This window comes from Phalacrocorax carbo, chromosome 6 (genome assembly GCF_963921805.1).
Source record: "Phalacrocorax carbo chromosome 6, bPhaCar2.1, whole genome shotgun sequence".
Classification (NCBI taxonomy): Eukaryota; Metazoa; Chordata; class Aves; order Suliformes; family Phalacrocoracidae; genus Phalacrocorax; species Phalacrocorax carbo.
This window is the reverse complement of record NC_087518.1, coordinates 14,168,296-14,290,191: the sequence shown is the minus strand read 5'-3', so window position 1 is coordinate 14,290,191 and position 121,896 is coordinate 14,168,296. Positions and strand designations below refer to the sequence as shown.

Sequence of the window (121,896 nt, the reverse complement as noted above, 5' to 3'; positions counted from 1 at the left end):
ACCCCAGACATGGGTTGCAGGAAGCTGGATGCCTTTTACTGCCCTCCTTCCAGCTGGACAAATCCCGCTGGGCAATTGATTTAGAGGAGAGGTGGCTGTACAGCAGGATTTGTGTGGTGGTGCCCCTGTACTCCCACCCCACAGCACCCTGCATCCCCTGGGGCCCTCCCTGGCACCAGGGCAGGGGCCAGACTGGAGGAAAATGCTGAGACTTGGCACAGGTCAGTGCATGTGGCTGGACTTGTGCCCTTGTCACCCTACTGCCACTGACCTGCTGTGTATTTTAGACCAAGTGGCTTGTGACCCTCCCAGTAGGGTGGCTTTTGTCCCAGAGAGCTCAGCAGCCCCATGGGGTCTGGCAGCATCTGCCAGGGAAGACGTGGGAGGAGGAAAGCCCCACAGCCCGCCTGATCCTGAAACCCTGGGCATGTCACACTTCCCCAGTCAAAGGGCAGGTCTGGGCTCGGGAGTGGCCACAGTCCCCACGCTGCCACCCTCCAGCTGGGAATGTCTCTTCCCCTGGGTGGCAAAGGGATGGAGGGTGTGAAGTGGAGGGGACAGCCAGCATCTGGCCAGGGCCTGTGGGAAAGGACGGGGACACCCGACTGATCTGCCTCCCCTGTCACCTTCAGCCTCCCCAAAACTCCCCCTCCATGTAAAAAGGTTAAAATCAGGGTGGAAAACTGAAGGCTCCCCAAAAGGGAGGTGATCCCCCATGTGCTGGGCACGGACAGCTGGCACTGGGAACGGGGGGGGTCTGTGTGTGGCACCCTGGTGGGGATGAGCCCTGCCTGTGGGCCGTGGCAACATGCTGGGGGGGTTGATGCTTAGCACCAGCTGTGTGCTCCTCACAGGCGCTCTCGGCCATGCTGTGCTGCAGGATGCTGCTCACCTTCCTGGTGGTCCTTGGGATGCCGGTGAGAGCGTGGGAGGGGCCGAACCGTGAGCAGGTCCTGTCAGACCCCCAAGCCGGGGATGGAGGCAAGCAGACAAGGCAGGAAACTACCAATGCTGAGATGCAGCCAGGTCTCCCCAAAATGTGGAGGAGCAACCATGGGTCTGGGGAAGGGTCTCATCCGGACAAACCCAGTCCATCGCTGATAGGAGGGTCAGCAAGAAAAGCATTGCCCTGGCCAGTGCTCCCAGCCACCAAGAGACCTGCTCTGGAGAAAAAGGCACGAAAGGTGTCCCTGTCACTTGATGTCCCCACCCACGTACTGAAAATCCTACTTGACCTGGCCAGAGAGAAGGACCTGCAGGCTAAGGCGGCTGCCAACACCGAGCTGATGGCCCGCCTTGGGCGCAGAAAATGAACCTCCCTGGCCAGGGCTGGAGAGGGCAGTGGCGCTGATGGGGGCATTGGCAGAGGGGAGTGCGGAGTGGCATCAGTGTGACCACGGGGGATCACGGACATGGCACCTCATCCCTGCAGTCCTGATGCCCATGGCACAAGCAGCAGACACAGAAAGATTTGGTTTAATAACTGTCACCTCAGCACCACCAGAGGAGCTACAGCTGGGTTTGCCTTTGCCAGGGCCAGCCCTGGAGCATGGACAGGTCCCAGCCCTGGGCATCACAGGGATTTCTGTGCACTGCTTTTCTCTTCACTCACCCACCACGGGGATGTCTCCAAAGGGGCTGCATCCAGCCAGGCAACTTTTCCTATGTGCTACCTCTCTCTGGGTGGCTGTGGCACACAAAAATCATCCCCAAAGCTTGGCTGAACCTGGAAGCCAGTGGTGGCAAGTGTGCACAATAACAATAAAAGGTAGCATTGAACACAACTTGTCGTGGTTTATACTGGTTTTGCACCCCTATCCACACTCATTTTGTGTTCCCTCTCCCCGGATCTGCAGTGGGGGCATGTCCCAGGCTGGGCACTGAAGTTCATTAAGCCCCAAACAAGGACTGTCACCCCTTGCACCAGCAGCAGCGCCAGACCCCAGCCCAGGGTGGCTGCAGCGGCTCTGGGCCAACAGGGACGTTGCGTTGCATTGCTGGAGCCACCGTCTTCGGCGAGGCTGGGAGATAAGAGTGGTGCAGAGCAGAGTGCAGACGCCCTGTGCAAAGTACAGGGTGGTGCGAGGGAGGCAGAGGCCGGGGGACGCCTGCTGGGGGGGCTGCTGGAGCTGGTGGGGGACACAGCCATGCTCTTCGAGGAGTACCTGCTGCAGGGTGAGTGCAGCCCCTTCGCCCTGGAGCACACATTGGCTTTGGGAATGGGGTGGGAGAAACTGGGGTGACTCCATGCCCTGCTGAAGGAACATATTTCGGTAGCTGGCAAAGGGATGTTCTAGCAGACGGGTGGGTTGTGGGGAGGTGGCAGGGTGGCTTTTATGTCCTTTGCCTTCCCTGCCTGCCCCAGAGCTCAGGAGTTGCTTGGGTGGCACTGGACCCCGGGGACATCCCACCGCAGTAGGTGGGTGCTGCAAGGCTGGGTCCAGGGCTTTGCAGGTGCAGGGTGCAGGATGGGTTGGGGGTGGCAGCAGGGACACGGGGCACAGAAGGAGCTGCCGATGCCAGTGCCAGTGTGTCACTGCAGGGACGTTCCAGGGCAGGCCGTCCAGGTGATAAACACCTGTCCTCAGGAGGGGGTTCTGCCCCCTTGTCCCAGGGGCACCGAGCTCCTGCTACCATAGCCTCCTTCCTATGTCTTGCCCCATCCCCCCCATCTCCCCTCCTTAAGCCCAGTGTGCCCCCCCTGCTCTGGCCCCAGTGTCCCCCGGGCTCCCTGGTGCCTCACTCTGCCCTTTCCCTGACGTACCCAGGGTGTCCCACTGCCCAGTGTCACTCCAGTGCTCCCAGTGCCTCCTCCCAGGCCCGGTGTGTCTCCCCCCCATGCTGTGTCTTCTTCAGTGTGTCCCCTGGTGCCAGTGTCTCCAGGCCCAGTGCCCTCCCCACCCTCACTGTTCCCCAGGTCAGGTTCCCGCCTCGTATCCCGGTGCCAACAGTGCCACTACTGCCCCGACCCCCGTGCCCACCCCAGCCCCAGACCCCCTCCTAGCCCCGCCCCATCCCCTCCGCCAATCAGACCGCACCCTTCCCGGTCGGTCCCCGCCCTCCCCTCCGGTCAGTCACCGCTCCACGCCACACCTCCGCGCCCCGCCCGCGGCTCGGGCCGCCGCCAGGAGCCACGTCGGGGGGCGGGGCCGCGCCTGCGCAGTGTGGCGGGCGGCGACGGCGGTGACAGGCTGGCAGGAAGGGGCCGGGAGCAGGAAGGGGCGGGCGGTGTCACTGGCACCGGGACCGGGACCGCGACTGGGACTGCTACGGGGCGGGAAAGGCTTCGCCGCGGGGCCGTTTGGCAGCACCATGCTGAAGAAGTTCGACAAGAAGGACGAGGAGTCGGGTGAGGGGAGGCGGGGCGAGCTGGTCTGTAAGGGGAGGCCGGGGGCGCTCTGTCGGGAGGCTCCCCCCTCCTGTGGGTAAGGGAGGGGGAGCTGTGAGGGGAGATTCCCCCCTCCTGTGGGTAAGGGAGGGGGAGCTGTGAGGGGAGATCCCCCCCTCCTGTGGGTAAGGGAGGGGGAGCTGTGAGGGGAGATCCCCCCCTCCTGTGGGTAAGGGAGGGGGAGCTGTGAGGGGAGATCCCCCCCTCCTGTGGGTAAGCGGGGGGGGGGAGCTGTGAAGGGAGATCCCCCCTTCCTGTGGGTAAGCGGTGGGGGGGAGCTGTGAGGGGGGACCCCTGGGGAGCTGTGGGGGGAGACTTGGTACTAGTGTTGCAGGGGGGGCTGGCTGGTGTGCACAAGAGTACAGTGAGAAGCGCCGTGGAAGCACTGGAGCAGTCTGCTGTCATCCTTCTCTCACTGATGCAACCAGAGGCTAAACCTGTTGCATTGGCACAGCGTACCGATGTTACCTGCTGCAGGTGTAGAGGCTGAGAGTGAATATTGAGCATATTAGCCCTGTTCACCATGGTCCAACTCTCAAGCCAGGTGCTAAAGCAGGGTAGAATCCAGTTTGTAGTTTTTAGTACTGTTTTTCCAACACGCATGGTCTCGTCTTCCAAGAAGATTGGTGCCAGCTTCAGTGGGTCTGAAAGGCTGAACGCGCCGAAGAAACACGGAGTGATTGCTGGACCTCTCAAAACTTTAGGCCCAAGTAGTAAGGAAGAGGTTGATATTTTATGTGGTGTGTAATTCAGGTGGAATCGAGGCTGGATATGACAGTGTTTACTTTCATGGTTGTGCCTTATGGTATCTTTCTCATCTTTCTACAAAGCTTTCTATGTGGCATGGTATGCATAACATATCAGTACATCCTGAAGCTAATTGATTCAGCGTAAATCTTAGTGATTGTTCTGCATGACTGTGCCTGATTTTTATTTTAATGTGCATTAAATGCTTTGCCCTTGTTTCCCTTGTCCAAAGCATCCAGTGACATCTTGATAAGCAGAGAATTTAGTGAGGCAACTGTTGGAGAGGAACCGCTCTTGGCTTTCATTTTTAAGGCTGTTCTTCATTTGCACCTACCACATGCTTCAAGGTATTGCGTTACCTGTGGCCAAGGCTGGCAGGAGACGCACTTCCTTGTGTTACGATGCTGACTGTTGTTAATTTTGTTCATACTGAGAGTTCACAGAGCTCTCCTTTCTGGCACTGCTGCTCGCCTGCTTCCCAACATTTTTTCTTCACTATTGCCTTTACTTCTCGTCCTGTTGCTTCTGTTTTGAATGAAGATTCTTAAGATTTACTGCATCTGCCCTTCTCCTGTGGATTTGTGTATGTGTCCAAAATGTATATAGCGTGACTGCTTGTTGTTCTTGGTCTTATGTAGAGTGCATTATCCCTGAATTTACAGGCCTTTTATACCCATTCTTTCCATGTAAAGGCTAACAGAAGAGTCTTTTTGTTGACACGTGTGTGTCTGCTTAATTGGCTTCTGTTTCTTTGCTTTTCATGGATGGTTTAGGTAGCCTTGGATGAGCTGCTTCCACTGGCTCTCAGAAATGCACTTTCAGATGTAATTTTGGGCATAGCATTATTCTGAGATCCTTGCTCGGTCAGTGACTCTTTCTCTGCAAATCAGTACAAATTGTTGTTAGTCATCCAATACTAGGAGCTTTCACTCTGCACAGCCTTTGCCTTTCCTCTGTCTGATTCTCTTCTGATGGAAAAATACTTGGACAAAGACCTCATGTGCAATATATTTCAAGATCCTTAGAGCTACAAAAGATGAAGAGGCAGTGCTCTGTTGTTGATGGCTGGTTTAGGGATTGTAGACGTGCTGGGTCATGGGAAATACTGTGCTGCTAGGAAGGTTCTTTGGAGCACGTTTGCATGCTCATGGTAGAGCTGGTTCATAGTCATACTAGAGACGTTTTTGTTCTTCTCTCCCCAACCCCGCATAAGTGTGCTTTGTTTGGCCATCTACTGCATTTGCAAACTTCTCCTGAGCCAGAGGAGGGCAGTTTATGAACTGGGAAGGAGCCAGGGTGCAGAAGTGTTTGAGTTTAGGTTTAAGACTTACTCTTGCAAAGGCTCCTAGTGCCAGCATAGGGTGCTTCAGGCCCAGGTCAGATCGGAGCTGGGCCCAGCAGCTGTGCTTTCAAGCAGATCAGGCTTGCTAAACATTGGAACAGCACTGGAAATGGCTGCATTTTGTCCCAGGGCTGGGCTGAACATAGGTACTAATTAAAACCTGCTTATCAATAACTGGCAGCTTTTGAAAGCTGCAGATCACAAATTCTTAGGAGGCAAGCTAATAGAGACCAGGCAGAATGATAGTGCTTTTCCCTCTGATTATCTCATCCTTAATTGGTGAGGGTTTTAATTATTTAATATAATTTATTCTATTAAGTAGAACAATTAAAGTTACAATGAAAGATACTCTGTGTCCAGACTCTCTAGTCCACTGTCTTGTTCTCTTAATTAGTGATAGAGCCAAAAATACTTTACTGGTGGATTCCTGATTGGTTTATAAGAGAGGGATAAAGGACTCCTGACTCACCAGTCTGGCAAGCGATGTCTCTCTTTGTCTGAGCTTTTGTTTCTAGGCCTGTCTTACTGATGCTCGAACTGTCAGCAATCTCGCAGCCCAGGGGCTGGAAATAGGTTTGTGGGGATAACACTGGAGTGCAGCTACTTTACAGCTAATCAGTCTACCTTGGCTCTTGGCTAGTTACTTCTTTGCGGGGCGGGTGATAAGTTGAAGAATGTCCTGTCTGCTCTGCCTTCCTGAACTGCAATGAAGACATCCAACTAATATAGCCTAAAAGAGGGAGCTCTGGTTGCTTGGTGTTCAAGAGAAAGTTACTCCAAAATGCTCAGCCTGTTTTTAAAGTATGGGTATGGTTAGAACATTGCTTTCCCATAGCACTATCCATGGAAAGACTTTTAATCTCTTTATTTTGCAGGTGGTGGTTCCAACCCTTTCCAGCACCTGGAGAAGAGTGCAGTCTTGCAAGAGGTAAATCCTCAATCGCTCTCCTTCATGTATCACTTTCTAACTAGAGTCTCTCCCTCTCTTGAGTAGGTCACTGGAGAACTTCAGCAAGGAGGTGGGTGTTTGTTACAGTCCCCTGCTAGTTCTGAAAGAAACGGGCAATGCTCCTGTTAGTTCTTATTTTATTGTTGGAGGGAGGAAGGGAGAAGGTTGTAATGGTCTCTCCAACAAATTAAAGTCTGTGAACTATAAAAAGTAATAAAATTAATACAATTATCTGGGAAAGCTCACCCTAAAACAGGAAGGTTGGAAAATTGGCTTTGGACACCCCAAATGTCTTGTAGATGACAAAGTTAATGAGCAGGGTGTAAGTGGCTATTGAATAGTCTATGATTTTGCTCTGAAAAAATGCCTTTCTGCTCAACAGCACATAAAATTCTCAGTCCCCAGACCCTGTGGTTTCAGTGTTATCTCTTTGCTTGCAATGTTGTGAATGGTGTTGGCTCCTGTTAGCCTTGCAGAGCTAGTGTACATCTGTCAGGAGAGTAGTGTTTTAACTAGCACATGATCCAGACTTACGTGGGTGAAAGTGTGATGAGGATTTGGCCTTTAAACCTTAATTGCACTTGAATTTACAATCCCAGGATGAGACCGTAGAACCAGCTGTTTAAAAGGGGACCATGTTTAACAGGAAATGAGGGGAAATCTGATCCAAAGACATTACGAATCAAGCCATACCTCACCCACAACTTGTTGTTTGTATCCGTTGCCAAGACCAGACAGGACAGTGTTTCTGAGAGTGCACTGGTGTCAATGTCCTTGTGTGTGCTTTGTTTCCAGGCACGGGTGTTTAACGAGACTCCCATAAACCCACGAAAATGTGCTCACATCCTCACCAAGATCCTGTATCTCATAAATCAGGTAACGGAGTGTAAATGACACCTATACAGAGACACCTGCAGCAGGCCCAAAGCTGGTTGTGGTAACTGGGACTTCCTTCCTTCTTTCTAAACATCTTCTAGGGGGAGCACCTTGGTGTCATGGAAGCTACCGAATCCTTCTTTGCTATGACCAAGCTGTTTCAGTCCAATGATGTAAGTCTACTTGTTTTCTGCTGTATTTATCTGGTGGGACAAGTTGCCAATATTGTCCTTTTTCAGCCTTGAGATGTGCCTTTTCATACAATCAGCTTTTCCATCCTGCCTGGAGCTACCTGATCTGACTGGGAAGAGTAGGATGAAAGTTTAGAAAGAGAGATCAGCTTTCTAGCCCTTCCCAGACCTTGTAGCAGCCTGACTGAAGCATCGTCTTGAGACGAGAGATTCCTCCCTCTGAATTGCTGTTTAACTCTTGAGATTGTGTTGGGCACAGATCAAGCATATAATCAGCTAGAATACACTATGCTTTGTGCCCAGCATAAAAAGATCCTGCTTCCTGCTGAGAGTCAACAGCAGTATGTCCTGGAGGAGGCCAGGAATTAGTACCTCCCCACAGCAGTAGTACCATCACTAGTTGTTCCCCAAACCTCAAGGCATTAAAATGATGAGAGCAGTGTAGAAGCCCCCAGACTCAGGAATATAAATTGCTTGGTTTCTTGCTTTTGAAGCAACAGGATGCCATCAGCTAATGATTTCAAGCTTTTGTCCTTGTTTGTGTGAATGACAAGTGAAAGACAAAACTGTAGATCCAGCTAAATCTGGTGTCTCTGCAGCTTCATCCTAACATTTAGAAGAGGAAGAGGTGTTTCGTTAATCAATATGGGTTTTGTACATCTTTTACACTCAGCCACTGGGGCTCTCTGAAGGTATCAGGTTCTTTATCTTCACAATAAATTCACAGAAGCAGGGAAAACTCAGATCCTTTCCTATCTGGGATCCTCTCAGTTGATGTCTGTCTTCCCTCTTTCCTTGTCAGCCAACTCTTCGCAGGATGTGTTACCTGACTATCAAAGAGATGTCTTCTATTGCAGAAGATGTAATCATTGTTACTAGCAGGTCAGTCACTTCACTTTTCTTACTGCTATATTCACATGTCCTCCAGTAATGCCTGTCCAACCTCTTGGAGATAACTGTAGTCCCTAAGCAGGGTGAGGATAGGGAATGCCCTTGGTGAGGAAATATTTTCCTTTAAAAGAGGCCATTAAAATACAGACACTGAACTCCTAGTGATGTATGTGAAATGTACTGTGTCCCCATATCCTGTGCCCATGGGTGTTTGGATTTTGGTTACATGGTATGGCAGCACTGCTGTTTTTTCCCCTTTTGCAAAAGGCTGTTTCATTAAATCCTACTTTCCTGTCTGAATGCCTTGAAGCTTTTTGAAGATTTCTGGCATAAATCCCAAGGCTTACAGGTAGGTAGGGGTTTACTGCTCCTCTAGCAGCACAGATGCAACTTCACTGGGGAGCAAAATTCCCTCTGTGAGTTATTCCTGAATTGCTGCTCATCACACTGAAAGGCTGGGGCCATATCAGGAGACAACAGTGTGAGGGTACAGGGTCTGCTGAGGGCCAAGGCCATGCAGCAGACAGAAGCCATTCCCAAGTGCTGTGATGTGATGAACTCCCATCACTTCATAGATGGTCTCGCACTCATCAGGATCCTGGAGAAAGGGCAGGAATGAGTCTTCAGTAAGGAAGGGGAATGGCTTAGGGGCATGTGTGTGCGCTCCAGCCTCCTGTGGTGATCAGGAGTTTGAACAGCCTGCTGATGGGCTTGCCTCCCATGGTGATCAAGAGCTCATACAGCTGCTGATGGGCTTGAAACCCAAGTACTGATCTTTTCCTCCTGCCTTCACACACCCCGATGGGACTTGCCCAAGACCTGCAGTTGCCTGCTTGTCATTCAGCTGTGCTCCTGGCTGCCTACTGCTCTCTGTGCACTGTACACGTGCCTGAGAGCTGCTGGCTCAGGAGTGCAGTATTGAGAGCTTCCTGTTTTCAACCAGCTTAACCAAAGACATGACTGGGAAGGATGACAATTACCGAGGTCCTGCTGTGAGAGCGCTCTGTCAAATCACTGATGTAAGTGCCACTTTTCCCTTGGGGCAGCCCTAGGCCCTTCACCTTTCCCTACTTCACCCCATCCCATCTCTTACTCTGCTTTTTATGCCGTTGCATCTCCCCTTTCACATTCCTGACAGCTTTTCTGTACCAGCTGTTGTTTCCCTCTCCCTGCAGAGTACCATGTTGCAGGCCATCGAGCGATACATGAAGCAGGCGATTGTCGACAAAGTGCCAAGTGTATCCAGCTCTGCTCTGGTGTCTTCCTTGGTAGGTACTCCCTGCAGGTGGGCCTGAGGGACAGTCAGGCTGGGAAGCAGTCATCTGTGTGGATTTGGACATCTTTGGAGTTTCAAGGTTTCATTCTTTTTGAACTGAGGGACTGGTGCTGACTTTGTGGGATAACATCAGCCTCTTGAGGCCATGACCATCATGGCCAAGTCTCTGCATGCTGATCTTCTGCTCTTCTATAAGTTGCTGCAGGCAGCACCATCATGGGGAAAGCTTGCTGCTTTTTAATATGAGCTGTGATTCCCAAAGCTTCGTCTACCCTCCTCTCATGGGTGTGTCTGTGACTTTCTTCCCCAGCACCTGCTCAAGACCAGTTATGATGTGGTAAAACGCTGGGTGAATGAAGCTCAGGAGGCAGCTTCCAGTGACAATATCATGGTGCAGGTAGGAAACTCCCTGCCCACACAGGGAATAGCAAGCAGCAGTGGGGAGTGCAGCAAACTACTAGAGCTCAGTCAGACACTTCTGGGCAACGGAGGGGATAGAAGTGGAAAGAACACACTGTGGGTTTGTGACTGTCTCTTTCCCTGCATAGTATCATGCTCTGGGCTTGCTCTACCATGTGCGGAAGAATGACCGCCTGGCAGTCAACAAGATGCTCAGCAAGTTCACACGTCATGGCCTCAAGTCACCATTTGCCTACTGCATGATGATTCGAGTAGCCAGCAAGCTGCTGGAGGAAGAGGCTGGCAGGTGAGGGGGCTCGTTTGCCATGCTGGAATAAATTCCTCAGGTCCTACTTCCATCTTGTCTTGCAGGCTTACTTGCCATCTCATGAGGGAAATTATTTCTGACTTTGAAGTGCAGCATGCAGCTTCTACCCTCTTACTGTTGGTTAAAAGTCAGCAGAGAAAATACAGGATGGTTTCATGTTGTTATGGGATAGCTTCTGTGAGTGTTGTCTGTGTATGTGCTTGCACATCAAATACTTTCTTGTTTCTCTTGCCAGTTTGGCATGGCTGTTCTTTATTGAGATATTCTACTTCATTTTCTCTGACCTCTGTAATTATTTGGCTGTCATGTATCCACTATGGCTTCCAGGTGGTTAAGACTTTGGTGTGTATGGTAAGCTCTCAGTGTGTGAGGGGTAAGGGAGGCTGTCTTCTCAGAAGGCAGGCTGACTTCTAGCCCAAACGTGCTGGAAGTACTGTATAATGACCACTATAAAATCTGGGGACAGTGGATTTATGGCTGCTTTTAACTTTCCACAGACTATGGGACCTGCCCATTTCTGCTGCTGGATTCTTCGTTTCTGTTAGCACCTTTGTCTTCATTCATTCTCGTGCTTTTTTGTCTCTTAGCCGTGATAGCCCCCTGTTTGATTTCATTGAGAGCTGCCTAAGAAACAAACACGAGATGGTGGTCTATGAAGCTGCATCTGCCATTGTTAACCTGCCCAACTGCACTGCCAAAGAGCTGGCTCCGGCTGTCTCAGGTAAATGTGATGCTTCTGGCAATGGTGAGGGGATTATGGGCCTGCAGTGGTGACACCTGCTGATTACCCCAAGAAACAAGAACCATGTGTAATTTCAGGCTTGTAATGCTGCTGTACTCTTTGTTGCTTTATGCTGCTGCTGAGGGCCTGTGGTGTGTGTGAATAGCTTTGCTCCTGTAAAGGTATTTGCCTGGTGTGTTCAAGTGTGGGTTACTGGAAGGGTCTTTTTTTTTTTTTTTTTCTGTGAAACAGGGCTGAATTCTAACTGGTAAATCTCCCTGCTTTAAAGTGAGTGTAACAGTGCAAGAAGCCAAGGTGTTGGGGTCCTGCCTTCCCAGCTCAGTCCAGTCCAGAGATTCTTCTGAGCTGGGACTGTTGGCAGGTAGGGAGGCACAGGAAGGGTGCCCTTCATGGGCCAGCCCTGGGAGAGGAACAGGATTTGCACAAAAATGGAGAACAGAAGTTCAAATTGACTTAATGGGAAAGATGACAGGTGATGAAATTGGCTTTCAAGAGGAGCAAAGGATAGCAGCACCATGGAAGAAGAGGGAGGAGGGTAGGAGCTAGTTGTCAGAAGGGATGTGTGGCAAAGGGGACAAAACAGGGAGGGAGGGAGGAAGCTGGTAAATTCGCAGTTGCTTCTTAAGCATGCTTCTAGTTATTTTGTGCTGGCAGCTGTCTCTTCACTGAAGCTCTTGCTTTAGGTATGAAATGCTTCACAACAATAGAGTGCCTAAACATCTGCCTTTGTTGGTTTTCCTGTCTTGCAGTTTTGCAGCTGTTCTGCAGCTCCCCAAAAGCAGCACTGAGATATGCAGCTGTCCGTACACTTAACAAGGTAGGAGCTGGCCTCTTGGGAGCTGTAATAGTTTCTCATGTGCAGGGAGGTGCAGACTTCAGAAGAGAAAGGAGGACAGATTATGCGATGATTTTGTGTGAATAACCTCTACCCTGGACTGCAGCCTTATGTTTCATTGCTTTCTGGGTGAAATAAAGCCTCAAAGAACACTTTACAGAAAGGAGAGGAAAAGAAAAGCAATCACTCTCACAGGTCCCTGTAAGAATATTGCTGGTCTTGCATGTTACTGCTTTCCCTCTGAGCTTCCCATGGTGAAGGAACAACTTGTAAAATGGGGATCAAACCTTGATGTTGCTTCATGCCTGTTCCATGGCAATCTCTTCTCCAGCTTTTCTCTTGATCTTGTAAACTCTCAAAAAGAAAAAGACAGAATGGCAGTGTCTGGTAGCTGCTGTGCTTCCACCCACAAAGCTGTTCTGCACAGCTAGGCTCATTGGATTTTTGTTGGGAGTTCATAGCTTTCTTTTCTTGACATATAGAGGAGAATTATAAAGTTAAAAATGGTAAAAAAGTGTTTATTACTACTGCTTCCCTTCCAGCAAGAGGTGCAATTCTGCAGGAAGAAAGAGCTTGTTACTTTAATCTCGATTAGTTGTTTTTCTGAGATGACCCTCATTTATTTTTACAGTAAGGAGTGGGAGCCAATAGAGACTTGGTGGGTCTTGCCAGCTGGGCCTTTTGCATCTACTGAGTGATTTCCACTCTACCTTCTCTGCTCTAGGTGGCCATGAAGCACCCATCTGCTGTGACTGCCTGTAATCTAGACCTGGAGAACCTTGTGACAGACTCAAACCGCAGCATAGCCACCCTGGCCATCACCACGCTGCTGAAAACTGGCAGTGAGAGCAGCATTGACCGGCTCATGAAGCAGATCTCCTCTTTCATGTCAGAAATCTCAGATGAGTTTAAAGTAAGGAAATGGGAGGAGAAGGGACACACAGGTTCCTGAAGAAACCCCTTGGTCTTTGTCCATGTTTGTGTGTGCACTCTGAAACCCACATGGAGCTGCTTCTAGGAGCTGGGCTGCAGAGTATTTGCAGGGAAGAGAAAGAATCTGAGGCTTTCAGCCTAAGCCATGCCTCGGTCATACAGCACCCAGCTCCAAAGTCGTGTGCTCTTTTCTGGGGAGGTGCTGTTTGAGAATTAAATCTCTTTTTCTTCTTTCTGGTGGGTGTGGGCTTTTCCTAGGGCTGGCCAGTGCATAAAGATCAATCCCCTCCAATTCTTAGGATTATACCTCTTGGAACTGTATTTGTTGGATAAGTAAAGGCAAAACTGCAGTTTCCAGGCTAGGGACCAGCACAGAAATGACACAATCCAACTATTTTTTCCTGCCTGGTGAGACAAAATCTTTTTTTACTTCCCCCCTTTTCCTCCAGGTTGTAGTGGTGCAGGCCATCAATGCACTCTGTCAGAAGTACCCTCGCAAACATGCCGTCCTCATGAACTTTCTCTTCACTATGCTTCGGGAAGAGGTAAGCTTGCAGGACAACTACTTTGTGTTCCTTGTTTGTGTGCATGAACTGCAGGACTGCACAGTGACCCCTGTGAGAGCCAAGCTTTTACTGATAATGCTGTGCAGTAAGAACTTCTCTCTGAAAGGCTTGCAGTCTATCTGGCAGAAATGGCCAGCTGCGTACAATAGTTACACACACACTGCCAGGCATGTTTTTAATGTGGTTTTCATTCTTTGATTTTTCTGGGGGTTTACTAACTCTTAAAGCAAACTCTGACAACAGCAGGTCTGTTGGCAATCATGTGTGTTTCCCATTTGAACCAGCTTTCTTTTGTACTTTGACAGCAAATTCAAAGAAGTTTTGTCTTGTACACAAAGATTCAATGACAACCTATTTATTGATGACATGGAACCACTTTTGTTCTGTTCTCTGTGCTGTGGCAGTGAAGGGATCACGAGTACCTTATAACCATTCTCTGCATTCAGTCAGAAATAAATTGCAGAAAGACAGCTTTACAGAGGTTTGCTGAGGCTGTTTCTAAATGAGCTAACATGCCTGCAACACAGCTGGCACCACTGCTTGCTCTCACATCACTTTCTGCCAATTACAGCCTCTCATTTGGGAACAAACCAGAGCTTCTAATTTTGCTCATGTGAAAAATGGACCGTTCTCCTTTCCCAGGTTTTCAGTGGGTGGATGGTATCATTTTTAATGTGGTTTTGTAGTTCAAACCATTCTGTTTTAAAGCTTTTTTTAAAAATCAAAAATAGCTCTAGAAAGATCCCCCAAATGCCCAGCACTGTGCATGTAATTGGCAGAGGATAGTGCACAGTTTAGTTCCCTGGTGTGTACTGAGGACACTAGTAAATAACGTCTGAAGGTAACTCAGCATTAATGGCATGGCAGGTTATGGGGTGTGCCTGGGGAGGTATTGATTGCCTGTCTTCCCACATTAATGGGGGTATTTGCTGGGTCCTGCTGTGGCAGATATGATCCTTAATATATTTCTCTTGTGATTCATCCTCAGATTTCTGGTGCTAAAGGGGAGAGGGTTGGGGTTTTTTTCCTCCCATGTGGCTGTTTTTATGCACTAATTCTAGCAGCAGAGGATTTTGAAGGAGATATAAACCCCTCAGGTGGATGGATTGTTTTATCTTCTTTAGGACTTTTTTTTTCTTCACTGCAACCATTCAGAATATTAGCTGGCCCTCTGGGCATAAAGAGGGTCAAAAGTCGGGGCAGCATTATTGTCCTTCTCCTTTCAAACACAGATTAAAAGCACTGACTGTGAGTGACCTTTTCAAATGAAATTCTTTCCTATCTGGATAGTTCAGAGCCTCTAAAATAATTTGAGATTTCCAGCTGAGCAGTTCCCCCTTGCTCCTTAGGGTGGCTTTGAATACAAGCGAGCCATTGTGGACTGCATCATCAGCATCATTGAGGAGAACTCGGAGAGCAAAGAGACAGGCCTGTCTCACCTCTGTGAATTCATCGAGGACTGCGAGTTTACTGTGCTGGCCACTCGTATCCTCCACCTCTTGGGGCAGGAAGGGCCCAAAACCAACAACCCCTCCAAATACATTCGCTTCATCTACAACAGGGTGGTCCTGGAGCATGAAGAAGTCCGGGCAGGTAAGAGGCAGACCTGGAAAGCTGTCTATCCTATGACAGATCTTCAAGGCAGTATACTGCTAGAACGTCTCTGCTTTTGAGGATTGTGATTTGCTCTAGTCCTGAGCAGATCTTTTTACACAGCAAAGATCCTGCAGTAGTATTGATGGAAGAGGTGGCTTGCAGATCAGAAATGGGGAGGGAGATGCAGTGACTCTGAAACGAGGCAGAGGAGGTTTGCAGGCACTTTGCTGTAATGCATCTGCCTCTTTCTAGTCACAGTAATGCTTTATACTAGTGCTAGCATCTCTGACGTGGCATTTGAACAAGGCCAGGAAACAGAGGAAACTTCAGGTGAATTCTTTGATTTCTAATTCTGTTTTCAATACTTGTGCTACAGGTGCTGTAAGTGCCCTGGCCAAGTTTGGAGCTCAGAATGAGGAGATGTTACCCAGTATCTTGGTGTTACTGAAAAGGTGAGTTGCACCTTGGAGTTTCTCAACATCCTGGGTGAAAACTTCTAGTTTTTTGGAGAGCTTGTTAGCATCCCCATGCATGTCTAGTCTCTTCTAGCTGTGGGTTTGAGAAGGTGCAGTGGGTACCTGGGATCCTGTGATGGGATCACCACTGCATTCGGCACTGCAAAGTGGACAGAAGCCAAGTGTGGTGGATGATTGCTTTTCTAATACAGTTACTAGTAGATTACTGGTTGTCTCCTATGGCATGTTTTTTCTGGCCCTGTAAGGTGGCTTAGTCACCTGGATTCATTCATGTGTACTGTGCTGCCTTGCACTGGAAATTTTTCCACTTTCTTCTCAGGTGTGTGATGGATGATGACAACGAAGTGAGAGACAGAGCCACCTTCTACCTGAATGTCCTGGAGCAGAAGCAGAAAGCCCTCAATGCTGGCTACATCCTGAATGGTAATGCAGGAAGTCCTCAAAACAAGTCTGCACCTCTTTCCTGATTTAAGAAGTGACAAAGAGATGGCATTATCTCTGGTTTCAGTGACCTGTCCCTTCTGTCCCCAGGTTTGACAGTGTCCATCCCTGGCCTGGAGAGGGCTCTGCATCAGTACACCCTGGAGCCCTCTGAGAAACCCTTTGACTTGAAATCTGTTCCTTTGGCAACAGCTCCTATCATTGAGCAAAGAGCAGGTGAGGAACAGTCCCCCGAATGCTGCTCCAGACTGCAAGTAATTCCCTAGCAGCACCAGCCCTCGGACAATAGGCTGCATTGGGCCTGCTGGGAATTGCTGAGCTCCATCCTATTTGAATTTTGTGGGATTACATCTCTGTAAAGACTAAGGCCAGCAAATCTGGTTGCTCCCACATTAGTGTTTCAGTTTAGTTCAGCTGCTAATAATAGTAATAGTTGGTAATCTTCACTGGAGCTGCTGCAGTTCCAAAGGTGTTTAGGAAGCTAAATATGGGTGTCTAGTCCATAGCAAAATGAGAAGTAAGCTCCCTTCCTTTCCTTAGGCAAATCCAGACAGTGATCTGTTTTTCTGATTTAGTTACTTCTTACTCCTCACCTTCAAATCTTTTCAGTTTTGTTTTTGTTTTCTTTTTCTCTTGCAGAAAATGCCCCTGTTGCTGTAGTCAAACAGCCAGAGAAGGTGGCAGCAACACGGCAAGAAATATTCCAAGGTAAACTGATACAAAGCCTCTCCTATGCCTGTGTGTGAGATATTTAGCCACCTCTTGCTGAGCCTGTCTAGACCCTCTGGCTTTGTCCCATCTCCTTGCAGGGAGTGACATGGGCTCCCAACTGCAGGCAAACTGTTTGCTCCTGGGAGGTGGAGGTGCCTGTAGTCCTTTCTATCTTGCAGTAGATGGTGGGCAAAAGATGACTCTGCCTTTAAAAGTCCCTCGTGAATGTTTATGAGTGTTTAATGGATAGTTCCTTGCTGCAGCAGCTTCTGGCAGCTTAAGTGAGAGCGTTGAAACTGCTAAGACCTTCCTGTGGGTTGGGAAAAGCAACGGTTTCTTTGTTCTCTGTTTCAGAGCAACTGGGGGCGATCCCAGAGTTTCGGGGACTGGGCCCGCTCTTCAAGTCTTCGCCAGAGCCTGTTGCCTTGACAGAGCTGGAGACAGAGTATGTGGTTCGTTGCACCAAGCACACGTTTGTCAGCCACATGGTGTTCCAGGTGGGTAGCTGTGGCATGTGGTGCTGAAAGAGGATTGAAAAAATAAGCTCCTGACTGGTTAAAAGCTCTACTGAGAAGAAATAGCTAAGGCATATTTGTGTTCAAAGCATGTCACTGCAGTGAGGAGTCCTTAGTTTCTCATCCATGGCAGCAAAGCCACAGAAAAAATTAATTAGGAAGCATGTGTGTCTGTGGCTGAACAATGCTTACACGTACAGTCCAAATACATCAAACAAGCACTAGATGGGGCTGTTCTCACCAAGCAGTTGGCATGGGGAGGTGTGGTCATTCCTGAGGGTCCCCAAGCACATAGTTCAGGCATAAAAGAGCAAAGCTTACTATATCTAAGAGGCTGAAAAGGGTACCCAAGAAAGGGTTGTGGTGGGGGAGAGCCATTCATCGCCTATATTTTGTTTTAGCCTGTGTGGTACAGGTGCTTTTTTCTGTATGTCTCAGCCTTGGCTGTACCACCCTGCTGCTACATGTGAGATGTTAGGATTAATGTGCCAGCATCTTTGCCTGGGCCTTGGGGAGCTAAAGGCACAGTGAGTCCTACACTAGCTTGATAGCAGCAGTGTTTTGTCCTTAGCCAGCTCCTTAAAAGCTCAGAACTGCGTACACAGTCCTCATAGGGGTTGATCTTTGTTTCTGTTGTCCATCCACCAGATGCAATTGTATGAGTTTAAGTGACTTGTCATTGCAGCTGGAACAAAGTCTAATCAGCAAGTTTAGACTTGCTGAAACATGCTCAAACTATCCCTAGTTTGAGCTGTGCAGCGGGTCATCTTCCCATCTGCTGTGTCCCTGTAGCACTGGGTGAGAAGACATAGGCAAGACAATAGTCGCATTTCCATACAGCAAAGTGTTAACCTGGGAATTACCATCCAGGGAGAAAGGACAAAGTACACTTAGAGGAAAATGTTCCATGCTAACTGGTGAACTGAAACAGGCAGAAGCTGACACATCCCTGCCCTCATTGAATTTGTGCTCCTGCCTGGGTGGCAGGCAGCAGGCTGTTTCATTTTAAGTGTTGTTTCCTTTTAAAAGGAAAAAAAAAAAAGTTTGCTGGAGCAGTGGAGTCCCCTGCAGGGTTTTAGCTTCTCCCCTAAAGCATTTAAATTAGTAGGTTTTAGTCACAGTTGCTCTGTGACTAAACTGGAATGCATGAGCCCTGTGACTAGCCAGCTGATAGCAAGGTGCGCTGTTGAAACACAAACAGCTAGGGGTTCATGAATTGATACCATGCTCCCACTCTGCCTAAAGTGAGTCTGCTATTAGATCTAGAGTGAGCTGCTTCAAGCTGTTGCTGCTTCCCCTTCCCCGTTTAGTTTGACTGCACGAACACCCTGAATGATCAGATCCTGGAGAATGTCACAGTGCAGATGGAGCCAACAGAGGGATATGAGGTCATTGGCTATGTACCTGCCAAAACCCTGGTGTACAACCAGCCAGGTACCTGCTACACGCTGGTGGCACTGTCTGAAGAGGATCCAACAGCAGGTAAACAGTTTGTCCTCTGTTTTCTTGACATCCCCCGAAGTCCCCCAAATTAAGTGTACCGTATTGCTCGCCCCCACACATTCTACCTTGCATCCTAGCCAGATATTTATAGCCTGTGTGTGGGTGTAGCCCTGAGTGATGCTGAGCATGACTTCTCTTTGCTGTTTGTGGGCTGTCAGGCCTCCCTTCTTCCCTCCTGGTTCCCTTGTGCTGTAGCATTGTTGAGTCAGGCCATGAGAGCTGGCAGATAAGCATTCAGCTCTCTGCCGAGTTGTCTCCCATGCACCCTGGCCTGTCCCTTTAGCCTGTCTATTCTTTGTGTTTAGTATGTGGGGAAGCTGGTACTTGTAAAGTGCTGTGAGTGCCCAGATGCTCTGAGTAGCAAAGGGATATTTCAGACAAACTGCTGGAATTTCAGGGAGGTCTACTTGAACTGAACATCCTCTCATTTGTCACTGTCCAGAACATGAACCAGGCCTTGCCTGTGCTTTGGTCTCCCTGGTTTTTGTTCTGGGACTGCTCACCTATGTGTGTTGCTGCCATTCACCCAGCAGTGCCTATCTTCTTGGGGATAAGTTCCCCATCGCCTCCTCTCCCAGCCCAGCGGTATTAATCAGCTGCTGTGTTGCAGTGCAAGGTGGTTTCATTTCAGAGGCACATGAACCAATCTCTAGATCAGGAGGTTGCCTCTTCACAGGGCACTGGCGGGACATGTTTAGTTAGTATTCCCAACACAACCTGGGGTTCATAAGTAATAGCACTTGATCTGAGGATTATGGTGTTGTACAACCATCATGAGCCTGTCTTTATCGCTGTTTGCTAGCCTTAATATTATAAATAAATACCTTGTCCTTGAGAGAGAGAAACTGTTGGAGAGCCCTCTCTAGGTCATGAGCTAAGCCTGTGCTGCTGACAGTGAGGGGGAGAACCCAGCTGCCGCAGGTTTCCCAGCCCCGCTCTGCTGCAGAGCATTGCAGATCTGGTGTAACGTGAGCTTCGCCTTTGCCTCCCCCACCTCCAGTGGCCTGTACCTTCAGCTGCATGATGAAGTTCACTGTCAAGGACTGTGATCCGAACACGGGTGAGACAGACGACGAGGGTTATGAGGATGAGTATGTGGTAAGGAGCTGGGCGTGTACCTGATCATGGAAACTACAGTCATTTTGAGAGCTTTTGTGATCTGTATTCGGATACCTGCAAGCAACTATGTGACCACTGACACTGATGTGAGCAGCATCATGTGAAGAGCGGGTTCTTGCTGTCTCTGTGGTGTCTGTCCCGAGGTGCAAATGTGGGTTTGGGGAGCTTGCTTTGTCTCTGAGTATCCTACTGTTGCTCTCCAGGCAGACAACTGACTGTGCAGGATACTTATGTTGTGGGAGGCCATGGCATGTCCTCTATGCTTGGCTGGCTGTGCCCTATGGGCTCCAGCAGTTGCACAATCAGGTTTGTGGAGAAAGAGGGTCATGGGTCATCTTTTCTTCTCCATGAGTTGCTCTCCATGATGGCACAGTTAACTGCCTAGTGGCTTGCCTGATACAGGCAGATTGCCATCCTTATTCTTGCTTTGGGGAAGGTGGGCCTTTTCCCTCCCCTGAACCAAGACTGATGAAAGCACTGATGCTGCATAAACACCTCTCTTCCAGGCTGTGCTGTTTCCAGGACAGTTTTTGTGCCACAAAGGAAGAAGCTGAACTTAATGCCTGGTCAGAAACAGGGACTGCTTCAGGGTGTGGTGATTACCCTCCAGAAAGGAAGGGATGTTGTGCCACAACCTCAGCTTGCCCTGTTAGCTCCAGAAGCTGTTTTGTCTGTGTTGCCTGTCTCTGCTGTGAATCTGATTAGAGGCACTGCTCTGCAGTGAGTCACTGAGGACACAACATCCTCCCAGAAGGAGCGAGGAGGGGTTTTACCAAAGGAACGCGCAAGGTTAACCCCTCTCTCTGCTTCCCACTAGTTGCCAGGGCATTTGAATGATATTTAAATAAACTCTTCCACATGTTTTCAGCCAGAATCAGGAGGAGATGCTTTCCTGCAGCGGTAGGGTAGCTGAAATTAATGCAGGCTGGTATCTAGCCAGCTCTGGTGCTGAGTGCTCTTCGATACATGCTCTGGAGGGATGAGCCCACTGCTGCATTACACAGATGTAGTCACAGCAGTAGTTTGGCTAACCCAGCACACACTGTTACGTGATTGCAAATGCCTGGCAGTGTCTCACTGTACTTTACCAGCCTACAAAACAACAGTCCAGAAAGGCAAAATAGAAGCTTATGTGCATTCCAGGGAAACAAATGCTGCATCTATGTGAGCACAAGTGGCTGTTTCTTAGTCTTTGTCCTCTGTTTTGGATGTTTGTCCAGTGCTTTGATCTCTGTCAGGCCAAGGGCTGTGCTCAGAACGGGAACCTGCTGTGTAAACCCTGGAAATGGCATGGCCAGTGGCTTTCCCAGGCCAAGTAGTTGCTCAGCCAAGTGGTGTTTGCTCGAGCAAACTAGAAGGGGCAGGGCTTGCTGTGATGTATTCATGGCCTGACGTGAAAGCTGTCTCCTGCACTGACCTGATCTCAGGGAATCCAGGCTAAAGCTCACTCTGGAGAGAGCAGAGTTATGAACAACCATCTTTCATTTGAACCTCCTCTACCACCAGCTTGAAGACTTGGAGGTAACAGTGGCTGATCACATCCAGCGAGTTCTGAAGCCAAACTTTGGAGCGGCCTGGGATGAAGTAGGTGATGAGTATGAAAAGGAAGAGACCTTTACTTTATCTGCTTTTAAAACCCTTGAAGGTAAGGGGGTGCCTGAACCCAGCAGAGCCCTTAACATTTCTCTCTCTCCAACAGCCAAAGTCCAGAGGTGCAGTCTGGGTCACTTTAGATCTCACAGAAAGGCTAATGGGGCAAAACCCTTCATAAATAGTTTCACTGTAGCTGTTAAATGTGGAGCTACAGTTAGTGTGATAACAAGTTAGTTCAGGTTTCAAAATAACCAAACGAGTATTCTGGGCCCTGTGGATTGTGGGAGGCAAGAGAACATCTTGCTTTGCTCTCACACTTTACCCTAACAAGCAGACCATAGGTCAGCTGCAAGTTCCCACCTCCCTTCTGTGAAAGCAGGGGATGCTCTGACCTTAGGACTCCAGACCAGTAAAAAAAGGTCAATAAAGCGGAAGACATGAAGTTGGTGGGTAGGTCTGTGGTGTGAGCCCTCTTCTCTTTCATCATGTATGAAAGACTCCTTTTTTTGTTCCTGAGAAGCCTGTGAAAAGGCAGTCCTTTTGATGGCTCAGAAGGGTGTCCATGTTCTATAGCCGTCTCAGTGCTTCCTTACACCGTGCCTTGGGCTTGAAATATGTTCCCTGAGGCCTTTTCAGTTGCCTCCTGAAGACCTGTGAGGTGTCTTCTTCTCTCTGCATCCGTCCCCCGGGAGGCAAGCTGGCTGACAGGGTTGCACAGTAAGCATGCAGCCAGCTGCACTTATTTCCGTTGGCTGACTCATTCACCCTCCTGCTTCTGTTGCACCTTTGCTGCATCAGATAACAGAACGGCTATGTGGCGGAGGGGTTTTTGTGTGTTGCCTTTGCCTCCCTGGCAGCCTCTAAAATGACAATACTACCAATGCTATGTGTCCCTCTGAACAAGGAACATGAACCCTAATGTGCAGGGAGGGCTTGAGTCATGTTTAGATGCTGTTTGTGTGCCCTTGTCAAGACACCTGTGATATGGAGCCTGTTTTATTTTTTTCTTAACAGAGGCAGTTAGTAATATCGTGAAGTTCCTGGGGATGCAGCCCTGTGAGCGATCGGATAAAGTGCCAGATAACAAGAACTCTCACACTCTGTACCTGGCAGGTGAGCTGTGGGGTGAGGTCTCCACTCGAGTAGCAGCTTTCTGGGGGGTTGCACAGAGCTGCCTGTTGAAAATCAGGGCAGGAGTTTCCGATGGAGCCTGCTGCACTCTGGCTAGGATTTGGAGTCTTGTCCCTGACATGGTTTCTGTCTCTGCAAGTGAGGAGCAGCTGATGTTGGGATCAGGGAGGGTGCTGTGATGGGAGGGATGTTGGGATCAGCCCTAGGCTCAACTGGGTGGAATCTGCTGTCTTTGATCTGTGGCATCCTGGTTTGGAGTGAGCCTGGGGGGGAAAGTACAGCACCCTTGCCCAGCAAAATGGATGTGTCCTGGAGCTCTTAGACGAGTGACTGCTCATCACTGAAGGAGTACCTGGATCTCTTCTCAGCTGGAGTTTATCTTACACTTTGCTTTCATGAGTTTTACAGTAGCAAAAGTCTCAGATACGTTATAATGTGTTAGAAATGTGCTGGTCGAGGGTCTCTCCTGGCCCAGTGCTGGGGCTTTGCCAGACCGCACATGGGAAAGCTGCCCTTGCCACACAGCAGTGTTCATTTCTAAGGCTGGGAGGGGGGGGCAGCCTGCAACAGGCTGACTCCTTCCTCACACTCTCCCTTCCAGGTGTGTTCCGGGGTGGCCACGACCTCCTGGTACGGTCTCGTCTTGTTCTGACTGACACTGTGACGATGCAGGTCACCGCTCGCAGTGGAGAGGAGCTCCCAGTGGATGTGGTCATGGCCTCTGTCGGATAAACTGCCTCTTCCAGGACTGTCCTGACCCCCAGTCCCCGTGGGCAATGCTTCTTTCTCTGGCAGCAGAATAGGGATCACGTTCACTACAGCAGCTTTTGTGTTCTCTGCAGTACAGCTGTATTTGGGGCTCTGTCTATAAAATAACCATGTTTTTAAGGTCCGATTTGACGAAGCGCTTTGTCCCTGCATCGGAGGGACTCGTAGCAGGTCGCCAGCTTCTGTCACGCTGGCAGCATGCTGAGGCGAGGCGACAACACCGGGTGACAGCCGCTCCCTGCCCTTTTCATGTCGCTTAGATAAAACCATGTCGTGGCTTGCCGTGGCCCTTTCACGGGGGGAGCGGCGTTCCCGCGGCGGGGGGCCGGCCCCGCCTCCGCCCCGCCCCGGCCCCGGCCCCGCTCCTCCCGCGGCCGCCTCCCCGGCGGGGCGGAGCGGGGCCCTCGGCCGTCCCCGTCCCGCCCCAGCGCAGAGCCGGGCGGGCGGCGGGATGTGTGGGCGCACCGCCTGCTCCCTGGGGGCCGACAGCCTCCGCCGGGCCTGCGCCTACCGCGACCGGTGGGGCCAGCGGCGGCAGCCCGAGTGGATCCGGGCGGAGAGGTACCGGCCCTGCTACAACAAGGGCCCGCAGTCCAGCGGCCCGGTGCTGCTCTCCCGCCGGCACCTGCAGCAGGTACCTCCCTCCCCTTGCTTTGCAAACCCCAACGAGGGCGGCGGGGCCGCGTCCCGGCTCCGGCAGCGCCCCTTGCGTCGGGTGCCCCGCGGCGGCGGCGGCTGCTGCCCCCCCCCAAAACCCGGGTGTGCGTCCGGTGGCTCCCGGCAGAGGCTGGCCGAGCGGCGGGAAGGGGGCTGTGCCTCCCGGGGCGGTGCGGTACCCAGTCTGAGTTGTAATGGCTTGTTCGGCTCCGCTTTGCTCAGCGTGCGTGGCAGGGACCGAATTTTCTGATTGCGAAGATGTCTCTTCTTGTTAGTATTTACATGTCCCTAAGGAGGGCGGGGAATCCGGCGTCGTGTTTTATCTTCTGCTAAAAATCTGTATAGATGTGATTAACCTTGGTAGAATTTTTTCCCGAATGCATATAATTGCTCTGCTGGTTTTATTCTGCTTTTTTTCATTTCGTAACGCCGCTGACAGTGTTCAGGTCGCACTGGTAGGGGGAGGGTAGAGAAAAAAAATCTCAACTTAAGAGCTGTAAAAGAACTGTACACCTGTGGTGACCGTTATCCCAGCTAATTTAAGCCTCACCAGACCTTCTCCAGACAACCTGAGCAGCCTGTACAACCGTTTGTGCATCTTGTTCGGTTTCCACACAAGAGGATGCCCGGTGAATTGCTGCTCTTTTGTGCTCAGTGGGGTGAAGCTGGGTGCGCTGAATTGAAACACCCCAATCTGGGCTCCTTCTGTTCTTCCTCCCCTGGCCGGGGGGCAGCAAAAGGGGCTGCTGTGCTCCACAGCCCTTACTGGCACAGGGGGTGGGGTGGGGCTGCCTCCAAGTGCCCTGGGTGATGCTATGGGGCATCCTTCATCCCTTCCTTTCCTGCCTTGGGGTCCCACATCCCTCTGAGGCAGCCGATAAGCTGGTGCAGCAGGGGAATATGGGGCTGAGAGTGTGATACAGGTCACAGGCAGATGCCTGCTCGGTTGTGCATCTCTGTTCAGCTGTTGGGATATGGGCGTGGGGTAAGGTGCCCCTTTTTGCCGCTTCTCATTTCTGGGAGGCTCTGGAAGACTTAACAAAAGGAGGCACATACGCGTCCTTATATACACACACCTATAGTAGGTCTGTATACGTATATATACGTATCTACTGCAGTTCTTTGGAAGCAATGCCCCCCGGGGCCTTGCTCACCCAGCTGTGCACACCCGGGGCTGGCAGCTGCGGGCAGAAAGCGAGAGTGAGCTGGGGGAGAAGTGAAAGCCGCAAGCCGTTTCCATTGTCCAAAGGCGGCTGATATGCAAAGCGCAAGGAGTGAAAGTGAACCAGGTCAGCAGAAATCACGTTATTAAAATGAAGGTGAGGCTCACACCCTTTGGGACGCTTGCTGTAAGGAGGGAAGTTTTGAGGACCTTAACACCAGCCCCACGTGACTGTTTACTCAAGAGCTGGGGAGCTCGTGTGTCCAGGCACTTCCCGTTGAAGAAAACATGCGTGCATTCCTCCAGAGAGTCGTCAGGCGAGCCTAACTGAGACACTTAGTTATTTATTCCTGAAAAATATTCTTGTGCTTTCTGCTGAAGATTAGTTCTTACAGGAAAGCCATTAAGAATACACAAAAGGTTATAATTAGTGGCTATTTCAGCATGGCTGCTGAGTGGCATCCCACCAAAAAGCAGAGGCAGATTTGGTGCTGGAGGGGCTGCAAGCCCTGGCTCAGCTCTCGGTAGAGGTACAAGCCTGTTCCCCCTTTGCTGGGGGAGAACCTGTTTCTATAGGGCTCCTCAAAGCCCCTCTCTTGAGCTGTGGGGATGCTCGTGGTCCCTGCGATGTGGCTCTAACCTGAGGCCTTTCTCTGTCTCGCTGAAAAGGATGCTGACTCCTCTGAGCGGGTCCTCATGGACATGCGCTGGGGCCTGGTTCCCTCCTGGTTCAAAAAGGATGACCCCTCCAAAATGCAGTTTAATACCTCCAACTGCCGCAGTGACACTATGCTGAAGAAGTCTTCCTACAAGGTGAGTTGCTGCTGTCTTTGTGTCCAGCTTAAAGAGATCTCACAGTTGGCAAAATCGGAGCTGAAGTATTTCCCTAGCAGTGGGTACCGGTCACCATTTGCCTGCTGCCCACGGGGGTAAGTCCCTGTACTGCAGAGCTGGCGGATTTAATTAAAATAGAAGAACTGAAAAGGTTGTTGCTGGTGAAGCTCATCTTTCATCACAGTGCTGGTGGTGGCATTTGTGCACCCTGCAGGGCAGTTTAGGGGAACCCCAAGAGGGAGTGAGTGGGCTGGGAGCTCCCAGGAGCCCCCATCCTCCCTCACAGGCTGCCCGAAGCTGCTTTTCACAGCTTGCTTTTGTTTTCTCTCCCCAGGGTGCTCTCCTCAAGGGTAAGCGCTGCGTGGTCCTGGCAGATGGCTTCTACGAGTGGCAGCAGCAGGGCGGGGGGAAGCAGCCATATTTCATTTACTTCCCCCAGACCAAGGAAACTGTGGTACGGAGTCCCTTGCTGTGTCTGAATCCTCACACCCAGCTCTAAACCCTCACTCCCTCCAGCTGCTGGGGGAAAAGCTCCCTTCCCTCCAGCTGTAGCCCCCTCTGGAGGTCTCTGTTTCCCAACGGCGCTCCATCCTGTGCAGGCTTGGCACCCTGGCATCCCTCTGCAGCTGGCGGTCCCTACCGCTGAGGTCCCCTGGCTGTAAACAGTGCCACAGCATCCTCACCGTCATGCTTGCTGCTCCCCGCATGCCGGATATTTGCATGGGCGGGCAATGTGTCTCACAGGGGACTGGGCTGGGAGTTTTGCTGTCTTCTTCCTTTGGCTGAGCCTGTGGCCAGGATGTTCAGAAGGGCAGGAGGGCACTGGCTTGCCTGTGGGATGAGGCTCCTGGTACTCTCCTGGAGTTACCTCAAATGAATAGAATTGGTCCTGGAAACCCCCTCAGTTCGTGACTTAGATCTGAGTCATTGACTTGCCACAGCACTGGCAAGTTTGCAATGCTATGGCTGTCCGTGGGCTGGCTCTGACTGGGGTGGTGGGTCCTCCCTCCTGCAGGCTGAGGGGAAGGAAGGAGACGAGGAATGGAGAGGCTGGAGGTTGCTCACTATGGCTGGGATTTTTGACTGCTGGGAGCCACCAGCAGGAGGAGAAACACTGTACACTTACACTATCATCACCGTGGATGCCTCCAAGGACGTGAGCTTCATCCATCACAGGCAAGTGAGAGTTGTGGGGGTGGCTGCAGGGCGGTAGGGGAATCAAGGCAGGAAAGCTGTGCCTTTAAACACTGGTCTGGCAGCACGCAGGCAGGGAGTCCTGCTGCCTCCTGATGCCCTTGGAGACAAATGCTACAACCGTACTGGCTTGTTTGGGGTCACCAGCTTGCACCCTTTCAATAATTCACCATCTTTGTGCCCCAGTGGGGGGCCATCAGAGTTGGATAACTCTGCCTAACCAGGGCCTGGCAGTCAATCCCTCTGCCTCTTCCAGCAAAGCAGCTACCTGGCTGAACTGAATGTGTGCTCTGCCTTGTGGAAGAGCATCCTGCTGCTTCATTTTACCCCGTTTTCCCCTGAGCTGCCAGTTCCTTGCTAGCTTACAAGCCTGGCTTTTGGAACCCTGCTCTGCCATATTGGCAATGGGCTTTGGCTCTGACTGTCTTATCCCCTAGGATGCCAGCCATCCTGGATGGGGATGAGGCCATCAGGAAATGGCTGGATTTTGCTGAAGTGCCAACCCAAGAAGCAGTTAAACTCATCCAGCCCACGGAGAACATCGTTTTCCACCCAGTGTCCACCTTTGTCAACAGCGTCCGCAACAATGCACCCGAGTGTCTTGCACCCATCGAGCTGGGTGCTACGAAGGTGAGGGATGGCAGGGGCTTGGCAGGGGAGAGCTTGGCCATGGTGATGTCCTGAGCAGGGATGGTGCTGCCAGGTTGCAGGAGGGGCAGCAGCAGGCAGTGTCTGTGGGGCATGCCTGTGCTTGATGCTGGAGCAGAGCCCCAAAGAGACTCCCCTCTACTTCCAGAAATAAACTGTCACCCTGTGCCAGGATTTCTCTGCCAAATGAGGCAAATCCCATGTGAAATGGGGCTTGAAACAAGCCTGTTCCCAACAGTCTGGGGAACCTCCTACAAATGTGCTTAATTGCAGGCAGGACCATGGCTCCAGCCTCCGCATCCTTCTCTGGACCAGCTCTCAGAGTCAGCTGCCTGCCCTGCTCTCGCTGTGCTTCTGACTTCTCTCCCCCTGTCTTTTGTCTCTCCAGGAGGTCAAAACCACCCCAAGCAGTAAAGTGATGCTGGGCTGGTTAAAAAATTCCCAGGAGGGCTCTCCTCAGAAGAAAGAAAATGATTTGCCCAGGTGGACAAGTCAGTTCATCCACAGCCCTTCGCCCAAGAAAACAAGTGCAGGTATCCTGCAGCAGTGGCTGGGGAAAGAGGGAGAGCCAGCTGCGAAGAAGTGCAAGGTTTAGGCACCATTAGGATGGCCAGCCATCCTTTTCCCTTCTCCTTTTCCTAAGCAGAATGAGGAGCATTTTTTTGGAAGCCTTTGCAGATGGCTATCAAGATTCTCAGGCATTGATTTGATGCTCTGTGTTGTTCTCTCTGTTCTTTGTGTTTTGTTAAAGCTTGATGTTTGTCTTTAAAGGTTTTGGCTTTGTCTTGTGCTGATGGGAGTGGATATAACCTGCTGGCCTCCCTCCCCGGCAATTGCTTGTGGCAAGCACAGATAAAGCCTTGAGATGCATCTCAGCCCAATGAGGAGGTGTAGCTTCTGCCTTCCGACAGTGTTCACAGTTCACGTCTCCTGTTTTCTTTTCTTTTATTTTTGGTATTAAACTGATGACTCTTTTCCACTTAATTCCATATTGATGTTGTACAAATTCCTTTCAAATACTCTCATCCTCAAAAGATGGCTGCAGTACAGAGGAATCATAGAATCATTAAGGTGGGAAAAGACCTCCTAGGATCATCAAGTCCAACCATCAGCATGCAGTAATTACTAGGAGGAAAACCCAGGCTCAAGAAGATCTGCAAGAGTCATCTTGCTCTGCACTAGCCTTGCCATGTGTGTTCATGGCTCCTAAACAGGGAGACATTTAAGCAGTGCCTGGGAGGAACCAGGCTTTGCTTGGGTTTCCCTGCAGGCAGCAGGGTGAGACAGTGTCTTGGTCACGTTGTTTGCACAATCATTTTGTTAATGGGATCTGAAGACTTAGAGAGGATTTTCTTGATCTGTGGAGGGATGCGCTCTGCCTTGTTCATATAGGTCGTTCATTAAAGCCCAGACAACCAGAGTGCTGATACGGAACAGCATTGGGCAGTTGTTTTTGAGGTCAGGGATTTTATAAACGGAGCCAGCTGTTACAGACCAAAAGCCTTACGCAGCGGGACCCTTGCTGGAAAGCAGTACTTCATTTGTATTGGGAACAATAAAATGGGATTAACAGGTTGACTGGACAGTGCCCTTGTCTGCATGCGTGTCCTTGCCCTCCTTGCCCACCACAGCCCCATTCCTCCTGTTTTTGCAGGCAGAGCTCGTATCTCCTTTCTAACTGCTGAGGGGGAGACCAGTTATGAGCTGCTGAGCTCTCAGGGTACCGGCAGGGCTGCGTTGCTGGAGCATTTCCATTTGCCAGTGGAAAATATTCCCTGGGGATTTATTTTGGGGCTTCTTTCAAATGATCTGCCCCTGTGGATCTGCAGGGGCAGCCGTAGCTGGGGCTTGTCCCTGGAGAGGGACAACAGAGCCAGGGCAGGAGCCATGGGATGGGCACCTGAGGAGACCTGAGCGCTCTCAGAGCCAAATCTGCCTCTGAATCCCTCGCGTGCCACGAGGCGGCTGAGCCCAGAAGGTCTCCTGGCTTATAGGAATCTAAGGTGGGATTAGGATTTCCAACCAGAAAGCCTGTTGCTGGCTGGCTCCTCATCGCTTCCACAGTTACTTGAGGCAAGACAGTTGCTGCATTAGCAGCTTCTGGCAGAATAAATAGGTCTTCAGGTGCTGGGGTGTCACCTTGGTGCCTGTCCTTGCAGGTCTAGAAGGGCAGTTTCTCTCCCTGTGCGGCCATTGCTTCTCCAGGGTGAGCAGCTCAGCTGCCCTGGTCTGGTCAGTGCTAACTGCAGATCAGGCTTTTCCAAAGGTCACCAGCTCATCTCAAATTCATTTCAAGTCTCTAGTTGCTGTGGAGGGAGTGAAGATGCTGAGCGCAAGTGGGGATGCTTACTGTTCCCTGCTCTGGGGAACATAATCCTTCCCTCCAGGAGTCAGGGGCAATACAGAGATGCAGGGTACAGATTATCTCTCTCGAGGCTGTGAGCACCAGCAGCACCATCACAAAAAAAAAAAGTATACTGAGGATTTAATGAGGAGGTGTTATTGCTGAACTCCACCACCTTTGAGCTGGAGCCTGGCTGCTCGCCCAGTGTGCCATGGTTGCTCCTACCTGGCGAGGAGATGACCGCACTCAGCCCGGCATGACCTGGCCCTAAAAGCTGGCTTGGGAGCAACTTTCCCCTTTGATGCGTGATGCTCTGGCAGGGAGGGCAGCGTCTGCAGGCCCTGGCACCCTCCCAGGAGAAGCATTCGGCTGTTCGGGGAGGGGGGCTGTGGTTTTGGCCGAGGCAAAAGGGGCAGTCGGTGAGGAGCAGCGCTGCCGGGACACCCACGGGGGCTCCGGCCAAACCGCCTTAGCCCCGGCGCAGCCACGACGCAGCTACCGGAACGTGGAGGAGCCCTGGCTGCGGCCGGGCTTAGCCCGCTGGGAGCCGCGTCCTCCGAAGCAAGAGGCAGAGCGAGGGTCGCTCCCCGCCGGGCGCTGCCCTCGGCGCCGTCCCCGCGGCGGAGCCGGGGTGCTGCGAGCCCTATGCAAATCAGGGATCGGCGCGACAACCAATGAGCGCCGCGCATGACGCGGCGGCAACCAATGGGGAGCGGCGTGCGGCGGGGCGGGCAGGGATATCCGCGGCGCGGCGGCAGTGGTGCGGGCAGTGCGGCGGCGGGCGGCGCGCAGGGCGGAGCGGCGGCGGTGCGGGTAAGGGCAGCGGCGGGCGGGGACGGTGGCGGCGGGGCCCCGGCCCGGTGTAACGGCGTTTATCTTCCCTGCAGGCGCCGGGACCGTCTGTGCGCGGCGTTTCTTGGGAGGCGGCGGCGGCGAGGGGCCGCTGCCTGCCGGCCATGTCGGGCCGGGGGAAGTCCGGCGGCAAGGCGCGGGCCAAGGCCAAGTCGCGCTCGTCGCGGGCCGGGCTGCAGTTCCCCGTGGGCCGGGTGCACCGGCTGCTGCGGAAGGGTAACTACGCGGAGCGGGTGGGCGCCGGGGCGCCGGTGTACCTGGCGGCGGTGCTGGAGTACCTCTCGGCTGAGATCCTGGAGCTGGCGGGCAACGCGGCCCGCGACAACAAGAAGACGCGCATCATCCCGCGGCACCTGCAGCTGGCCATCCGCAACGACGAGGAGCTCAACAAGCTGCTGGGCGGCGTGACCATTGCCCAGGGCGGTGTCCTGCCCAACATCCAGGCCGTATTGCTGCCCAAGAAGACGCAGAGCTCGAAGAAGTGAACGCTGCCCTCCCCCCAGCTCCCCTCCCGGCCCCCTCCTCACCACTACCCCACCTCCCCTCCTAGCGGGGCTGGGGGTTCCCTTCCCGCCCCCAGCCCGGGCTGGGTGGTGAGCCCTGGCAGCACTCTGCTAAGCTCTCCAGTAGCTCTCCCAGCCTGGGCTGCGGTGGGGTGCTGGGAGAGCATGGGGGAGGTCAGGCTCTGCTTATGCCCCTGCCCTGCTCCTCTTCCCTTTGGAAGAAGTGTTTTTGGAGGAAGCAGCTGGATCTCAGCTGTCGGCGGCCGTGGCATCCGGAGCCGTGTGGTTGGGTCACGGTGCAGAGCTGCTGGTAGCTGCTGAGGATTGTTTTGGTTGTCCTGGGGATGGACACGGACACCCCCGGCTGCTTCTCCCCTCCACCAGCCCTGGGGCTGTGCAGGGCTCCCCCAGCTGGCCCTGCTCACCCTGGCGTGAGGATGGGGCTGGCGGCTGCTGCTGTGTGCCCCCCCCCAGCAATGCCTCCCTGGTCGCACTGCGGTGGGGAGGACAGGGGGCTGCAAAATGTGAAAAGGAGGAAAAGTTTCTCCGTTGGCAAGAAGTGACTGTTAGTCTTAGTTTTTTTTCATGGTAAAGCTAGTGCATTGCCTACTGTAAAGAAGCGCTGGTCCTATTTATTTTAAGGCCTCTTAGTTTGGGGTCCCTCCCTGCAAAGTCACCTTCCCGCAGCTCCCTGGCACAGTGGGCGCTGGGGGGACTCAGTGGTCCCACATGCTGTGGGTCCTACTAGCAGGGTGGGGCGGAGGGTGCAGTGACAAATCCCCTCAGAGAGCGTCGCAAGGTCAGGCGCCCGCCGGGAGCGGGAGCTGCCATCTTCTGCCATGGCTCCCCTCCTCTCCCAGCTGCAGAAGCCCTTCGTGTTGCTGAGAGCTACCCTGTACCCTGGTTGCACTTCTGGAAATGACATGCTCTGTCTTTTTGTTTGTTTGTTTGTTCAACACTATTTCTGGTTTTGAGAAATAAAGTGATGATGATATCTGTTAACTGTAACCCTCTATGGATTAATATTTCTTTTTAAAAGCAACCCTGGAGTTTGTATTAAAACCCACTCTTGGCTAGTACCATATTTATTTAATGGCTGTGTGGATAATGTGTGAGCATGGGGGCAGGCTAGCTGTCCCGTGACACCTGGAATAGCTGATGCAGAGACAGCTTTCCTCGCTGCCCAGAGCAGCGCGCTTCTGTGGAGGCTGATAGTTGTGTGCATGCGGCGGTGTCTAGGCAATTGGACCATAGACCTTCATAACATGTTTTTTAAGTAAAAAAAAAAAAAGGAGCAAACTATATTTATGTGCTGTAAGTAGCATGTATTTAACCTATCGAATCAGCTGTTAATCTTGTGGATGAAGTGAATTACCCTGGCTCTGAGTTTATTATTATCTCGAGTAGATGAAGCTGGATACTTGTCAGCTGGTTTTATGAAGGGGTTTTCCACTCCATTGTGGAATGTGGAAGCAGTGTGTTTGTTAGTGTTGTGCTAATGGGGGTGTGGATGTGTCCAGTGGTTGTGCTGGGGTACCCTGACCTCAGCGGGGTGGGGGTTACCTGGCCACAGCCCTGCTGCTGCAGCAGGGACCCCTGGGATCTCTCTTCCTCCTGTAGAGTGACTTGCTGTCAGCGAGGTGGGGATGAGGGGTTTCCTTTCCGCTGCCTGGTGTGGTGGTCAATGTGTCTGTATCACAGTGTCTTGTTCTCTCCCTCTTGTTTTCTCTGGGACCAACGTTCTGTACAACGTGAGTGCTTTGTATTTATTAGAAAAATGCAGAACTTGTGATACTGAAAAGAACAGTACAAACCCAATATCTGATTAAACTGGTTCCCTGTTGAACGCTGTCACATGTGCTGTGTCTTGTCACCTCACCGAACCTACTGAATCTGGCAGCGGTCTGTGGGAGCAGGCTCTCTGGTGGCAGCTTGGTGCCTGGGCTCGGTTTTTTCCAAGCCAGGGGAGGACTAGTAAAACACCAAATCTGGCCTAGTAGTGGTGCTGCTTGCCCTTTGCTCAGATGAATAGTCTCTTCCTACCCCTGGGAGCAGATAAAACCTTTCTCCAGCTCTTCTCCTGTCTGTGGTGATGCTGTGTGGCCTGGTTGCTCTGTCACCAGTGCCAGGATGCCTGAGATGCCCCTGGTCTGGCAGCAGTGGAGGAGGAGTAAGGCTGGACCCAGGGCCTGCACCCAATGCTGGAGGTGCTTTCCCTACCCAATGGGCTGCCCAGGACCCTCTGGATGACCTTGCAGGCAAGGAAGCAGAGATAGGCTTCCAGAGGTCAGATGGCAAAAGCTGATCGTGATGGGAAGGGAGGAGGAGACCCCTGGAGATACGGGTCTGTTTCTTACTCCAACACCTGCCTTTGGATGTCTCTGCTATCCTGGTCTGCAAGCTGGAGTTGCCTCTGGCTTGGGTTTGGGAGAAAGGGTTGAGGAAGGCTTAGACAACTTCCAGTATGGTCAGGGTTGGGTGCTGGTGAGGTCTGTGCTTGGCTATGGAAGGTGTAGGTCAGGATTGGAGCTGCTGGGCTGTTCTCTGTAGAGCAGTACACCTGCCCCACCAAACACGCCCAGAACAAAAGGCAGAAGTGAGTATTAAGCAGGGGCAGGGAACAGGGACAGGTTGGGCTGCTGCACTGCCCACTGGGGGCTGAGTAGCTCCATAGCTGTGCTAGCTGTTGCGTGGCTCTGCCCAGGCTGGTGGGGCGATGCCTGCAGCTGTGACCAGGAGCTGGTGGCACATGTGGTGCCCTCAACACTGAGCTCCAGCTGGGTTCTGAACTTCCTCTGCCAGTCACGTGATGGACCAGCTAGGAAAGCTGGGCTGGTGCAAGGCAGAACGAAGGAAGGCCTGTCTGTCTTGCCAAGCATTACTAAAGGGCTTGGCCTTTATCACTCCCTAAACTTCACATCTGAACATCAGCATGACCAGGAGAGCAGAAGTCTTGGTCTTTATTATAAAGCTGAAATGGACTTTGTTACCTTCAAGACTGCAGCTCCAGAGATGGGTCTTGTGGCTTCTTGGAGCAGCATTGCTGGTCCTGGCTTTTCTCAATGCTTCATAGCACCAGAGCAGCTGAGCTTGTAAAATGTGAAGGACTTGGCTGAGTTGAGCCTTCACAGAGGTCACATGAGCCTGTGCAAGGGTGTCTGTTGGCTGCTGCTTCCCTCGAGGAGAAGGCAGGGAGGCTGCAGGGCTCTTCCCCTGCCTCCTCTGGGGCATCTGACGGTGAGAAAGCACAGACCTGGAACTGAAGCTGTCCGCTGTAGGAGGCTGCTGTGCATCTCACTGTGTGCAGCAGCATCTTCACCAGCTGCATACCACTGCTCTGGGACTGTGTTCGTCTGGGTGACAAGGCTGGAGTCACCAGCCCTTGGAAGTCCTTGCGGCTTGGGTTTCTCTCTGGAGCCTGGCCCTTGTGGCTGCCAGCACCCACGGGAGCTTGCCTGGGGATGCTCTGGCCTCGCCACTCCTGGCAGTCTCAACCTGTGAAGTAAGATGCTGCTGGCCCCGCTGTCTGAGAGGGGAGGGCTCCAGCTAGGCTGGCTTGGTGTGTTGCCTTACTGCCTTCCCTCTGCTGGGCAGCCGGAGGCTTGCTGCCTCCCCTGCCCTCACATGCCCGGTACCTGCCTGCAGGGATGCTGCCCTGGCTTACCTTTGAGGTAATGCTCCTTTACCAGTCGAGTGGCTTGCCCCATCTGTCCACGCCAAGGGCAGAGCTGTGCCCTTGACAAGATGCATTTGGTGTGGCCACCCCTCCTGGTGAGCAGGGAGACCCCTCCACTGTGCCTGCTCCAGCCAGCCACTCGTGTCTGAGGTATAATGCTAGTGCTGCCGACCCTGGGACCAGCCAGACCTCGGTGATGGCATCCCCTTCAAAACCTGCAGTGTTATCGATAGATCAAGGCGGCAACTGCAGGTGGGTGCTGGAACGCAGCAGCACTCTCCTGGTACCTGAGGTCACTGGCAGGAGTGCAGGCTTGGTGTGGGACTTGCATGGGCAGTGGGATGGTGGCTGACCTGACCTGGCAGCTGCCTGTCCTAAATATAGGCCCAGAGGGAGGCTTCAGGCTCCCAGAAGCTGAACTTTGCTGGTCTCTCCCAGGAGCACAGCTGGCTTCTCTCACTGAATATAGCAAGGGAGTAAAACGTGCTTCCCTTCCCCCCCCGTGTGTGCCAAGGGGTGCAGGGATAAAAGAGCTGCACAGGGACTGGGCCTGGAGGAAGGGGGCTGCTCTGTTCCTGGGAGTGCCGAAGGGCCCTGCTGTCGCCTGGGATTGAGGCTGTCCCCAGGCACGGGCTGGCTGCTGCCCCCCCCCCCCCCCGGGACCTCGTGCATTGGGCCGATCTGTGCTGCACTCCCCAGGCGTGCGCTGGAGCTCTGGGCACACGCGGGGGCCGGTGGCAGCTCTGGGGTGCTGCTCCTGCTTGGTGGCTCCCTCACTGTTGGCAGCAGCTGAGCAGGACGCTGGTGCTGATGGCCCTGGTGACAGCCGGACTGGCCCGAGGGCAGCGCTGTCCTGCTGCGGGTGTAACCACAGCCGACCTGCGAGGTACAGCATGACCTGCCAGGTACAGTGTGACTACACCACCGCCTCCCACCCTCCCTGCCCCACTCCCTTCCCTGCCGCAGAGCAAAAGCACATGGGTCGGGCTCCCTTCCCCTCCCGCAGCCCCCGCGTAAGCCGGGGGTCCCTGGCATGCGGAGGCAGGGCACGCGCGGCGCTGCGGGCTCACCCCTCGCCCCTGCAGCCAGGCGGAACAAGATGGCCCAGATCCCTGGCAGGGCTTTATGCAACCTCGCTGGTGCGAGCTATAAATAGGCGCAGCCATGGAGGCGAGGGGTGGCTCCGCGGTGGGCTCCTGCTCCCGGCGCTGTCACTCATGCCTGCGCTGTCACTCATGCCTGCAGGCGAGCGCGCAGCAGGACCCCTAGCTCCGGCGGCTCTCGCGCCTGGAAGCAGGGATGGAGGCGGGGTGGGGGGAGCCCTGGGAGCTGCCCGGCATGGGGGGGGGTTTGTGCTGCGGGTACCCGCCGTAGGTGTCCCCCACAGCGCAGCCCGCCCCCTCGCTGGGCCGAGCGCAGATGCGCGGGGAGTGCTCTCCTCCTCAGACTCCGCGGCGGGGCAACCCTTGCCCTCCCCGGTGGGCGCAGCGGGACCCCACCGAAGGCCCCCCCGGCGCATCAACACCCGGGCGGCCTCCGGGCAGCGGAGCCGCGAGCCCCCGCCCGCTCCCCAGCGCCTGCAGGGAGCACACGACAGCTCGGCGTTTTTTAACAATTTATTTGAAACGACGATAAATGAAAAAAACTAAACAAACAAAAAAACCCTCCCTCCCCTCCCCCCCCAACCAAAACCAACCCAAAACTGTTTTAAAAAAAAAAATAAAGGCCATTGAAGATGCGACCTGATCCGGCGGCCCGAGGGCTCCCCGCGGGCAGTCCCGCCGGGGGGCGCGGCCGCCCGCCAGCGCCGGCCCTTTAAGAGGCCCCCGACTCCACGGTCACCAATTGGCGCCCAACGGGCCGTTGCCATGGCGGCGGGGGCCGGGAGCCAATAGGGGGCGCCGTGGCTTTTCGAAATGGCTGCGACCAGGCACGGAGCGCCCGGCGGGAGGGAGGGGAGGGGCGGGGCGCGGGCCCGGGCGGCGGGAGCCGGCCCACGTGGCGCGGGGGGCAGCGGGGGCGCCGCCGCCGCAAAATGGCTGCTATGGAAACCGGGCGGGAAAAAACCCTGCGAAGCACCGGGGAGACGGGGGCGAGGGGGAAGATGGCTGGGAACCGTCTATACGCGGGGAGGGGCACGGCCGAAAACAAAAGGGCGCGATCGGGGCGAAGCCGCGGGGTGGGGGAAGCTTGGGGGGGCGGGGAGGGGGCCGGATGGAAAAAACGGGGTGCCGGAGAAGGGAGGGCTGGGGAAGCCGCAGCCCCGCTCACCGCGCGCGGCGGCGGCGGCGGCGCCGAGTCAGCAACACAAAGACAAAGCGGGTCCCCTGGGGTCCGTCCTCAGAGCAGCCTGTGTGGCGGGGCTCACAGTCCGGGGGGCGGCGGGGGCTCCCTGCGCCCCGCTCTCATGCCTTCCTGCTCTTGAGCGCCTTGGGCTTTGCCGACTTCTTCACCTTCTTGCCCCCAGGGGAGGCGGCTCCCTTCTTGGCGGCCTTCTTGGCTTTGCCCTTGTCCTTCTTCGCCGCCGCGCCGCCAGCTCCTTTTTTGTGGGATTTCTTCTCGGGCTTCTTGCTCTTGGCCGCCGGCTTCTTCTCCGCCCGCCGGGACGTGGAGGCCGTCGCCTTCTTGTGAGACTTGTGGGCGCCGCTGCCCGCGCCCCCGTCGCCGCCGCCTTCCAGCTTCTTCCTGTTGAGCTTGAAGGAGCCATTGGCGCCGGTGCCCTTGACCTGGAGCAGCGTATCGTTCTGCACCAGGGCCTTGATGGAGTACTTCAGGTAGGTCCTGCCGTTCTGCTGGTCGAACCAGGCCACCTTCTTGGCCTCGTTGTAGATCTTGGCCAACGAGGAGCCATTGCGCTCGCCCAGCTTGCGGATCGTCTCAACCACCAGCTGGCTGTATTTGCCCGGTTGGTTCTTCTTCTTGTTGTTCTTCTTCTTCTTCGACGGCGACAGCGAGGAGGAGCCGCCGCCTCCGCCGCCTTTCGCTTTCTTAGCGGCCGCTTTCTTCTCCGGGGCAAGCGGCACCTCCTCCGCCTCGGTCAGGGGCAGATCGGCTTCTTCCAGCTCTACCGACATGATGCCGCAGGCGCGGGAGGGGCGGCTGGGGAGGGCACGGGCAGCCGCGGCGTGGCGGAGGCCCGGCGCGGGGCGCTGCTCTCCGGCTCCGCTCCGCTCGGCTCCGCGCCGCCGCCGCGCTCTGCCGGGGCGGGCGCCGCCGCCGCCCTTTATATGGGCGCGGGGCGGACCACGTTGAGAACAACAACAGCCTGGTCCGCCGCCAGCTCCAACTTGTGCTTCTTGGGGCCCTTTCGCGGGGCTCCCGCGCCGCCGCCCGGCCCCCCCGCGCCGCCCCGCCTGCCCCATGTCCCGCGCCCTGCCGCCCCCCAGCCCGCCGCCGCCCCCCAGCTGCCCGTTGCACGCCGCTTGCCGCCCCCCGCCGCGATTTCGGGGGCGCGCCCGGCACGGCGGCGGTAGCGAGGAGGGGGGCGCCCGGCGCGGCGGCAGCTGGAGCCCCGCGGCGGCCCCCCCGCGCGTCGCCGCCGCCGCCGCCCGCCGCCCGAGAGGGGCCACCGCCGGGGGGGGGAGGTGGCAGGCGGCGGGGGGCGGCGGCGTCGGCGCTGGCCCCGGGTTCTCCGAAGGGAACTAACACAGGCGACGCCCTCCCGCGGCCGCCGGCAGCAGCGCGGAGACGCCGCGCCGAGGCCGGGGGTCCCCGCCCCGGCGACGGGGGCCGCCCCCCCCACCGACCCTCACCCCGGCGGCCGCCCGGACTGGGGCCCCATGTGGGGAGCCCTGCGTATCCGGTGTGCCACCCCCCCCGCCCCGCGGCGGGCATCGCCCCGCAGCGGAGGATGCGGGCAGCGCGGCGGGTGCAGATGGACTGGCGGGGGGGGTGACTAGGGGGACCCCCGGCTTGGCACGGTGCGTGAATCGCTGCCGTCCCTGCAGCCCTGCTCGCCGCGGGGTGGGTTGGGGCTCCTAGCTTCGCTACAGGCCGCAGCTCTGCTTGGGCTGGAGGGCTGGGGGCAAGAGCGGGGCTATGAACCCCCCCAAATACACCCAACCTCCCAAATCCCACCGGGCGAACGAGGCTTCCCAGGGAGGGGTGTGCACTTTGTAGAGCCTTTGTAGAGCCCCGGAGCCGAGCCTGGGGGGCCCCCTCTTCCCCCCCGCTCCGCACCTGGGAGTGGGATCCGTGTACCCCCGCCGTGGGTGGGCCGGGGGGTGTGCGTGCGCAGGGGCACCCGCAGGCGTGTGCCGGGACAGTGGGGACACGCACAGGGGTGTGCATACGCGTGCACACAGCCCTACACACGCGCACACGTACACACCCGCACACACTCTCGCACCCCGCCCCCTGCCCACGCACGCCGCGCCGAGACCTCACAGCCCCTCCGCCTTCCCTTCCTCCTCCTCCTCCTCCTCCTCTCCCCATCCCCCGGCTTCTCTCCGCCATTTCCCTCGCCCGGGCCCCCCGCCGCCGAGGGGACAAGCCCCTTCTGCCCGCGTCGGTGGGGCTTCCTGGGGCCGGGTCCTGCCCGGCCGTGTCCCCCTCCCCGTCCTGCAGCGGGGTGCCCTGTTCCTCCCCCCGCACCCCCCCCCCCCCAGGAGAGACACTACCCCCATAACGGCGGGGCGCTGTTCCCCCATAGCAGCCGTAGCCAGGCCCCCCTGTGATGAGTTGCGTCCGGTCTCTGGGAGCTGTGAGACGCTGCGACAGGAGGAGTGGGGTGACCCAGACGAGTGCGGGGGGCCTGGGTGTGTCGGGAAGGGCACGGCCCCGGGACCCCACAGCAGGACCAGCAGGACCCCCTCGGCCGTGGGGCAGGCAGCATTGCATACCCACCCCTGGGATGTAGCACCCACCGCCCCGCCTGAAACTGCTGCAATGGGGTGCAGCGGTGGGTAGGATGTGTAATGTATAGATACGTGTGTGTGTGTGTGTAACATACAAACATGTAAGTGTCTAAATGTGTAGAGCTAATGCTGTAACCAAATGGAGACTTACCTTTAAGCTGGCTATATGTTATGGTTGTATAGGGGGAGTGTGTATTTTATAGGGGTGTCTTACATATATATGTAATATAGTTATTATTTATTGTAATAGCTACATGTAAATTTAAAAGAAATGTAAGTGCATGCATATGCATAACACCTAGGTATATATTTGTAAAATACTGACATAAACATATGAATATTTAAATAAAAGATACATGGGGCGGAGGGCGAGGCCGGGCCGGGCGATGAGCCCTGCACATTTGCGTGGCTGTGGGTGCGTGTGGGAAGCTCCGTGCTTGAACGCCACGTGCTGGGCACCTGGAGTGTCAGTGGGAGCCTGTCTCTCCCGTCCCCCCAAGGAGAGGGCAGGAGCGAGAACACACATGTATACATATAGGAAGATATAAATATTTGAATAAAATACAGGGTGGAGGCAGTGTGTATGTGTGCTTCTCTGAGTATGGGAGAAAATAGCTCCCCCTTCTACACACACATTCTCTCCCTATATGTACATATATACTTTGACACAGCAAGTCTTGTTCCCATACACCTCTCTTTTGTATACCTATGTACAGATAAAAACAGCGAGCCATTCACACATATACACATTTCTCTCACACATAATCTGTATATGCATATATACACATATACTGTGAGACTGAGCTGTTACCACACAATTACTCTTGCTGTGTATACACATATATAGGCATACATACTTATAAACATATTGAGACACACTTCTCTTACATGCACTTCTATCGGTGTGTATATATATGTGCATATACACATATACAGAGTGTTAAAAGGTTCACACACAGTACTCTCACTGGATATGCCTATATGCATATATAGATATAAATCTATATATAGAAATAGGGGGATGAGAGAGAGAGGGTGCTGTTCAAACACACAAAGAATAGTCTCACTATACACACACAGGCATAATGTATCTGTATATGTATATACATATGTATATGTATATGGGGGGGACCTGTTCCTGCTCACACACACACACGCCTCTCTCAACCTCCTGTATGTGTACACACACCCCCACACCCCGTGTGATACTTCACACACAGACACACGCTGCCCCCTTGATATATAGAATTGCATATATTCATCTATACTTAGCTGTTCACACACAAATATGTACACAGTATTCTCTCTCGTTACATACATATATATGCAGACACATACATACACAGAGTGAGCGAGAGCTGTTCACACACATCGTTCTCTCTCTTGCGCTCTCTCTCCAGATATATATGCAGAGAGAGAGAGAGAGCACGCATGCTATGCTCTCACACACATTTCCTGTCATTCTATGTTCCCCCACCCCATACACATGTATAATCTCTGGGGTGCAGAAATGTATGCGTGTATATATATTTTTCTTTATGGATATACATATGTAGAGCGTTAGTGAGTTTTTCTTACACACACACACAATACTGTCTCTTTCTATATAGATGCATATATACATATACACTCATATACAGAGAAACTATGCACACATAATTCTCTATATACATATATACATATGTAATTAGAGGGCTGCTTACACACACACACTATTCTCTCGCCATATATATAGACAGCTGTTTTCACACATCATACTCCTTGCTCTTGCTGTATGTATACATATATATGCATAATACATATATACTCTACATACAGAGTTGTTCACATGTAATTCTCACTACATATATAGACTTAGGCACAGTTCTCTTGCTATACACATGCATATATATGTGTGTATACAGAAAGAGTGGGCAAGAGCTGTTCACACACATGTAATTCACTCTCTATATATATATACATACACTTAGGGAGAGATGTTCACATACAAATTCTCTTCCAATTAACATATATAGACACACACACACATGTGTATGTAGATAGCTGTTGTTTCTCACACATACACTCCTCCTCTCTCCCCATATGCATATACACACACACACGCATGCATACATATGTACTCTATATATATGTGTATATTTGGAGAGAGCTGTTCCCAAACACACACAATTCTTTCACTACGTACATACTTTTTAGGGGGAGAGAGAGTGCACTGTTCAGACACACATATTTTTCCCTTGTTATATATAGATATAAGCATATATGCATACATACTTATAAACATATGTATACACATGCAAAAAGCTGTTCACACACACACACATAATTCTCTAACTGCATTAAAAAGATGCATATATACATATATAATGAAAGGTAGACCCATTGTCTGTCTGTCTCTCATACACACACACACTTCTCCCTCTTGAGCCACAGATACATAGATATGTATGTGTGCGCATATATAGCAAGGGAGCGTGAGGGATGTTCACACACACAGAGCTCTCTGTCACTGTATATATACACACACAGAGACATATATAGAGAAAGGGGTGGGGAGAGCTGGTTGAACACAATTGTTTCACTACACACACCCACATACACATGTACGCATATACACATATACTGGGGGGGGGAGGTCTGCTTTCTGATACACACACACTCTCTATCTCTCTCGATATGTACAATATATACACAGAGTGAGAGAGCAAGTGCACTTTTCACACACCTACAGTCTACATCTTCTATAGAAAATTGCATCTCTGCAGCTCTAAGAGAGTGAGTTGATCACACACAAATGCATGCACAGTATACTCTCTCTCTGCAGATACATTTATAAAGAGCTGTTCACACACATTGTCTCTCTTAATGTATGTTTAGACATATATACATATATACATAACAAAACAGGCGAGAGCGATTCATGCACACAAACACATTTTCCATCTCTCTTTTCCCCCACCCACCCCATACACATGTGTAAACTCTGGGGTACCTAAATATATGCATATATAAGGGGTGTGTGTACATATGAATATATATCATACTATAATCTCTGTATGTACATGCATAAGTACAGCAAGCAAGAGCTGTTCTCACACACACTACTCTCTCTTGCTATATGTGTATGAATATATAGATGCATATATACACACAGAAACTTCACACACATCCTCACTCTCTATATACATACATAATTAGAGCGCATACTGTTTACACAAAACCACACTATTCTCTCTCCATATTTATGCATATATGTATATACTTAGTGAGCTGTTCTCACAGACATCCTCTTGCTATATAGAATCATAGAATCGTTAGGGTTGGAAAAGGCCCTTAAGATCATCAAGTCCAACCGCTAACCTGTCACTGCCAAGTCCACCACTAAACCATATCCTCAAGCCCCACATCTACCCATCTTTTAAATACCTCCAGGGATGGAGACTCCACCACCTCCCTGGGCAGCCTGTTCCAATGCCTGACAACCCTTTCAGTGAAGAAGTTTTTTCTAATGTCCAACCTAAACTTCCCCTGGCACAGCTTGAGGCTGTTTCTTCTTGTCCTATCGCTTGTTACTAGGGAGAAGAGACCAACCCCTGCCTTGCTACAGCCTCCTTTCAGGTAGTTGTACAGAGCAATAAGGTCTCCCCTCAGCCTCCTCTTCTCCAGGCTAAACGACCCCAGCTCCCTCAGCTGCTCCTCATAAGACTTGTGCTCTAGACCCTTCACCATCTTCATTGGCCTTCTTTGGACACGCTCCAGCACCTTGATGTCCTTCTTATAGTGAGGGGCCCAAAACTGCACATATGTGCACCCTCTGTATTGAGAGCTCATCACACACCCCCTTGTCTCACTATATATATATAGTATATACTGAGAGATCTTTTAACACTCACAGTTCTCTTCCTGCATATACACACATATATATTTATATACATACATATATACAGGCAGACAGCTGTTCGCTCATAGTTGCACAATTCTCTCTTGCTATACACACACACACACACACACACACACACACACATATGTATATACTTAGATATTGGTGGGGAGGAAAGAGGTAACAGGTGTCTCAGTCTCTCTTTTCCCCTGTCTCCCTCCTGCATATATACATATATACTGAGAGCTGCTCAGAGAGCTGTTCTCACACAATCTTCCTTTATATGTATATACACACACACATATATGCATATATATATATAGATACACACACACACACACACACACACACACACACACACACACACGTAGGCATATACACAAGAGCTATATATATATACACACACACACGCATATGTATGTCAGAGGGAGTTATTCTTGCACACATTCTCTCTTGCTATAAATATATGCACATACACAAATACACATACATACATCCATACTTACATATGGAGGGAGAGTGACTTGTTCACTCACCTCTCCCTCTCACTCTGTATGTATGCATATATACTCACCCAGAGAGAGCACTGTTCACACACACAATATCTATCTCACTATATATGCACACATATATGAATATATAATTTAATACATTATAACGTATAATTAGAGAAGTTTGTGTGCACACACACGACACACTCACACATGGTATTCCCCCATCTATACAGATATACTTAAAGACACACACTACACTCTCTCTGTGTACATATATATTTACAGAGAGTGTGCACAGGAGCTGTTCACACATATAGCCTTTCTCTTCTATGTACACACACATGCATATATATACATGTATGAGAGAGAGCATGCACCCTATTTACACACAGGCCTCCATTCCCCATGTCCCCGCCACATATACTTTGTTTACTTATATACATAACTAATTGTGTGTGTCTGTATTTCCTATCATCCTCTCTGTCTTCCCCCTGCCCCTCCCCAAGAGAGAAAAAGACCTACACAGAAACATCCCCTCCACACCCACACACCCCCCAAATGCATGTGGGGTATCTATGTGTGAGGGTGTGATTTCTCCTACCCTCTCTTCTGCCCTCATATATAATCTCTGGGATGCATGGGAGGATGTGTATATGTATCTATCTTGATCTATATTCTCTGTCTGCGTGTGTGTGTGTGTATGGCAAGAGCGCACAAGGGAGCCAGTCGCCCCCCCGCCCCCCATGCAGATATCCCCATAGCCACCTCTATGCAGAATTTATTTATTTGTGCCTGTATTTTCTTTCATTACCTCTCCCTGCCTCCCCCTCTTTCCTTTCTCAAAGAAATGCAGAACTAGCTAAACTACACACACACCTGTATATCACTTATATATAAAAAACACATAAATATTTCAATAATATATAAAAATACATAGAAAACACACACAGAGAAGTGTGTAAATATATAAAAAAATAAAGTATTGGGGGGGTATCTGTGTGTGTGTAGACAGAGAAAGAAGAAACCCCACACATGGGCGCTTACAAAAACAAGCATATAAGTATAAAAAAATTTAAAATGTGTCGAGTGTGTATGATCATCTCTTCTCTCCATATACGGGGCTGATAGATAATACATAGACATGCACACACATTTGTAGGTGTCTATATCTATACATTAATATTTAAATGCTTTTATATAAAGATATAAAAAAGTATATGAGGGTAGCCATATCTACGTGTGAGGTATCTTTTTCTCTGAATATATATGTGTATGTATATGAAGAAATAATTGTTGCGTGTGTGTGCATTGGTAAGCCTGCAACCACGCATGTCTCATAAACGGAAACCTAAAAGTAAACTCACTTGTTCTCTTTGTCTCTGAGCCTTGGGATATGTGTCTGTGTAAGTATAATATAGCAACTCTCCCCCCATCCCCCCCCGCCATGCTGTCTTGTTTGTGCTCCTGTGCTTCCTTGCTATGTTGCTCTCTAGCTCACAAAAGATGTCTTCTGATAAATATATACGTATACACATTACTGCTTGTGTAAATGTGTTTGTATATGTAAACCACATACACACAAATGTTTAGCTAAAATATTTCTGTGTACTTACAGAGTCCTGAACCTATTTTTGTGCTTATGGGCAAACATTCCCCTACAAGCACCCCAGAGTACGTGCTGGGTGGGGGGGTCTGCGCACACCTGGGTGCTGCAGCCCCGGCTGCATGCCTGCGTGCTGGGGCGGCAGTGGTGGTGGTGGGGGCTGGTGGCAGTGGCGGCCGTTTGGGGCTCCAGGTGTGCAGGGATGGGGCTGGCACCCTGCCTGCCCGCAATGGCTGCGGCAGCGGGCAGGAGGGGTCCTGCTGTGGGGTCAGGGCAGGTTGCAATGTGGGAAACACCCAGGCCCAAAGCCCACCTGAGTGCTGCTGCCAAGGGACATAGCAAGCTTTCCCACCCCAGGCTTCACAGCTTGGCCTCTCCGTGCCGCTTTCCATGTGCCAGTGCCGGTGGTCTGTCTTTAATTTGACACTACTCCCCCCCCACACAGCCCCTGCAGCAGCAATGTGGTTGTTCGATTCCTCAACTTTCATATTTGTGCCAGCACCTCACAAAACACAGCTGCCTTCGTGAATGGCTCCAACCCCTCAGCAGGGAGCACCTGGCTGCCCTACCACAACCCCGCTCACGATTTTACCCACTGGTAAGAGCTGGGATCACACCACTTTGCAAATGCAGGGCCCTGGTTGCAGCTATTGCCTGTTACACATGGTGTGGATGGGGAAACCACCCCTCTTCCCTTCCACCAGCCAGCCTCCTTCTTCAGGTTTCTCCCTCCTGCCCAGCCAGGATCTGAGCAAAGAGCAAAACCAGTCTTTCAGCTGCCTCAGTGCATCAGCAGAACACCTCAGCCTCTTCAGGGCAAGGTTTCCTCTGGGATCTGCACAGCAGCAAGTCACCCTTGCACACATCACCATTGCACCTGCAGCTCATTAGGCAAAAACATCAGCACAGAAGCCATGAGGCCTCATTGATGTAGGAGTGGTTTTGAACAGTGGTTTTAAGCACACTTGTACCCTGCAGGAACAATCGGCCCAGCCAGCTTCTCCAGTCTCAGGCTTCTTCAGACTACGACAAGTGATTCTTGCAGGAACACCAGTCCCCATCTGTGACAGCGCCAGCCCTGAGTATAACAGCAGGGCACTAATTCCCACACTGCCCACCTCCTGCACTGTGTGCATATATATTCCCACTGCAAAAGCATTGCTTTGTAGGTGGTAAATAGAATTCTCCCCTCCCTTTCAGCATCTGTAACATCCTGCAGCAAGGAGCTCCACAGCTGTTCTACCCCCTGTGGAGCACTCTCCCTGTGCCTTGTGTCACTGCCAGTTTGATGGGACAGAGATTAGTGTCTCTTCAGGGCTCATCCAAAGCTGCACCAAACAGCGCTTCCAGCCTCAGCTCCACCACCCAAGGCCAAAGCAGCAGGCATTAGGTGCAGGGTTAAGACCATCCCCTTTCTGCAAAACATCACTTCATAGTTATTACTTCCCCACCCTAGAACTGTATATACACAAAACAAGTGCAGAATGACACTTTAAATGGAGATGAGCAGAAAGTCTGAGTCTGTCAAAAAGATGTGGACAGGAAAGCAGTCCCACCAGGACACAGTGCTATTGCAGAGTAGTTATTTGAAATTGATGTGGACAGCAAAAGCCCAGTCAAATAAGAGAAAAGCACGATAGGATAAAGCCATAAAATAGGATATAGAACAAAGACTGTTAGAAGGCTCTTGAAATAACTGGCCTCATTTCTCTATACTTTGTTTTCCATCTTCCTGTAGGCATAGGAGTAGTGAGCTCAGCAAGCAAGCAGAGGGTCATGCCCAGAGTCTAGAAATTAAAGGCTTAACTTTGACTGGGCTCGACCAAGGAAAGGTCCTTAACTCAAACCAGCCTTGCTTCTCCTCCAGCTGAAGCACCTAACTGAGGAGCTGGGAAGAACTGAGCCTGCCCTTCTTACCAACTCCTCCCAGCAGAGGGTAGCAAGAGCTTTAGCAGCACTACCCTCCTCTCCACCCTTCCACAAAGGTTTTCACATGCCCAGGGCAGGGCTGAAGGACTATGCTTACAGAAGAGCACCATCCCTCCCACTGCAAGCAACTTCAAGAAAGGCAGAGGGAGAGCTGCCCTACTACAGTTTTGGGTCAGCCAAGCAAGCAGGGCCTGCTCAACCCACTCAAGAAAAGCAATCTGGAAGGCACAGATGTTCTAGTATGAAGGATGCCTGTGCTTCCTATTAGCAGCCACTGGCTTGCTAAAATGGTGACTATATAGAGGAAAGAAAGCATGTTAGTGGAAGAAAGAAGTCAGAACCAGGAGTAAACAAGGAGGTTTGTTCTTGTTAAGTTTATTGGCATCATGTTTGTCTCTTTACATAAGAGCTCAGCCTACGTACTAGAATGTAGACCTCTGGAAAACAGGTAGAAGGGCTCCATTTAAGCAAGCTACAAACGCAAGAACAAATACCAGGAAGAAAGGAAGAGAGGAAAGGGACTAGATTGCCAAGTTTTTCCATACCAAAAATCCAGATTAGCAGTCAGTAAGAAGAAAGGGAAGATTCATAGTCCAGGTCATTCGTTGAGAAACAGCTACCACAACCCAGGTGGGAGAGGAGCTCCTTCCACAGCACAAAGAGCCACTGGGACACCTCAGCTCTGGCTCCTTCTCACACTCGCTCCAGGATGTTAGGAGTTAAGCAGTAGGGGAGGTGAACAAATGAGGTCATTTCATAGCTGTATTTAATTTTAAATCCAATAATCCAGTGTGCATATCAATGCTGTTATGCAAATCTGAGAATTTCAATACAAGGAAGCCAGACCGATTTTTCCAGAAGATGAAGCCATTTTGGCCTCAAAACAAGAAGGCTTACATCGTTCATCGCTACTGTACAGAATACTGCCTCTATCTGGACTTTGTGTTGCTAGCACGCTGCAGTTCACAAGTGTCCTCCTCACTTTCTACACAATCTGTGTTTCAGTACTTGAACAGGTAATTCAGGAATTTTACACTAATTTATACATTTTTAATTGGTTGCATATATTAACATGTACTATAAGATTTTTCCTAAAGAAGCATTACATAATACATGGATACTGTAAAAAGATCTGATTAGTTAAAAGTAACAAGCATTAACAGAGATACATACAAAACTCAACCTAGTTGGACTGAGTGCTGAGCTTGCAATGAACTATGGGTAATCAGCCTTTCCAGTTGCAGCCTTCACAGGGGAAAACACGAGACGGTTAAAAATGTATGTAACTTGTTACACAGATCACCTGTAAACAGTTTCTCTCCATTGGACACCTGGCATTAGATTCAGTTCCAAACATACATAAGAGTTTCCATTTTAAATTAAGAGAAAGGTCTGTTACCACGAAGTGTGATGTGGATGGTATGGGGACATGAGCTCTGAAGTGCAGGACTCGCAGATGCTCATGGGAGATGGGTGGATTTTGGCAGCTGGAGATGGAAATTTTTAAATTTCGTTTTAAACACAGAAGAGGGGCTGTGTGTTTGAAGGCCTAAGTGTGATATTCATTTGTGAAGGACTGTGCTCAACCCCCTCCCCGCTCCCCTCAGCAGCTGCAACTCTCCGCAGAAGCCTTCACCCGGTCATTCTTGTCTAGTTTGATGGGTTCAGGGAATTCATTGTAAAGCTCCACTTCAGTTTCCTAGTAGGAGAGAAGGAAGGAATTAGTGCCACAGCTCTACAGACAGCTCCTAGCATGCAAGGAGCTGTTCTCAGCTGGGAAAAGCTGTTGGAGAGCCCAAGGCCACCCACAGCAGCTGAGCTTGGCAGGCAGGATCAGCACAGGGTACCCACCAGCCCCCTTCCTACCTGTTTAAGTGCATTTCGTGCAATCGTCTGGAAAGCTTGTTCCACATTAATGGCCTCCTTGGCACTGGTTTCAAAGTAAGGGATGTTGTTTTTACTGTAGCACCAGGCTTGTGCCCGTTTTGTGGTAACCTGGGTGGACAGAGAGCAGCATCACCACCTTCAGCTATGCAGGACAGGAGTTTTATTTCCAGGGCAAGGCCAGAGACTCCTCATATCCAACTTGGGCTAAGACAGCAGTTCTGACCTCATCAAAACTACAGCCACGATACAGAGCACAGGAGACTGCTGCCCACCACTGGATACACTCAGCCCTGGGGCAAGGACCATCACGCTTAAGGAAGATGAGACCACAGGGCACAGACTGCTCGGGTACCTGCAGAGCAGGGACTTGCTCCCACAGGAGTTTCTCAGCAATTCTGGGGGAGGGGAATCAGCTCCTCTCCTTGCACCGACCCAGGAAGATGCTGCAAATCCTTCCACCAGCAGGCAGGAGCATGCTGTGTGCAGGGGTTTGACCCTTCCAGGCAGGAGAAACTCTTCCCCAGTAGCACACAACAGCTGAGACACATTCAGGCACCTCCCACTCCTGTTTATCACATAACCCTCCCGTGTTCCTACAACATCTCCCACTCCAGCAATTTCCTAAGAGGAGGCTAGCAAGTCCCAGTACTCACTTGTCTGTTTTCTAGGTCAATCTTGTTTCCCAGCACAACAAAAGGAAAGTTCTCAGGATCCCTTGGACTGGCCTGAATAAGGAATTCGTCCCTCCAGCTGTCTAGGGTTTTGAATGTGTTGGGGGCCGTGACATCAAACACCAGCACACAGCAGTCTGCTCCCCTGTAGAAGGCAACTCCCAGAGACTGAAATCGTTCTTGTCCTGCTGTATCCCATATCTGGAACAAAAGACAGGGCAGATAAGCCAGTGCTACTCTGACATAGTCCACATTAGGGTATCTGTTTCTAAACTCCCCACTAGCTAGCCAGAGAAGAGCACCTGAAGGCTTGGGAATTTCTGTAGGTACTAAGTAGCAAGAGCCAGAAACATCCTTCTAAAAGACAGTTAGCCCTTTTTGTGTTCAGCCTCAGCACGGGACATACCCCTGTTATGGGCAAGCAGGACTTAGGTATTAGGGTCAGCAGGTGACCTGCCTGCAGTGCTTGGGTACACTTGGGTACCAGCACAGTCCAAACACTCCTCTGATGGCTGCAACAGGGTTTTTGCTGCCTTGCAGTCAGTCTCACCATGGAGAGAGAAAAGCTTCAGAAACTAGAGACATAAGCAGACTGGCAGGTTAACACTATACCCACAGGCCTCAGGGCAGCATGAGTAGTTGACCTGACTAAGGAGACCTTTCCCAGCCCTTTCTCATTCCTGAACACTATGGAAGTGCATCTTTCTAACAAGATCTAGTTTACAGACAGTACCAAATGCTGGTTTTTGACTGGGCGTCACAAAGGTGCTCTTAGCTGAGCCCAAACTGATCTTTGCATTCCCTTCTTCAGCCCACGCACAGATTTGTAGAGATTCCTAGCAGCACCTATGGCCAAGAGCAGTTCAGTGCGAAACAAGATTCACACCCAGCACTCTGACCTCTGCACCACTCTGGACTACACTGGAGCAGATACTTCCACACAGGTGTGGTCTAGGCAGCCAGACACCCCTTGCAGCCGGGAGCAGAGTCACTCCTTACCTGCATTGTCACTAGCCTGTCATCCACCATGACCTCTTTTGTCAGGAAGTCTGCGCCTATCGTAGCCTTGTACTGGTTACTGAATTTCTTGTTCACATACTGGTTCATGAGCGATGTCTTTCCCACCCTATACAGAAAGACAAAAAAGACTAGGTAGGCTGTTTCTACAACAGTGTTTAAATCAGCCACCCTAAACAGAACACATCCCAGTGCCCTTTGCCTTCCACCATAGCCTCCTGGCCTTTCAACCAGAAAAAATGCACCCACCTCTGCAAGAAGGGGCTTTTACAGCAGTCAATGCTGAGGCAACATGTTGAGTAAGAACATTAGCTACCTAAGGATACGAAGGATTACAATCTTGAGAAACCTTGCTTCCCCATCAGTAATATCCTTGGTAAGAAGTATGCATCATATTACAATCATGAGGACAATTTTGGAAGATTAAATGCCCCACAGAAACCCACCAGAAACAGTCATCTTCAGCCTCTGCAGAAGGAAGAAGTGGAGGAACAGACAATCTCAGCTGGAAACAGCTCAGACATACATCTGCTAGACACCCAGAGGTAGGGATCCTCCCCAGAGAGCCAGCTTAGAGGCTCACATGCCCTCTCTGTGGAGGAGAAACACTCCCTGATCAACAGCTTGCTGGGCACAGTGGTATAAATAAACCTTATGTCATGAGAGTCAGGTTACAGCCTGCACAGCAAGTAACCTGTAACAGCAGAGCGGACTCCTTGCTCAACAGCACGGAGCAAAGCCTTTCACTCCAAGGGGCAGGATCTAGCTAGATCACACAGAAGCTAAGCAGATGGCTCAGTATAAACTACATCTGACAGAGGCAGAGTTTTAAGAAGTCACCTAAGACTGCTTACCAGCAGTTTTGTGGGGTTTATTTTTTTTACTTTAATACACGTGAAATGCTCATTTCAAAACCACATGTCCTCCTTGCAGAAAAGCTATCCAGTTTCGCTACTGGTCTACTCACTGCATTTCCCGTTTAATATTGTGGCAGAACTTCAAGATATTAAAATGCAGGGACACATTCAGGACAGAGTGTGGTGAAGAGTTCTTAAAGCTATGTAAAGTAACACAGCTATCTTGGGCTGTAAAATCTCTCCTCCTAGCACTGCTGGTTTCTTACTGTGCATCCAGGCTCCCACTAGTCAAGAGCACTGCTCCAGACAGATGCAGATTGGCAGCTTAAAGGCTCCTCCACTTACCCAGAGTCTCCAAGGATGATGACTTTCAGTAACACTTTCTTCCTAGAAGTCATCTTTTACACTAGAAAGGAAGAACAATCCCATCAGACACCATTAGCATGTCATTCCTCAAGGCAGAAAGCAGCAAGTTTGGAGTCTGAGAAACCTGACTCCCAGCAAGGAACCAGCAACAGACAGGGCCCAGTACTCCTGAAACCAGACTCCTTCAACTCAAGGCTACACTTGAGCACTAACCTGGTGTTTGCTCATTTCATGTGCAGGGCCATGTCTGACCAGTAGTGGCAACTTAATACCAACAGGCAGATAAGCCATGCACTTGTTCTTTACAGTACCAAGTCCGTTTTGGACCCTATTTCCTGGCCATTCTGTGAGTATACTAGCCTAAGCCATCCTCAGCCTCACTGGAAGCAGCACAGTAAAGCATATCAGTTCCCAATGCAGGCTAATTCTTACACATGCTACTAAGTGATATGCAAGCACAGATGTGTCTAATACCATAGGTGGTTTATGCTGTTCGGTGGTTTTTCAGTCGAAAAAATTTTTAAAAGGGCTTCCTCCACCTTTCAGGTACAGCTTTAAGATGTGATAGCTTTCTCTAGCAGCTGTGCCTTGTGAAAATGTTGAATACCAAGGATATGCTGCAGTTGAAGCAGTTGCAACAAAACCACACAGGCCAGCTGAATTACAAGGCAAACTGCTACCAGACTCCATGGCTTTGCTGAAAGCATATGAAGCTAACTACTGCCCCCCACCTTCGATGGAGGGACAAGTAAGGCTACAGTGACAAACCTCACAACTTTCAGTCCATTGCTCTGTTAAGAGGATGAGTTGTTTGTTCAGTTGCAACATGCCATGACTCCAGTCCACTTTATAGGCAGGTGGCTCTAAATGGGCCACTAACAGTCCATCCAATTAGCAAGAGAGTTGAGCTCCAGAGATTCACACTCTCACTTGCTCCCAGGTCTTTCAGCCTGGTGACGCTAGAAATAGATCAGCTGCAGCAGGCCTGAGTACACTTTGGGATGTGCTTTAGCACAGTGAGAGAAAGTACAAAGTCTTGCTGTTAGTGGTTGAGCATGCCCTTCCTACCATGAGGCCCTTTTCCCCACCTCTGGGGAAGGGAGGGACAAGCCATTCTTAGGTGCTCAGGCTTGATCACAGACCCTGGTTTGGTACTGACCTGGTCCACAACACAAGGACTCCTTGTCTTTTCCTGAGGATCCCTGCAGGTTCCGTACATCAACAGGAGCCAGAAGATGGTTATAACTGTTCTACCTAAATTCAAAGACCCTTGACAACAGGCTTCATGTATTAACCCCTTATACAGGGACTTGGTTACCTTAAGATTCCTATCCTGCTACACTGCATTCATCGTACCACACAACTACTCTTCAGGAGCTATTCCTGACTTCCACTGCTAACGAGACCTTCACTTCAACAACATTGATATATGCCTCTTCCGAGCAGCTCAGACCTATGTGTTTCCCAGGATTTGCAACAGCCCAAGCTGCTAGATAACTGCAACCTGCATCACCCCACTACTACAGGAGGTAACACGCTCCAAGCTGTAGGAGCCTCTTACTAGATACAGAGTCAGTTGCAAGTCTTAATAATCTCAAACTCTGAGTGATAAAAGACATGCAGTCTTTTAACGTTTGCCATAAGTGAATGTTGCAGAAGGTGAAGGCGGCCTCCCGCAGCTGCCATAGGTAGTGGTGTACTTACAGCTACACCCACCTCATACATCTAGTGATACATCTAGATGGGAAACACTGTTAAGACGACAACAGCCAGAGGCTGTTGAGTGAACAGCAGTAACAGGCCACCCACAGAGCTCATGGTCTCCTGAGGTGGGTGTTAACAGATGCCAGAGAGCCCGCACAGGACAGTTTCTCCAAGTGTAAACACCTCTCTTTTCCAAGGCTGGCTGTGCTGGACTTTATTTGCTGGACTGCATTGCTCAATGATCCAACTGGCAGCCCAGCTATACTGGCCAAGATACAACCAGCTGAAAGCTGTCAACAGCCCCAACATTTAGCCCTGCTTCTGCTCTTCCCAAGATCCACACACTATAGCTCATCTCCTCTACAGCCATGAAGAAAACAGACCACAAAAGCTCCTTCAAGCAGATTGCCCCTCCTGTGTTTTCAAAGCACGTAGCACAAGTGACACTTGTGTTAGCCAAGCCAGAGACTTCTGCAGCACAATTAGCCCAGATGGAACAAGCAGCAAGTGAGCAAAGCTTTTAAACACCTTAAAGACAGCTGTGTACACTGAACTGTCATGGAAAACATCTGTATGAGAGTGTGAGAGTCACCTGTTTACCTCAGGACAGAAAAACAACTCACCCTGAAGTGACTGTGCCAGAACCCAGCACATACTGCTTCTATTTTCCTCTGAGTGTTTTCAGTATCAGTTGCCACTGGCTGCTGCAGCTCACCACTTCCTGGTACTCGAAGCAGCTTTGGATGAGTTGGCATTAGTTCTCATGCTCAGAGGGATTTACAGAGCCCTAAACTACAACACTAAATCACACTGGATGCTTAGCACTCAACTTCAACACAGCCTGAAGTCCCACTATGAAGTCAGGGGAAACTGCTCTGTCAAGTCCCATTACCTTGGAAGTAGCTCAGCTGAGCAGCCACCTGCAGACATGGGAAGGAATTCTGAGTCAGACCTGACATTGCTTTCTTGTCATAGCTGACGGGCTACCCCCAGTCACGTGAAGGGCTACTACTGCCTCATGAACACTGGTCAGGTGAGACATTCAGCTTCCATCCCAGGTGATGCAACAGATATGAGCCATAGCACAGGAGCTGCCTCAGCTTGGTATTTGGTTTGGGCCATGAGACAGTGAGGAGCTCCAGCCCTGCCAGAGGCCAGCAGTGGACACTGCCCAAAGTTTCCCAAGCCTGTTCTCCTAGGCTTGATCAATACCGCTTTGAAGCCCAGTCAGTTGATGGGCAAAGCCCTCTTATTAGTCTTCTCATTACAGGTATAAACAGACCAACACAGAGTTATTCCTTGCCCAGTACAAGAGACCTTGCCTTTGGAGAAGAGACTACACCTCCAGGTCTTGGAGGAAGTACCACTGTTTGACCTCCTAGAGCCTTCCTATAGAAGGAAGCCCCTCTAAGTTCAAGTGCCATCAAGTTGCTCTTATCAGCACTACCTTTGCTACCTCTCTTGACATGTTCTGTGTGGCTGAGCAGGTCTCCAACAGCAGCTCCAGCTTTAAAGCAGCTATTTGTGCTAAACAGGGGTCTGGCTGGTCCTAGTGAGAACTTCAATCTAGATGGACTGAAGACATCCCTGTTAGCTTAACTGGGGTTTCTTATGAAGCACCCCAAAGGGTCAAACTACAGGATACCATGCCTCCTCCACTGTTTGCTTTCAGACAGTGTTTTTAACAACTGACATCCTGTAAGTGAAAGACACTAGTGCTCTCTGAAGGTCCTGTAAGTGAAGCCTTACCGGTCTCCATAGCACCATTTGAAGGATTTTGGCCAAGAAGGCCAATGGTATCCTGGGATGCATTAAAAGGAGTGTGGCCAGCAGATCGAGACAGGTTATCCTCCCCCTCTACTCTGCCCTAGTGAGACCACATTTGGAGTACTGTGTCCAGTTTTGGGCCCCCCATTTTAAGAAGGATATGGAAATCCTTGAGCAAGTCTAGCGGAGAGGTACAAAGATGATCAGGGGACTGGAGCATCTCCCATATGAGGAAAGGCTGAGACACTTGCGTTTGTTTAGCCTGGAGAAGATTGAGGGGGGGATTTAATAAATACCTATAAATATCTAAAGTGTGGGTGTCAGGATGATGGGACTAGACTCTTTTCAATAGTGCCCAACAACAGGACAAGGGGCAATGGGCTCAAGTTGGAACACAGGAAGTTCCACCTCAATATGAGAAAAAACTTCTTTCCTGTGAGGGTGACAGAGCAGTGGAACAGGCTGCCCAGGGAGGTTGGGGAGTCTCCTTCCCTGGAGATGTTCAAAACCCACCTGGATGCGTTCCTGTGCCCCCTGCTCTGGGTGTGCCTGCTCCAGCAGGGGGGTTGGACAAGATGATCTCCAGAGGTCCCTTCTAACCCCTACAATTCTGTGATTCTGTGATCCTGGCTAAAGCACGCTATCTGCTGTCTCAGTAGAACAAGGTGCAACCAACCAACCTTGGGCCACATTCAGTACTCAAAAATTTGCTTCCCTGAAGTCAGAGGCAATTTATGATTATTCCCTTGATAACACAGGCTGTTTCTCACATTGCATGGCATGGAGTAGGTTCATTACTGCCTTGTGTCCCAGAAATGGAGCCCACATACATGCTCTAAGCTACATAGATCTCATTTCTGGTGAGCCTTGCTAGTATAAAATCAACTAAGGGAGATTAAGAAGAACATATCTTTAGCTCACAGACAAAGCAGGTTTGAGTACCTGAAGGAACAGTTAGTTCACATGAGGAGTTTCTCCAGTCACACCCGCAAGAAACATTGAATTACTGAGCTAAGCTGAGATGTAGGCTGTGCAGGGTTTCTCCTATGCTCTTACAAAGAGCGAGCTCAGCTTGAGTTGAGATGACAACTGTAATAGTGCTGAGTCAGTGGTATCCAAGCCTAAGACTATTTTGCATTATATATGCAACTTGTCTTGCTTTATGATATCTGGTGTAATTACTCTAGAGCAGCATCCTGTAAGAGTCACATAAGCCCTTAAGATGGCAGTGTGCGAGCTCACACAGGGCTCACATCCAATCCCAGGAGCATTTCTGAAAAAACATTTCCTTTTTCAGAGATATCATGAAGAAAAACCTGTTTGTTAAGATTTGGTCTAAGACATCAGTTCTATTTTACACTATATGAAGTCTCTTGGAGCAAGGTCACCTGCGTGACTGCTCAGAACACAGCTTACCAGCACACCCAGCTAGCCCTGCTCGGGAGCCATCAGAAACTTCCCATCAATCAGGAGGCCAGGCAGCATCATTCCCCCTCCTGACTTAACTGGTGCAAAGGGAATGACACAGCTGCCTTTCATACAGGCGAGGAGTCCTTCCACTCAATTTTTAATGCCTATCCCTCTAAGCAAACAAGCCATTAACAGTATGTTGACCCTCATGAGATTAGCCTGGTATAGCATGCTCTTTCCCACAGTAGCACTACCACCTTCCTAAGGCTGGCCTGCTGGAGCAGCGAGGGAGAATCCCTAACATCTGACCTGCATGTGTTACTGGCTTAGCTGTTCTGGAAAGAGTAAAAAACTGTCATACGAAGCTCTATAATGCTACAGCTGCTCAGTTGCAAGAGCAAATAAAGCCTATACCAAATCTAATTAGGCTTCCCTTGTTGCTTCAGAGAACACTACAATTGTCCTTTCACTTGCTATATTAAGACAGCTCCTCTAACTCAAAGCAGAAATGGATGGTTAAGGATTCCTTAGAGATGTTCACGTGTCAAGTCTCAATGCTTGTACCAACCTAATAATATTAAAACGCCTGCAAAGAACAGTAGGAGCACGCATTGATAGCCCACCAGAACTCTTAGATTAGCTATCCTTTAACCAAAATAGACCTTGCAATAGGAACACCCTGTTAAGTTGCTCATGAACAGTTTTAGTATGAAAGTAGCTAGCCTTGGGGTAGGGAATCTCACCTCTGTGGAAGACAACAGCTCCCTAAGCTTCAGCATACCCATGACAGTTTTTAACCTGCCGACAAGCTGCTGGAGCAGTCCTTACTGTTGCAGCTTTGCTATTAACCAGTTCAAGTCACAATCCTAAGAACCAAAGCATTTTTATGCATAGGCTAGAAGAACTGAGACATTTGACCAGGAGTTTTCTGCTCCTACATCTACCAGCTTGCCATCTGTACCTTCCATTAGAAACCAGCTGAACACTGAAGCAAGTCCCTTGGACTGCACCTCCCACCTTGCATCCTTTGCCAGGGATATTTAACACTATGCTGACAAGGTGCAAGAAAGTAGGTAAGCATGCATCAAGCATAGCTAAACTCACTGCTGCACTTATGAATACCTAGTTCTGCTACCCTGTCCCAGCAGGGGGCACAAAAGTAGGTGTTGCACAAAAAGGCACATTTGAACCTGCAGCACTGCAGGTCTGTTCTGGGTGCTGTGGCTGATAAGCAGAGCATTTACTTTCTCCACTATATCACAGGACCTTTAGAAAAAAAACACCCAGCCATGAGAAAGCTAATCTGGATAGAGCAGTACTCCTTTAGGGGATACCATGCACTGCAGTGAGCTCATAGTGACAAGACTGACCAGAAGACAGCCACAGCTGAACACTGGAAGAACATCCTGTCCTGAAATGCAGGAAAAGCATCCTGAAATTCAGCTAAGTGCACTTCCAGAGAAACACCACCTCTGCTCACTGTTCTCTCACATGGGGGAGGCTGCAAAGCACCAAGTCTCTGTACTATACCAAAGAACTATTTTTACTGGTCATCCCCCCCAAGGTTCTGCATTTCTTCAAGGAAGCCAAAGCTGTAAGAATGATTCAGGACCAGCTCAGTCATACTGAACCAGTTCCTTTCCAAAAGTAGCAAATTGCCTAGCATGTTCAAGACCTCAGGAGGTTGTCTGCTTATACCTTCAGCCACTGAAACGAGATGCTCACTGGATGTTTATCCTGTTCTCAGAGGATCAAGCTCAGACTGGCACATACCACTTGCCCCACGGTCACACTGTTCCCTGCCACAATTTATCAAGCCAAGTTTAGCTGAGGTTTTGAGTAGACACACGAATTTGTCCCAATCCAGCTACCTTGAAAATGCAAGTCCTCATCCTGAAAAAAGGCAGATAGTCTGCCATTAGTGGACCAGGATCACAGTTCCCACTTGCAGAACATCCAGGTGGTCCAGACACCCTCCACATTGAAGCATCCATCTCTAATTGCAGCAGGAGCTCAAGGTGGAGCTGAAAAAGTTGGACCAATGTTATTTGACAACAACAGCTTGGTTCCAACTACCTGGTCATGCAGACATTGCTAACACAGTATCTACTAATGCAAAGCTACAACTGACAGCCTGAGCAATTCAACATGAATGTCTACCCAAGACCAGCGGATATCAACCTTTAACATCTCTCACCTGCATTCTCCTGAGCAACACAACAGCCCACAAGCAGAGCAGAAGCCCTGTCCTTTCAGCTGCAAAAAAACCTGAGCACTAGCCAGAGGACAATCAGCAGGAGCTGTTACTTTTGTATGAACATGGCTTAAGAGGTGCCAAGCTGCCTTTAAGGAAGAAACTAGAAATAAGCCTGCCTTTGATTCCCGCCCCCTGACTGTTATAAAGCCTGCATATTTTCCTTACGAAACCTGAGTGCTGCACAAGCAGAACAAGTGCCTAGCACCCTCACAACGATGACTGCTACAGAAGCACATGAAGTTTTAACAGCAAGTTGTGTCGTGCAGCCACTGTCAAAGCAAAAGCAGGACAGTACCCATCTTCCACTCCCATGGCAGATCTAGTAGCTCAGCTTTCCCAGCTGGCTGGAAGATCCCATCTAGGAAAGTGTCATATTTAGTGGGCACATCTGCTGGCTTTGTGCCTAAAAAACAAATTAGGAACACCTTGCCATTCAGGTTAACAACTTGTAAGAACTGTTCTCTGTAAATGGGTTTTTTAGGGCAACCGACTCCTACAGTCCATACAGTCAACACAGTTGCTTTAGAGGTGCTTTTGGGTTTCACTGATGCACCACAGAGAAGCAGTCAGTTAAAGTGGAGCCCACACCAAAAGCAGCTGGCAAGATATTCCTGTGACAGCTTCACAGAAGGGTACACTCTAGCTGCTGCTGTATCAGTAGCATCTCAAAACTGCTTTCCACCTCCTTCCTCCCCACACATTTATGTTGCTGTTCTAACCAACATATTCCCTCCTGCTGATACCCAGCCAAGAACTCAACCACAGCTCATCGTTCCCTCCTCAGGAGGGGCAGCTAGGCTGCCTGCTACTTACTGCAGTTTCACCAAGAGCAGGCTTCTGTCTGGCTGGTGCCTTTCCCAGCCAGCCCCATGAGGCAGGAATTACCTCTGTTCAGGGATCTGAAAGTTTCAGCTAGAAATTAATTTTTGATACTTTGTGTAAAACATTTATTGCAAGTTGTCAGGTGTAGTTATGCTGTCCAGTGTCTCCTACCCCCACCTAAGAGTCCTAAGCCAAAAGCTTCACCTTCCTGAAGAACAGCCTAGAATTTTAGAGGCTTGCTAGCACACTGACATGGCTCAGATCAAATCAGAATCTTAAAACATGTTTCAGTATCCCAGAGGAATTAGCTTTTTAGACTACAGCTGTCTGGAGTAAGTTTCCACCTCATTCTGAGGGTGGAGTTGCAGCCTCCAGTGCCGGAGGAACTGCTCTAGGACCAGCTGAAGCTCAGGAACCAGCCAGCAGCATCCAGCTACTGCTCAGCCGCATCGCTTCAAGTTCAGTTCACTGGCTGCTTCAATGTGAGCACCAAACTGGTGTGACATGGTGCTAACAGCCAGCTGACCTGGTCTGTGAGCTACCTGCCAGATGGATATGACACGAGGCCCACAGGCTACATCCTGTTCCTGGATAACATGCTCTTAAGACAGCTCAGTGCTAAAGGGAGGGAATGATGGAGGCAACAAGCAGATTGGGGGAATATGCAAGAAACCCAGCTGGAAAGTAAAAGCTCTGGAACAATTATGAGCAAAATAAGCTCTTGGTGTGACCAAGGAAGCTCCAGAGCTTCTCTGGTTCTGGGGAAGATGCTCCTTTCGGTGGCAATGAGGTTTTACCTTGCCTCAGACATACTCTCAGTTGCCAGCTGGAGGCTCTAGGATGCATCCCTGCTGTGGGCAAGAGCTCAAAGGGCTCCTTGGAAAAGGGTTTGCCAGAAAGTCCAGATGACACAGGGAAGGCAGAAGCAACGCCACTGGTACAAGCCATGTCTACAGTGGAATCACAGGACTTGCACATGAGAAGGGGTCTGCCCTGTCTGAGGTCTCAGCTCAGCTGTGGCTCTGTTAGGGCTGCAAGTGCTCAGATTTGGAGAACACTGCATTCCTGAGAGGCACTGATGCACATGATCAGTCAGGCTCAAAGCCCAGGTTCTCAAAGCCAAGTTCTCCAGTCCAAGCCTCACTGATTCACATCCCTGTTACACCTCCCAGCATTTCTCCAGATCAGAGTTGTTTTATGCCTGTACAATGTTTAAACAATAGATGTGGAACTGAGTAAGTTTCTTGCTCTAAAGTTACCATTATGAATTGTGACTCTACCCTAGAAAGTCCAAACTACGTAGGACTAGTTGCCACATCCAGGAAGGTGTAAAACTTAGAAACTTATCTCTACTCATTTAGATATCACAGCAGCCACCTTCTCTTGAGGAATTTTCATGTTGTTCTGACTACATGGTTTGAAAGCAGGAGCAAAACAAGCATGGAAATGCATTTCTTACAGTACCAAGGCAGATGTCTCTCTGCATGTTTAGTCAGACCACCGGTATGCTTAGGAGCAGTGGGAAAGGTCTGCAGGTCACTTCTTGCTGTCTGCACAAACACTATTTTGTCCAGACTGCTACTGCGTGTGAAGTTACAGCAGCACGTGTAGGCTCTTCCAGGTGATAAACATCCTGTGCCAAAAGGAGGGAGGGAAGGAGTGCAGAAAGCGTCCTCAGCAATACAGCCAGCTATGTCGGACAGCCATCCCGGATGGATCACTTTGCTCCTCAGCAACCTGAGCATGATCACCACCTCCACAGAAGGCAGCAGGTATTTGGAGACTGCTGCTGTGCACTGGGGAACGCAGGGAGGCCCTTTTTGCAATAAGGGCACACAGTAACAAGATCAGGATCCCAGACAGAAAATCAGGGCTGCCGAAGTGGTAGTCTTCAGGTTACAGGAAGACAGCTCTGTGAAAAACCCATACTCAGAAGCTTCACTGAAAGCTAGATGTTTCCAGTCACGAAAGTTCCTCCAGCAGCTGAAGGGCCCTTATACCACAGAATATCTTTCTCCCACGAATGCGCAGACATATATAGAGCTCTAACAGCCCAACAGCACACATCTGAAGATCTTCAGCTTAGCCTTCTTTTGGAGGCTCAAGTTGTCAGTATTGCTGTGCCCCCACCTTCCAGGAAGAAACAGTTCCCCTGTAAATCCTACAGGATTTCAGGTGGTTCCCAATTGATTTTCCCCAAGTATCAAGCTGTTACAAGAACAGGCATGCTTGCTTTAACACCCCTCCCCCTTGATCAGAGCAAGCTCAACTTCCCTTATTCTGCCCTGGGGGAGACAATCTCAGGATGTGGGAGGAGAGTTGAGCACATTGCTGGCTGCTGGGAGACACTAGGCAACAAGCCACGTATCTTGACTAAGGGCCTTGCCTACGCAAAGCATTTCAGCTATACCAGTAGAGCTTCCATGTTGCCATGCCTCTACCAGAACAGTCTCCTTGGTGGAGAGCTGCCAAATCAAGCAAGACAAATCTTACACTACTAACTGGAACACAGCTATAGTGCCCATACAGCCTGGCTTATAGTCCTGTCTGTCAGCCTTTTGGCACACAGCCACCCAACCAGTAGAGCCAACAGTTTCAGTAACCCCTATATGAATACCAATAGCCCAATGTGGTTCTCACATCAGGCCATCCCACTGAACAGAATTCCCCCATTACTTTCTCTGAATCAAGCACAGTGCCAGGAGCACCTGGGTTTTAATCTTTGTGTCCCAAAGATAAAGCTGACCAATTCAAAATATTGCAAGTTAGCCAGGCAACTAAGAAACAGTAAAGCTGCTGGATCTTTACCACATCTGACAGTATTTTTCAAGTACTCAGATTAATTTCTAGTTTTGTCTACAGCTCCCTAAGGTTTCACACATTCCTGTCATGCTTTCAGTTTTAGAAACACAAATAGGAGGTGTTAGATAACCTCTGCAGCAGTAAGCAAAGCACAGATCTTAGACCTTGTCAATGGTAAACAAGCCTTGTTTATCTACTCCTGGCTGCTAGCTTCCACCAGTTCCTAGAGGCTGGACAGGAAACAAGTGACTGAAATGAGACTTTGACCAAGGTTCAGGCCTTCAAGTCACACAATGGTCCTCAGGAGGCCTGCTGGACCCTGCAGCTTACACCTGAGATTCAGATCAGAGAGTGAATACTGACTGTCTCTCCTTCAGCACCAGGAACTTGATAGCAGAGGTAGAACAAATGCTGATGGGAGATCCTACTGCCAGACAAGCAGATATGGAGAAGTACAAAACCAACAATAATGGCAAAAGCCTTACTCCTGTAAATCTATTCCAGGAGGTCCTATACTCAGTAATGAGTCTTCTAGAGAAGAGGCTTTCTCTAGGGACAGGTTGCAATCTAAGAACTAAGCCTTGATCTGCAAGCAGAACTCCTGATCCTAAACACCCTCAATACCTCTTACTATGCTAATGTAGTTTGCAGAGCAGGAAGGACAAGTATTTCGGTACCAGTCCCAGGATGGGAGTGTAGCAGGTAGCTTGCCATGACAGCTGAGTCAGTGCCTAACAAGGAATTCCTACTGTGGAGAGTCACTTTCAGACTCACACTTCATACCCTCATACCTCTTGCACAGATCCTGCATTAATACTTTGCCAGCTCAGCTATTCTCTCAATGAAGCTCTACAAACCTCACTGAAGTGACTTGCATGGTGAAATTAAGAGAGCAGTGCTGGTAAACTGCATCTGCTTGTTGGGGGGGGCAGGGAGATCAGGCCTAGGCATGCCTCAGGTACAACCACCTCACTGCTCGTTCTTGAGACACTGTTACCACTGTGCCAATTTGGACTTCAGATCTCATTATCCATGTCTGGGAGCCGAAAGAAAGCGAGCACTACAGAGCCAAGTGACTCAGCCCACTTGAGGGAGACAAGCACTACACAGGTTACTTTCAAGAGGATGCTGCTTCCCAGCTGGAGAGAGATCAAGGGTTCAGCACAGACTCATTAGATAAACTGGTAGCCCCAGCACCCAAGGTCCAGGTACTCCAGCCAGGTAGCCTCTGAAAGCAGCTCCAGCTGCTTGACTTCACTTTTGTCCACCACTTCACCAGTCCAGTTTGTCAGCCACATGACTGAAGTTACAGTATGCAGTGATATCAGACAGACTCCAGAAAAATACTGTTTTCTTAATTGGCAATATAAAAACCTAGTCAATTTCATTCAGGAGTTTCTGCTTGAAAGTCATGCAAGTACAGTTAGATATAATTAGTCACCTGAAGTTGGCATTTTAAGTAGTTATGGAGAGGCAAAAGGAAATCACTTGCTACACCATGTGCCTTTAAATTATACAAATAGGAATCTGTGCCACAACTTTACACTTCAATCCCATCTCAAAGTCAGCACACCCCTCCTGAAGTTTCACTGTCCTGTGAAAACATCCACAGCCTCAAGACCAGGTTCCATAGCAAGACAAGTCAAGGCTATTTGAGACCAGCTGTAAATCAACACACTCCAGTGGCCTTAAGGAGCTTGCTCCCCTCCCATCACTGACCATGAGTTAGCAACAGCAGTGTTGACACAGCTTCCCCCGTGGACGGAGCACTCCGCTCATTGCTGGCACCAGAGAGGAGGAGCAGTCTCACAGGAACAGCACTAACAGCAACAATGACATCACCACGGCAGATCTCCACTGAGCAGAAAATGCAGTAGCACACCACTTTCGAGCACTGCATCCCCTTGAACAGAGCACAAAAGCAACAAGCACACTGGAAGCCAGAGAGCAACCATGTGATAGAGGGGTATCCCTTCACTGCCTGCTATTTCTGAACAGCACATACGGAGTCACTGACCTTGGGCACTCAATTGGAAGTTTTATTCAAGGTGCATTTAAAGGGAAATACAATCTTCAGTACAGCAGCTAACCGCAGAAATGAAAATGGTATATGAACTATTGTCATTCAATTAGTTATCCATACCTAATTCAGTTTTGAGACACACAGCTCACATTTGGATTGTTACTGCAGAAAGCAACCTTTTTATCCTCATAATCTACTACAACAACTATGTCTGAAGGCAGACGGTTATACAGCAACTACAAAAGATCACTTTAGGAAGCTGCAAGGGGAAGCCAACTGAACTCCAACTCATCAGGCAATTAAACTGAAATTATCAAAACAATGCTGTGCAAGGATAAAATACTTCAGCATGCGAAGGGTGCAGGATTGCTGTCAGACAAGCAGTATGCAAGCATGCTAGTGACCAGCTAAATTCAGCATTTAGGTAAGGTCTTATCTGGACTCCCTTCCATCAAGGCAACAAGCTTTAAATTATTCTACAGTTCTGCAAGGAACTCTTAGGTCCATCAGGCTCTAGTAACAAGGGCTTAGTAGCTGTTCAGGTCACAGCCAAGAAACCCGGAAGGCATTAGGGAACACTGACAGCACACAAGGTAAGGGTTCTGTTCTTGTTTATCAAATACTCAGTTATTGAAGAAATCACTATATTATAACAGCAAGGACAGCCACCAGTAAGTACCTGTGAGCCCACACACCCACCGGTTTTAGGAAACGCAAATATTCAAGTCCCTTATTCCATAACCCTTACTGCCAGAGACCTATCTCACCATGTAGCATTTAAAAACACACCCTAATCAGCACAGGCAATTTGTTTACAGCCAAATGTTAAGTTCTGCATAAACTAGTCTCATTTTCACAGAGAAGTCAGACCAAAATCCCATACATGTTAGAGACAAAGCTATTTATAGTTTTGCACAGATGGTTTGATTTTAATTTTCATGTTTCCTCAATGACAAGCTTTGCCAGAGATTTGCTCCGACAGGTAATTCACATGACCTTCCAATACAAGAGTCTTAAAACAGAAGCTTTAAGAAGGTACTGCAGAAATTTAATTTGGTAGCCCTCTTGCCCACAGGCATTCATTTCGGGCAGTAAACCAAGCAAAGCTGTATCTTCCCTAGGTGATTTCAGAGGAGGCCCCATAGCAGAACTTGAACGTTTTTCCACTTTCAATTAAGGACTCAATGTTGTAGCATGTCTGTGCTACTCAGCATACAGTTTGATTCACTGGCTTTGATAGGAGGGCAACAATGCAACAGTCTCTGCAACAGTTATTTAAATTCTTAACTTGGCACCTTTGCCGTTTAAGGTACAACTCTTAATGTGCCACACTGAGCTATTAGTAGGGTATTTGAGGACATGGACCACAGCATGACACCATAAGGAAGAGGAGAGTTTAATGTACTTACTGCCTTGCATCTTATCAGTTATACTTCTCACTGCAGGTTAGGGGAGCAAGAAACTGCTATTGGATTTTAAAAGTTTTCCATATTGAGGGGTCAGATTGACCCCATCTTACAGCTTTTCTGCACCAGAAGTAGAGTATTAACATAACAGCACAAAAAAAAAAAGGCAGCACTTGAAAGTAATAGTATTAGAGCTGCTTTGGATTCTGAGGACTCAGGCCAGGCATGGTGGGTCTACTCATTAGTTCATGGAGGGCAAGTCATGTGTTCAGTCAGCTGTTGGAAGTCACAAGGGGGCGGGGGAGAAAAAAGACAAGTATACTTGTTCTTCCTGAATAAGTACAGCAATGAAACCCTGATTATTTAACAAGGAATATTCAAATGACTCCACCCACTTTAACCTCAAATACAGCTACTGAGAAGAACAGGGTACATCAACTCCAACAGCCTGGCTTTACTGGAAGCACCGCAGGCTGCAGCTTCAATCACACACTACTGGTACCACCGCAGCCCAGGAACATAGTATAGCCACAGGTAAGCCTTTAAATCATAGCCAGCCAAACATCATGGCACACCTGGTTATGTGCCATTCCCCTAAAGACAGGACTCTCCACTTCCCCCAGCCCCAACTCCCACTGGGAAACACAGAGTGCTAGGCACAGGCCAGAGCTGGATGGCCAGTGGCAAGTGCTGGAAGGTTTAAAGCTCCTGTATTGGCAATTGACAAATGAAGAACAGCTTGCTTACGGTTGGGAGGACTTTGTTCTGTCATGTGTTCCCAGTTTACATGTCAAAAACCCTTATATACACCTATCACAACAGCTCTGCTTATCAGCAAGTATTTTTGGTTTTCAAGGAGATAATACTGAGAATTCCAGCTTTGACTCGAAGGGTTTGGAGTTAGTGTGTAAGACACTTGTTTTGATGCTGAGGCTACCTATTGTACTGCAGATTGAGCCAGCCTTTTAACAGCTGTTTTACTACTAAGAAAATTCCTCTATTTACAGGGAAAACAGTGTAGTTGCCTCAAGTACAATTATTAGGTATTTCTATATTTATTAGTCTGTACATACCTGGAGACTAATAACCTACCTACCATTTAATTTACCTTATTATACACTCACAGTCAAAAGCACTTCTAGCATCCACTCCAGTACTTCTTCGAACTGACTCAGGCTTTACACATGTTGAGATCTACTTTCGCAATAACTGCCAGTCTCTTCAGCCGCCTGTTTTGTCACGTTAATTGCTCCCGGGGCAGCCTGCTGATCTTAAAAGCGATATCCACCGACCACCGGGAGCAGCATTTCACCTCCCCAACCCCGCGCTCCCCCACGGCTCAGGCCGCCTTCGGACGCCGGCTGCCCACAAGCCTCCTCACGCTTTGAAAGGAAGCTCCAGCAGCATCGCATCTCGCTGACAATACGCTCTCCTCTCCGGGAGGCACCGCTTCAGGCCTCTCCAAACCTCCCCAGAAAGGAGGCTCCCGCAAAGGGCCCAGAAAAACGCGCATCTCGGGGAAGGACCGCGGGCCCCCCCTCCCGCTGCGCTGCGTCAAGGAGCTCTTTCCCGTGGGAGACCCCTGCAGCCCGGCCCCATTGTTCCGGGGACACCAGCGGGCCGGGCCCGGCCCGGCTCCGCGCAGCTCAGCCCCGGCCGCCTGACCTCGCCACGGGGTGAGGCGAACGCCGGCCCTCCCCGGCAGCCGGGCCCGGCTGGTGGAGCCCGTCCGGGAAAGCAAGAGACGGCGCCTCCCCCAGCCCCGCCGAGAGGCCCCAGCGGCCGTCTCCCCCCCCCCCCGCCAGCCCCGACCCCACCGCGGGGAGGGGCCCCGCGCAGCGTTCCCCACCCGGCGCCTCCCAGCCAGGGCCACCCCCCAGCCCCCCACGCGTGCGGCAATCTCCGCGCGCGGCCTCACCCGGTGCGTGTGCCGCGGCGCCCGCCCGAGACTCACTGCCAGCCCCCGTTCGCCTCGGTCGGCTTTAATGGGCCCAAGCAACTCCCCGCTTTCGCTTCCGCCTCCCCCCGACAACTTCCGGTCACGGGGTCCGCCCGCTGCCCCTGACGTCAGCGCGCCGCCCGGCAGCCGGCGGAGAGGGGAGAAAGGGGAGTGGCGGGGCGCGCGCGCCGCGTGGCGGCGGGGTCTCGGGTGCCGTCGTGGGTGTCCGAGACCGCGCCGGGGCCGCGCCCCGCAACGGGCCGGGGCACTGGTAGTGTCGTGCGGCGAAGGGCCCGGCTGAGCGCGGGCCCCCGGCCCCCCAGACTTTGCTTGTGGTACCACGCAAGCCGCTGCGCCCGTGCGGGCGTGGAGGGCGTGGGTGGGAAGGGGCGTTCCTTCCCCGTGCCTTCCCACGGCAGCAGAGCGATGGGGTGTCTTCACGGCAGCGCTGCCACAGCACTTCCCTCACAGCTCTGAGGAGAGCAGGAAAGGTCCAGTGGAATTTTCCCACTTCATACTTTCAAAAATAAAGGATGGGGCACAAAGGGACAAATCTGTCCTTTGGGATCTTTTTATTTGCAGCTGTCACCTGGAGTGAGGTTGTAGCAACAGCATTTGTCAGGAAAAAAAGAAAAGTAAAATACGACAATTTAAGATACATCAGGTTGATTAATCGGGTAATAACCAGTTCCAAGATCAATAATGCAGGCAAGTGAAAGAGGACCATGTAAACTCTCCAGCACCTTAACACATGGGAGAATAACTGTCCTGGTGGTGTGTGCTGGTTTTGGCTGGGTTAGAGTTAATTTTCTTCACAGTAGCTAGTATGGGGCCATGTTCTGGATTTGTGCTGGAAACAGTGTTGATAACACAGGTATGTTTGAGTTACTGCTGAGCAGCGCTTACACCGGGTCAGGCCTTTTCTGCCTTTCACCCCACCAGTGAGTGGGCTGGGGTGCACAAGAAGCTGGGAGGGGACACAGCTGGGACAGCTGACCCCAGCTGACCAAAGCGATATCCCACACCATATGAAGTCATGCTTAGCATATAAAACTGGTAGAAGAAGAAGGAAGGGGGGGATGTTCAGAGTGATGGCATTTGTCTTCCCAAGTAACCATTAAGCGTGATGGAGCCCTGCTTTCCTGGAGATGGCTGAACACCTGCCTGCTGATGGGAAGGATTGAATTAATTCCTTGCTTTGCTTGTGCACACAACTTTTGCTTTACCTATTAAACTATCTTTATCTCAACCCCCGAGTTTTCTCACATTTACCCTTCCAATTCTCTCCCCAATCCCAACCACGGGGGAGTGAGTGAGCGTCTGGGTCGTACTGAGTTGCTGAGTTGCTAGCTGGGGTTAAACCACAACATGGTGCATCCATATTTTCTACTCTGTGTGTTGGCAGCAAGTTCATTTTCTTATTCAGCAATTACTGTTATGTTCTGTTCATCCAAATCACATGACCATTGAGGGTTTTGTTAACCTGTGAACTCAGGAAAATAAAAACTGAAGCAACCAAGGGAAAAAATGTATTTTTAGAGCTATTAAAAGGGATAAAAAAGGAACACAGTTAGTTATAGCTATATTAAAAACAATTGCATCTGGGCAGTATACAGCATGCTGCTTCCAACTCTAAGAGACGGACTGATTTGCAGAGAGATCACAGAACTGGCAGCCGGAAGACCTTTGCTCTTCCTTCTGTCCTGAGACAAATCTGCCACATATCATTAGGCAAATTGCTTTCCTCCTCTGTAGGGTAACAGTTTCCTTGTGTGTCACCTGGAAACGGGAATGCTCACCTCGGAAAGACGCTGCAAGGTTTGATTCATTAATGCTTGCAAAGCAGTTTGAGATCAATAGAGTAATGGTGGTGCAGCATGGCAAGTGTGCTGTTGAAGCCATCATTATCTGTTAGGCCTGGCCCGAATCCCTTCTGAGGAGTATCTGTCACAGAGCACATGGAGTGTCCTACTTTAGAAAAGTCAGACAACAGTGGCGTAGGGGCCTGAGCCCAATTTGGTGTCTCTGTTGCCCAGAGAAACCCATATGCTGCTTGCAGCAGGAACCACCTCCGCTCCAAAGGGCAGCCCAGCCCGGGCCACCTTCAGGTACTCACCATCATGCTCCCCCTCCTATGCACCAGGGCTAGCTCTTGACTGACCCTGCCCTGAGTCAATTCAGCACTAAATCTGCTGATAACTAACCACAAAAGCAGCATGGATAAATTGTCTGCCAGCTTAGTGCACTGAACTGGCTTCATGCAGGGTACACCTCATGCAAGGGAAGAAGTGGGTGAGTCAGGACATGGCCACCAGTCCTTGGACTGTTTACGTTGTGGAAATGCAGACTAAGAGAAGGTGAATGCAAGCCAGGGCTGCTGGGATCTCCTCATATGATGCTGGAAAGTTCATTGCCAGTTTTGTGTCTTCATTTCTCTCTCTGCAGGACTGTATCACTGTTACGAATCCATCTCACAGGAGAGGGGAGCCTGTGACGTCTAGTGTTTTAGTGCTTTTAAGGTGCCCCACTAGATGCAATGAGCTGCAGAAGAACCTGGTACCAGTTAAAACCCATACTGGACAAAAGATTAAAAGCTTTGATTAGTGAAATGTCAGAGAACACCCTCCCAAACACATTATTTCTTTGGAGTTTCCTCTCAGGTCAGCCCCAGGATTGTGGACCCTGGATGCATCAGCAGCTGGTGGGGCAGAGCACTTGCTTACCCCAGTCCCTTTCCTTTAACAGGAGACCCACATGCTGGGCTGTTACGAGCACACATGAATGGTGAGTTACAGGGTGTTCCTCAGCTCTTTTTCCTAGAAGTTTCATATTTTTCTTTCTTTTTACACAGTATGAAAAGCCATCAAAAACCGTGGGTGAAATTTCCTCCTTCCTCCTCTACCACAGAGCGATCCTGGCACCATCTAGCACATACTTTTGTGACGCAGAGGATAACCTCGCACCAAGTTCCCGTGTCACTTGCTAGTTTTCTTGGCATGACCAACAGCTGTGTCATGCAATAGTTGTTCGTGAAGAGTTTCTGATCCTCTGTAGGAATGCAGTATTTTCTCAGACTGATGAGGCAAGATCCTGACTGCCTTGAAGAACATACAAATCCTGGCACTCAGGAGGACCTCGAGAGGTCCCTGCTATCCTGTCTTTTCACACCCATGAGAGCTACATTCGCAGTGGCAGAATGAAAGTAGAGACAGTGGTAGGAAAGTGGCAAATGGAAGTATCGAGCCATGGCTCTTGCAAATTGCTTGGCCATACAGACATACACACATATACCTCCCCACCTGAATAGATACATGGAGAAACCAGAGTATGGTGCAGTAAGCAGCCCAGCACACTTAGTTTCAGTAGCCTGTGAAGAAAACTGTATTCCTCATCCAGCCACTTATTTGATAATATCAAAATGCACTGGAAACCCATAAAAAATGATCCATTTGAAACTCAATGCCAATTGTTCCCAATAACTAACATTGCTCTGAAGAAATCCATTCTCTGCCTTTGAGGGACGTTCACACAGGTGAGTAGATCCCTAAGGTAATAGTGACAGGTCTTAAGATGTTTACCAGTGCAGAAAATTCAACCTATTTCATTGCACTCATCCCTCTAAACCAGGAAATAAGAATGTCTCCAGCTTTGATTTTCCTCCCTTTGTGACATCAAATCTCTATTTGCTAATCTTCTGGATCCAATTAGAGACAACAAAACATGATATGTCTAACACCATCTCTTTGCTTTTGTCCATGGAATAAAGGGACCCTCCCTTTCTCTTCTTGGTCCATAAAATGGCACAGTGAACTGAAATAACAGGGATACAAAACAACTGCTGGTTGCTCATTTCAGAAGGGCCTCCAGAGAGGTCTGGGGAGCATGTTCGCTTAGCTGTAGTACATACAAATCCTCAACGTTAGCTGTGACTGTCTGGCACTCCCCACAGTGCCTAATGTATTCACCCTCTTCCATGGATCCACAGCTACTCCACCTCTGTCCATTGGTGATATTAAAAGCTTGGAAAGAGCCTGCTCATACCTCTGATAATTATCCAGGATGTCTCAGCTCTTGAGAGTCCTGCAGTCCCTCTTCCTCATCACTGGGTACAGCAGCCCTGGGACCGTTCTTTGCCTCTGTGCCCAGAAAGATGTAGCACCAGCCCACAGTGCATGCACTGCTTGGTGCAAACTGACTGTCCGGAGATCCCTGCATAAAGCTGTCCTCTCAACTAGCTATGCAACGCTTTCCTCTTGTCACTTTGGCTTTCCAGACCAGCTTCCTCAAATTATCATTATAATGATCTAACTTACTAAAATAAAAAAGGGGAACTAAAAAGCAGTAAACACAAAATATCTTGCTTTTGTACTCCAAGCTTTGATTTATCTTGTCTAAAGCAGATTCACCCTGCTTCTGCTGGCATTTTTTTCTTTAGAAATCTTCTGCTATTGCATGACCATGTATGTATTTCCACTGGCAAGAGTACAGCTATAACCTTTTGCCTGCCCTCTAATCCCTGCCTGCAGTACAAATACCACTCCAGTAATCTACTAATGCTTTCACCTTTGCAATCCTCAGCTGATTTCTAAGTCATACAGCAGCACATGAAAGCAAAAAGCTAGCCCTGGACAAGACTTGATCACCAGATACCAACCATAGGAAGCAACTGCAATCACATTATCTCATGGAAGATCTCCAATCTGAGTTTCTGCTGAGGTGCAGAGGACATTGCATATAGTGCAAGGGATTACCAGCATCTGTACTAACTGATAAAATGCAACTGCTGGAGGTTGAACACCTTAAAAATCCAAAGCACTGATAAAGGGTCTAAATGCAGCCATTGAAGCCTGAGCCCCACACAGTGGGTGGGGGCTGACCTGCAGTGCTGCAAAGCCAGATTCTGCCACATCCCCTCACACCAGACACTGGAGACACAAGCACATAAGAGAAATGGTTTTGGACCTATTTGACAGCTTCCCCCTGCTCAATAGCAAGAGCCACAAAACCACTGGAGCATTGTGATCCCTTTGATGCTGACAGGGGGCAATGCTGGCACCTTCCCTCAGATGCCAGCTTACTCCCTGATATGTGAAGGTCTAAATCTCTCCCTTGCCCTGCCTTTGAGTCAGCCTTCTACAGAGGCTATGGACATTACACTGGGCACAGGGGAAATCCCCTTAGACAAGTGCCTACACCGGCCCGGGCAAGAGAGGCAGGGAGAAAAAAACACATGTTGCTGGGCCACAGTGTAAGATGGGCAGCACCCAGATTTGTGCTAACCCATTTGGCACCTGGATCTTGGACTGGTAGAAGCCAAAGCCCATGGAAAGTTCAAGTGTCACACGGCAAAGGGGTGTTTTGATGGTCAGACTTTGGGCTCAGGGGCAGAGAGGCATCTACATCCTATTCCATTATGACCATATTCCCAAGAGGCTGTCACACAAATAGCAACCATCACCTGAGTTCCCTGCAGGACTCCCAGCTGGCCTCCCCAGCTACAGAGGTTCTGCAACACCACCACCACCTTCCCACTTTTACAGCCAGTGCTAAATATCAGCTAATTAATTTTTTACAGCTGTGTTGGAGGTACGCTGGGTAATTTCCTATGATTGTTCTCAGTACTCAAGTGGAGAAGATGATCCAGGGAGTGACATAACTTCCCTGAGGCCAGAGTGAGTCACTTTGTCAGATCTGGGTCCCTCTAAACATGGACATTTCTGAAAGGTTTTTTAAACTGTAGGAATGGTCTAAAAATAGGTACAGAAAGAGGTGTACACAGTCAGCACGGAACTGCACAGGCCTTTGCAGAACTGGCCTTTCTTCAAGAATCAAAGTCTTGTTAGAGCCGTGTGTTACCAAAGCAGCAGGTCCTGCAAGCTGCTACTTACCAGGCTCTGAAGCCTTCACAGTGAAGACCTGGTGTCCCTGAGACCTCCCAGCTCATGATGCTAGTGGGCTCAAAGCCATGAGCCAGGCAGGACAGGCCAATGGCTAGCAGTGCCTGGAAGGCTCTGCAGGACTCAATGGTTGCGTGCCACCACTCCTCTCTGCATGGGGTGTTGTGTGATGGGGTGGACCAGCCACGTGAGCTCTGCAACCAGGCAGTTTTGTGGCAAAGGTGGCCATGTCATGCTGTTGTTGTACCCAGAATGTGTCATGGGACAGGAGCTCAGTGCCACGTGACCACTGTGAGCAGGACACTTTATGGGACAGGTGACTCGCACGTTGCTTCTTCCTTAACTGTGAGTCAGTGCCAAGAGGTGTCCCAAAGGCAGCACTATGTGGGTAGAAGCCGGGCTTTCCAGGATCTGCAGGACTATCCTGGATGTGAAGGGGTTGTCTGCAGAGGCCCAGGGAGCATTTCTGGGACCCTCCTTGGGAAGGATGCAGACACATCCCACAGCACAGTTCCCTCCTCAGGTGCCAGCCACCTCTCTGGAAGCATGGGGTGCTGCATATTAGCTTCAGATCTATCTGCCTCAACTCTTTCAAGTCACAGGTTTTCACAATCCCCTCTTGTCTGCTCTAAAAGAAGAAAATTTTGTATCAATGGCAACCACGAGAAGCCTGTATAATTTTGAGTGCATGTTTTCAAAGAGGGTGACAAAGATACTCATCCTTGAAGGACAAGGGTGTGTGGGCAGTGAGGTTTGCTTTGCTTTTATCTTGGACAACACTTTTCAATGCCTGGTGCCCTGCAGCTGCATTTTTGACCCCAGGGAGTTATGACTCATTGTTTGCAAATCCCTGAGCCACCAAATTGAAGGTATGCCCAGCAAAGCACAATCGCCTAAAACTGAAATGGTTGTAGGTGGGTGTTAAAGCTTCAGTTACTCTGTTCTAGTGCTCAGGGCTGGCTCCATATACCTGCCTGAATTTCTAGAAAATAGGAAACAGCACTTCTTACTTTGTTTAGGTGAACAGGATCTCTCTGGGTTTGTCTCCTCAAGTGAAGTCCTCGGCCAACCTGAGAGCAATCAGGCTACAAAAGATGCATTATCCCGTCTACACCAGCACAACACCAGTCTGAGGAACAACTGCTCTGTGCAATCTGCACTCCTGCCCTCTGCCAAATTGCTTCAGACACCAGGGCCACCCCAACATCAGAGCCAGGGCTGGCCTACTGGAGTACAGAGCAGAGGCTAAGGCTGCCTTTTAGCCTGCTTTCTGGGTGATCTGTGTGGGGCTACGTGCCCCACTGCCTGCCAGCCTTTCTGTTGGAGTGGATCAGTTTGCAGAGCAATACCTGTGCCTTGGGGAAAAACAATGCAAACACTGTATCAGGCATTTCTTAGCAGGCAGGTAGGAGAGCTGTGTGTGAGGAGCCTGAGACCTGCTAGTAAAGAAATTAATAAGAAAGAATGATTTTTTTAACCTCAAGTTTCTTCTTTTCTGTGATCATCAGTGTTTTCCTTATCAAGAAAGAGTGATTGCATTCACTGCTGAAGACCAGTGCTGTTCACAGAGGGTTAATGCTCCCCCTTTTTGGGTCACACATCAAAGAGCCTGCAGTGGGAAGGAATCACCACCAGCCATCTGGCACGGCACCATGGGATTGTCTCTGGGGAAGGGGGCACTGCAGCCTGCCATGTACACGCACACCCGAAGTCCCTGAACAACCAGGCTTGGGTCAGAGGTTTTGACTGAGCCTGGCAGGGGCACAGGGGCTGCCTTTGCAGGAGTAATGTAAATCCCAGCTGGTACTTTGCAGAGGACCATCCAGGGAAGTCCCCGCCCACGGATTCCAAAATTTAGTAACCTGGTGATAAATCTGCATTATCTCACAGCAAGCACAGCACAGACACGAAGCTACTGGAGTAAGCAGAAGGCACAGCAAGAGCTGCCAATCTGCAAATGACCCCCTCTCACTGCTGTTAGTGGGATCCTCAACTTCCCACTGTCTGTGGCAGATCCTGCAAAACTGAGGATTTAAAATCCAGGGTTAAACTCTACATGAACAACGGGCTTCCAGGGTAAATACACCGTAAGCTCTTTCCTTTCCAAAAACAAGCTGAGAAAAAAGATGCATGCAAAGAGGATTCCATGCAAAGATGGAGACTCAGTTATTGTACTGAGGGTGGCCAGTGACAATTCCTCACTGAGCGTTACTGACACTGTGGACGGGACCGTGGCCCTGGGACTCTATTGTTCTGAGGTGGGGCCGGGCACCACATTTGCAGGACCTTAAAGGGTCAGAAGGAAAAATGCATTACCACTTATCTGAGACAGGGCACTAATTCATATCATGGTCCTACAGCACCCTGGCACTGCATTACTGGACAGCCTTTCTCTCACCTGGGGTAGATGTCTGCCACCTCTCCCTGTCCTTCACCCTGGGGACAAACACCACCTCCTGCAGCAAGCCCAGGAGATGCACTGAACACCCCGGAGCCTGGCACATTGACAGGACGGCGATGACACCGGGATGATGCAGTGAAGCCTGCTGATCCCTGCAGCGGATCCCCGTAAGGTGCTCCGTTACCCCCCCCAGATTTGGGTGACTTTTGCCCAGGGGATGCAACCTCATCTGGGGTTCCTGCCGGGAGCCTGCGGGAAGGGAACCGGGCCCTCCCTTTCATTAACTGTTATTGTTTATGTGAGAGCTGCAGTGCATGGGGCGGTTAAGCCAGCAGCAGCGGCAGGAGGGGGTGGCTGGGCTTCCCCCACTCCGGACCATTGACCCCTCCCGGCCGGCGGGCAACCCCTACGCCACCCACGTAGCGCACGCTATTCGCCAAGGGGCGGTGCTACGCTACTGCGCCGGCCCCGCCCCCGCCCCCTCGGCGCTCCCCGGCTGCTGGGCGCCTGCGCGCCCCCTGGCGGCTGCATGTGGACACGCGGGGACACCGCGGGGAGGGAGCGGGTGGGGGACGCTGCAAGGCACCGCAGGGTGGGGGGCACCGCGGAGTGGAGCGGTACGGCACGGTGGGGTTTGGTAAGGCTTTTTGGCCACCCCACAAAGCTAGGAACGAACTCCATCTCCCAGCCCAGGCGGGGCTGAGGGGGCAGGGCAGCTGCAGGACCCCTCTTTCCAGCACCCCTGCCTGAAGATACCAGCCAGGACCCCAGTGTACCTGGAGCTTGGCGCTGGCCAAATGGGTGCTCCTGTCTCGGAGCATGCGGGTCTCCTCTGGGTGCTCTTTCACGGCATTTATTCCCATGTTTTCCTGCCAAACATAGTGCTGTTGCCTCCACTGTCAGCCCTGGGAGGTCGCAGCCCTGGGGCAAATGAGCAGCTGGCAGAGGTGTGATCCTGGCAGGAGGCGCTGAACACAGCCAGTCAGCAGCACAAGGGTGCGATTCAGCCGCTGTCTCAGGAGCCAGCATTTGCCCTCTGCCCATGGCTAGGACCCCCAGCCTCCTCCTTTGGAAGTGGAAGGACAGCAGCTGCCCTGGCCTCCCCTGGTTCTCTGTCCAAGGCAGCATTTGTTTTTTCAAACCGAGGTTTGCACCCTGTCCTCCTTATGCCTCCTCTGGCTTTGCAGACACCAATCTGCCAATGGCATTTTCAAACTGTGGTGTGATGTGGCCAGGCCACTTTAGGGTTGGTTCAAAGGGGTGTTCTACCCATGTCCTGTCTGCAGTGGGAGGTATTTGAGTGGCAGCCCTGATCACACCCTAATTTTCTGATACAGTTAAACTAACACTGTTGCCTCTATCGGAAACATGCTCTGATCCTGTAACAAAATCCAGGCCCACCCAAGCTAAAGCAGGTCTCCTCAAGTGGGCAACATATCTGTTCTTTACTCTGGCTCTGCATTTTAACTGCACAGGCATAGCAGATTTCTTCTATTACTAGACCACCAGTGCCTGTCTATGGCTATTTCAGTCACATTTCTAGTAAGCTTTAAAACCAGAATTAAAAGTACTTTTTATACTGATGAAGTATCATCCTTGCTGCAGCATGTTCCTTGCTATTGCAATAACTCCTGTAACATAGTGGTCTTGCCCCCTGACAAGACTCACAGACACTCTCCCATTTTGCTCCAGCAGGCTTTCCTGTGTGCTTCCCAATGCTTCATACAATTATTTTTTCTACTTTCTGGGCACAGACAGTTTTCTCCATTAGTTTTTCTGAGTCTCATGGTCTAATGTGGGAAGGAAAACAGATTTCTTTTAAACCCAGGAAGAAATTATTTTCAAAAAAGGTGAACATTGTAAGGGGACGCTACTGCAGATTTCTGAAGTAACTTGAAGAAACCCTCAGGAGCAGCCTCTGAACAGACAGTGCCAGGCAGGACACTTTTCCAAAGCAGCTGAACAAAGTGCAGGAACTGAGCCCCAGCCAGCACCCCTCCAGGCCCACCACTCCCATGGAAATCACAGGCGAGCCCCAAGCAAGAACCACGGTGTGTTTTGCTTGGCAGAGGTTCAGCGTGAGTTGTGCTGACTAGCTGAAAAATGAGGATGTAAAAATAATGAAACTGGAAGGCTTCCCCCCCCCCCCAGCTGCTTTTCGAGGGCCTTAGCAAGGCTAAGTAAACTCTGCCATCACTCAGCCCAGTTGTACCTATGCTCTCATGGCTTGGGATTGAATACAGAGAGAGAAATGCCCTCTGCCTCCCACTGGCAGGCAGAAGGCTGCCTTGATTTTACATGGACAGGATTAAACAGTGAAACACCAATAAAATCTGAAGCACAGAGTTTTTTCAGTCATCACGACAGCCATGTGCCTGTCATTTTTTTCAAGATCGCTGTTAGATTTGTATTAATCTCCAGGGTAAGGTGTTGCCAGGATGACTTCTGCTACACGTGCACAGCCCTGTTTAATATCTCCTGCCCCTACCCTGGGCTCCTCAGAGAACAACATGTTATATTATGGTCCCTGCTGGTACAAGGATCACACCAGGATAAATCCCATTCCCTGCTGCTACAGGCTTCAGTGTGCTACTGGGGTCACAGCCAGCCTGCTCCTTCAGGAAAACAACAACTTCTTCTTTCCTCGTTTGAGAACAAATTGCTCTGACAGACGACACAGCTCTGAGTTTGGCGTGAGCCCTGTAAAAACAGAAGAGCATAGGGCTTTTCCTGGGGTGCAGTTCTGTCCACGGCTTATCCTGCCAGAGGCATTTATTAGACCACTCTCGTCCTTCAGTCCTGGCAGACAGCTGGGCTGGCACCAGCTCCATCCCTGCTGTTTCCCTCCTACTGCTTGGTGTCTCTGAGGACGACAGCATGTCACCAGGAGCTGGGGCATTATGCCAGTGCCTAGATGGCAGCAGGGTCTGGTAACCCCTCTCATGCTGCTTCCTGACCTGCAGCTCTCTGGGGCTTTACTGCTGGAGGGGATTATTCTTCACAATGGGAGAATTAAAAAAAGAAAAATAATGCACAAAGAAAAATAACCACCTCTGGACTCCTGGCTCTTGCTGCTGCTTGGCGCTGGCCCTGAGTGGCCAGATCCACACACTGGCACCACATCCTGGGACATTTAGGAGGCAGGGGGCTCACAGTGCTCCTTGCCTGCAAAAGCAGCCTCTCCCTGCTCAAACATGGCCTGCAAGCTATCTGTGAGCTATCCCAGCCACCATATCCAGCACAGCCAGCCCGGAGCCCACTGCCAGCTGTTAACTGAACCCATGCATGAAGTAACAACAGCCTGGCACCGCTCAGTGCAAGCTTAAAGGTCTACACAACATGCAGGGCAGCAGCGAGAAGGGCCTGCAGCGCCAAACTCATCCTTGAAGCAAGCCTAAATGCAGCAGCTTTTCAACCCAAAGATAAATTTATCTTACATGGTTGGGCTGAAGTCTTGGAACAGACACTGCACAGGCTTGGCATGACTCAATTATCATAATCAGAAATGGATCTGACCATGGGGTTAGCATATAACAGCCTGATTCAGAGCTTGCTAGGGTCTGGGATGGGTCAGATGTTGAAACTTTTGCATTTGCCAGCAAGCTCAGATCCAGGCTTTCAGCTGAACCCATCAGAGAGCAAACTTTGGCCGGGGATATAATGACTGAAGCCCAATTATCTCCAAATACAAGGGGAATGTGCATTTCTTTCATTCTCTCCCTTTGCCAGGAGAAATCGCCCTGAGGGAGAGAGGGGAAATAAAGGCTGGAGCCACATGTGTTATTAAAGACGCAGCCTGGTGTTCATTTATTCCCTGGGACATGGGGGCTGGGGTTGAAGGAAGAACAGTGACAACTGCTCCTAGTAGAGGAACTTTCCACAGCAAAACTAGCTCGGACAACTGGAGGGAGTCCCCAGATGCAGCACTGCTGGCCAGCCTTAAATTAGAGCCAGCTGTTTCGCTCAGCCCTCCATGTTTTGCAGTTGTTCCTCCCTGAACCTGCCTACCCAGTTCTGGGGCCCCAAATCCTGGCTCTTTGGAGAAGAGGGCCAAGATAAACATGCTTTTCCTGGAGAGCAGAGGAACCTGGAACATTTCCCTAGCTGGTAGCACAAGGCTAATGAGCTGAACACCCATTCCTGTGAGCATCTCTTGCTGTGCTGCTGGAAGATAGCCCTGCTGTCACCCAAAACATGGTGACAAAATACCCACTTATGCTAGGATATGCTAGCAGGGCCAGCTGCCAAATTTACAGGTCTGGTGCCTAAATAAATCAAAGGAGAATTGAAGTAATTTTCCAATAAAATTTCCATTATAGGAACTGGGGTGGAAGGAGGAAGGCAGCGAGGGAAGAAAGGGAAGGCCAGTTAGGAGGTGATGCTGTGTTGAACATAGCACAGCAGGAGACATCTCATTTTATTTAGCCTTTGCCAAGGGGCTATTTGACTCCAGATCCAAGCTCACAACATTTAGGAAATCCCCTTCCTATACTTGGCAATCTCAGGCTAATTCAAAGAATTATCTCTGTGACTCATATTAAGATCTTAAAGAAAGGTCGAGTCCTGGATCACATTATGCAAACATGAAAAGCCTGTTGTCCCATAGGGCTCACAGGCAAAAGCCCTGCTTCGGCAATCGTGGCAGACAACATCCGTTCTTCCCTCTTATCTGCTTTAGATGTTTGGAAATAAAGTGTCAATCACCTCTTCCCTAGTCATGTGTTAAACCACTAATATTTTCCTTTCTCCAGCTCTCTTCGCCTAAGTTAGTTCAGGGCAAGTTATTACCATGCCTCAGCTGCCTGCCGCACCTCTACTCTGGCATCATTTAGCTGTCCATTATCGGTGGTTTTTAGCAGATTTGGATTCAGCTTAAAATCCACTTGTGTAAAACCTTGCCTTACGGAGCAGCAGCAGTCCACACGCCAGCAAGACAAACCGTCCCAATTTGTAGCTCCTTTATTCAGCAGGGTTATCACAGGCACCGTAACTCCACCTCTGGTGCTAAATCCCAGCAGCACCAGCCCGCTGACTGCCCTTCTCCGGTGCCATCTCATGGCCGGTGCTGCCGCCGGGCTTTACGCATTTGGCCGCTGGAAGCCGCCGCTGTCAGAGCCCTGGCAAGAGCCAGCTTTGGCTAACAAGGAGCAGAAAACACAAAACACGCTTTATGCGGCGGCTGGAGAAGACACTTAAAAGCACGTGGATGTCCTGAGCGTCCCGGATTATTTGTTATAATTGGTTTTTGCGCCTCTTCAGGCCCCGCAGCGGTTTTCCACAGCGGCACCGACACAGCCCCTACCGCCCCTCCGCCAGCCCCGAGGCCTGGGAGCTCAGCGGGGGCACACCACGGGGACTACCGGGCTTGCCGCCCGGCCCCGGAAAGTACCGGGGGAAGCAGACGGCCCTCCAGGGCTGCAGGAGGCCGGAACCAACCCCGGGGCTCTGAGGTAACCTGCCCCGCCGCGACCGCACCTCCAGCCCAGTCTCTCTCCTCAGGCATTCGCACCGCAGCCCTATCCCGCCGGGGGCCTCGAGAGCGCGCGGGCGCCGCCATTGTGGGCCTCCTCTCCTGTCGGGCGCCGCCATCTTGTGCCCTCCCCGTACAGCGCGGGCGCCGCCATCTTGTGCCCTCCCAGTGCGGCGTGTCGGCCATGGCGGGGCTGCTGTGCCGCCTGCTCCTCTGCCTGGCGGCCGCGGGGGCCACCGCCGACCTGCTGCTGGAGGAGGTGCGGCGCTCTGTGGACCTCAACACCCACCTGGCCAAGGTCTCGGCCGAGCTCAGCCTGGCCAACGCGGCGGGCGGCACGGCCGCCTCCGCCTTCCTGCTGGCGCTGGAGCCCGGCCTGGAGCCCCGCCTGGCCTACCTGGGCGTGCAGGTGAGCGTGGGGCAGCGGGGGACGGCGCCCCGCTCCTTGGGGCCGAGGGAGGTCGCTGCACGGCCTCGGGCGCTGCCCGGGCCCCGCCGCCCGCAGGGACACGTCGGCACAGCGCCGCGCTGCCGGCTCCCGCCGGCCTCCACACGGGCTCCGCCGGCAGCCGGTGTGGCGGTCGGGGAGAGGCTCCTCAGGTGCTCCGGCCGCCTTGTGAATAATGAAGCTCAGGGTTTCTGTCGTTACACGTTACAGAGGAGGTTGAGTGGCTGAGGTTGCGGGGTGGTGAGGGAGTCCGGAGGGATGCTAATTACCGTCGTTCTTGCTGTACCGAGGGCAGCCGCAGCCCCTCGGGTGGGGCGGTGTTTGCATCCCCACCTAGTGCAGGCCCGGCGCGGGGTCCAGCCTCGCACCTCCCCGGACCTCCCTGCGAGAGGGTTTTTCGAATCCCGGGGGTATTTGCACTGAGCTCCTTTTTGTTTGCCGGCTAAGCCCTGTAGCCTACTCGCTCCCCGGTCGCTGTAGAAAACATACAAGAGAAGTCACAGAAGCTGTTGACTGAGATTCTTATTTGCACAAGTTACAGACTATGCTGGCTGGGGAACGAGGCTGAGGGGAGCTTGAGAGGTTTATCAGAAATCTCCAGTATCTGTTCTTCCACACTGACCACATTGCAATTTGTGTTAATGAAAAACGTTATAAAAAGGTGCTTGTTTTTTTTTAAATAAAGCAGTTATCTATCAGACACATTAAGTCTTTTAAACAGCAGCATACTGATCAGTCTCTTGGTTTGGAACAGGTGAAGGGTGAGGAAGAGGAGGAGAACACCTTGGAAGTGAGAGAGACTAAAGTTAAGGGCAAAAGGTGAGTGGCACCCTCTAAGGTCAGTAGCTAGAGTCATACATGGGGGTTCCACCGTCATCCTCACAGTGGAGCAGAAATACTATCCCAGTCCCACATACCTAGAGATCCTGGAGGCTTTTGTTCCTGAAAAGATCTACTCTGTACTCAGTCTGCATCCTGGGGTGCTGCAGAGCCTGGGAGTACAGTTCACACAGCAGCCAAACCCAATTCCTGCAGCTCAGGAGGCCCCAGTAGAAGTCATTGCCCTTCCTGAGATGCTCTTTCCTTGGGAGATCAGACGTGGTTTTAGATCTCTGCACTGAGCCCAGCACATACCTGCTTCTGACAGCCACCCATGACTGCTAGTGAGGGGAGAGGCCTAGAAGGGGGACAATCTCTTAAGTGTAATGCAGCTGCCTTCAGGGGGGGCTCAGCGCCTTTACTAATGCCCCATTCCTTTATTAAGGAACACCAGGCAAGAGAAGCATTACAGCTATGGTCATGCTCTTACCCATTGCTCCCTTTTGAAGGTCTCAAATGATTGGCAGTGGTGATTACAGAGAGATTATAAGTGTGCTTTGGCCATGTCCTCAGAGCATCACTCTTAATCTGCAATGTGGGGAGTACCACAGTGCACTGGATACTGTGGCCCAGCATGGACTCTTCCCTGCTGTGGGGAGAGAGGATCTTGTCTTTTGCCTGAGGCTCTGCACTGCCAAGCGTGGGATATTGTGCATACGCTGCAAGACTGGGCAGGAGGGTGCTTTCTGAGCCATGAGAGCTGAGAAATAAAGGGTGCTTGTAAAGTGGGTTAGAAGCACAGTGCTGCGGCATTTCAAGAGGACAGTAGCTGTGGAATTAAGTTGCCAAGGTAGATTGTGGTTTCTGACATATCTGGAGGCTTCATGTGGTCCTGCTCTTGGGCTACCAAGCCTGACTTGAAGTCCATTCACTTCTGTCATCACCTCAGTCCATCTGGTGCATCTTTACAGGTTTGGTGAAATCTCAATCCTTTTTGTAGAACCTTGGTCCAAAAGGTGCTGTTCCTTAGTTTTAGATCCTGTGGGTAAAAAGCTAAGAATGAACAGTCTTTGTGGGAACAGGTGCTTAAGATATTTGTGATTTGTCTTCTGGACATTTGCACATGCTTCCTCTGATTCAGATCATTCTTGTCTTCTGGAAGAGAATGGAGAACCCCCTGCTGAAGCATGCTTTATAAATACAGAACTAGGGAGGGAAGTGTGTTACCATTCCCCTTCCAAAATGGGAGCCAGGTGTTTTTGTGAAGCAAAGACTGTAATTTTGCCTGGACACAGTTCACCCTGTGCTGCCTCCTGTCCCGCTTCCCTAGTCCAAGCATACCCTCTGGGACAAGACATCTGTACGCCTTGGAGGAGCAAATAAAATATTGGCCCCAATCACACACGATATATATGATATGTGGGTTCCCATCCACATGGGGTGTTGCAGGGGTTGGATCTGATTGCTCTCTAAGTGGAGATCTCACATGACTTACCTGTTTCTCTCCCTCCCAGTGGAAAATTCTTCTCTGTGAAACTGCCATCTCCTTTGGCACCAGGAGCCAAGGTCCGTGTGTCTGTTGAAATGGTTTTCACGCATGTCCTGCAGCCTTACCCCACCCATATCACCCAAAGTGAGAAACAGTTTGTGGTCTTTGAAGGAAATCACTATTTCTACTCACCATACTTCACCAAGACCCAAACAACTCGGGTCAAACTGGCCTCTAGGAACGTGGAGAGTTACACTAAGCTGGGCAACCCTTCCCGCACTGAAGACATGATTGAATATGGCCCCTTCAAGGACGTTCCTCCATACAGCCAGGTAAATGTGCAGAGAGGTTGTGGCTCTGCAGAGGGCATCTTGCAAACATGGCACCTGTGTCTCAGAGGCTGGAGAGTGGGAAGGGGAGGCTTTCATGTAAGAATTGGAGGTCAAGCCTGAGTTAGTCTGCATGCAGGCTAGAAACACGTGCTCCAGAAAGGTACTCCTAGTACAGACGTGATTGCTGATTGCTGCTTGGTGTCTGCAGGGCAAACCAAGCCTGTTTGTGCGTGGCTCTGGCAGGGGTGTATTTGCGATGGGGAAAATTCCATCTCTAGCCCCCTCGCTGTTATAGCTCAGCCAGATGTATGGGGTGTGACCTATGACTACACCCCAGGTACCTGGTGCCTTGTGTGAATTAGGCTGGAGTGCCTCAAATCTTCCCATGCAGTCAGCTTCGCCTCTCCGCAGAGTCTGTCAGGGAGGTTTCTCTGTGGGACATGGAGACAGGTAATTGTGAGGAGAGGTTGCTCCTTACTTTAGGTCTAATAGTTTATCTTTTTCCCTTGTTTTAGGACACTCTGAAGGTACACTATGAAAATAACAGTCCATTTCTGACCATCACCAGCATGACCAGAGTCATCGAGGTGTCTCACTGGGGGAACATTGCAGTTGAAGAGACAGTTGATTTAAAGCACACAGGAGCAGTGCTGAAAGGGCCTTTCTCCAGATACGACTACCAGAGACAGCCAGACAGTGGGATCTCTTCTGTCAAGTCTTTTAAGGTTGACGTTTTGCCTTTTTTACTGTGGATTCCCTGTTTCTTACATCCCCAGAGGAGAAGAAAAACAGTTGTCCTTTTTCTTTGGTAACCATACCCAAGTAATAAGGGAATATTAAAACTCTGATGTATTTTCAGAGAAGGCTCATGCTAGGTAGAGGTTTTGGAGGCAGAATTAGGAGGTTATATGCTTTGTTACATCTGTTGGCCAAACAAACTGCATATACCAGGGCATATAGTGTTTTGCAACACTCCCACTCCTCCAATCTCAGGGACGCTCTAAAATCCTTAATCCTTGTGCTGACAGCTCTGCTTTCTGTTTTCCACTGTGCAAGGGCCATTCATTCTCTTCCCACCCTCTTATTTTCACAGTTGCCTCTCTGTCATATCCTCATCATATTGACCAGTATTAATTGGAAACTCACCCACTCATTCCTTGCTCACAAAGCACTCAACAAGAGTTAAAGCCGTGGCTCTGCTAGCCAGATGTGAGAAGTATGTGTTTTCATCTGAACCAAAACCTTTCTCACTGCTTGAAGCCTCCAGGATTGATTGTGGTAATTCTCTAAGGTGGTGCAGCCAAACAGAAATCTCATTTTGCTGAGCGTAAAGTCAGCAAGCTCAGTGAGCTAGGGCAGCAGGCTGGAGTGAAAAGGGAATTGCTGTCCTGGTGGGCGTGATGAGATCCCTTGCTGTCTGGGATATTTGAAACTGGGCTGGAGAAAGCACATTCATTTAGAGGCCAAGTGATTTTAGTGCTGGCAGCCACTTCTCTGGGTGATTGCTTATAATAGCACAATTTTACCACTCAGTGCAACTGAATGGCCATTTTGTCATTGCTCACATGGGAGCGCAGTTTCTTGATGCTTAACAACATTACTGGTTTTACCATTTTCACTGGAAGTAACTCCTAGCTGATGCACTGACTGTTGCTTCTCTCCATACAGACCATTCTCCCAGCTGCTGCTCAGGATGTCTATTACAGAGATGAAATTGGAAACATCTCTACCAGTCACCTCCTTGTCCTGGATGATTCTGTGGAGATGGAGATCCGTCCCCGCTTCCCGCTTTTTGGGGGATGGAAAACGCATTACATCATTGGCTATAACCTGCCAAGCTATGAATACCTCTACAATCTCGGTGGGTGGCACAGGGGAAGGGAATAAGAAACCTGTGCTTAAAGGTGGTTGCTATACAGCAAAGACTTCAAAGCTGCAGTATGCTGCACCTTAGCAACAATAGTTGCTAGCTATTATTTCTAGAATATGCAAACTCCTTTTTTGTGCTTCCTTCAGGTTTTTGTAGACATCTGGTTAAAGTATACTTGAGTGAGCTAGTGCCCCCTGCTGCACAGTGTGTCCATCTGAATTCCACTCTTATATTTGTTAGGAGCTGAGCTTCAAGGTTGCCCCTTGTTCTTTAAGGAGTTGTAACCAACCTCTGGTCTGCACTCTCTTAGGTGATCAGTATGCCTTGAAAATGAGGTTTGTCGACCATGTGTTTGATGAGCAAGTTACAGACTCTCTGACTGTCAAGATCATCCTGCCAGAAGGTGCCAAGTAAGTGTTGTTACTGCTGGCCTGTTAATGCAGATGATTCTGTGTTGGTGGCAATTCTCCAGCTTGCTATAATGGCCTGAGGACAGTGAAACAAAACCATGACTGTGCATGTGGAAGAGACCTTGGAACACAGCTTTGCTTCCTTTTAGAGTGTTGTTTAAACTGCATAATTGGCTTTGTGCTAGAGGCCACGGTTGGTCAGCCAAGTCCTAGGTTACATCATCAAACACTGTAGAGTCATATGAGACTGTCTGGCTTTATTCACAGGAACATCCATGTGGACAGCCCCTATGAAATCAATCGTGCTTCAGACGAGCTTCACTACACTTATCTGGACACTTTTGGACGTCCAGTTATTGTGGCACACAAGAGCAACCTGGTGGAGCAGCACATCCAGGACATTGTGGTGAGTGTGGCCTCTCTGCATGGGTTGCCTGAGCAGTTGCGCCTTCTCTGTATTCAGCAGCACAGTTAAAACACCTGTATTAGGTTCCAGAAATACATACTTGCTGGACTGCATGGCCAGTTCCGCTGCTGCCTGAGGAGTTTTCTTCCATGGTAACGTGGGTCACTCCTCAGTGTTTTGAACTTCTGTTCTAGGTTCATTACACCTTCAACAAAATCTTGATGCTGCAGGAGCCTCTGTTGGTGGTTGGAGCTTTTTACATCTTGTTCTTCACTGTGATTGTCTACGTGAGGCTGGATTTCTCCATCACTAAGGTGCGGTATGATGCAGAGCCCTGTGGGAGCATTAGCGGCTTACTCAGCTGATGATTGGAGATTTTTCATACCAGTAATTCTTGCTGAATATTCCTGCTGATTTGATATCTTATTAGATGTTTAAATGGAACCCTGTTTTTATGCTACCTGACCACTGATACTCCTGCAGGGTTTGAACTGGTGTGCTAAGGCTAACCTGAGTTTTGCCTTCTGGATGAAAAGGAATCCCTCTCTAAGAAGCATGGACGTCCGCAATTCTCCTTCTGCAACATTTTAACTTTTTGTTAAGCTATTTGTTGGGCTACGCTGAGTGCTGAAAGGTGCCTGCCCTAGTCAGTATTTGTACCATTTGCCTAATTACTGTCAGTTGACTTAATTGCAAAAGGGGCAGTTTCTGTGTGGCAGACTGCAGGCGTGGCTTGATGCAGATTGAGGATAGGACTGCTTTGATCTTCCCTTCTGTCCTCTTGCAGGATCCAGCTGCTGAAGCTAGGATGAAGGTTGCCTGCATCACGGAGCAAGTGCTTACTCTGGTGAACAAGAGACTTGGGCTGTACCGTCACTTTGATGAAGCAGTGAATAAATACAAGCAGTCACGGGACATCTCCACCCTAAACAGTGGCAAAAAGGCTTTGGAGACGGAGCACAAAGCCCTGACAAACGAAATAGCCTCTCTGCAATCTAAACTGAAGACAGAAGGCTCTGACTTATGTGATAAAGTAAGAAATTCTAATATTTTTTTTAATCTCTTCTATTCTTGGCTCTATCAAGTATTCTAGGTGAGTTTTAATTTGGGGTATAGTTTCTGCAGACCGTATATTTTTTTTTCTCTCTGAAAATGGCTTGATCCCTGCTAGGGGATGTGAAGATCAGTTTATTCTTTTTGCGGTAATCTTTGTTATGCAACCCTGTAAGTGCTGCTGGTAAATAGCTGCTTATGCTGTTTCTTAAATACCCCTTGAACCAGCTGCATGAGTGCAGACTAGTGTTTTTTGTAACACAATCCTGACGCTTCTCATTTTGCTCATGGCAGTGACACTGAGGCAAAAATGGAAACTATCAACATGTTACCAGTTCTGACTTTAGCACTGACACCAGCCAAACCAAAATCTTCTCCCTCATCTCTTATTTTCTTGCACATGTGGAATTTGTTGCTGACAGAATTTTGGTAACATGATGCTCCTCAGGGGGTATTTTGCTGTACTGTGTTGAAAGCTGTGGCACAGTGAGCACACACCCACTATCCTTTCCTCCTTCCACTATATTTCAACATTTACCTGAACAGCCACTTAACCTCAAGTGAAGGGACACTTCAGTCTGTAAGGTCCATTCAGCCAACAGCCACCTTGCTTAACCTGTTACTGACTCAAAGAGTAGCTCTGTCATTACAGACCTGCTTCTCACACACCATTAACATTAACTGTAGGGACACAGCTTCCAGCTGTCATAGTTGTGATATAGCTTGAAGCCTTTGAAATCTATCATTAAACACTTCTAAACGGTCATTGCACCTGTCTCCTGCCAGTATGGCTCCTGAGTCCTTGGAGCCCCTTTTTCTGCACTGCTTAATTATCCATTCGTGAGATGTTCCTCATAATGTGATGCCAAAGACAGGTGACACCTCAGGAGGCAATATTCAGGGACTGGAGATATTTCCACTTAGCATTGACTTCATCTTTTCCTCCAGCTATACCTCCTCTTCTATTCCAGCTTCACTGTAGGGATGGTTTTTTGTCTCCTCTAATGTTCCCTTTGTTTCTCACCCCCATAAGGTAAGTGAGATTCAGAAGCTCGATGGCCAAGTCAAGGAGCTTGTTCTGAAGTCCTCAGTTGAGGCTGAGCGGCTGGTAGCTGGCAAGCTCAAGAAGGACACGTACATTGAGAATGAGAAGATGCATTCCAACAAGCGCCAGGACCTGGTCACCAAAATTGACAACATCCTCGACGCACTGTAACTCTCCCATTTAGTGACCAGGTGGAAGGGAGAGGTATGAAGTGAGAAGAGAAGCTTGGGAGTGGATACACTTTGAGCCAAAACTCCTTCCCAGGAGACTTAGGGGAAAAGTTGATATGAAATGTCTGAAAGTACATTTTGGGTTTAGATTTTTCTATAGAGCCTGTCTGCTCAGCAACATATGCTGTGCAAGGGACCACGACATCATGCTGTTTGGCTGGGTAACAGGTTTTCTTTACCAGAGGTGGGACTCAACCAGGTTATAAAAGTCTACTGTTTTGGGTTTTCCCTGTATAGATGTACCCTTACTAAATGCACACAGACATCCTGTCTGAGCACAGGCACACTCATGGCAAATCTGAATCTCGCATTTCCAGAAAGAATAAAAGATGCCTTTGTTCTACTTTGAAATAAAACCGCCACTGCCTCGCCTTTACGTGTTGAGCAGAGGTGGGGGGAGGCGGAGGTGCTGGTGCAGAGGAGCTGGGTGGCCCTATTCTGCCCATGGCCAGGCAGCAGAGTTCAGCCCTGACTGCTCCCACCTCCCATCAGCTGGGTGCCTTGAAGGTAGGGCTCTGCTGCCACTCAAGGCCCTCACTGAGGCAAGGGAGAAAGCCAGGCCCTTGTTCCCTAGGGCTGTGCATGCACCTACACCCTTACAGAGAGAAGAAACAACACAACCCCTCCCTGGTTATGCAGCTTCTGACTGCATGCCACGTGCTTTCCTGCTGTGTGTGACTACAGTCCCTATGTTCCTTGTGCTGCCCCAGTAGGCCCTTGTTCACACCTGGATACCCTGGGGAGTGCATGCAATTCTCTGATAATTGCAGCCTTGTAAGAATTTTTTTTCCTGTGCCTTTCTGCTTCAGTGCACTGCTAAACACCCTAGAGCTGGCTGCAGGGACTGGAATATAGGTATCCCCTGCATAGCTGAGCTGTTTGAGATCCCAATGCAGAAAAGAGCAGAATGGGGTGTGTCCCTCTGCTGTCTTTCTCACTGATGCCCTGCCCTGACCTGCGGGTGGAGACAGCTGCCTGTGGGCAGGTGTTTCTGCAGGGCAAGGGTGGTTAAGTGGGGTGCAGCCCTCTTTATTGGGTATCTGCAGCCACCTGTGGGAAGTTCCCTCAGCAGAAGAGCTGGAGGCTGCTTACAAAGAGGCAAGAATGAGGCTATACCACAGAGCGATCTGAGCCACCCTGAGGATGCTAGTGCCAAAAGTGGCTGTACTGCAGGGGTGGAGGTGTGCCACAGTTCCTGCACTGGCAAACATAGCCCCCATAGCCCGGTGCTGCTGGCATGCCCTGTGTCTCGACCCGTGCAAGTAGCTGGACACCTTCCAGACCTTGACAGGCCACCTGCTTTGCCTGTCCCTCTGTCACAAACACATTGTCCTTGCCCTTTACTACCCCACTTATCTTGGATAAGAGTTGTCCTTATCCTTTCCTGGGATGCTTATCTCCTTTTAGAGGATGCATGTGGTTGAAGAGCCCTTTGCCCCAGGCCACACAGCTTTCAAAGTGGGGTTGTTAGTCAGGAGTGTTCTGCAGGCCTGAGCCCAGCACCCACCACGTTGTCTGTCCTGTGCCAGCTCCACCTGTGCCCACAAACCTCACCCTGTAGTGGGGTGGGCAAGCGCAGATCCCCTGCCTCTCTACTCCCTGCACAGGTGCTGTTGGGAGATCTGAAATTATGAGTCCTGCCTGACCAGGGTGGGGATGACCAACAGCTAAAATCAAATAAATGATCATTAACCCAGTGGGCCAAAACAGTCATGCACAGTCCTCGGGGGAGGTACCCAGGACATCCAAAGCTAGACAGGGGCTGCCTGTTGCACCTGCGGCAATACAGGCAGGTCCAGGGGAAGAAAAGAGGAATCAAACTGATTATCCCAGAGACATCCTTAACTTTCCATTCCCACTGGCAGCAGAAAGGGAATGCCACGCTTCTTTCCCCACATCCTACTTCCGCCTGGCTTCCCAGGCAGCCCGGACCCCCAGGGTACAGTAGAGCTGATCGTGCCCATCTCATCGAAGTCCCTTGGGGCTGGTGGTGTGTCTCTGTCTTTCCCTCCCTACCCCAAGGGGTTGTGCTCAATCAGCATAGACCTCAGCCCTAACAGCTGCTGGGCAGCTTAGATCCTGCTTGTTAATGGAAGCCATGGCTGCAGACAGCAGCTATAAATAGGCTGGATGAATGCAGCCAGTCCCAACAAAAAAGGCCTCTGGTCCCTGAGGAGAGCTGCCCCAATTCCAGAGGCCAAGAATAAAACAGCTGCTGCAAGAAAAGATGCTTTGCTCCTCTCCCTGTGCCTCCTTTCTGCCACCCTCCCTGAGTGGCTGCAGTCTCCCACACAGTTCATCCTGAGCCCATTCTGCCCCAGCGCTGCTCCTTCAGGGCCAGCTCATGTGCGGGGAAAGGGCAATTCAGGGCAAGTGTCCCAGGGATGTCCCCGCTCTGGGGCTCAGTGCAGGTCCTTGGGGTGGGTAGGAGACCCTGGGGGAGACAGGCTCTGGCTCCTACAGCTTTTCAACTGTGTTATGAAGCAGGGTGGTAACGTTCCCTAAGGTGAGTCTCATCCCCTGGAGGGGTCCTCAATCTTTGTACTGCTCCCCTGTGCCAGTAACCCCCAGAGCTGCTGGGGAGCCACAGCAAAGAGGCACCCCACAGCCCAAAGCATGCAGCCTCCCTGCTTGAGCCCCACAAAAGGAGTAGCTGAGCCTCTGCAATCTGTGACAATAGCCCACAGCAGTGTGTACATCAGGGAACCCCTTCAACAAACACAGCAGCAGAGTGACCTAGATAGAAAACAACACCCGATGGCAGCAAGTGGATCAATTAGGGCTGCAGCTGTTTGTCTATGCCAAGTTTAAAGGGAGCAGCCTCCAGTCCATGGGGTGGAGGGTCACTGGGGCAGAAAGGCAGTCAGCTGTCCACCTCCTGCCATCCTTTCCCTCAGCTCTGAGGGCTCAAGGGGATCTGACTTCAAAATCTTTCTTGTGGCTGGGTTTCACAAACAATAGATGTATCCAAGGAGGTTTCAAAATAATCTCCCTGCTCAGACCCCAGTGACAAGCAGAGAAGCAGTCCCTTGCCAGATATGTGTCCCAAGGTGCCCACTGAGGATGGACTTCCTAGAAAGGAGCTGCTGCAGGGCAGCCTGAAAGAGTTCCCATCAGCAGAGCCACGAGAGAGCTCAGTCTCTCCTCCACATGTCTCAGGCTGTGATTGTTTTGCTCGTGCAGCTACTGCATCCTTCAGCCAGTGTTACCATGCTAGCCTCTGCCACCTGAGCCAGTCCAGCAGGTCCTTGGCCAGGGCTGGCCTTGCTGGCACCATTTTTTGCTGGCTTTGGGATCTCTCTGAACTCCAACTGCTGCTTTCCAAGGATATCCCTTATTTCTTCCAGGCTTGGCAGCTCATCAAGTGCAAGGAACCAGAGCCAAGCAGGTTCCCAAAGCATCACAGCCAGCACTGGGCAGGGACGGAGGCATGGCCACCAGGGAATCCAGGCATGAGGGCTCCTCTTTCCTTCAGCTATGCTTGTGGATGTCTAACCTGACACCTGTGGGCAGGGAGATTCGCAAGCTGATGGAGAAGACAACCTCCATCCTCCTGCTGCCTCTGAGAACAGCCAGGCCTTCAAGAGAGGGCTGAGAGCTGCAAAAGGGCTGGGCATTGTCTCTGCTGCTCTGCACAGAAGCTTTTCTGGGCTGAGAAGTTCACTTGTGATCTTGTTCAGAAAAAATAGCCTGGGGAGGCTGTGAGGAGTTGGGAGGCATCTGCCAGTGGAATTGTGGAGCAGCAGAAGGAAAAGAAAAAGGACAGCTTGGATAAAGGAGCACTTGAGACCCTGCAGCAGATTAACATCTCACAGGTAATTAAAGATGAGCCCTGTTCGGACTCCATGATTAGTTTTGCTCCTGCGCAGAGTTTGGAACCAAAAGGTTGGAAGGACTGAAATTTGCCTGCACAGCAAAGGGAACAAAATGAAGAGAGAAGGGAAAAAAAAAAAAAAAGTATACATAGAAGAAGGAAAAGGAAACCACACAACTGCAAGATTTGCCAGTGAAAGCGAGCAGCCATGATTTCAGGTCCCCAGTGTAGCCACCTGCCTTTCACAGGGTGGCATGCAGCTCCCCACTGTTTCCCTGCTGCTCCCCCCTGCCTCCCTGCACCCCATAGCTCCCCTTCTCACCAGGATGCTACCCACACCCCAAGCTTCTCCTGGGCATCCCAAGCAGCCAGAGAACAAATTCTCCCTTTGACTTCTCACTGACAGTCCTCCAAGGGAAACTACAGAACTGAAGACTCACCCAGGAGGTCCAGCCCATTCTCCAGTGGATGCTCAGACTCAGGGGCTGGAGAGAAAAACGGGTTTTATAGTGAGGTGCAGCATAACTACCACCCGCAACCTCCTGTCCCAGCCAGCCCCTCATCCACCCTTTGTGGGTGGGAATAGCCCAGATCTATTTCTGCGCCACTGACCCTGTCTTTCCTCCCCATGCTGACACCTCCCCTCTGCTCCACAGGGACCAACCACCTTCTTTATGGGTTTTTTTTTTCAACCAACCAAATAAAATCACTGGGCTTAACTCAGAGCAAACCCTGTAGGTCTGTGGTTGGCTCTGGGGGGTTGCCACATCTCTGTACACCCCAAGGAAGCAAGCCCAAAAGCACAACCGGTTTAGCAACACCTCTCCCAGCTGACCTGTCCCTGCCACTTCACAGGGAGGCAGGGAGAGCCAGAGCACATGGTGAGCGCCAAGCAAGAAGCTGTGCTTTAATGCTACCTGCTGAGTTACAGCCTCAGGGAGCACACACCCACAGGCACACCTGTGCACACCCACATGCACACTCTGTACAGGCACAGGGGTTTTTGGTGAGCTCCAAGGTTAAACAGCGTCCATAGTCTGTCACCCTTCATCTGTCCATAGACCATCCCTGGCAATGGGGCACTGCACCTGGGGTATGCCAGCCCCATGGCAGACCTGGCAACCACCCCTGCATGGCTCCACAGATGGACAGACAGACTTCCCCACATATTTTTTCACCATTTCCCCAGGGCTGCCTGGCTCACAGTCCACCCAGTCCAGCAGCTGCTCATCACCATCTGGTGGCTGCAGAACCATGGCCCAAGGGGTACCTGGCTGGTTTGGGGTCACCCCAGGCTGCTGGCTGGTGGAGGGGTGCTGGGGTATCTCATATCCCCTCTTGCAGCTCCTGCTCCTTCGCCAGCGCAGGGTGAGCTGTGTCCTGGAGGAGAACCACATCCCACCGGGTGGCAGCACCCGGAGGACCACATCTCAGCAGGCTGCAGTGCCAAGAGGGGTAGAATAAGATCTCCATGGCACTGGTGGGGCTTGCGGTGCTGCCATGGCACCTCACTGCCTCCGCCGCCACTAGAGGCCGACACCGCCCAGGGAGGCTGCACCACCATGGCGGCCACACCAGCCTACCCCAGCCCTGACCCACTGCCGGCCCCGCCGCTTGGGGGACCCATTGCCATGTCTGTGTGCAGGCCAGCCCCAGCTGAGGATGGTGACGAGCATCTTTCTTTCTTTTTTTTTTTTTGGTTTAAATATATTATTTTTTCTTTCCCCTCCTTTCGCTCCTCCTCGTCCAATTTGTCTTCGAGGCTGACATGAGAGAAAACCCCAAATGACAGCGCCTGCCCGGCACAGTTTTACCACAGTATCCTGAAAAAGGCATCTGGTGAGCTGATAGTGGAGGGGGGCTCCGGGCGGGAGCCCCTGCCGGAAGCAGAGGACTGGCGGCGGTTGAAGGGCCGATGCTTCAGTGCGGGCAGCAAACAGGAAACGTCCCCCAGGCCCAGGGAGCTCCTCTGGGGCCACCCCAGGGTCTTGAGGCATGACCAAGGTGGCCCACCCTGCTGGAGCCATGGTGGGCCCGCCGGGACCCCCGTCCTCTCTGCCCAGCCCCGCTGCCATCTTGTGCCAGGCCCTACGTTGTACCTTTGAGCTGCCTCCTCCTCCTGAGGGCAGTGGCCGTGCACACCATGGCTGGAGAAACTCTGCTGGGACCTTGCAGGCCTTACCAGCGGTGGCAGGCAAGAGCTGGCTTTGATGGCTTTGGCTCGGGGGGTGTCCCCTACAGGTGCCATCCGCATGGCTCTGCGCAGTACCTGGCCTGAAGCCACTGCTGTGCCAGGGGCTCCACGGGTGGTGGGGAGCATCCTCCTCCCATGTGGACATGAGGGCTGCCTGTGGTGGTGGTCCATGTGGCAGAGCCATGAGATGCAGAGCATTGCCTGGCCAGCAGGGATGCAGCTGCATCAGCCCTACAGCCGTGGGCTGGAGGAAGCAAGCCTGAGCAAACAGCAACCTGGGAGCATCCCCCGCCTCCGAGTTCGGCACAGCATGGGACACTCAAAAGAGAGGATCCCCTTCCTAATGCTTCCAAGAGCACAGGGGTGGGCAGCAGAGAAGTGGCGAGATCACAGCTAAAGCAGGAGCCACGCCACATGTTGCGTTGGTCCTTCCTCACCGAGAGGAGACACTGGCCTGGGCACAGGGGCTCTGTCGGCTGCCTCCATGTCATCGTGCCTCTGATCACACAGCTCTGCCACATCCATCTGCTGGGGGACACAACTTCTCTCTCCCCTTCCTTCCCAGTTCCTGACTGTACGAGGCTACTGGGTGGCTGTGTAAGGCTCTGCCCTGGAGCTCGTCATCAGGATGAGTCTTTGCTCTCAGCCATGTACACAAGCAAAAAGGCCCTCGGCACCTCTTGCCCTCTGACTCTTGACTGGTCTAAACTGGAGTGGTCCATGGATTGCTGGGCTTGGACCAAAGGCTAGAGATGCTGGCTTACCAAATATCCTCCCAGGGCAAAATTTTCATGCTCACCGGCCACAGAGCAACATCACAGTGGCCATAGTTCAGAGCAGGGACGGGGAAAGCAATGTTCAGCACCTCTTTGGTAAACGTGCCATGCAAAGAAAAAAAGGGACTGGTGAAGGAAATGGCAATAAGGAGCTCAGGGCCAGCCCCCAAGGGATGCTGCTCCTGAAAGCCAGACAGGTGTCCTCAGCCAGGGCCAGCTGCTCACGGTGAGGGTCACAGGCAACTTGCCACCAAAATCCCTGGGTGGATTTTCCTCCAAGGGTCACTTTCCAGCAGGCACCTAGTTCACCTGGCTCCCCCAGGGGCTGTGCAACAGAAGCACAGCCCTCTTCACGCTGCTCTGGAAGGGGACTCATCTCTGCCCTTTTTACCTCTGTTCCTTCTATGCTGGTAAGGTCTAGGAGCAACCCTTGGCCAGCCACTGGGAACACACCTCTGCTCCCTACCCCATGCTGCCGCTGCTGCAGGGTCCCAGGCAGCCAACACCACACTTTCCTGCTGCTTGGGGGGCTGAAGTTTATGCCAACATACTTTTATTGTAACCTTGCATACCAGGGGAGATTGTATAAGCTGGATGCATTCAGAGGGGACTGAGGAGGTGGTGCTGAAACAGCAAATCCACATGGTGTGGCTTAGCAGGGACAAGGTGTGAGCTCAAGTAGGGAGGATGGAGTGACTACCAGCACTGGGGGAGGTGAATTACTTAGGTGCTAAAGCTAAAAAAAGAGTGATAGAACCAGAGCATCAGAGCGAGCATCCTAACAGAGCTCATTGTCCTGGAGAAATTGGTCCCTGATAGTAGGGGCTGCTGTTCGGGATATATAAAACCTAGCTTGTTTGGAAAGGAGCTGATGGGACAGAGCTGCAGGAGCTTAAGGACTCAGTAACATCCAGATAAATGGGTAAGTGAGCCTCACCCCTGAGCAAGGCTGCGGATCTCCAGCAGGCAGGTGTATGCGGAAACTTCTTTGCTTTATTCCCATCTGACAGACCAAGAGCACCCTGGTGAAGGGAACAGCATCACCTCCACAGGTGGCGAGTGCAGAGCACAAGCAGCAGCCAGCTCATCCTGCAGGAGACTGGAACACAGGAGGAGGACTTACATCCTATGGCAGCAAGCACCCTGCCTGCCCTCTCCACTCACCCTGTCCCTGCTGGTTCCTGCGCCCGCAGTGCCCCCTGCCTTTGCTGGCATAGGCCATGCAGTGTCCCAGGCCAGCTCTGCACACAAAATTTGATGTGGGCATCCCCGTGCTGGAGAAGTAGGGCAGGCAGGAGCTTTTGCTACCTTTGGGACATAAGGCACATGTGCCACAGGGTGCCTCTACATGGCAGCTTTATGAACAGGCAACAAATGTGCTGGAGGGCAGCACTGAAATTTGTCCTCCTTACTCTTTGCTGATGACTTGCATGTGGACTTTGATTTTCATCACTGTATTCAGCATCCCTCGCTGTCCAACAAATATGGTGAGGGAGCAAGCGGAGCTGAGACGGATGGGCACTTGTCTCTCAGCTCCTAGCTCCCGCAAGATTTACTGTTCTCTGCTCACAGAGGATGACTTTGTCACCCGTCATTGCTGTTTGTGCCTGGGACTGTCTGCTCCCACACCACCACTGGCCACCTCCAACTTCACAAACAGGAGCAAGCATCGCCTTGACAATAGCTTGGTTGGCACACAAACATGTGCTTGTAGCCGGCTCATCCATCCACTCTCCTGGCAGACCTGCAAGGAAGGGAAAAGGAAACCAAACTAGGAAGGGGCCGAGATGGAAAACGCCTTTGCCTGACTCTTCACCCAGCCCAGGGGAGGAAAAAAGTCTTTAGTTCCCCTTCTCCTTCTTACTGCAGAAAAGAAGGAGCTGCAGCTGCTTGGAGGATACTGTACATAAAAAAAGCCTCCGTACCCCTCACAGCCATGCCCCAGGATTTCAGCGGGGTGATTCCCCGCCACGGTTCCCGGGAGGCCGGAGGCGGGCGCCCGCCGCCGGCCCTGTGGCTGCCTCCGGCTCCCCGGGGCGCAATCCTGCCCGCGGAGGGTCCCCGCGGCGGGGAGCCGGGGCCGCAGCGAGGCTGGCCGCCACCAGGTGTCCCTGCAGGCCCGCGCTTCGCCCCGCCGCGGGGCCGGGGCGGGGGCTGGCCGCAGGGACACGGGATAAAACGGAGGCACTTCCAGGCGGTGGACCCTTGTTCCCCTGCCTCTGCCCACCCTGATTCGGGGTTTTGGGGTGCTTTGCTGGCTCAGCCGGGTCAGCACAGAGCCAAACCCCACGCTCTGCATGCGGGGAGGGGTGCAGGAGGGATGTGGGGTAGAAGTAGGGTGTGGGAGGAACGCGGGGCGAAGGTGTGAACAGGGCAGGCACAGCCACACTGGAGCCCAGCTCCTGTGAGCATTTCGTTAAGCCCTGCTCTGGGGCTGCCTTTTCTCTGACCTAAGCTGGTGAGACTTTTGTTTGGGATGATGCCATGGGCACGCCTTGGGAGAGATGTAGAAAGAGCCAGGGAACAGGGAGGGAAGGTGATGCCAGGAGGCTGGGCAGGGACATGGATTGCCTCATACAGGTGATAAAGAGTGTGTGACCAGTCAGACATGAACGTTGCCTGACAGAGCAGCTGAGAAAGGAGGGCTGGAGAGAAAGCCACCACTGGGGTCACCAAAGGTGATGGAGCAAGGAAGGCCTCCAAGAGGCTCTTGTACCAGCACAGCTGGAAGCTGCAGGGTTCTGGAGAAGCTGTAGTAGTAGCAGGGGACCAGGCAGTGTGGGAGACAATGAACAGCCATGCTTCTCTGGCAATGCAGGCAAGGCCAGAGCAGCTGATAGCAATGATGAAGAGAGCTTTGCTCCCGCAGGCAGACGTGGTGAAGCACCTTCTTGCAGCCAGGCGTTCTCCCATCACAGCCAAAGCTTTGCTGGTGGGAAGCACCAGCAAACCTGGCCTGGGTAGGAATTCATAGGAGATGTGCAGCAACGTGTCAGGCAGCAAGAGCTGCTAATGTTAGAGTTCAGGCCGGTATGGAGGGGCAGGGCCCCCACCTGCAGAGGTGAGAGTATTTGCAGGACAGGGATTGGCAAAGGTGATGCATGTCCTTCAGGCAAACCCTTCATCTCTTCCTCTCTCCTCAAAGGCTGTAGGGGGGGATGCAGATCTGCAGATGCAGCAACGCTGGGAAAAGCAACATCTACCCCCTTCACCCCCCCAGTGCGCTGTAGTATCTGTTTGAGTGCTCTCTGGCTTAGTTTCCTCCCCTCTGACAATCTGACATTAATCTCCCCCCCTGCCGCTGTCCTGGTCACGTTCATTTTTATCACAGTTCCGTTAGTGCCAGGCTGAGCTTTCCAGGCGCTGGCGGGGCCCTGCATGTGGTCCTCGTGCCGGTGCTGCCAAGCCCCCACAGTCCCGCTGCCACCAGTCTCCCCAGTGGGGCTGCCCCCACCCTTGCCGGTCGGAGCTGCTCACCACATCAGGATACAGAACAGTGCACCAATTCCGGCCGGGCTTATTTCAGCGCTCTGGTCAACCGCAAGCACAGCGGGTTTCACAAACACGGCATGCCAGCCCTATGCAGCCTAACGGATGCTCCAGCTGCTCCGTGAGACCACGCCAACAGCAAGATCCCCTCAGCCTCCCCAAAGAGAGCGCAGCCTGGCTCTGGTGTGTCTGCTCCAGGCCAGCCATCCTGGGGCCAGGTGGGTAAGAAGTCTGAATTGTGTTGAGCCTCTTCAGTTCTCAGCCTGATTTGCAGTGCTTCAGATAGCATGTGACAGGCCATGGGTAAGGCAGAGGCTCCATGGTGGATGTCTGCCTTCTCCCAGCAGTTCAGGTGCATCCACTACACATCACAGACCTGCCTCCATTGGGCACAGCTGTGTGAGCCAGGCTGCTGCAGAGCAGGATGGTGCCAAGCCCATGTGTGACCCTTGCTGGAAGAGCTAGGCCAGGCAGGTGATAGCATACACTCAAGTTCCCCACCACTTAACGAGTTATCAGGGCTAATATGTTATCACAGACAAACAAAAGCTGGTGCTGCATGCTGCTGGGCAAAGCTGTGGTTTCAGGAAGGAGCCCGGGCAATCACTGCAGCTCACTGATGGAGCAGCTCCTTACACTGCAGTAAATGCCCCTGGCACTGGTTTGCCAAACTCCACGGCTCTGCTCAGGCACACCTTTCTCCTCAATTAAATTTGGCTCCCGGTGACTGAGGTTTCAGCAAAAATCTGGTAAGCAGGCGCATGACTGAACTGGCATGAAAAGGTCCTGCACACTCTGGGAAATCCCATGTACAGGCACAGGCCTGCTCGGGACATTGCCTTGCACCTCAGGGAAGCAGCACCCCACAGGCGATGCCCTGTCTGCTCCTTGCTGCTGGGGCCCATCCATCCAGCCCATCCAGCCCCTCGAGGAGGCCTGGGCCCCCCACCTGTGCCCATGAATACCATGTTTTTGGGCCGGAGGTGCCACCTAGCAGCTGGCTGCCCACACTGGTTGCCAGCCCCCTTACAATCATGCTTTCTACAGCTGCACCAGATCACACAGCCACCCCTACAGTGCTGGTGTGGGTCTCTGGATGGGGAAATACTCGGGAGCAGCAACCCAACAATGCAAGGGCTTTGTCACTCTCCAGGTTTTAGTTCCTAATTGCTCCCAATTGCAAATGAATAAAAAAAAAAAAGAAGAAATAACCCCTGTACATACATTACCTGTTTACCTGCATGTCCCTGCTCCCCTTTTCCCAGGCTCTGCTGGTGCCTGCACACATGTGCCATCCCATCATCCCAGGGGTCTCCAGGGTCTCCAGAGATCCCCAATGGCAGCAATGGCCTTGGGTGGCAGAGAGATGGCCTGGGAAAGAGCTGCCTGCCAGAGGGGATGCTCCCTGCCACAGTGAGCTCCCTCTGCCCCAAGGTACTGACAGACTCCCCAAATTCAACAGTGCATTTAGTTCTTCTTGAGCTAAATATCATTTATAAAACCAATAACTTCAGAAGCAAATATCTGACCAGTGATACAAGTAACTCCATGCTCCATTAATAGACATGTCCTGGGGGGAAAGGCTCAACCCCTTTCCACAGCCAGGGATGAGCAGCACATACCCAATGGACTCACAGGGGTTATCTGGGCTGTTAGCAGCAGAGGCACTGAGATCACCCACCACCATCACCTCTCCTCTCTCCCCCTGCCACAGAGAGCCCTGCACCCCATGAACCCTCCTGCAGGACCAGGGGTGCTGGGGTGATCCCAGGAGGAGGCCAGAACACAGAGAAGAGTGTCCTGGCAGAGACAGAGCTGCAGAGCAGCAGCACCTGCCCCAAGTGCGTCCTGCCTGCATCAGGAGGCAGAGGCTGCTGAGAGACACTCCTTGCTTCTGTCATCAGTGCAGCTTCTTCTCTTCAAGGTCCTATTGTGCCCCTCTGAGCACATTTGGAAGCTTTGCCAGACTAATCCTGCCTGGTATCCATCCCCTCTGGACCTGGGAAAACAATGCCAGCCCTTAACTTTCTAATCCCAGCAGGCCGGGGAGCACCCACACTTTGCTTTGAAGGGAGCCCTGCCTGCACCCATCTGTGGGGCAGGGCTGGGAGCCTCTGTCCTCTGTTGTCAACCCCTGACAGCTCCAGGAGGCATCCTTCACCACTGGCCCAGTGTGAATGTGTGGTAGGATGGCACAGCCTGTTGGAGGGGGTGCCGGGAGGTCATCATCTCCCCCTTCCCCTGCTGCAGCAAAACCCAGCCAGAGCAAAAGGCTCCTGCAAGCCTGAGTGGGCTCTGCTCGTTACCTCCCCCAGACCAAGGGCCCATGACTTGGTGAGGCTTGCAAGGGGCTCCGGGGATGCCCAACCCAGATACTCCTCCATTTCCCTCCTGCAGGACAGCAGGGGGATGTGGCTGGTCCCTGTGGGAAGGGAGCAGGATTGCGGCACCCTGCCAGTCATGCAGGCATCCCTGGGGGAGAGCTGCTGCCCTCGCCCCCCCACCATGTGAGGGGCAGGCTGCTGGGGAGCAGTGGGGTGTAATGGAAACAGGCAAGCTGGCAGGGACCCAGCCCTTCCCAGCTGGGACAGGAAAGAGATGTGCTGGGACGTGATCAGAGCCCAAGCCAGGCATGCTGGTGGCTGCAACAGGGACACCCAAGCACTGAACAGAGCCCACCACAGGGTGCCTGACCTGGCAGACACCCCTCAGGGTCGCCCCATCCCTTTATGCACCCTTTGCTGCCACCCAGAGCTGGATGGCTCCCAGATCCCTTGAACCTAAACACAAGCGTCTGCTGCCACACCTGAGGGGGAGCTTGCGGCACTCGGGGCCCCACGAGGGATCCAGGGGATGAGGATGAGGCTGCAGGGACCCCCCACCTCCGCTCTGGGGAAGCGGCTGGCCGAGCAGCGCAGGAGAAGCTCGATGCCTGTGCAGTTTTCTCAGCCATCCCCTGGCTGCCATACAGAGGTGGGAGTTCAGCAGATGGGAAGCCATGGAAAAGCAGAGGCCAGAAAAGGGAAAACATCCCGAAAAACAATTTAAAAGAACAGAAGAGACATCCAAACTCCCCGGCCCTGACCCTGATTCAACAAGCCGGGGAGGTCCGCGGCCTCGGCCGTGCTGCGGGATGAAGGCGGGCCCGGCCCCGGGGCCGCAGGAGGGCACCATCCGCCCACGTTTGCCCGTGGCCGGGGCAGGCGGCTGCAGGGAGCACCCGAGGCTCAGCCCCGGCCATGCCCAAAGCAGCTGGGACGTTAGGCTGGGCAAAGGCATGTTAAAGCTGCTTAAATATACAACCTGCTTTCTAATACACATCCCCCTTCCTCCTCCAGCATCCCGAAGCCCTGTTGACCCCCGCAGGGGAATGTATTAGAAGCAGGCATAGATGTCCCTGCACTGGTCACAATGGGCAGGAGGGAGCAGAACCCAAGGGAGATGTTATCCCAGCATCCCAATGAAAGGAGGTGATCCCACAGCACAGGGCCCCCCAGCTCATGAGGGCTCCTGGTCCTCTTGGTGAGGAGGAGAAGCTTCACAGCCCTTGGCTACGTCTCTCCCAACAGAGGCAATGTTGGTGCTCTGAGGTTAGAAGTAGTGCAGTTTGGTGCATGCTGTAAGGAAAAGTCTGGGTAGCATGGGTTCATCACCTTCTGGTGGCGGGTGCCCACCATAGCCCCATGCTGAAACCCACCAATGTGGTGGGGACAAAACGTTGCTGAATGCCCACCTGAATTCAACCATGCTGGCTCCTGCAGCACCCCAGCCCCACCCAGGGACCGCCTGCAGTCCTGGGTGTAAACGTGCCCGGGACAAGACACAGAAAGCCAAGGGAACAGCATGATGCTGGGTTCAAACGCGGCCACACCTGACTATTAGGAAAAGCAGCTGGAAACCCACAGTGGTTTCTGATTTTGGACTTCGGCATATTCTTGGAAAGACCTGATGGATGGGCTGGGGTTTGCTGTTCATTTTAGAAGAACATGGAGGTGGGGGGAGCATTTTCTGAGAGCTTCTCCAAGCCTTTGCCCAAGCCCTAGCTTCAGTCTCTGCTCATACAGACCACCTATTTCTCCCACAGTGGTAGAAAACAGACTGGCCAAGACACATCCCAGCAAGCACCCAATTACTGCCTAGGCTTGAGCATTGCATGACAGAGGAGAGGCAACCAGCCTCCCCCTGTACCCTCCACAGGGTCTCCAGCACCATCCCCAGCCTATGCCCATGGCGGCCACCTTCCTCTGTGCGGTCAAGCCCAGGCATGTCTCCTGTCACTGCACCACTTGCCTTTATTTGAAGCACCTTGCCACTGTCTGCCATCAATGTGCCTCTTTCAGTGGCATTATCCCCCCTGTCAGCGCCCCAGCCGCCCTGCAGGTGTGAAGACAGGATGGCCCTTTGTGTGTGAGTCTTCCCCAGCTGCCTTCACCCCCGGTGCTGGGCTCCCTCCAGCCCTGGCACATCTCCCAGTGGCTTTTCATTGCCTCCTCTCTCACCTGTCACAAAGGGCTGCCCTGTCCTGTGTGGGACTGAGAGCCACAGCAGGCTGGCCTGTGCTGTGCATTGCCTGGAGGTTGGTATCCCTGGGGCCAGGCTTCCCATGGAGCAAGGAAAGCTGAGAGCCAGAAGCATCTCCTGGGCAAACCAGAGTGGAGGACAGGACACATCCCTAGAGAGCAGGTTCACGGGGGCTTCTGTACACCTCCCAGTAAGGGGACACCTCCACACCTCCCACCTGTGGCTGTGCAGCCAGGAGAGGAGTGATTTTGGGTGCACACAGCTCCACCACTCTGTGCAGGGAGCAGCTGTGCCCCTTGGGTGCAGCCCTTCGTGGTGCTTCTCAGGGCAGGGAGAGACCTGCTCCCCACAGAGGGGCTTGCTGTTCGCTAAGCAGTGTTTAAAAGGTATTTAGACAATGCCCTTAATAATTTGCTTTAACTTTTGGTCAGCCCTGAAGTAGTCAGCCAGGTGGACTAGATGATCATTGTAGGTCCCTTCCAAATGAACTATTCTACTCTATGCTATTCTAATCAGAGCTTTGCAGCTCCAAATGCTCTCACCACCATGAAGGAGCAGGTCTTGACCCCTCTTCTCCTCTGGTTCCTCCTTTTTGCAATTCCTACCTCATTCCACTGAGGAACTGACAGCAAGGCATTTGTCCTTATGCCCGATGGGGTATTTGCCTGCAGGAGACTGGAGCTGGCTTGCAAAACAGAGAGAAAACAGGTTAAATCTAAAGCATTTGCAGTTCTTCCTGTAACAGCAAAAAATCTGCTTGCAGCCCCTGACCTGGCAAATGTCACAACCTGTGTGTTTGTTTGGTGGCCTTGAGATTTACACCTGGCCAGCGGGGATGGGCAGGGAGACCTTCAGTTCCAGCAGAAGAGCAGCCAGTGACCATGCTGCCCTGGCTGCCTGCCCCACTCCAGGCCAGGGATTTCTGCAGGCTGGGGATATCCTGCTCCCTCTGCCCCAGGACAGCAGGTGCTGCCCAATGTCAGCAAATCCCTCAGTCCTGCTTGCATGCATAGCTCCAGCACAAGCTGTGGTCCTCCAGCCCAGACAACAGGCAATGGAAAGGGTCAAGTCCTCTGTCCTGTGGGCTGGTGACCTTGGGTGCTTTGCAAAGGCCCCTACTCTGAGTTTGCATCGCTTGGATGGAGCATTAAATCACAGTGATTTAAAAGTTTGTTTTGTATCTCATTGGCCCCAAGTTGAGCAGAACTGACAGCCTAAATCCCACAGGCTGCAGGGGCAGCTTGCAGGCGAGCTTCCCACATGTGGGATGGAGGATGTCTGGTGCTGCCTCCATGCACCAGGAGCCCCGAGGACAACCTCACGTCACTGCCAATGCTGCTCAACAAAGTCTGAGAGCAGCCCCTCCACACCTATCCAGCGGCTTTGGCCCAGCTGGGTCTGCCAGTGCAAAAGGGAGATGTGAAGAAAAAATACCGCTACATCCTACACCTGCACAGAGCATCAGGGACACATTCAGTCCTTCCAGTTTTTGCTGGAAAGCATTGCCCTTGCCTGTTTCCTCACCCTACACCATACTGCACTGCACAGCCCGGCTCTGGTCCAGCATCACGGGCCCAGAAGTGCTCAGGCAAGGCAGGGCAAAGCTGGCACGCACTGGCCAAGAGGCAGCAGGATGAGGGGCACAGGGTTGGGCTGGGGAAGGGTTTCTCCATCGTGCCTCCCCCCTCTCTGAGAACAAACTAGGCAGCTCACTGCACTCAGTTCCCTGCTGCACTCTCCACTTTCCAAAGACCTTGCCAGACATCCCTCTGTGCCTCCCCTCCTCTGCAGGGCCCATGCTGCAAGTGCTGGCCCTTCCTGTCCTCTGTCCTGCAGATCATTAACTAGCTCTGCTTTCTCTCTTTTTATTTTTTTCTTCTTCCCTTTTGAACATATCAGCCTCATGGAATCAAAGAGGCATTTCAGTGACTCAGGCGTTTCCCATTGCCCTATTCCAGCATCCTCTACTCTTAACGCTGAGAGCTTTTCACGTCCTATTTGGAACTGATAGGAAGCCCTTTCATTGTTTCACTACATGGATATTAACACTGATGAAGGAAATGCTCCATCTGATAACAGAACCGTTGAAAAGAGCACCATTTCCAAACGAGTGGACTCAGAGACAGTGCATTCCTGCAGCTCACACCAGCTCAGCACACTTGCCTCAGGCAGCCCCAGAATGGCTGGACTGGGTCCCCATTATTTGTCTCCCTGCAGGCTGGGATCTCACATCAGGACCTCCAGAAAACAGGCTCTTCCCTGTCACAGGCACATGACATTGCCCAGGTTTATTCTTGAGATCAGCTTGGTGTCTTCCAGGATGTAAGGAAAAGCTGCAGTTGCTCTGAGATGCTCTGACTTGAGTAGCCCAATGGCCAACAGTGAGGTCAACCCTTGGCTGGTGGGAACATATCTTGCTCAAGAAGTCAAGGAATAAATGTGTCCAACCGAGGAAGATGTCAGCTGGCATTTAAGACATTCTCTGAGCTGGTGTCAGTTTGATGTACTGGCTTTTAATGAATTAACTCTGAGAGCCCCTCCTGGGAAAAAAGCCTCTAACTCAGAAGAGTTAGAAAGCCCCTTGGGGGATGGCTACAGAGGAGAGCCAAAAGCTCCGTCTCATGCCCCAGCACAAAGTACAGCTACCAGCATTTCCATGGGGCTTCCCAGACCAATGACAGCTCTCTCCTACCAAGGGGCCCCCCAAAACAGCATAGGCAGGTATGCAACTTCTCTTCAGGCCGTACCCCAAGTCAGGCACCATCCCAACAAAACACCTCTTTCCAAAGTGTTTTGATTATTTCAGGACTTTCTGCTCTCCCCGAGACCTCTCCAAAGCTGTCTGGGCACTGTGGTTTTCTGTCACTCCTGAAAGTCATTTCCTCCTGCTGTGGCTGCCCTAATCAATTAGTGACCTATAAATAGCCTCCCTGATTGCATGGTGACATCCGGAGCGCATTGTCACTGCCAGCTTCCTCCTCCACCTGGGGAGTGAGTTTTTTCCAGTGTGGTGGGTGGGTGGGGACCACCCCTCTGCCCAGCCCTCTTTAATGCTTCCCACCACCAGGTGACTTTCCACTGTCTGCCCATCTCCTCCTGCTTCTGTGCAGTGGGACCTATTCAATTTTCAGCATTTCAGTGTTCTGACCAGCACAGAAAGGGGTCTCTCAGGAATGCTGCTCTGAACGCCTACCTGAGCTCCCTTCAGAGTGGTGGTCACTCTTACACAGTCCCTCCAAAAAGCCCATCCTGTCCACTCCTGAGACCATCAGGGTTGCTGCAACCATCCTGGAAGATGCTCCAGCTTCCAGAAATGTTGTTCAACATGGTTCCTGTTTGACAGCAAGCCTCCTGATTCACTAGATAGACCTCAGAGTTGGGAAGCTTTGAAGGGTCACCCAGCACAGGGACCATGGGGGAGTCTGCAGCCGAGATCTAGCCTGGCAGCACCCACCTTGGACAAACCTCTTCCCACACTGGTGGCAATCCCCATGTCTCAGGCGGGAGGGCAATGTGTGGCCACTGCTGCATGCTTATTGCTGCAGGAGAGCCATAATTAGCTGTCTCTTTCCTCCCCTGTCCAAGCAAAAATAAATTAAATCTTATATTAACAACCAAAACATTCATCAAAAGAAACATGGGACCAAAGGGAACAGGGTGATTGTGGCCGGCTGGCAGATGTCCCTGCTTTTGCCGTCATTTCCTTCTCCCAGCCCATGTGCAAACCCCAGCCATGATGGGCCTGTCAGGATTTTGCTCTGCACTTGTTCAGTAGATGACTGACTGAGGGCTTTTGCTTCTGAGCTACTGCACCAGCAAAGCTTGTTCACAAGCCTGGAAATGCAGGAATTTCCTTTTTTTAAAAAATGTGTGTGTGTGTGTGTAGAAGTGGAAATCCAAGGTCATCTGTCAGAATATATATATTATTTACTTTTTAAAAAAAACTCTATCACTCGGCTCTTGCCTAGGCTGTGTGGCAGGGCTATCCCACAGAAGCAGCTGAGGAGTCAAGAGACTCAGTAGTTAAAAGATTTCTTCTTTTCTCGCCTCCAAAGGGCTGCCTCTGGCACCACCAGAGGAAGTCACCCAGTGTTTTGTTCTCATAAACTGCCCCTTTGATCAGCTGCAATTTTAGTGGATCAAACAGCACTGAGGACGTAAACGCAAATCCCAGGACATGCTATGAAGGGCAGGGAAGTAGTGTCTCCAGTACAAGTTGGCAAAGCCTTGGTCGTCACAGCCAGGAAACAGCCCCCCCACCCTGACACAACCTGAAACCCCTGGTGGGCATCTCCAAATTGGCGCAATGTCCTGAGCCAACAGTTTGGCTGGAGCAAGTCTCCTGGGACATGGCTTGATAGCAAGCCCTGCCAGCGTGCCAGACCACAGCACCAGGGCTGTGCTGCTGAACCCTGGGCACACAGGAGTTTCCTGCACCATACTAGCTGGTGTCAGCTGCTCCATGGCTGCTTCCTGTTGCCCAGCTCCTTCCTTTCATTTGGGAACTCACAGGGAGCCCCCATAGCTGCTGTCTGGGGTAATCCCCATCCCTGAGCAGTGGAGCAACCTGCTCAGAGGTATCCAACCCCACCCTGGAGCCGGACACTGGATAAAAGCCAGTTATGAGCCTCAGCAAACCATCCATGCTCATCCTCCTGGGCACACAGAGAAAGGCTTGGGTGGAAAATGAGATCCTCTAGACATCACACTGTACCATAACATTGCATGTTTGACATATTTTTTCCACATATAGAAAGCAAGGGGCAGGAGCTGAGCACATGGTTGCTTAGCAGAGACCTGAATGGTCCCAACATCTGGTCTCCCCATAAAATACTTAAATACATACCAAACCAACATGGTCCTTACATCTTAAAAGTGCATTGATCTGGGAGCAACTTCCCTATAAAGCCAGCTTTCCAACTGTTTAGTGCCATGAAAATGCAGCCCCATGTAGAGTCTCTGCTGGCTAATAAGGGATTAAGTGTACATTCTGCTCTTTCCCTCCATGGTAGCACTAACCATCCCTTTGCTCTACCAGGTCAAGTCTTTGCACACACATTTTCAGCAGCCTTGGAAAGCCCAGAAAATCTGTGGGACGGGCACAACCTGAGCTCTCATGACTGGTGTGCACAGAAGAGTGTGCGTGAGATAGTAGGGTCTCTTGTGCCCCCAAAAAAAGGGAGTAAAGGGGCTGCTGGTGGACTGGATGAGGCAAGCCAGCATGGGGGACAGAGCACAGTCCCCCTCCATTCAGCCACCATCCCCTCCATCATAGGGACACCAGCCTCCACAATCAACTTGGCCCACACATCCCTTCTCAGCTACCTTTTCCCAGGTCTCAAGCTGACTAATGCCCATGGCTCCCAGCTCATGGCTAGTAAGCTAATCTGGCTGGTTTTGGTGCTTTTCTTAAATCCCAGCTGCTGGAGTCAGGGGAGCTTTTGTTTGGTTATGATTTATATCACAAGGGTATTCTAGCCCTTGGGATTACAGAAAGACCACCCCCTCTGGCTCCAAAAAAAAAGCAGGCAGATGAAAACAACACCAAAATGTTCATTTTTTGTCAAATTTCTTGATTTCTGGTCATTCACACCAACCACAGAGTAGAGACAGGTTGAACCCCCATGGGCAGATACTTGGGTTGGGCAGGGAAAGACGACACTATCTTTAGATAAAACCATACAGAAGATAAAGGCATACAACATATGAGCCAGGGATGGTGCTGGACCAGGCTGTGTGGGAGCTGGAGGACAATACCACTCCATCAGAGGGCTTGCCATGGAGAAGGGTGGCTGCTGATGCTGGGCAGAGAGACTGCATGCCCGTGGGCTGCCTGCTGCCATGGGCCAGGAACAAGCCCTAGCAGGCCCTTTGCCACTTGGTGTGGACCAGCCTTAAGCATATTTCCACACAGCTGGAGGGAAACCCCAGCTGCAGTCCTGAAAAATAACAAATAATAAAAGTGGCTGTGAGCAGCAGCAGGGCTGGCAGGAAACATTCCCAGTAGCAGCTGCTTCCTGAGTGCGACATTTATTTGATCCCCTGGCACCATCTGGGCCATGCCCCACTCTTTGTTTTCATTAAGAGTTTAGAAAAACAATTCAGCTTTGACTAATTGCTCTTTAAGGTCCCAGGCTCACCCTTTCTCCTCCCCCCACATTTCCTCTCCCAACCCCTCACCCTCCATCCATGCCCTCCATACCCTCCAGCCAACTCCTGGCCCTTCCACCCATGCCACACATTCCCTTTTGTCCCCATGTTTCCAGAGGTACCTGGTGTCTCCCAGTGCCAGGCGAGACACGTCTTCGTATGCTGCCCCCCATGAACATCCTCCTTTGCACTGGCGGCACTGGCACAGACACAGCGACACATGCCACAATGTGCCAGGCTTACCCTGAAATACATTGCAGCGATGTGCTGGGTCAGAGCCACGTGCCCCTTGGCAAGGAAGACAAGGCAGATCACTGACAGCTCAGCAGCACCATCCAGGACCACTATGCTGTGCTGTGCGCGGATGCCTCCCAGGTCCTGTGGGCTGGGAGCTGCGGTGCCCTACCCAGACCCCTCACAGTCCTCTTTCCACCTCCAATACGAGCACATTGACTGGGGGAAGCAGCCCTGCAACCCAGCCCAGAGAGGGAGCCTGTTTTGTTGGATGCGTATTTTCCACCCTGGAATAATTAGAGAGAAAAATGTCAAGCCTTGATGTGAAATCCTTGCCATGCCAGGAGGGGGGTTGTTATTACACAGGACTTGCGTGTTCCCCCTTCACCCCATGTCCTCCACTGATGGCTTTAGCAGGATTCGCAGGGAGGACAAGGAACCAGAGGAATTCCGGCCCCCTAATTACACTTGCTGGGAGGAATTTGCTTTTGCAATATCCCTGCTGAGTTAGCCTAACAAGCATGGAGACGAGCCTTTCTTATTTAATTAGCAGCTCCACCGTGAAGTTCCCTCCACAGCACGCACATGCTGGCTCCCCCCGCCTTGAGTGCCGCGCCGGTATTTGTTCCCTCTCCCCTCACCCTTTGCCCTTTGCAATCCTCTGCGAAGCTCAAAGCACTTTTACGCCTTCCTACTCCCACTTTCCGGTCCTAAAAAGTGTGCTTGGGTCGAGGCAGTGGCTCTGTTTCCTCGCTCCTTCCTAACAAACGCTTCCTGCTCCTTGCTGCCTGCGATTATGTGGTGCTCACGAAGCGCTGGGATTTCCTTCCCTGGAAACACCACTGGCTCCCACTGTGCTCTCCTCTCAGAGGGCTGGGTAACTCATTACTCCAGCCCTACAATCTCAGCTGGGAAAGCAGCCGTGCGGGAAACCGCAGCCACCAGCCACACTCCTGCTTCCTACAGCGGCAGGTTGGCAGAGGTCTGATCCCTCCATAGGGGGGGATCAGCGAGAGAAAGCTGGGAGTGGAGTTTGGGTTGGGTTTTTTTTTTTAAGCAAGTGGGGCTTGCCGCTGGACTGAGGTGGCAGGGACACGGGGGCTGCACTCACACAGGCTTGCTGCAAGCCTCTTTGGACCCATCAAAGCCTGTGGGCTGGTTTGTGCTCGAGGGGCTTGGTGAAACTCACAGGTAGAGCTTGGCTTTTAAACAGTGATCAGTCTGCTTCCAGGTGTGCTGTGAAAGGTAGCCAAGGCAGCAGAGAGATTGCTGGTGGGCCAGACTTAAGCTGGCAAGCTTACACTTCCAGCACCTGCACTGTCATTGGAAAAATACTGAGGGTTTGCAAGCTGAACCAGACCGACCCTCTCCCCATGGCAGAGCTGTGCTGGAAAAAGGCTGCAGCAAAGAGGCTTGCTCTGTTCACCAGGGTAGTTAGACTTGTACTAGAATGAGAGATAACAGAAAAATAAGTTTTCTGGGCCTAGAGAATACATTGCACTGGCCTCACAATGTTGGTTGGGAACCTGAGATTTTCCCCTGTGTGAGCTGTGGGGCTTCAGCTGCTCCGGTTTACACTCCTATGCCATGTTGGCATGTGTCAGTTTCAAACAAGAACACCAGGACCCTCTTTCTATCTCAACAGTGGCCCAGTGGGACTTTTCTCACCACCTGTACCCATCTGCTTTTCCCCCTTGCCAGTTGTGCCAGCCCAGCTTGGTAGCAGGAGCTCCTGCAGCCATCCCACCCCTCACACTGCCACTGACAATGCTCAGCACTATCCAAAACGTCTGTTACAACACTTCCTAGCACCCCAAGAGGGAAATCTCATCCGCACGCTAAAAGAAAGAACAGGCCGACACAGCAGCAATGTCTCAACCAAGGGCAACAGCAGTGTTTTTTGCATGGCTGCAAGATGCCAGAGGAAATGTAGCCACGACACGAGCATTAGATGGGCTCTCTGGTGCAGGGGTAAACTTGGACATGAGTAACTTGCAGAGGATCAAGCTCACCTGGTGGGCTGTCGGAGGAGAACAAAGCTGAAAACCCTCTCAGAGACTCACTGTTGCGCCAGTGCAGAGCCTGGGCTTCTTTAATCGGCACATTGATTAACTGAACAAGATGTGGGCATAAGTGAGGGGGAAACACAGAGATCTAGGAGGAAAGCAAATATAATTGTGATAATTACTAATCAGTCAAGGTCTTACCAGCTAAAGCACAAACACCTTAAAGGAAATAACCCAAAGCATAGGTATGGAGGAGGTTTTGGGACAAGAGATGAAGGGTCAACTCCCTGCCTGGATTGCAGTCAGCAGGACAGGCAGGAGAAAACCCCAGTGGAGGGGGCATGGTAATAAGCCCCCTCTTGGCTGTAGCCCTGCTGGTGGATGGGAGTGGAGGAGAGGAAATAATGCCCTCCCTTAGGCATGGGTCCAATGCCAACTGTCCTAACACATGGCAGCTCGGGTTTCCCAGGGCCAAACCCCAGGAGGTGCAGAGCAGAGGTGCACAAGGAGACGGGACCCCTGTGAGCAGCATAGGTGAGTGGCATGGAGCAGACATGCTGGGACGAGCCCGCAGTGGGAGAGGAGCAATGGGGTACTGCCATGGGGGCATGGGGCTCCATCTGGGACTCACTGCCATGGGGCACTGCTTGTTGCCACACTGAGGTCACCTAAAACATGTATGTGCTGTCTGCTGTTGCTGTTAGCTGTTGACTCACCGCGGCATAACCCAACATGGTGCGATTGCACCCACTGGGGTGCAATCATTGCCAGTGGGACTGCAGCGGGTGGCTGCTGGGCTGCATCCCACCCTGCACCGAGGACCAAAGCCACCAAGCATTGCTTTGCTCCCATCCCTGAGAGCAGGGGCCCTGCAGCCCCAGGGCTGCATCCAGCCTTGTGGCAGGCACTGCTCGGGGCGGAGGCACTCCCGGCACGCTGCAGGAAGCATGACTCGGGTTTCCAGCACGCAGGAATGCCGGGCAGCACGGCGGCCAGCTTCCTGCTGCACACTTCCTGCTCCCGTCCCTGCCCCCTGCCATGGCCCCGGCCTTACTGGAAACCCTGAGTGCTGCCCAATGCGCCCAGCCCAGCCACAAGCACCGTCCAGGTGGCAAAGGGCTGGGGCAAGCCACGGCCTCGCTCTCCCCCTTCCTCTCTGTTTTGTGCTGCTGCTGGAACATGGGGCTTGTTTTCTTTCCATAGGGATATGAAAAAGAATGGGATGGCAAGGGCAAAGGGAAGGAATGGCACAAGCCCTGGCAGTGGGAGACAACATCAGCATTTGAGGCCATGGGGAGTGCAAGCCAACCCATCCTGCTTAGTGCCTGGACTTTTGGGTCAGGCCCTTTCTGTGGAGATCATCTAGCATGCTCTCACATGATTTGCAGCAGCATCAGCCAAGAAGAGAGTTCATCCCTGCGGTGTTTGGGGTCCCAGAGCTGTGCTGACTGCCTGGTGGGAGCATAGATCTTCTTTCTGCTTGCCATCCAGCCTCCCCTCCCATCACCAAGGCTCGCTCCCAGGGGACCAGCTCTGTCTCTTCCCTCCCCGTTGTATACTCAGCCCAGCCCAAACCCGCTGTCTCTTGCTCTTCAACATCCACCTCCTCTTATACAGGCTCCTTTCCCAGCCTCGATCACTGCCCCTGGGGGATGCTGTAACCTCCTTGGGAGCCACCTTAGCCCCAAAGCTGCTCAGAAACACCACAGATCAAATCTCTCCAGCTCAGGTCCTTTCATATAGCCTGGTCTCACCTCAACCTCATCTCTGCAGTGGAGATGTCTCCTCATCAGAGGGCCCTGCAGGGTCCCCACTTTGCAGCTCAAACCTCATTCCCAATACCAGTCCTCTCCTTGCAGGGCAGCCCCAAGCCTCCTTGCCCTTTTCCTCTTTCACCTCACTCTGAGGATGGGAAAACTCATCCTACCTGTCTTCCAGGTATCCCCAGCCCTTCCTTGATATTTTGAGCAGGAGTCAGCTGCAAGCTTACACCCTACAATTGGCATCATCCAACAGCTAAAGGTCTTCCCCAGGCCAGACAGCAGCCACCCGGCTCTGCCACAGAACACCAGGGATGCCAGTCCCCAGCCAGACACCAAATCAGTGTCACTTAAAATGCATCTCAGCAGGCCTGGCAGGAGCATTGTGCACTGTAGGCAACCACCTAATCTCCCCAGAGACAGTCCTTCAAGGCTGTTCCTGTTCAGGCGCTGATAAAAATCTGACCAAGATGTTTTCAACAGTAAGCCAGGAGTGATTACAAAGCAACCGTCCCCTACCCTCCAGCTGGGAAACTCAGCCTGGAGTTTTCTTTAGAAACAGGGATTTTTTAATTATTATTATTTTAATCTTTGGTGTTAGTATGACCTGTTGGTGGGGGAGTCCCAAACCTTGCTGCCTGGGACTGGGAGAAGGGAGAGGGATGGACCAGAGGAGAGGCAGAGATCTCTCACTCAGGCAGCAGTGGGCAGGGACGGGACTTGGGCTTATCTCCAGCAAAGCCAGGCAACCTTTTCGCCTCTGGGAGAGCTCCACCCACACTAACCCCCAGGGAGCAGTGTGGGGAAAGAGAGGACAGCAAATCAAAATGAAGCAGTAGCTCCTGAGATTGGTTTTGACCTCTGGTACCCTTTGGGTGCAGGCACTGCACAGGTATGGTTGCACTTGCATCTCAGACAATAAGTAACCCCAATGCAGACACACGGCTGGCATCACGACAGTGCCTGTAGCTCTGCCGTGTAGAGAGGTCAGCAACTGCATCTGTCATGGCCCATCCTTCTCCACCAGGCTCTCACACCGATGGTGTTTGCCATGGCCCCATGGCAGAGTGCTGTGCCTGAAGGAGCTGCACACAGTGTTGTGCTCATCCCTACCTGTTCCTTCCTGCTGTTGGCAGGATAAGAGTGCGGCATGAGTTGGCTCCCCAGAGGGGTGAGGAGTCCCATCCCTGGAGGTCTGCAGGACTTGACTGAGCAAAGCCAGAGCTGAGCTGCTCTAGTGCCAACAACAGTCCTGGAGCCCTCCAGGAGCTGCTTCCAGCCAATGACTCCAAGATTGACCCTCCTCCGCTGCTGCTGCGCCAGCTGAAAAGATACCTGCCCTGGAGCTGCAGGCAAAGATGCTTATGTGATGGATCCCAGATTCATGTTGGTGAAACTTATCAGGCTTGACAAAGACCTGCACTGCAATAAAATTAGTTAAGTCACCCCAGGTAGCTTTGATCCCCTCAACTGGGGAGGTATAACACAAACCCATCAGTACAGAGATGGGCTCTGCATCAAGGCAGGCAGCACCCAGGCAGCAGCAACCACATGTCCATGCTGGACACCACATGCTCTCCAAAGCCAGGTCTGCCACGTGCCCATGCAGCCCTCACTGTAGCATCAGCCTGTGACAGCTCCACAGCACCAACACCCAGCACTGCTTGTGCAGCTCATGGGATTTATGTATGCAGTTAGCCAATAATTAAAAAACTACCTCCAACAAAAAAAAAATCCTATCACAGATAAAGTATTTGGCATGAGGGTGGAAGAGACAGCATTTTTGGCTGGAGGATTTAAATACCTTCTCTTTATAGTGCTGCCAACCCCAGCACAAACATGTCAGTGCATGAAAACTATTCTGTGAAATTCAGCAGGCTCATGAGCCAAAGACATTAAGGGTGAAAACTGACCAAAACACCCTGGAAAGTAAATCACATAAGAAAAAAAAAAACCAACCTAGATAAACCTGAGTGTGACAGCAAGATCCCGAGAAGAACAGAACTAGCCCAGCACTGGGACATTAAGTCCTCCCCAAGCAGCTCTGTCTCTGCCACTGTGAGTTTGGCTCAGCCTCAAGGTTGGACTCAGTGCATGCACTGACTGTGGTCTGGCCAAATAAAGGATTTAATTAGCACTTCAGCTAGCAGAGAAGGTATCACTAGTTGATCTTGGGAAGCAACAGGTATTTTTAAAAACAGCCTGTTTTAATTCTCAGAACCATAGGGAAATTACAAACCAGTCACTTGACCATCAGAGAAAAATTAAAAGTCCAACTTCAGTGACAACAAAAATAACCCAAAGTCACGATGTGCAATAAACAGCACAGGGAGCAGAAGGCTCTTTGAACAGGTTTTTTAATCTCCTCTCCCCTCTGTTCATAATATTGCCTTTATTATTTTCTGATGCAGAGCCTGATTCTCACAAGTGCAGCGGATGCTGACAGCAAGGTAATGGAGCAGTGGCAATTTCTCTCAGGCAGACCTCAGGGATTTTAATATGCCTGCAGAGAGTGAGATGGGCAAGAGGTGGCTCAGGAGAAGAGAGTGAACTGGGTAGGAGGTGCCATGCAATAAGGTGCAATAAAGCTGTGGTGATAAAGAGGCTGCCATGCCGAGCAGGGTTCGTCAGTGATGGATGAGCGATAGCTGCTCGCACAAGTGCTGTGTCCCTTCCCAGTGCACTGTAGTGTCTGCCTCAGCCATTGGGTTTGCTGGGGAAGGTGCCCCAAGGACAGGGATGGGTAAGGGTGGTGAGACCCATGTCCTGTGGTCCTTTACCCAAGTCTGCCTACGGCTGAAGATTACCAGTCCATCCTTGCAACCCTTCATGTTCTTGCCAGTCCAGGAGGTCCAGGCTGTTGCCTAAGTGCCCCCTTGCAGCCAAGGTCCCACTTATTTGGGAGGGCAACTAGCAAGAGCTCCAAAGAACAGAGAACACCAGCCCATATGTTGTCTCCACGAGCCTCTCTGCACATGGGCAGGTAGAGTCCTGCTCCCCATTTGGTGTTGGGTTCCCTTTTAGTTGAAAAAAGCCAGCCAGCTGCATAGGAATAGCATGAATACCCTTGTTCCTGCAAACACCTCCAATCCCCTTCTGTCCTCTGGCTTTGAGTCCCTACAGCATCCTCTGACCTGCACAACATCCTTCTCCTGCAAGGGAGATACCTGGGGTCTCCAGCTGCTACAGCTCCTTCTCACACATGCTTGCTGGTGTCAGTTGTGGTGGCACAGGCTGTCTCGTGCTAGGAGTCTGAATACACTGCGCTGACTGACACAGAGAACAACCTGGGCCACGAAAGCCATGGGAAGGTCTCTGCTGGGTTAAGAAAAAGGAAATGTGTTGAGATCTGAACAACGTCTATCATGTTCCCATCCCATGTCTGGCCTCTCAGAGCTACTATTACCATCATCTCTGCCACATTTCCCCACTGAGCTTTGGATGGCCATTCACAATCACCAAGATTTTGACCACTGGAGTGAAACCAGCAGTGCTGACAGACACTGAAGAGGAATATTTAATGGTAGGACATAAGTGGCAATGCAACAGATCTGGTCTGAACAGCAAAGGGTGATGGAAGAATGGTCATACCCCATCCGCCCCCACACAAGAGCACCCTCTGCAAGGGAAAGCTCTCCTGGTGCCTACAGCCCCTGTACTGCCTGTCTGTGCCCTTCTGCCTGACAGCAGGACACGTGACTGCGGCTGGAGTGATGGATGGGGCCGGAGTCTCTCTTTAATAGTATCTCACAGTGGTTTCCGTAAGTTGATGGAGATTGCACAACACTACCAACTGCCATGCCGGATATATTTTGCAACCAGGGCTTCTATGCCACATCTGTAGGATGATATGCCAGAGCCTTCTGAGGAGGTCTGGGGAAGTTTGAGTACAGGAAGAAAAAAAGAAAGAAAAAGAAAAGGAAAAGAAAAAAGTCAACAAATCTCTTTCCATAGCAGCTATTTTGGTGAGGCACCCTGGGGTGAGGGGAGCCAGTACCAGCCAGCTTTTGAGGCACAGCAGCCCAGCAAGCTTGCTCACAGCTCTGCCCACCCCCAGCAGCTGGGAGAAGGTCCCTTTCCCATAAGTGGGTGGCAGCACACCATGAAACGCCCAGATGAGGGTTACAGACGTGGCCTGCACTCACCGAGGAGTAGCTGCAAGACAGAGCTTGAGGTGGCACCAACCTACCTGGGGAATAAGCACTGCTGAAGTGCAATGGAGGCATTGGCCAGCTGCCAAGGGTGGCTGCAGGTTGTCCAAGCTGATAGCCCTAGGAAACACCATCCCTGTCACCAAGGTTCAGTGGCTTATGCTGGACGGTGAAAGCTCCCATGGCCTGAGCTCACACCATCTCCCATCTTCTTGGCCTCTTTCTAGAAGAGGGAAAGGGACTGCAGGATACACAGACTGGACTGGAAGATATTGGTGAAGTTCAAAGAGGCACCAGCCCAGCTGATACCTCATGCATCCTCACAGCAGTGAGCAGTGGCCCAAAGAAACATTGACTCTCAACATCAACCCGCACATTGGCATCGCATCTCACAACCCTCAATCTTAAAATATATCTTAAAATAGACAGCACAATCCCAAATACAAATGAGCTCACCCCACAAAATAAGGTAACCTTGGAAAAATGTTGGGCCTACCATAAAAGCCAGCATGGTGACTCCATCAGATTAAGGAGGCCAGGGAAAGAGGACTCCAGGATTGTTGTGTTCCTGGACTCAGACATGCAACCATCAGCTCCTGACTGAGGAGGAAAGAGAATCTCTGACACAGAGGACTTAAAGGACTCCAGAGACCAAAGCAGGCCACAGGGAGAGGAGCGCCTTGCAGGGGCAAGACACCAAAGACACAGGCTGGCTTCCCTGTGCAACAGCCACTCATCAGTGAGGAGGCATGGGTACAGATGGAAGCATGAGGTCAAGGCTTCAAAGATGCTCAGGGCATAAGTGGCTAAAAATGAAAGTGCTGGGACACTTTTTCAGCCTGCAGTTGACAATGGGAATGAGATAACGTCAGAAATCCTAAGCAGAGAGCATCTCTTGCAGAAGATTGATTATGCCAGCAAGGAACAAAGCCAAAAACATCACATCAGCTCCTATCCCATTGGAGCTGAGCTCTGCCACATGTGTGACCCCTACTTGCTGACCAATATGGGTCCAGTCATGGGTTCCCCATCACCAATGAGCCAGACCCAGTGCTTTTCACATCACCCCCCTACCCTGTGCTGGATCTCCCTGCCCCCACCCCAGGACTGGCCAAGCCAGGTTGCAAGCAGCAGATTTGTCCCCAAATCTAATGGGTTGAAGACCCTTCATGTACCAGCTAGGTCTCTCTTGTTCTTTATGGTTGTTAAGGAAACCTTATTAAAACCCAGTAAGAAATTACTCGATAGTAGACCTGCTAAGGACTCCCCAGGTGTTTTGCAACTCATCCATCTTCTCCAGCTCTGCCAACCTGAGCACAGACCTCTGAACAACCATGGCCTGAGAGTAATTGAAGAGCAGAGAGCTCATTAAGCAGGCATGTCTCACTGCCATGGGATGGGGAAGGGCTCATTGAATTACCTCTTACCCCAAGGTAAATGCACCTGAGGAGCCACATTCCCCTATGGAATGAGGGAGAGGACACACTATGCTGATTTTTTTAGTTGCTTGCTCTGGAAGTGCTCTTGGGCAGCAGTCAGCACTCCAGCTGCAGGGCAGATGTTAGCAGCTGAGGAGAAAGCTTGGGGTCTCCCAAGGGTGCTCATTGCAGGCTGCAGGACTGCCTGCCCTCCCATCAGCTAACCCAGCAACGACCTGACCAACCCCTTTCCTCACAGACCCTCCACTCCTTAGAGACAGCTGGAAGCAATTCCTTTTTCCCTTTTTCAGATGGGATCTGGACTCCCAGGTGCTCACATCAAGCAGTGGACTCACTCATTTGCCTCCTCCAGCAGCTCCCTCTATTTTGCAAAGACCATCCTTGTTGTAGTGCTCCTGGCACTTGCCCATGTACCTCAGAACCAGCATCACCCCATGCTGGGAGCCTTTGCTTGTGGACTTGTTCAATGGCTTAAATCAGAAGCACTGGAGTCCTTACATGCTCCTGTAAGCCTCAGCTACCCCAGTGGTGCTTTGGTGGTCTGGCTAATCCTGATCACACTGCCTGTGCCTGCATCCTCTCTTTTTAGGTGTCTTGGTGCCACCTCTGGACAAGC

The 121,896-nt window shown here is 51.4% G+C and overlaps 6 protein-coding genes and 1 long non-coding RNA gene across 8 annotated transcripts in view; 4 read left to right on the top strand and 3 right to left on the bottom strand.

Moving 5' to 3' along the window:
- Positions 1-2,033: 2,033 nt before the first annotated feature.
- On the top strand, positions 2,034-23,443 carry COPG1 (COPI coat complex subunit gamma 1). Of its 2 annotated transcripts, none has more exons than XM_064453783.1 (24): positions 2,034-2,175; positions 6,353-6,405; positions 7,222-7,302; positions 7,404-7,475; positions 8,296-8,375; positions 9,328-9,403; positions 9,560-9,652; positions 9,971-10,057; positions 10,209-10,366; positions 10,975-11,108; positions 11,879-11,946; positions 12,689-12,877; positions 13,347-13,442; positions 14,813-15,056; positions 15,436-15,511; positions 15,855-15,958; positions 16,067-16,192; positions 16,616-16,684; positions 17,042-17,184; positions 18,513-18,684; positions 19,706-19,803; positions 21,331-21,469; positions 22,432-22,530; positions 23,150-23,443. In XM_064453783.1, exons 1-24 carry the CDS (start codon positions 2,148-2,150, stop codon positions 23,278-23,280), a joined length of 2,616 nt encoding a protein of 871 aa, XP_064309853.1. In that variant the 5' UTR covers positions 2,034-2,147; the 3' UTR covers positions 23,281-23,443. The 2 variants fall into 2 exon arrangements, with proteins under 2 accessions (XP_064309853.1, XP_064309852.1); XM_064453782.1 differs by lacking the exon at positions 2,034-2,175 and adding an exon at positions 3,195-3,349.
- A 141-nt stretch (positions 23,444-23,584) lies between these two features.
- HMCES (5-hydroxymethylcytosine binding, ES cell specific) lies at positions 23,585-28,795 on the top strand. Its single transcript, XM_064453784.1, has 6 exons — positions 23,585-23,950; positions 25,805-25,948; positions 26,304-26,423; positions 26,985-27,145; positions 27,601-27,793; positions 28,200-28,795. The coding sequence occupies exons 1-6, from the start codon at positions 23,585-23,587 to the stop codon at positions 28,404-28,406; spliced, it is 1,191 nt and encodes a 396-aa protein (XP_064309854.1). The 3' UTR covers positions 28,407-28,795.
- Positions 28,796-30,893: 2,098 nt separating this feature from the next.
- LOC135313826 (histone H2A type 2-B) lies at positions 30,894-32,603 on the top strand. Its single transcript, XM_064453781.1, has 2 exons — positions 30,894-30,968; positions 31,043-32,603. The coding sequence occupies exon 2, from the start codon at positions 31,112-31,114 to the stop codon at positions 31,490-31,492; it is 381 nt and encodes a 126-aa protein (XP_064309851.1). The 5' UTR covers positions 30,894-30,968; positions 31,043-31,111; the 3' UTR covers positions 31,493-32,603.
- A 4,183-nt stretch (positions 32,604-36,786) lies between these two features.
- Positions 36,787-38,396, bottom strand: LOC135313825 (histone H1.10). The gene has a single exon (XM_064453780.1). It carries the CDS (start codon positions 38,258-38,260, stop codon positions 37,592-37,594), a length of 669 nt encoding a protein of 222 aa, XP_064309850.1. The 5' UTR covers positions 38,261-38,396; the 3' UTR covers positions 36,787-37,591.
- Positions 38,397-48,696: 10,300 nt separating this feature from the next.
- On the bottom strand, positions 48,697-69,008 carry RAB7A (RAB7A, member RAS oncogene family). Its single transcript, XM_064453779.1, has 6 exons — positions 68,856-69,008; positions 52,726-52,786; positions 51,506-51,632; positions 50,489-50,707; positions 49,815-49,943; positions 48,697-49,647 (listed from the first exon to the last, which is right to left on the bottom strand). The coding sequence occupies exons 2-6, from the start codon at positions 52,776-52,778 to the stop codon at positions 49,552-49,554; spliced, it is 624 nt and encodes a 207-aa protein (XP_064309849.1). The 5' UTR covers positions 52,779-52,786; positions 68,856-69,008; the 3' UTR covers positions 48,697-49,551.
- A 13,396-nt stretch (positions 69,009-82,404) lies between these two features.
- RPN1 (ribophorin I) lies at positions 82,405-91,102 on the top strand. The gene is made up of 10 exons (XM_064453778.1): positions 82,405-83,053; positions 83,847-83,911; positions 85,426-85,732; positions 86,248-86,457; positions 87,401-87,593; positions 87,913-88,012; positions 88,280-88,418; positions 88,613-88,732; positions 89,206-89,451; positions 90,505-91,102. The coding sequence occupies exons 1-10, from the start codon at positions 82,829-82,831 to the stop codon at positions 90,685-90,687; spliced, it is 1,788 nt and encodes a 595-aa protein (XP_064309848.1). The 5' UTR covers positions 82,405-82,828; the 3' UTR covers positions 90,688-91,102.
- Positions 91,103-111,154: 20,052 nt separating this feature from the next.
- Positions 111,155-121,896, bottom strand: part of LOC135314056 (uncharacterized) — an 11,691-nt gene continuing 949 nt past the window's right edge. The window contains exons 2-6 of the long non-coding RNA XR_010373542.1: positions 120,338-120,437; positions 119,880-120,064; positions 113,937-114,078; positions 111,934-112,211; positions 111,155-111,479 (exon numbers count right to left, since the gene is read on the bottom strand). This is a non-coding gene — a long non-coding RNA (uncharacterized LOC135314056). The remainder of the gene's footprint in view (positions 111,480-111,933; positions 112,212-113,936; positions 114,079-119,879; positions 120,065-120,337; positions 120,438-121,896) is intronic.

Coding starts and splice junctions, on each gene's coding strand:
- COPG1 (XM_064453782.1), top strand. CDS start 3,313: ATGCTGAAGAAGTTCGACAAGAAGGACGAGGAGTCGG. Junction 7,476..8,295: donor AGCTGTTTCAGTCCAATGAT/GTAAGTCTACTT, acceptor TTTCCTTGTCAG/CCAACTCTTCGCAGGATGTG. Junction 8,376..9,327: donor GTAATCATTGTTACTAGCAG/GTCAGTCACTTC, acceptor GTTTTCAACCAG/CTTAACCAAAGACATGACTG.
- HMCES (XM_064453784.1), top strand. CDS start 23,585: ATGTCGTGGCTTGCCGTGGCCCTTTCACGGGGGGAGCGGCGTTCCCGC. Junction 25,949..26,303: donor TGAAGAAGTCTTCCTACAAG/GTGAGTTGCTGC, acceptor TTCTCTCCCCAG/GGTGCTCTCCTCAAGGGTAA. Junction 27,146..27,600: donor GTGAGCTTCATCCATCACAG/GCAAGTGAGAGT, acceptor CTTATCCCCTAG/GATGCCAGCCATCCTGGATG.
- LOC135313826 (XM_064453781.1), top strand. CDS start 31,112: ATGTCGGGCCGGGGGAAGTCCGGCGGCAAGGCGCGGGCCAAGGCCAAG.
- LOC135313825 (XM_064453780.1), bottom strand. CDS start 38,260: ATGTCGGTAGAGCTGGAAGAAGCCGATCTGCCCCTGACCGAGGCGGAG.
- RAB7A (XM_064453779.1), bottom strand. CDS start 52,778: ATGACTTCTAGGAAGAAAGTGTTACTGAAAGTCATCATCCTTGGAGAC. Junction 50,708..51,505: donor ACAGGCTAGTGACAATGCAG/GTAAGGAGTGAC, acceptor CTTTTGTTCCAG/ATATGGGATACAGCAGGACA. Junction 49,944..50,488: donor TTGACCTAGAAAACAGACAA/GTGAGTACTGGG, acceptor CTGTCCACCCAG/GTTACCACAAAACGGGCACA.
- RPN1 (XM_064453778.1), top strand. CDS start 82,829: ATGGCGGGGCTGCTGTGCCGCCTGCTCCTCTGCCTGGCGGCCGCGGGG. Junction 85,733..86,247: donor ACGTTCCTCCATACAGCCAG/GTAAATGTGCAG, acceptor CCCTTGTTTTAG/GACACTCTGAAGGTACACTA. Junction 87,594..87,912: donor TGAATACCTCTACAATCTCG/GTGGGTGGCACA, acceptor GCACTCTCTTAG/GTGATCAGTATGCCTTGAAA.